The 144179-nt window shown below is 44.3% G+C and overlaps 1 protein-coding gene across 3 annotated transcripts; it reads left to right on the plus strand.

Annotated features, from left to right (window-relative positions):
- Positions 1-372: 372 nt before the first annotated feature.
- Positions 373-108755, plus strand: LOC121277604 (four and a half LIM domains protein 2-like). Of its 3 annotated transcripts, none has more exons than XM_041187144.1 (6): positions 373-560; positions 97196-97370; positions 97722-97896; positions 100758-100927; positions 104165-104351; positions 107218-108755. In XM_041187144.1, exons 2-6 carry the CDS (start codon positions 97215-97217, stop codon positions 107367-107369), a joined length of 840 nt encoding a protein of 279 aa, XP_041043078.1. In that variant the 5' UTR covers positions 373-560; positions 97196-97214; the 3' UTR covers positions 107370-108755. The 3 variants fall into 3 exon arrangements, with proteins under 3 accessions (XP_041043078.1, XP_041043077.1, XP_041043079.1); XM_041187143.1 differs by lacking the exon at positions 373-560 and adding an exon at positions 39054-39170; XM_041187145.1 differs by lacking the exon at positions 373-560 and adding an exon at positions 68222-68347.
- The last annotated feature ends 35424 nt before the right edge of the window (positions 108756-144179 follow it).

Below are 144179 nucleotides of genomic sequence, written 5' to 3' on the forward strand. Positions count from 1 at the left end.
GAATTGATTCCATGCTGAACTGGGCCATTCTGAGCTAAAATACATTTGCCAGAAATTTCCTTTGACTGAAGCCAAATTTCTTTTCATGTCATATTAATTTTCCAAGTTCAAGATACTTAATTCTGTTCACAAGCCTGACTCAGACAACCACCATCACTAAATATTGTATATTTATGTCTCGCTTACATTCCAGACATATCTCTACACTTTGGCATTCTTTAAAGCCAGCTCATTGGTCTTTTGCCAAATACAGGAAGGTTATTCTTCCTGCTCTGCTCTGCCTTTCGCTGTAGATTTTTTTTTTGGTCAACAGGGAATTGTTAATGCCAGAGTACAAAGTTTATTTTTCTGATATTTTCAGTCAGAACGAACCATTGGCTGGTACAAACTGTGAATTGAATTAGAAAGCTTTCCTTTGACCTTCTGTAAATGGATACAGATGTAAATGTCACATTTTGTTGGCTCGCCGTTTCTAGTTCTTTCAGATTTACTAGAGAATCTGGTGGAGAGCTAACAAATTCGTGTTACTCATTTTGATTCCTGATCCAAAGGTAGAGCTCGTGAGTACAACACTAACGATATTTATGATAACTTCACCTTTTCAAGGAACCTTTACCTTGTACTCTTTTTAAAGTTTAACAGTAACTTTTTGAGGGGAATGTTAGAAGCTTCTGAATCTCTCTGAAAAAAGTGGTTGATAGTCAAGATGACTATTTTAAACTGCAGTATTCTCTGTTAGGTATTACAGGTCAGGTCCATAATGGTTTCTAACTTTCTACTTACTTCCCTTTGTCACAATGTCTTAACATATGTGTTGTATTAAATATATAAAGTCCGAGATGAAAATTAGATTTTGGGTGCACCCTAAAGAATATTGTACATCAAATCATAAAGAATGATTAAGAAAATATGTACAAATACTGACCACTGTGGTTAATTGTTCAAATCATTAGCTTAGAAACTACAATGTGATCAGTGGTGATTTTCTAATGCTAAAGCAGAAATATGTGCTACACACATATTTACTACGCACACAAGAATATTTTTGTAGCTGGAAAAGGAATGTAGCCAAGAAATTGTAGTCTTTGAAGTTACAAATAGACTCAAATGCAATCAAGTCAATAGCTTTACAGACAGCAGTGGTGTTCATTGTGGCATCAAAGAGTAAAATACTTTGTGCTGTTACATAGATCATAGGAAATAAGGTCTGTTGGATTCTAATTTTATTCTTGGAAGAATCTATTATGGGATTAACCCAAATTAAATCAGTTGGTATTGTGATTCAAGGAGTATTATTATTATTTTAACTGAATTCTATGGCCAGAATTTTACGTCCCGTGGGTGGGCGCGTGCCCAACCCTTCGGCCGCGAAGTAGCGCGAGATAACTTTAGGCCAGCATCGTCGTGTGCTTGTGGGATATCTCACTCGGGTGCACATGACAGTCAGGAGCGTGCTTGCTGACAATTCAGCGGGCAATTAAGGAAGCAATTGAAAGTGATTTTTTGTGGCCCATCCATTTTTACAGTTGGCAGGCGTGGCAATCGGCCAAGCAGCCTTTACATTTTTATTCAAACCTCGATCCAGGGTGGGATGAAATCTCCGTGGGGAAATAAAATAAAAAGAGATAGCTGGGGACAGGTTTTTATGAAGTATGCTTCCAGGTGCTTGATTGTGCTGCATGCATATTTTGCCGCATTTTTGTTGTTTTGTTTATTCTGTGGAGGTCTGCAGCTCCCTGAGGCTGGGGAGGACTGAGATTTTCAGATGAGAATTTTCTTCCAGCTGAGAAAGGTCTGCGTTAACAGGAAATTGAAAGTGCAGTTCTGTATTTACTTAAATTTTGATATAATTATCATACAATCATTGAAAGATACAACATGGAAGAAACACATTCAGACCACTGTGCCTATGCCAGCTCTTTGGCAGAGCTGTCCAGTTAAGTTCACTCTCCTGTTCTTTCCCTATAACTCTGTAAATGATTTCCCTTCAAATATTTATCAAATTTTCTTTTGGAAGTTCCTTTCGGATAGGCTTCCACCTTCTTATCAAGCACTGCATTCCAGGTTATAATAGCCCTCTGTGTAAAGAATGTTTCTTCATGCCAGCCTTGGTTCATTCACTAATTATCTGAAATCTGTGCTCTCTGGCATTTGTCCCTTCTGCTACTAGAAACTGTTTTACCTTATTTATCAGAACCATTCATGATTTTAGACACTGCTATGAAAACTCCTTTTAGCCTTTGTGGCCTAAGGACAACAACAGCAGCTCCTTCAGTCTCTCCATGGTACCATTCTAGTATACTAGCCAGGAATACAAAAACAGCCTGTAAGAGCTTTTACAAGCATATAAAAGTAGAAAAAAAGCTAAAGTAAGCAGTCGTCCCTTTGAGGCAGAGGCAGGAGAAATTATCATGGGGAATGAGGAAATAGTAGAGACATTTAATGAATACTTTGTGTTTGCCTTCACAGTAGAAGACACAAGTTACATATCATAAATAGAGGGCAACCTAGGAGCTAAAAAGAGTGAGGAAATTAAGGTAATTAATATCAGCAGAGAAAAATTACTGGAGAAACTCAAGGGACTAAAATTCGACATCCACAGGATCTAATTGCCTACATTCTAGTCGTCTAAAAGAGATAGCTACAGAGAGAGAGGATGCACTGGTTATGATTTTCCAAAATTCCCTATATTCTAGAATGTAGATTCAAAGTTAGCAAATGTAACATTGTTACTTAAGAAAAGGGGAGGGAAATAGGGAACTACAGGCCAATTAGCCTGACATCGGTTGTTGGGAAAACACTGGAACTCTTATTAAGCAAATCTTAATAATGCACTTAGAACATCATAGCATTATCAAAATCACCATGGTTTACAGAAGAGATATCATGTTTGACAAATTTAATGGAGTGTTTTGAGAATGCAACTAGCGGAGTAGATAAAGGGGAAATAGTAGATGTAGTATACATGGATTTCTAAAAGGATTCATTAAAGTGCCTCACAAAAGGTTAATATGCAAGATAAGGGATAGGGCTCATGGAGTTGAGGGTAATATGTAAGCATGGATAGACAATTGGTTAGCGGACAGGAAGTGAAGAATAGGGATAAATGGGGCATTTTCAAGTTGGCACACTGTAACTAGTGTAGGTGCTGCAAGGGTCCCTGCTGGGATCTCAGCTATTTACAGTCAATGTTAATGACTTAGACAAAGAAACAGAGAGTATTGTATCTAAGTTTGCTGATGATACAAAGCTAGATGGGAATGCCTGCTGTGAGGAGGACACAAAGAAGCTGCAAAGAGATATAGACGGGTTAAGTGACCGGGCAACAAGGTGGTAGATGGAGTATAATGTGGAGCAATGTGAAGTTATTTGGTAGTAAGAATAGGAAAGCAGAATATTTTTAAAAGGCATGAAACTTGTAAATGTTGATGTTTGGAGGGCCTTGGATGTACCTGTACAAGGGATACAAAAAGTTAGAGATACAGCAAGCAATTAGGAAAGCAAATAGCATGTTGACCTTTATTGCAAAAAGATTGAGAACAGGAATAAAGAAGTATTGCTACAACTGTGCAGGGCTTTGTTGAGACTACACCTAGAGTGCAGCGTGCAGGTTTGGTCTCCATATGTAAAGAAGGATTTACTTGCTTTGGAGGGAGTATGGCAAAGGGTAACTAGATTGGTTCCTGGGATGAGAGATTTGTCCTATGATGAGAGGCTGAGTAAATTGGGTCTATATTCTCTGGAGTTCAGAAGAATGAAAAATGACCTCATTGAAAAATACAAGATTGTGAAGGCGGTATGTTTATCTCTTTCCCCTTTTTTACACAGGCATATAACATGTGTAATCCTCCAGTCTTTTAGCATACCCCCAATAGCCAAGCAGAATTGGATAATTGTGGCTCCATGATTTTCTCCCTTACTTCTCTCGGTAATCTAGTTGCATCCCATTCAAACCAGGTGATATTGCTACTTTGAAAATTACCAAACTTTTAAGTTTCTCACTTTTATTTTTCTTGAATCTAATTTTGCTACTGTCTCCTCCTCGACTGTTAAATAGGCAGCATCCTCTCCTCTAGTGAAGACAGGTGCAAAATACTCATTTAGTACCTCAGCCTCTGCTTCAATAAGAATATCTCCCTGGTCCCTGATCAGCTGCACCATTCCTTTGGCTACATTTTGCGTTTATAAAGACTTTTGGATTCCCCTTTATGTTAACCACTAATCAATTCTCATGTTCCCTCTTTGCTGCACTTATTCTTTTTTTCAGACCTGTATTTTCTACATTTAACTTGGTTTTCTACTTTATTTTGAACCTTACAATTGCCTTAAATCTCCTTTTTCTGTTTCTTTTTAACTTCTATATCTTTAGTCATCAAGAGACTCTAGCTTTGGGTTCCCTTCCTTTCTCCCTCACGGGGAGTTTATACCTCCTCCCTCTTGAAGGCCTCTATTGTTCAATTACTTTTTTGCCTATCACTTTTTGATTCCAATCTACCTGGGCCAGATCCTTTTTCAATTCACTGAAATTAGTCCTTCTCCTCCTAAGTATTTTTGAATTTAACTTTACCTTTTCTATAACACTTCTAAACCTGATGGTATTATGTTCACTGTTCCTCAAGTGCTCTCTCACTGAAACATTCTCCACTTGTCTCACTTTGTTCTGCATTGGGCTGGAAACATAGTCTCTGTACCCCAGAAGTACCTCAGGAGATGCGCTAGGTGACCCCCGGAAGTCCCCACATAAGGACTGCACAGTCATTGCCCAGATGTTCAAACTCCCGATGGGCAATTACCCTGTACTAGGAACCATCCGATTTAAATCGGAGACTTCAGATGGTTGCGATTGTACATACGAATTTAGGAACATACAAATAAGGAGCAGGGTAGGCCATTCAGCTCCTCGAGCCTGTTCCTTCATTTAATATGATCATGGCTGATCGCATAGTAACCTGAAATCTATATCCCACCTACTGTTGATAAACACAAACAAATTGCTTTACCAGAATAGTTACCCAGGGAAAGTTAGAAGAATTAAAACTATTTCTAGTTCCGAGGTAACCATAGCTATACCACTGGATCCCCTGCAACTACCTCCTCACCCTTGACAACCCTCCCAACCACCCGACTACACCCTCCCACACACCCTAACTACCCTCACCCTCCAACTACACGCCCAAACCCCCAACCACCCCCCCAACCCTCTCCCGACTAACCCGAGAAGTGGCAATCTAACTGTTATTGCCACTCTTTGAAAGTTCTGATCCATTGTGATCAAAAAGGTTGTTATGGACAAAGAAGTAGACAAGTTGCAAAAAAATGTTTTGGATTGGGGGAGAGTGGATTTTAGGAAAATAAGGCAGGATCTGGCCAGGGTAGACTGGGAACAGCTACTTGTGGGGAATTCTACGGAGGAACAGTGGGGGGCGTTCAAAAAGGAAATGGGGAGGGTACATGCTCAATATGTTCCCTCTAGAGTGATAGGAAGGAGTAACAAGCCCAGAGAACCATGGATGACCAGAGATATTCAGGATACAATGAGAAGGGAAAGAGAGGCTTTTAGCAGTTACAAGGGAAGCAAATCAGCAGAGGCATTAGTGAAGTACAGAAAGTGCAGGGTGGAGCTTAAGAAAGCAATTAGGAGAGCGAAGGAGGGATATGAGAAAGCTCTGGCTAGTAAAAGTAGGGAAAATCCCAAGATATTCTATGAGTATATCAATGGGAAGAGGATGACCGGGGAAAGAGTAGGGCCCATTAGGGACCAAGGGGGCAATCTATGGTGGAGCCAGAGGACATCGGTAGAGAGTTGAACGAATACTTCACATCCGTCTTCACCTAAGAGAATGAGGATGAAGGTATCGAACTCGGGGAGAGAGACTGTGAGGTTCTTGAGCAAATTGGTATAGGGAGTGACAAGGTATTGAAGGTGTTCACAGGCTTTAAAGTGGACAAATCTCCAGGTCTGGGTTATTTGTGTCCCAGACTGCTGAGGGAGGCAACAGAGGAGATCACAGGGGCTCTGGCTCAATGTTTTAATTCCTCTCTGGCCACGGGGGAGATGCCAGAGGACTGGAGAACAGCTAATGTGGTTCCGTTATTTAAGAAGGGTTGTAGAGATAAGCCAGGGAACTACAGGCCAGTGAGTCTCACGTCAGTGGTAGGGAAATTATTGGAGAAAATTCTGAAGGAGAGAATCGGTCTCCACTTGCAGAGGCAAGGTTTGATCAGGTATAGTCAGCATGGCTTTGTTAGAGGGAGGTCATGCCTCACAAATTTGATTGACTTTTATGAGGAAGTGACCAGGTGCGTAGATGAGGCTAGTGCAGTTGATGTAATTTATGTGGATTTCAGCAAAGCCTTTGACAAGGTCCCACATGGAGACTTATAAAGAAGGCAAATGTACATGGGACACAGGGTAATTTGATAAGGTGGATTCAAAATTGGCTTAGTTGTAGGAGACAGAGGGTGATGACAGAAGGCTGCTTTAGTGACCTGAAGTCAGTGTCCAGTGGCACAGATCCCGCAGGTTAACAGTGAGGTTGAGTGTCTTGAGCTACAGGAAGATATAGACGGGATGGCCAAATGGACAGATAAGTGGCAGATGGAATTTAACCCTGAAAAGTGTGAGGTGATACACTTTGGAAGGAGTAATTTGACAAGGAAGTATTCAATGAAAGGCATGACACTAGGAAGTTCTGAGGAACAAAGGGACCTTGGCTTATGTGTCCATAGGTCTCTGAAGGCGGAGGGGCATATTAGTGGGGTCGTGATCAAGGCATAGATTACAATAGTAGGAAGGTCATATAGAACCTTGGTGAGGCCACAGCTGGAGTACTGTGTGCAGCTCCGGTCGCCACATAGGAAGGATGTGATTGCACTGGAGGGGGTGCAGAGGAGGTTCACCGGGATGTTGCCTGGGATGAAACAATTAAGTAATGAAGAGAGGCGGGATAGACTTAGGTTGCTTTCATTGGAGCAGAGAAGACTGAGGGGGCGACCTGATTGAGGTGTACAAGATTATGAGGGACATGGACAGGGTGGATAGGGAGCAGCTGTTCCCTTTAGTTGCAGGGTCAGTCACGAGGGGACATAAGTTCAAGGTGAGGGGCAGGAGGTTTAGGGGGGATGTGAGGAAAAACCTTTTTACCCAGAGGGTGGTGACAGTCTGGAATGCGCTGCCTGGGAGGGTGATGGAGGTGGGTTGCCTCACATCCTTTAAAAAGTACCCGGATGAGCACTTGGCACGTCATCACATTCAAGGCTATGAGCCAAGTGCTGGTAAATGGAATTAGGTAGATAGGTCAGGTGTTTCTCACGTGTTGGTGCAGACTCGATGGGCCGAAGGGCCTCTTCTGCACTGTGTGATTCTGTGATTCTGAAAAAGATTATTTAGTGCACATTTCAGGAATTCTTCCCATCTTTGCTCTTTACAATGTAACTATTCAAATCCATATTAGAATAATTTAAGGCCTTTATTATCACTTTTCTATAGTTTTTGTATCTTTCTGTAATTTGCCTGTGACTTTGCTCCTGTAACTCCTTCCTACTATTTAGTGGTCTGTAATATACACCCAGCAATGTAGTAGCTCCTCTACTGTAACCAAATAAACACTGATCAAGAAATTAGGATTGTTTCTCCCATTTTCCTTTGCATTGCAAGTGCCTGTAAAACTCCAAAACAGCATTTGCAGTGCTCACACACATCTTTGGGGCAAGTCAGGCTGGACACTATATTGATGAAAATTTCATTAAGGGTGCAGTGAATGACCATCAGGAGTATGCAGAACTGGGAGTTCCTGATGCCAAACAGTGTGTAATTCTGATTTGACACCATCCTAGCCATTTTGGAGTTTAAGCTCCAGTTATCAAAATCTCTCAACCACACATGCTGGATGTCTTCAGCAGCCAGAAGGACCCTTCACCAGTGTTACTTAAAGTGATTAACTACATACAAACTATTTGTTGATTGATTTCTTCTGACTCTTGCTTCAAGAGGAAGCACTGAGAGCGGTGAGGGTGCAGAATGTGCTCTGGCTGGGGAACTTCAATATCCATCACCAAGAGTGTCTTGGTAGCACCACTACTGACTGAGTTGGCTGAATCCTAAAGGACATAGCTGCTAGACTGGGTCTATAGCACGTGGTGAGGGAACCAACAAGAGGGAAAAACATACGTGACCTCATCCTCACCAACCTGTCTGCCACAGATGCATCTGTCCATGACAGTATCAGTTGGAGGAACCACCGCACAATTGTTGTGGAGATGAAGACCTGCCTTCACATTGAGGATACCCTCCATCGTGTTGTGTGGCACGACACCATGCTAAATGGGATAGATTTCAAACAGACCTAGCAACTCAAGACTGGGCATCCATGAGGCATCCATCAGCATCAGCAAAATTGTACTCGAATACAATCTATAACCTCATGGTCTGGCACATTCCCTGCACTACCATTGACATCAAGCTAGGGGATCACCGTCATTCAATGAAGAGTGCAGGAGGGCATGCCAGGAGCATCATCAGGCATAGCTAAAAATGAGGTGTCAACCTGGTGAAGCTATAACACAGGGCTTCTTGCATGCCAAACAGCATAAGCAGCAAGTGACAGACAGAGCTAAGCGATTCCACAACCAACGGATCAGGTTTAAGCTCTGCAGTCCTGCCACATCCAGTTGTGAATGGTGGTGGACAATTAAACAACTCACTGGAGAAGGAGGCTCCACAAATATCCCCAACCACAGAGATGGGGGAGCCCAGCACTTAAGTGCAAAAGGTAAGGCTGAAGCATCCTCAACAATCTTCAGCCAGAAGTATCAAGTGCCAAGATTCATCTCAGCCTCCTGAGGTCTCCAGCATCACGGATGCCAGTCTTTAGCCAATTCAATTCACTCAACATGATATCAAAAAATGGCTGAAGGCACTGGATACTGCAAAGGATATGGGCCCTGACAATATTTCGGCAAAAGAACTGAAGACGTGTGCCAGAATTTGCTGCACCCCCAGCCAAGCTGTTCCACTACAGCTTCAACACTGGCATCTACCCGGCTAAGTGGAAAATTGCCCAGGTATATCCTGTACACAAAGAGCAGGACAAATCCAACCCAGCCAAATACCGCCCCATAAGTCTACTCTCAATCCTCAGTAAATTAATGGAAGGGGCCATTAAGCACATTTGCTTAGCAATAACTTGCTCACTGATACCCTGTTTGGGTTCCACTATCAGCTCCTGACCTCATTACAACCTTGGTTCAAACGTGGATTCACCTCAGAGGTGAGGTGAAAGTGAATGCCCTTGACATCACAGCCACATTTGACCGAGTGTGGCTTCAAGGAGCCCAGCAAAACTGGAGTCAAAGGGAGTCCAGGGGAAAATTCTCCACTGGATGGAGTCATGCCTAGTACAAAGAAAGATGGTTGTGGTTGTTGGAGGTCAATCACCTCAGCTCCAGGACATCAAGGGGGTCCTCAGGGTAGTATCCTAGGCCCATCCATCTTCAGCTGCTTCATCAATGACCCTCCTTCCATCATAAGGCCAGAAGTGAAGATATTGACTAATGATTGCACAATGTTCAGCACAATTCATGACTCCTCAGATACTGAAGCAGTCCATGTCCAAATGCAGCAAGACCTGGACAATATCCAGGCTTGGGCTGACAAGTGGCAAGTAACATTCGCGCCACACAAGTGTCCGGCAATGACCATCTCCAACAAGAGAGAATCTAACCATCGCCCCTTAACATTTAATGGCATCACGATCACTGAATCCCCCACTATCAACATCCTAAGGGTTACCATCGGCCAGAAACTGAACTGGACTAGCCATATAAATGCTGTGGCTACAAGAGCAGGTCAGGAGCTAGGAATCCTGCAATGAGTATCTCATCTCCTGACTCCCTAAAGCCTGTCCACCATCTACAAGGCACAAGTCAGGAGTGTGATGGAATACTCCCTACTTGCCTGGATGAATGCAGCTCCAACAACACTCAGCAAGCTTGACACCATCCATGACAAAGCAGCTCACTTCAACAAACATTCACTCCCTCGATCACCGACGCACGGTAGCAGCAATGTGTACTATCTACAAGATGCACTGTAGGAATTCATCAATTCTCCTTAAACAGCAGTTTCCAAACCCACTACCACTACCATGTAGAAGGGCAAGGGCAGCAGATAGATGGGAACACCACCACCTGCAAGTTCCCCTTCAAGTCACTCACCATCCTGACTTGGAAATATATTGCCGTTCCTTCACTGTCGCTGGGTCCAAATCCTGGAACTCCCTTCCTAACAGCACTGTGGGTGTACAGCAATTCAAGAAGGCAGCTCACCATCACCTTCTCAAGGGCAACTAGCAATGGGCAATAAATTCTGGCCCAGCCAGCGAAGCGCACATCTTGTGAATGAATTTTTAAAAAGTTCTGTAAATGTTTAGTGCTTTCTACAATTGGTTTTAAGTAGCAAAATTCTATAGGGATTGGGGTAGCAGGTGCTAAAGGAGTTTTTACTTCTGCATAAGTTACTCCCAGGCATGGTTGCAGTAGTAGCATTTTCCTTGGAAGGGAACATGACCTGGAGACATAAAGCAGGACAAGCAACTGGAAGAGGGTGCTGGAGGAGGAGAGCTCTTAGCAGGAGGCCATATCCACCCAAGGTGATCAGGGAATAATTGACCTACTAGTGAGGAGCAATGTATGAGTTAAGAACTTCAGTGAGGAGAATCTCACTGAAACCTGGCACCAGCTGCAGCCATAATTGCATTCTCAGAGCAGAGCAAGGATGGCACTGCCAGTGGCTGTGAAGATGGCCATGGTGATGAGCTTTTATGGCACCTGGTTCCTTCTAGGCTCAAGCTGGAGATGTTTACTTGTCATCATGAGTAGACAATCCTTGCCACCAGCTATATAGTGAGCAAAGGTAGGAGACAAACTAGACAGTCCCTTTCTGGTTGGCTGATTGTGAAGAACTCATCCCAGCATGATATCTGTAAATTGGTTACCAGCAACTATAACTCCAATTCCTCAATCACCAAAAGTCCCAGGCCTTACCTTCCCTGTGTTACTAAACCAATGCAGTTTCTGCTTGGTTGCAATAAAAAATAAAAGTCAACACAAAGTAAACTTTTCAAATTAACTTTATGAATGAAATCATGACAGAATGCATACAAAAGTCAATAATCAGCCTTGTACATGTCCTTAAGGCCTGTCTTCGGTGTACCTTTGCCTGACGTCTTCATGCTCATATGTACAGTGTTACACTGGTGGCTGCAGTATGGCTGGTGGAAGGCAATTGACTTTCAGTGGGGTAGCCTGAAGCTTGGCCTCCCACAGCCATGGATCTGGAAGGCTCAGCTGCAGACTGCACCATCTTAGCCTGGGAAGTAGCAGCGTGAGTCTACTGGCTGATGGACAACGTTGAGGGAAGTGATGGAATGGCATGTCTTCCTGAGAAAAGGCTCATATTTCTTAGATCCATTGTCACTCCTCCAGGACAGCCCCTCAGCTATCCTTGCAATCTGTTGGAGGGCATATTGCTGGGCTGCTGTGACACCCTGCAAGTTCCTTTGCACACTGCAATTCACAGCCATGATTGCAACAGTCTGAGCCGGCCTGACAGGGAGCTGAGTTTCCAGGCCAGCACTCAGACTTTGGTGGCTGTTGCCTGTGCTACACTGAAAGCTGCAACATCAGCCATGAGATGCAGCATCATGGTTGGGCCCACAAGCATGCAAACAGGGTTGGCCACCATTGCCATGGTGGAAAGAATGAGCTCCAAATTCTGCCCAAAGCCTTGTGCTAATTTGGTGCTGGACTCTTCTATGCTCGTTGACTGCAGTCTTTCTGGTAAGCTTCCCAACACTTTCGGGGTTTTGTTCGGTCATCAGCATTCTTCTGTAGGCTGCCCCATCAAGTGCTCAACTTAGTGCTCTGTCGCAGAACACGTGCGACCTTGGCCTCTGGTGAACTGGCACCTGCACTATCCTTGCCTCCTCTTCTGGCTGCACTTCATACCCAATGTCTCACCATCTGTGCTAGCTTCTAAATTACACAAGGGGCAGTGTCTGAGCTGGTGGCTGCAAGGGCGAAATTGAGTTCCTGCATTTTCATCACCACTGTCTTTTTGCTATTCCTCTGCTATCTGGCAGGCTGCAATTCTTGAATATCTGAAAGGAGAAAGGCAGAAGTGTAAAGTTGTGGTACAGGAAGTGGGGTGGAGTAGGAAGCAAAAGGCACATCCACCATTGCTTCCATCATCTGTAGCAAGAAGCAAGTATGGAATGAGGGGGGGTGAGATGTGAGAAACTACTAGTTATGAGGATACAATCATTTGCATGCAATATAGTCAACAGACACAGTTTAGTCATTCATCATGATCCCTGCACCTTTCTTTGGGGGCTATCGGATTTAATCCCTCACGACAGCATTCATCTCCAGTGCTTTACTACATTCTTTTATCAATGATGCTACCCCCATCCTTTTTTATTTTCCATGTCTTTCCTGAATACCTTGTAGCCGGGAATATTATATTCCCACTCCTTCCTTTATTTGACCCAGGTGTCAGTTATTACCATGTGCCAGCTTATGCCTGCAGCTTACTACCTTATTTACCATGCCATATATATTTAAGCAAATAAATCAAATGCATCTTAGACTGTGTCACATTTGCGAACTGTCTGATCTCTCTTTTTTCTGAAGTATCCTCAACTCTCCCCTTACGTGTACCTTGTTTCCACTCTCTAATATTCATCCTGGTGCGCATCCCCCTGCCCAATTAATTTAAACCTTTTGCTACGTTATTTTTTAACCTTCCCAGAAAGACAATGATCCCACTCCATTGAGGTAAAACCTATCCACCCATATTTCATTTCATTTTTCAATTCCATTGCCCTTTCTAATTGCGCACTTTGCACTGAATCCAGGTTAGTTATGTAAATTAGAAACAGTGGGCAGGATTTTTACTTTGTCAAGCGGGCGTGGTGTGTGGACCCGAGAGTGGCCCCGCGATTGGGCCCTGACCACAATTTTACACTGCTTGGCCGATTAACAGCCAGCCAGCATGAAAGGCATGCTCAGAGCCTCAGTGCTGCCGGGTGGGGGCAGGAGGAATGCGAGTGCTGAAGTGTGCACATGCGCACTGGTGCGTTCAGTGAAAGCTCCCTGAAGGCACAGAGCTGCCTCAGGGAGCTGAAGATTTTTAACATTAAAAAGAAAGATTTCAAAATTAAGGGAAACACATCCCCTCATGTAACTTTGTCACATGAGCAGGGACATGTTAAAGATGAGTTTTAAAAATTTTTATTGTTTTTTTTATTTACTGTCTAAAACCTCATCCCACCCGTGGATGAGGCTTCGTTAAAAATGCAAAGGCTGTCTGGCCTATTCATCCACCCGCCAATCGAATGGTTGGACAGGCAGTGAAAAATTCAATTTAATTAATTGATAGGCCTCTTAAATGTCGGCAGGTATGCTGTCGCCTCTTGTGCATGCCCACCAAGCGAAATTTCGCAAGAGTGCGTGATGGCGACGGGATGTTCGCCTGACATTATCGCACACTGTTTTATTCTCATTCGGGTCAGGAGCACCCCTGCCCGACAAGGGAAAAAATCTGCCCTGCAATAGTACCAAGACTGAGCCCTAAAGCACCATGCTTAGTATTTTCCTTGCTTCCACATGCCTCCTCAAACAAGTACTCACTGTTTGCTATTCAACCAACAGAAAATAGAGCAAAAAAAAGGAACAAATAATTAAATAGAGAAGTATTATTCGTGTAATTTGTATTAAATTTAAATGATCGAGTAACATATGGAAGGGCACTGAGAAATTTACAATTCAAATAAATTAAATAGGTTTTAAAGTTTGTGGAAGGAATTTATTTTTAAGTTAACATGATTTTTCTCCAATAAAATCAGAAAATGTTGGAAATGCTCAGCAGGTGTTCTGGTAAAAGGACATCAATCTGAAATGTTCTTTTATCCACAGATGCTGCCTGAATTATTGGGCAGAATTTTCTGCCTACTGGGCGGGCGGGCCTGACCCAATCTCCGGTGGGTGGGGAGACGATCCCCGCTGGAGAAGTGGGCCCCGCTGCCATTTTAAATGGGTGGGCCAATTAAGGCCCGCCCAGCGTGACACCCGGCGGGAAGCGCTATGCGCTTCCTGTGCGGGAGTGGGTGATTCCCCAAATGCGAGAGTGTGCTCTTTCACGCATGCACATGAAAGAGCGCACATCTCGCTGAGGCTAAGTGCTGCCTCTGGGAGATCGCTGACAGTTATATAAACAATAAAAATAGAAAGAAAAAAAAATCCTTAATAAGTTTCACTAAAACTTAATTCAACTTTTTAAATCCCTACATGAAACCTCATCCCAATGGTGGATGAGGTTTCATGTTTCTTCTATTCCCCGCCAGGGCTCCTGACCTGCCCACCAACCTTAAGGTTGGACAGGCAGGTCCTTTAATTGTTTTAATGATCCTGCCAATGGCCTCAATTGGCCATTGACAGGTCAGCGGGTCTGCAGCTGATTTTGCTGTGCCCCCGCCTTCTTGAAGATTTAAATGGGGTGAGATGACGTCGGGGGCTCCGACATCATCCCGCATCATTTTGCGCGTCAGCAAGCAGGCCCCACCCCCTGCTCGTCGATGGTAAAATTCAGCCCATTGTTTTTTCCCAGCATTTTCTGTTTTTACTTCAGATTGACAGCAGCTGCAGTATTTTGATTTTTTTATGATTGTTTCTAAATTCCTTACCATTCCTCATAGCCTCTACACTCTTTCAAAGAGTATTGATAACATCCCACAAAGTACTCTTCCAGTACTACGATTGTTAGGCTAACTGTTCTAAAGTTCAGAAATAACTTTTGCACCAAAAATGAAACTTCATTTTCTGGTACAATAGGGTTGTTATGAATAATATGGATTGTAGCTGCAGATGGTTCCTGGACCAAACTTAAAAAAATTGCTTCCAATCAAGCATTTGTTTGATTAAAGATCTACTCATGCTATACCTGGGAATACTTAGGGTCAAAGCCATTGATAAATCATTGATCCAAACTGCTACCAGATGAAAAGATTCTGCATGTGTCTCTGGACAGGTTGGGGGTCATTTTCAACTTTGCCATCGGACTTTGTGGAGCAAAATGTCTGCCTCATGTGCAGCCTGTCTGTTTTTCATTTCAATGAGCTAACTAGAATGAAAAACAATTGAGTCCTATGATAGACAGATAATCAACTCTATCAGGTTACTGTCCAGGCAGCAATATTTGAAATTATCTAGCAAAGCACACAGAATGGTGGTTCTGAAGAGTAATTGTATCAAGGTAGGAAAAAAGGGTCAGTCATTTAAGTCTGAAATCATGAATTCTGAGCATCTTCAGCCTTCAGTGCTCAGAAGAAAGGGCCGTTTGAAAGTTAAATGGTTATTTCGCTAATTGATTGAACAATTCACAAATGAAGTAGGAAAGGTTTCAACATAATTGACCATTTAGGAAAAATTAGATAGCTGATGGATCTTAGAATCAACTGAAGCCAATGAGCTTTTTAACTGTTAATTGAAAATCAATGTCATGTCAGAGGTATAAAATTAAGCATGCCTGGTGACTTCTGCAAAACACAATGGCTAGGAAATTTAGAATTAATTTGATTAATGATCAAGTTGGGATCAGGGTCCTGAAGTTTGACCAAATCAGCAAACTCCTGAAAGTTGGAATCTTTGCATATTTCCCCATGAAATTAATTGGATAGGGAAATTATTCTCTGAAGGTTCTATCTTGAAATAAGCCTAATAATTATAATTCAGCTTCAATTGTTTTAGTTGTTCATGGAATGTGGGCATCACTGGCTAGGCTAGCATTTATTGCCCATCCCTCATTGGCCTCTGTTCAGAGGGCATTTAAGAATCAACCACATTGCTGTGTGGAATCATATGTTACTATCCTCTGAGAGAAGAAATTCCTTCACATCTCAGATCAGGACAGCAGATTTCCTTCCCTTAAGGACATTAGTGAACCAGATGGGTTTTTATGACAATCAGCAATGGTTTCACAGTCATCCAGATTTTTATTGATTCAAATTTCATGCAGTCTGCCATGATGGGATTTGAACCCATGTCCCCAGAGGATTGCCCTAGGTCTCTGAAGTACTAGTCCAATGAAAAAGCGCTACGCCACTGCCTCCCCATAGCATTAAATCTCTCACTGATATGCACAGACTGCCTAAAGGCAGAAAAAATTGAACATAAGAACATAAGAAATAGGAGCAGGAGTAGGCCATTCGGCCCCTCAAGCCTGTCCTGTCATTCAGTAAGATCATGGCTGATCTGCCTTAAGCCTCAACTCCTCTTTCATGCCAGCTCCTCATAGCCCTCAACTCCCTGATATTTCAAAAATCTATCTACCTCCTCTTTAAATACTTTCAGTGATCAACCTCAACAGCTCTCTGGGGTACAGAATTCTAGACATTCACTACCCTCTGGGAGAAGAAATTCCTTCACATCTCAGTTTTAAATGAGTGTCCCCTTATTCTGTAACTATGTCCCCTAGTTTGCTGTTCCCCCACCAATGAAAACATTTCAACATCAACACTGTAAAGCTCCCTCAGAAATCAGAGCTCAGACTCCTCCATTCAAAACTGAAGAAGGATCTTCATGGAGCTGGGCTTGGAGTAATTGAATGCCCAGGAATGAGTAGAAGATAGGTTCCTTGAACTGAACTATCATGAATAGATTCCAATGAATTCCAAGATGCAGTTTGCTGAGCTTTGACTCTAAAGAAGCCTTATTCTTGATGTAGGCACAAATTTTCTTCCCTCTCCTCAACCATGTGCCAATGATGCAGAGCATGCCAGAAGTGTGCCCCTTCCAAAAGCAGCTGAACCCACCTTTCTGGGGAAAGGTGCTTTATAGATTGTGGGTGCGCATTAGGCACATGTACAGAGCCTGTGATTGGCATAAGGTGGTGAAATGCCTGCAGCAGTTTAAAGGACATTGCAGATAGCTGCCATTGGGATCAGATCTTGTTGTTTTTTATTCTTGCTGGTTGAATTTTAAATTTTTTCCCTTTATTTTTGTGCTGCCTGCATTATGTAAGTATTTTTTTTCCTGAGGAGGTATATTTGGCAGCACTGGTGGAAGAAGCATAGAATCATACAGCATAAAAGGAGGCCATTCAGCCCATCATGCCATGCTGGCTTTTTGAAAGAACTATCCAAAGAAGTCCATTTCCCTGCTCCTTCCCCATAGCCTGGCCAATGTCCCTATTTTCAAGTACATACCCAATTCCTTTGGAAAGTTACTATTGAACCTGTTTCTACCATTTCTTCAGACAGTGAATTTCAGGTCATAACAACTTGCCTGACAAATCCTTTTTCTTAATTTCTCCCCATGGAGGAAAGGACCACCTATTTAAGAAGGATGTTATTGAGATCTTTCTGCACAGAAAGGAAATAAAGTTTTAATCCTTAACAAGGTCACAAAGACTCAAAGCATGGATTGGAAATAAGGGCAGCAAAGTTCAGAGAAGACGGATAAAGTGTAGGGGGATAAAATATCAGCAACCACGTGAGGGGCCAAGTAAGTAGGTTTCAAATCATAATTATGCTGTGTGCCAACTGGCATTGACTCTTTGCCCCTAGCCATATATTTCTGCACTTTCCCTCCCATCCGCCTTGCCCAGCACCACCTCATTCTGAACAAGGGTGTCAGGAAAATACTCTGACTTTCACTTACATAACAGATATTTCGGTCTTCACAAGACCAATGGGTTACTTCTTCATCTCTGAAGGTTGCAGCCATCATCACATGTGGAAATTAAGCCTTCTGCTTTTTCAGAGAAGGGAACACACAATAGGATGCAAAACTCCCACCACCAGGGAGGAACCAGCAGTTCTACATGATCAAATTCCATTTGAACAGTAGGCCCTACAAACAGAGGTCAGGGTTTGTGACTTTTTAATATTAATTTATGAGATGTGGGCTTCACTGGCTAGGCCAGTATTTATTGCCCATCCTTAACTGCCCTTGAGAAGGTGGTGATGAGCTGCCTTCTTGAACCGCTGCAGTCCATGTGGTGTAGCTACACCCACAGTGCTGTTAGGAAGGGAGTTCCAGGATTTTGATCCAATGACAGTGAAGGAGCAGCAATATATTTCCAAATCAGGATGGTGTGTGGCTTGGAGGGGAACTTCCAGGAACTGGTGTTCCGCATCTGCTGCCCTTGTTCCTTCTAGGTTGTAGAGGTCACAGGTTTGGAAGCTCCTGTCGAAGGAGCCTTGGTGAGTTGCTACAGTGCACCCTATGTAAAGTTCACACTGCTGCCGTGCATCGGTGGTGGAGGGAGTGAATGTTTAAGGTGATGGATGTGGTGTTATCAAGTGGACTGCTTTGTCCTGGATTGTGACAAGATTCTTGAGCATTGTTGGAGCTGCACTCATCCAAGAAAGTGGAGAGTATTCCATCAAACCCCTGTATTATGCCTTGCAGATGGTTGACAGGTTTTGGGGAGTCAGGAGATGGGTTACAGCCCACAGAATCCCTAGTCCCTGCCCACCTCTTGGGGTCACAGTATTTATATGGCTAGTCCAGTTCTGTTTCTGGTCAATGGTAACCCCTAGCTTGTTAATAATGGGAGATTCAGCAATGGTAAAGCCATTGAATGTCAAGGGGGGATGGTTATATTCTCTCTTGTTGGAGATCATCATTGCCTAGCACTTGTGTGCCACAAATGTTACTTGCCAAAAAATCAGCCGCAGCCTAAATGTTGTCCAGATCTTGTTGCATATGAATGCAGACTACTTCAGTACCTAAAGGGTCACAAATGGTACTCAACATTGTGCAATCATCAACAAACATCTCCACTTCTAACCTTATTATGGAGGGAAGGTCATTGATGAAGCAGCTGAAGATGACTGGGCTAAGGGCACTACTCTGAGGAACTCCTGCAGTGATGTCCTGGAGCTGAGATGACTGATCTCCAACTACCACAACCATTTTCCTTTGTGCTGGATATGACTCCAACCAGTGATGTTTCCCCCTGATTCCCATTGACTCCAATTTTGCTAGGACACCTTGATGCCACACTTGTTCAAATGCTGTCCTAACATCAAAAGCTGTCACTCTCAACTCGCCTCTTGAGTTCAGCTCTTTTGTCCATGTTTAGACCAAGGCTGTAATGGTTTTATGAATTAAGGAACCTTTCCTCAATGATCAAGTTTCTCATATCTCCTCCTTCACTCTCAATGCTTCTCTTTCAACCTTGAACCCTTTCTCGCTGTTTAGCTGATTACACTTGGAAAACTTCATTCTCTTGCCCATGTCCGCTGTAACGTTTACTGGCTCATCCCTATTTATTAACTGGCAATATTTCCCCTCTTAAGATACCCCTTGTCATCTGGAGTACAATCCTAACAATCAGCCCGCATTTTGGGAATGTGTTGTCTGTGAACACCCACTTCTGGCATCGCACAAGTTATGAGGGAGGGCTGTAAAGCACAATTTTAAGTATCAGCAAATTAAAGGCTTAGTGGACAAGTACTTTGCAGAAGCTAATAAATGAACAAAAATTAAATGTGTCCATAAATGCTCCATCTTGACTTTAAAAGTGAGACCTGTCCAAATTTGGTTATTTAGAATCATAGTTTCATGAGTAGCACATTCATTGTTGTGGATGTGGCATGCTCAATGCATTCTTGCTACATCTGTGTGACCTAGATCTTTTGGCACACTGCAGGGTGGCTTTGAGCAGGCTGTTCTTATTGCTCGCTGGAGCTGTATCCACGTTAAAGGTCTTTATTTGGTCTTCTCGAGCTTTGAAAATCCTGTTAACAAATAAGGCTCCACGAAACTATTTCAATTTCAGCTGGAAAACAAACTGAATTGGGACATGTGACTCTAAAACACTAATGTCTTTCAGATGAGACATTAAACCAAGGGCAGTCTGCCCTCTCAGCTGGGTGTAAAAGGTCCAATGTGCTATTTCAAAGAAGTGTGTGGCAGTTATTCCTGGTGTGCTGACCAGTCTTTGTCTCTCAATCAACAGCACAAAAACAAGTTAATGAGACATAATCACATTGCTGTTTGTGAGACCTCAATCTTCGCAAATTGGCTGCTGCATTTCCTACATTACAACAATGACTACACTTCATTTTCTGTTAAGCACTTTAGGATGTTCTGGGGTTGTAAAAGATGGTGCATAAATGCAAATCTTGCTTCCTTCTGAAAAAAAAGGAATTGAACTTCAATCATCTAGAACAATGTCCTTGGCCATCACCACTTATTATGGGCTGGTTTTTAGTTATGCTTTATTTTCAATAGGTGAATTTATTTGGGGGGGTGGTGGTGCTGAGGAGTGGGAAGTGCTTTAGTAAACACGTTCCTCTGTTTTTTTTTGTATGTTGGTACATGTGAATGAGATAAATGTGGCCCACCTAAAACATTGCACATTCATTGATTGTTACATACAATTAGCTGAGGATGCACAAGCCAAAAATGTCCACTCCCAACATGGCTGGAGCAGATTGTGCTGGATGTTTCTGGGATGGAGACCTGGCATTGAGTTTCAAGCCTCTGATTTCCCTCTGTTGCTGTACTGGGTATGCCCAAAAGATTGCACTAGAAGGTGAGCATTCTTCTTGTCCTAGTATACTCTCAGTTCCTACTGTTCAAATAAATAAACTAGTACAGATAATTATAGGTGCTCTGCAAAATTCCCAAAACTTGAATCATTTATCTCTATAATGATGGCAGTGTTTTTCTACTTAGTTTCTTTTTGTTTTAGTGAACTTTTGTAGAACACGATGAATGAGATAAACAATCACATTATGAATGGAACAGTAATAACAATTCTCAAGTACACTGTGTACCACTCACAATAATTGTCCCAAATTAAGGAAAATACTGTTCAGACCAGTATGCTAAATTCCCAGTTTTTACTGGTTTTTCCTTCTTTGTTCAACCTCAGACCTGCTCTTCAACAATGAGAAGGGATAATATGTTAGAAGGATAATCAACTAAAGCCATATGGCTGAACTAAAGAGTGAAAAATGGAAATCTCACTGCTGAGAGACCCTCAAATAGCCAGAAGAAGATAGCAGAGTAAATATGTAAGCAAACTGCTAACAAGTACAGAAACAATAGAGCAGTAATGGTAAGGGATTTCGACTGCCCTAATTTTAATTGGGCTGAATCAATGTAAAAAGATATAAAGAACACAGAATTATTGAACTGCATTTAGAAGTAGATAGCAAGCCCAACAGTACAAGGCTCAGTTCTGGATTTACTTTTAGGAAAGGTTGAAGGGATATCAATGGGGAAAGAATTTTCATGGTAGTTATCATAATTCAGTTGGATTCAGCATAGTTTTGGAAAAGGACAAAGATAGGCTGAGAGTGGGAGATTTAAGTCAGGGGAAGACCAATTTTAGCATAGCTATGGCAAAAGACAAAGATAGACAGAGATTAGAGTTTTAAGTAGGCAAACACATTTTTACTTGAAGGTAATCAGTGTCAGAACTGTGGGAGACATTCAAAGAGGAGATACAGAGAGTTCAGAACTAAGATGTTCCCACAAAAAAAAATGTGGCACTCCCAAATCTAAAGTCCGCTGAATGTCAAAGAGCATACTAAGTAGGAAAGGCCAATTATGTCAGATACCAAAATTTTAATATTGCAGAAAGCCTCAAGGAGTTTAGAAAATGTGGAGTGATAATCAAAAAGGAAATTAGGAAAGCAAAGAAAGAACATGAAAAGAATATTGACAAGTAAAAAGAAAGAAAACCAAACGATATTTTAAAAATGCACAAAGAGCAAGAGAAGAAAGAAGAAGAAAGCATTAAAGAAAGTGCAGACTGATTAGAGACCTAATGATTATTAATGATAATTAAGGAAAGCGCAGGCTGTTTAGAGACCATAAAGGCAACTTGTGTGTGGAAGCAGAAGATGCGAGCGTGGTTCTTAATTAATGCTTCCCCAAAGAGGTGAAGTCAATGATGCTGACACTGTAGTTAAGGAGGAAAAGTATGAAATATTGGATGGCATAAACATAGTGAGAGGGGAAATATTGAGATTTTTAGCACCTGGAATGCACTGCCTGAGGGCAGAATTTTCCCCCTGTCTCGGGGGATGTTTAGGAGCGGGCGCGTGGAAGCATGCTTCCAATTGGCGCTCCCGATCAGGGGTGCGCTGCCATTTTACTAATTAAAGCCCGCCCAGCATGACATCCGCCAGGAAGCACTATGTGCTCCCTGTGCAAGCGGGGGGGATTCCCTGAGCCGAGAGTGCGCTCTATCGCGTGTGCGCAAGAAAGAGCACACTCATATCCCTGAGGCTGTGCTGCCTCAGGGAGATCGGCTCCACAATAAAAATCTGAAAAATAGAAAAGAAAATCCCGGACATGTCCCCTCATGTGACACTATCACGTAAGTTGGGACATGTCCATCACTTCCAAGTATGTTTTTATTATATTTTTAAAACCTACATGAAACCTCATCCTGCCCATGGATGAGGTTTCATGCTTTTTATAAAGCCCCCCAGGGCTCCTGGCCTGTCCACCAACCTTGAGGTTGAACGGGCAGGTCCACTAAAGACTTTAATGAGTTTGTAAATGGCCTCAATTGGCCACTGACAGGTCGGCGGGTGCACAGCTGATTCTGCTGAGTCCCCGCTACCTGAAAATTGAAATGGGGCACGGTGACATCGAGAGTTCCGCCTGACATCACCCCGCATCCTTTTACGCATCGGTGAGCAAGCCCCTCCCCGCCCCCAGCTCACCGACTGGGAAATCCTGGCCTGAGAATGTGGTGGAGGCAGGTTCAATTGAAGCATTCACAAGGGAAGTAGATTGTTACCTGAAAAGAAAGAACGCGCAGGGTCATGGGAAGAAGGCAGGAGAGCGGAACTAGGTGCTTTGCTCATTCGGAGAGCCAGCACAGAAACGATGGGCCAAATGATCTCCTTCTGGGCCATAACAATTCTGTGATTCTTTGACCTTTGAAAGTGGATAAACGACGAGGGCAGAATGAGATGTATCCCAAGATGCAAGAGAAGCAGGGAGGAAATAAAGGAAGCTGTGACCATTTTTCAATTCTCTTTGGCTGCAGGCATGGTGCTGGAGGATTGGAAGACTGCTAACATTGTACCATTGTTTTAAAAGAAAGGACAAGATAGCCCAAGTTATACAGGCCAGTCAACTTAACATTGGCAGTGTGCAAATTACTGGAAAAAATTTTGAGGGACAGTATAAATCATCATTTTGGGAGGATCATCATTAAGGATAGTTAGCATAGATTTATTAAGGGAAGGACATGTCTGACTAACTTGATTGTATTTTGTAAAAAGGTATTGAGGAATGTCGATGAGGGTAGTGTTTTTGATGTAGTCTACACGGATTTTAACAAGGCTTTTGACAAGGTCCTGTGTGGCAGACTGGTCAGGAAAGTAAAAGCCCCTGGGATTCAAGGGCACATTTCAAGTTGGATCCAAAATTAGCACCTGGAATGCACTGCCTGAGGGCAGAATTGTCCCCCCCTCTGGGGGGAAGTTTAGGAGCGGGCGCGTGGAGGCATGCTTCCAATTGGCGCTCCCGATCAGGGGTGCGCTGCCATTTTACTAATTAAGGCCCGCCCAGCATGACATCCGCCAGGAAGCACTATGTACAATTGGCTCAGCGGTAGGAAGCAAATGGTAACAGCTGACAAGTGCTTTTTTGACTGGAAAACTGTTTCCAGTGGGGTTCTGCAGGGCTCAGGACTAGCTCTCTTGCTTTTCATGATATTTATCAATGATTTAGAGTCAAATATAAAGGCATGGTTAAGAAATTTGCAGATGATTCAAAAATTGACCATATGGTTGATAGTGAGAAAGAAAACTGTAGTCTGTAGGAACATATCAATGGACTGAACAAGTGACCAGAAAAGAGGGAAATGGAATTCATTCTGAAGAAGTGTGAGTTAATGTATTTGGGATGGACAAACAAGGGAAGGGATTACACAATAAATGGTGGGATACTGGCTTGTGTAGAGGAACAGAGGGCCCTTTGAATCCATGTCCACAGATCCCTGAAGGTAGCAGGACAGATTACACATCAAGAAGGCAGACAGGAAACTTTGCTTTATTAGCTGAGGCACAGAATATATGAGCATGGAAGGCTATGCTAGAATTGTATAAGACACTAGTTAGACTGTATTATCTCATGAAGAGGGCTAGAGGCTTGTATGGTGGAACAATAACTATTTATTAATAACACATAATACCCAAATTTGCACCTGGTCTGGCTCTTCCATCTGCCTTAATTGGTCTGGCAAAATACAATCAAGTTAGTCAGACATGTCCTTCCCTTAATAAATCTATGCTAACTATCCTTAATGATGATCCTCCCAAAATGATGATTTATACTGTCCCTCAAAATTTTTTCCAGTAATTTGCACACCGCCAATGTTAAGTTGACTGCCCTGTATAACTTGGGCTATCTTGTCCTTCCTTTTAAAAGGATGGTACAATGTTAGCAGTCTTCCAATCCTCCAGCCAAAGGGAACTGGTTTGATTTTTTTTAAATTATTCATTCCTGGGATGTGGGCTTCACCAGCTAGGCTAGCATTTATTGCCCATCCCTAATTGCCCTTGTTCATTTAAGAGTCAACCACATTGCTGTGGGTCTGGAATTATATGTAGGCCAGCAGATTTCCTTCCCTAAAGGACACTAGTGAACCAGATGGGTTTTTAACAACAATTGTTTCCCTGTAAAGGGTAGGATTTGAACCCAGGTCCCCAGGACATTACCTTGTGTCCCAAGAACATTAGTACACTAATAATACCATTATGCCATTGCCTCCCCTGATCACCCATGGCTGTTTTCAGCACAGGGAGTACAGCTTTAATTTTTTTTTCTTCCCGCACTTGTTGGGATTTGGCGGGTTCTCGTTATGTTTATGAAGCCATTTTGAACTTCAGCAATTCCACAGAAAATCTTTTGAACAAATCATTTTGGCCAGCTTATTGCTTTCCTGAACTTGGAGAATTGAATTGAAGCTGATGTTTTGCTGAATTCTCTGTAAAGAATATTTTTCTCTCACTTGTGGTCACCATGAGTTATGGCATCGGCTCTTGATCTGGGCTGCAGCATTCCTCAAGCCATGCTTATTAAACAATCAGTCTGTCAGTGCTGCCTGATTATTGCACTGAATTTAATAGCTTATTTCGGCCTTTTTTGGAGTTTTCTCATCCATTTGCTATCTAGCTAGGTCCTTTGATGCTGCTTTTGATTAGGTCTCGCAACAGACCTCCATGTGCTCTGGTGGAGTCCTCTTATGCTGCATAGTGGATCTATCTTCTGTCCTTTAGCCTCCAAACCTGTAATGGAGCTTATTGGGTGTATTCTTGAGCTTCTTGAGCTGTGTATTCGAGATCTTCAAGTTAGGTGCATTTCTCTCAGGTCAGACTGCACTTCCTTTATTTCTTCATTCTTAGGGATTTTGGGTCCTTCACCTGCTGCCACCATGCTGTATCATTGTATGTTGTCTCATGTAACAGTCAAGAGGGTTGTATGGTTCAACAATAACCTTATTAATGACACATTTATACAGGACACAGTCCTGACTTGGTGCTATCTTCATGCCAACTTCTACCAGGCTCACTACCACACTCTACAACTCCCATGTGACTCTCTACATCATAATGTGGGTGGTACTGTTTCCCCAGTTGCATATTAACCTTTACAGCTAGATTGCAGCTAGATTACTGTGTACTGTTTTCACCACCACATCGGGCTAGAAAGTGTACAGAGGAGATCCATGAGAATGTTGCTAAAAATTGAGAATTTTAGCTATGAGGCAAAATTAGATAAGCATTTTTTTCAGAACAGGAGGCTGAGGGGAGATTTAATTGAGATATATAAAATTATGAGGGATTAATAAGGATAGGAAGAACAATTAGCAGAGAAGTCAATAGGCAGGGGCCATAGATTTAAAATAATTAACTGAAGTATTAAAGGCAAGTTGAGGAGAAATCTTTTCATTCAGAGGGTGATGGGGATCTGGAATGCACCGCATTAAAGGCTGGTAGGGGTAGAAACCCTCATCGCAGTTAAACAATGCTTCATATGGACTGTCAGGGTGGCAGTGACCCTGACGACAGGCCAGAATAACAGACACAATCCAGTTGTTTAGGGGTGCCCTGACTGGGTTTCATGCCAATCTAGCAGTGAGCGAGCTGCTGCCAGAGCTCCTGTCCCTTTAAGGTGTGGGAGGCTGCCTGCAAGAGTTTCAGCTCTAGCAGCACCACCGGCCTCTGGGACTGCACCCATTGATGGTCACCAGTCTCGCAGCAAGGCGAGTGAGGCCAGGGGTCACCAAGGGTGAGTTAGACAGGCTCCAGTGAGGGAGTGGTGATTGGTGAGGCCGTGGACGGATGACTTGGGGGAGGCCATTGCCACAGCGGGGTTGGGGGGGTGGTTGGGTAGGGCTTCTCCATGAGCCGCAGGGTGCATGTTTAGGAAGGTCCCTTCCTCCAACCAAAAAGGAAGTTGCCAGTTTTCCACCTTGCCTGCTGCTGGCAAAATACCATGGTGGCAGAAGGCAACAGGCACCCTCCATCCTGTCTCCTGACATTTCAGTCCCCCCACACCACAACCCCATCCACCCAAACTACTTTCCTGCTCCTGCAGGCCCAATAAAATTAAACCCAAAGTGTGGGAACCTACAAAGCTGGAAAGTGGGATTAGGTTGAACAGCTTTTTTTCAGCTGGCATGGGCACGAGAGACGGTGTGGCCTCCTTATATGCCATAAATTTTCTATGTTTCTATATAACGGAGAAACCCAAGAACAGACCAGACATTAATGACTAATGGATGGTAACGTTCTTCAAACCTTTCATAGTTTGTGAAATGTGTGCTACTTTATTTTTTTACAGCTTTTCTTTAAAATAAAATAAGCATGGCCAGTCAAGAGTTAAAAAAAAGTTAAAAAAAAGTTAAAAAATGCTTTGGATTGACGTGCAAACATCAGCTTCTCTTTAAAGGAGGTCAACCATCTGATCATAATTAATTTCTAACTGAAAGTGGTGAATTGTCCTAGTCAGAATGCAATCTTTTATACTGTAACATCTGACAAACCTGTGCATCTGGAATTTTGTTCATGAGGCTTTGGAATGATTTTGATGTCAGGCAGGAATATATTAGATTACAGTAGTGTTTGAGATTTCCGGTTTCTAAATCTGTTTAAAACTGCATTAATCCAGATATGAAAGTGCTGTGACAAACAGCTTTGATTGCTTTACAATCCTGCAAGTCGTTTTTTTACTCTAAATTGGATTGTGCATTTTAATTTGTGAGCAGGTCAACAGATGTGACAATTCTGTGGCAGTGGATTCTGAAGTGTTAACCCTCCCAAAATTTCATACAGTTTTGAGATGATTTTTGTGTTTATTAGTAAGTGTCAATCATGTACATAATGCATCAGAAAAAGGGACAAACACCCTTAGCACACTGCTTCTGCAAATCATACGCATTTCTAGTAGGAAAGGAGGTGCAGGGAATTCTTGCCTTTTTTTTGGTGTTGGTTGAGGGATAACTATTGGCTGGGAGAATTTCCCTTCTTTGAATACTGCTGTAGGATCTTTTATGTCTGCCTCAGAGGGCAGAAAGGGCCTCAGTTCACCATCTCAATTGAAAGTGTAGCATACCCTTTGTAATGTATTGGAGTGCCATTCTACATTTTGTGCTCAAGTCCCACTGCAAGGACCTGAACCCACAACCTTCAGATTCAGAGTTGAAAATGCTACCACAGCTTCCACCTCCATTGTATAGGGTCATACACTTGTAAAATTCCTGTTACAGACTGCAGCACTTTTTTTACCTGTGAGTACACCTGGACTTGACCTTATTCTGTCATATGCAAGTACTCTGATGGTGACGGGGGAGGGTGTTGCTTGAATAGTGCAAAATTGTTGTCATTGGAAGAGAGTATTATGATCCATTGCTCTTTCAAGTCTTCCCTTGCTCCTACACCTGTGCTTACTGATGGGAATTATAGAGACCTTAGGCTGTAATATTCAGCAATCTATCTTAGATTCGCCACCATTCACGGACTAGCTCATTCTTATGTGGCACAGAAGAGAGTGGGCTATTCATCATGAGGGTTGGAGAATACTTATGGACAGTGCAGCACTAGTATCAAATATTCAGTTCTGTGAACAAGTGCTTTGGATGGCCTTTCATGACTGCTCAGTTCCACTTCCCAACAGTGCCAAACAAGGAGGGACTGAAAGGTGGCTACATGTCTCGAAGAAGGGAAAGAATAAAATCAAAAAGAGGAGAGTGAATTCCTTGTTAATTCCTGACACCAATCCAGCAGCTGACTAATTAGCAGAGCCTGGGATCCATGCATTGATGTACCTGTCCGCTCATTCCAGACAGGGAAAAGTTAACTAAATAATCAGAAACAACATTTTCTGATAAAGTAGTACCTTATCACTGTCAGTATTGAGCCTTACACATAGATTGCTTAGCATTATGGGGACAATTTTGCAGCCATGCTCCCCTCGGGAACACTGTATCATGGAATTTAACCCTGCTTTCCTCCATATCATTTTGCTTCTGATGAAAGTGTGTATTAGCTTCACTGAAGTGAAATCACAGCCACAATAGTTGCATACATTATACCAAAACTGAAATACATTTGGGCACTTCTTCTAGCAAGAATAGATCAATGGACTCCTGACACTTTGACAAATTATTTCATTTATTTTGCAAGTATTTGTGGGTTAGAGTGTTTTTTTTGGCCCAGTAGCATTACTCCAGTTGTTAAAAGTAGAATACATGTACGCATTGGGCAAATTCTGAACCAGAGCAGAGTGTTGCAGCTGTTGCTGCTTTATGTCAAAGAGGCTTTTAAATGTCCCAGAAGGTTTATAGGTTTTCTTTGCCAGGGCATATCACTTATCATTAAATCCCTCAAATCCAGAGTACGTGCAGGATGATGGGTTAAGAAATAGCAGCAACATAAAGGCTGATGAAATTCAGGAATCTTAGCACACAGGCAGGGGTACAGTTTAGTTCCAATTTTATTTGACATGACACCGTATAGGATAATAGCATTTAGCAGGTTTTTTTGCAGCTATTTCTACAAGGCAGCTAAATTATTACTGATGCACTGCTCAACATATGACATTTTTGATAAACACGTAATCTTCATAAATGATCAACTCCAATGTATTCTACTTATTGTTATCTATTGCATGGCATTCACATTTATTGTATGAAATTTTCCGAAGTTCTGTTCTTATAAGTCTTTTCCATTTCATTCTCGATTTCTACCTAATACATTTGGTAGTAAATTACAAATGCATGCAACCATTGCAAAAACAGTGACAGCCAAAGTGGGAATGTACAATAAACATGACATCTAAAATAACAGTCAATAACACAAATAATCATCAAATTTACCCCTGGCTACTGCCTTCTTCCCCTCTTCAATTCCCCAATCACCAATAGTATCCCTATAGAATATTTTGCTTCATCATTTGTTCTCAGCATGTGGATGATGAGGATGCATTGCTTGTCATCCTTATTTGCCCTGTGACTGGTGATATAGACCTACTCCTTGAACTGCTGTTCTTCTCGTGCTGATGGTACTGCTACCACAAGAAGCCCATGGCACCAGCAGCTGGTCAACAGCACATTTCCCAAATCCACTTCCTCTGGTGGGTGTCCCAAATACAACCATTGTAGCACTGGTGAGAGAAAGGTAATTTTACCCCTCTTCCCTGACACCAACCTTGGATATGGTGATGGTGGCAGAAGCAGAGTTGATTGAAACTCATTTATTGACAGCAAATTGACAGCCAACTGGTGTTTGTCAACCAACACCAATGACCTGTGAAAGGCAATAACATAAATAATCATCAAATTTTCTTTTATTCATTAAATCTGGGAGAATTGGCTATTTTATTAAATGATTTATGATCCACTGATGGAATTGCAGAAAGGTGTGGTGTCGAAAAGTACAGTTCTTAGGAATATTTGTTTATTATCAGCAATGAAAAATAGGTGTCATCTATTATGCTGTAGGAATAACGATCCTTTGATTCTTCACAAGAAACTAATGAGCTTCATAATTAGTATGAATGTCAAAAGTTTATTAATCAATCAGTGACGTGAACATTTTAAGAGGAAAATGGTCCCACAACATTTAAGAGGAATATGATTACCAGGAAATAAATTAATTTCTAAATGTCAAATCACCCTGCTATAATATAATTATGGTAATAATGTTCAGTAGTTATTTTATCTATATTTTCAAAAATGATTTTACTTACAAGGTTAAAAAATGAATTTCCTTGTGCCAAACTAATCTATCTCGATCCACTGTATTTTTATGTTTTAAAGCAAAACTCAGATGCAGTAAAAAGGCAGAGTGAAACAGATAGTTAACCATCTCAGGAACTGAGCATCTTTGTAGTAGCAATCTTTGCACCTCACAGCTAGGATTTTATTACTGGTCCCATAACTTTCCTTGAAGAACAAAAAGAAATGGGCAAAACAAAAATAAACATACCTGGAAAAACTCAGCAGGTCTGGTAGCATCTGCGGAGAGGAACACAGTTAACGTTTCGAGTTCATATGACTCTTCAGCAGAACTAAGGAAAAATAGAAAAGAGGTGAAATATAAGCTGGTTTGGGGGGTGGGGGTGTTTTATTAGTTTATCTCTACCTTTTATTTTGATCCCTTCCCTTCACCCCACCCCACCACCATTAGGGCTATCTGTACCTTGCTTGTCCTGCTTTCTACCCTTAATTAGCACATTCCTTAGATAATATCATCACCTTCAACACCTCTTTGTCCTTTTGTCTATGACATCTTTTGGCCATCTCCGCCTATCACTGGCCCTCTATCCAGCTCTACCTGTCCCACCCCGCGCCCCCCCCTCCAACCCCTAAACCAGCTTATATTTCACCTCTTTTCTATTTTTACTTAGTTCTGTTGAAGAGTCATACGGACTCAAAATGTTAACTGTGTTCCTCACCGCAGATGCTGCCAGACCTGCTGAGTTTTTCCAGGTATTTTTATTTTTGTTTTGGATTTCCAGCATCCGCAGTTTTTTCCTTTTAAAAAGAAATAGGCTTTCTGCATCCCTTACAATTTGCTCGCTAACTGAACAGCTGTCCACCACTGCTAATTCATCAACTAGGGAAGCACTCAGAAATGAGACACTGGCACCAAGCACATACAGGTATATGGCTCAAAATGAAGCAAAACAGCAGAATACATTGGGCACAAACACCCCATTTAAACAGCATAAGGCTAATAAAGTGGGCTGTGCCATGACCACAGATCAGTGCAAGGAAAGCCATCCTATTTAATGGTTTCCGCTTTTTGCTACAAATCCACTGCTCTTCTTGGTGCTGGAACTCATTTAGGGACCAGAGGAACTCTTTCCATTGCATAGCTTGGAACTTTTTGTACGCATGATTTATACTGCACATATAATGCACTTGCTAGTCATAGAGGAAGGGCTAACTCCGTTCTCAGTGTGATCCCGACTGACCGATTTTGACCCAGCAACAGTGAAGAAACAACAATATATTTTCAAGTCAGGATGGTGAGTGGTTTGGAGGGGAAATTCTGGGTGATGGTGTTCCCATCTCTCTGCTGCCCTTGTCCTTCTAGTTGGTGGTGGTCATGGGTTTGGAAGGTGCTGCCTAAGGAGCCTTGGTGAGTTTCTGTAGTGCATCTTGTAGATGGCACACACTGCTGCCATTGTTTGTCAGTGGTAGAGGGAGTGAATGTTTATGGAATGGATGCCAATCAAGCAGGCTGCTTTGTTCTGGATGGTGTCAAGCTTCTTGAGTGTTGTGGGAGCTGCCCTCATCCAGGCAAGTGGAGTGTATGCCATCACACTCCTGACTTGTGCCTTGTAGGTGGTGGACAGGTTTTGGGGAGTTAGGAGGTGAGTTACTCATTGCAGGATTCCTAGCCTCTGACCTGCTCTTGTAGCCACAGTATTTAAATGGCTAGTCCAGTTCAGTTTCTGGTCAATGGTAACCCCCAGGATGTTGATAGTGGGGGATTCAGCAAAGATAGTGCTATTGAACATCAAGGGCCAACAGTTAGATTCTCTCTTGTTGGAGATGGTCATTGCCTGGCACTTGTGTAACGTAAATGTTACTTGCTCCTTGTCAGCCCAAGCCTGGGTATTGTACTAGCCCAGTACATCATCACTACTCCATCGTTTCCCCACAGCATGGTGGTCCCATATATCTGATGCCCTTGTCCTTTTAGGTGGTAGAGGGTGTGGGTTTAGAAGGTGCTGTCGAAGGAGTCTTGGTGAGTTGCTGCAGTGTATCTTGTAGATGGTACATGCTGCTGTCTGTGCATCCGTGGTGGAGGGATTGAATGTTGAATACCACAATACATCAGGGGGTAGCCAAAATAGGCACTCTGAGGCATCCATTATGATGCCACCAACATATCATGAATAGAAAACAAAAGCAAAAGTACCTGGAAAACCTCAGCAGGTCTGGCAGCATCTGCGGAGAGGAGCACAGTTAATGTTTCGAGTCCGAATGAGCCTTCAACAGAACCAAGTAAAAATAGAAAAGAGGTGAAATATAAGCTGGTTTAAGGGGAGGGTGGGACAAGTAGAGCTGGATAGAGGGCCAGTGATAGGTAGAGATAGCCAAAAGATGTCACAGACAAAAGGACAAAGAGGTGTTGAAGATGGTGATATTATCTAAAGAATGTGCTAATTAAGGGTAGAAAGCAGGACAAGCAAGGTACAGATAGCTTTAGTGGGAGTAGGGTGGGGTGAAGGAATCGAAAAAGGCTAAAAGGTAGAGATAAAACAATGGATGGAAATATATTTGAAGATAATGGAAATAGGTGGGAAAAGAAAAATCTGTATAAATTATTGGAAAAAAAAGGGGGCGATCGGAAAGGGGGTGGGGATGAAGGAGAAAATTCATGATCTAAAATTGTTGAACTCAATATTCAGTCCGGAAGGCTGTGAAGTGCCTAGTCGGAAGATGAAGTGCTGTTCCTCCAGTTTGCGTTGAGCTTCACTGGAACAATGCAACAGGCCAAGGACGGACATGTGGGCATGAGAGCAGGGTGGAGTGTTAAAATGGCAAGCAACAGGGAGGTCTGGGTAATGCTTGCGGATAGACTGAAGGTGTTCTGCAAAGCGGTCACCCAGTCTGCGTTTGATCTCTCCAATGTAGAGGAAACCGCATTGGGAGCAACGAATGCAACTAAATTGAAGGAAGTGCAAGTGAAATGCTGCTTCACTTGAAAGGAGTGTTTGGGCCCTTGGATGGTGAGGAGAAGGGAAATAAAGGGGCAGGTGTTGCACCTTCTCTGCTCCTCTCCGCAGATGCTGCCAGACCAGTTTTTCCAGGTATTTTTGTTTTTGTTTTGGATTTCCAGCATCCGCAGTTTTTTGCTTTTATATCATGAAAAAGAACATTGAACCAAATAGGCAATAGTGCACAACCATGTCCTTACTTCTTTATTGAGTAAGATAGGTCTTGTGAATTTGACATCTCCCCTTACAGGGGTCTTGCAGCTAGAGCATATCCCAGATAAAACATGGTTCCAGCTTCTTCAGGACAGCTGTACTACTCAGTGAGCCATGTCAGGAACCTGAGACCCAGATAGATTCCGGGTTCTGACCCCGTATCACTCTCTGAACTGTATCACTCTCACAACGTTATTTTGAAATGTAAATGGGCTAATTGGGCAGGGGGCAAGCTCAGTGCTAAATTAGAAATGCTGTGCACTTCCACAATGTAGGAGTGCCCTGTCTGAAGCCTGCAACAAAGGCAGGTGCCAGTCATTTTGGGGGCTGCTGCTGCCTTTGCTGAGATGAGCTGGCAGCTCATGAAAGGACCAGGAGATAAAGATGGCACAGAGTGGCCATGGACACCAAGTCAAAGTATAGCACTAGACCTGGCTACAGTTGATCACTCAAATTCCACAAAAAGAACATAGTTGGAAACAAACTTTCATTTACCCAACAATGACCCCAATAGCTGCACTAATGTGCACTGGATTATTTGGCTGGATCCGAAAAGAAAGATTGAAATTTCCACTCTGTTCCTGACAGACCCTTTAACAAGCTTAAAGGGCTGTTAATTGGTGGTGAGCAAATTTCCTGTTCCCTTCCCCCTGCTAGGCCTTTGAAAAGGGCAAATGGTCTCAGAGTCAGAGGGATCCTGTACCGCCCCCCCCAGGAATGCCATTTTCAAATCATGCCCTTACACATTCCTGCCCCCATTGGCAATTAAAAATCCAGGTCAATAGCCTTCTAAAAATAACTTGAAACAATGCACTTGGAAATCTCCTGTCCCTTATAGCACTCCACAATGTCACATTCTGATTTATTCTCAGGACACACATAGCACTGGCAAAGTTTTATTAATTGTTTGTTTATTATAACTCTCGGGTTGTGTTTTCAATTGAATAGTTTGCTAGGAAATTTCAAAAAGTCGTAAAGCGTCATTCACTGGGTAAATCAAACCTGAAAGCAAACCTAGACCAGTTTGGATTGGGGTTTTTACAACAGCCTTGCAGCTTTTCACTGGTGGGATTTGTTGGGAGGATGTTGTTTACAGAACGATGTCTCTCTTAAGGAAATCTTCATGCTCTTCAGTAGTTTAACTGTAAGTCTTTATTAACAAGTAAAACTATTTACACATGTACAGTGAAGGGTACAGGCTATGAGCTAATCTTCTTGTTTAAGCCTTTAACCGTCTCATGCTGACCACTGGGTCTGGGTCATGTGCCTTCTTACATCACTGTGTGGGCAGTACTGTACTCAGTTCCACATTAACACTGTATGTGCCAGACCCTGAGATAACAGGGTTTGAACTCTTAACCTCTAATCCAGCACCATAACCACTAACTTACTGTACCCCATATAATTCCATATTCCTTATAAAAATTAAAGTAGCTTATTCCTCCCTGAATACTCTGTAGACCCCCAAAATATATGATGTGATAATCCAAGAAACCACCTTAATCACTGATGTCAATAAGGATTAATGGGCAGAATTTTATGTCTCCCCCTCACCCCACCCAGAGGCAAGTTCAGAGCTGGTGAGGGTGTTGATTGACTGGGCGAGAGCCCAAGTTCTCCACTATCCACCTCCAGCCAGGAATGCCAATTGAGGCCTTTAAGAAGCTACTTAAAGGCCTCAACTCACCGCCACCGGAATTCTACCAGCAGCCAGCAGGGAACTCACCATGCCAGACAACCACACAGTAAACCCTATAGAGTATGCCTGTGGGGTATTGGGGGGAGGGGTGTCCCTTGTAAGGCATTCTGAGCTCCGTTGAGGGACCCGGCATTAGGAAAAGGGGCGCACAATGGAAAGAACCTGCCCTTGTTATTGACGCCCCCAACCTCCTTGGTACCCCAACCGCCCACTTACCTTTCTTCAGGGATCCATAGTTGATCCCTGCTAAAGGCCCCAGTGTAGTATCGACAGTAGCTAGCTGTCTGGTAATGTTACCACTACTGGAGAACTGCCAACTTCTGACTGGCCAGCAACTCTTGGGCTGGGAGTTCCACCCTGCTCAGGACTTAATTCAATGCCTAGGTAAGTGCCTATAATTCTAACAAAATTGCATTGGACCTCCCAAAAATGTTCGATGCAGGGTTCTCACTAGCTTCCGGCCAGTGGATGTGAACCCCACCTCGAGCATCAAATCCCCACCATCAGGTGTTTTGTGAGTCACTAAGATCTCTCTTTTTTGGTGCAAGCACATAACTGAACTCTGGAACATTCAGAATAGATGTGTCTCAAATGGGATCCTATTGACTGCCCTTAGAGAGGCAGTTCCAAGATGAATAGGTAGTTCCTGGCAGTACACTCCAAAACCATTGCAGATCTTCGCTAGCCTAAAGCAGCCGTACGGAACTTGGATAAGTGCCTTGGATGCCTGCCCTTTTACCGAAAGCCATTGTGGGATCTTCCTCTTCCAATCAAACTGGCTGATTCATGCTTTCTGTCAATGCAACACACTTGACTGGATTTTCCAACTCAATTGAAATTACTGTAGTCTGTTTGGTCAGATGCCAACTCAGTAAATTGCCATCTCCAGAATCCGAGAACGAACTTCTAGGTTATCCAATGGAATAAAAGCTTTTAATGAGGCCAGTAAATAAAATTAAGCATAGTGAAGGTATGGCTCTGTACAGGATTCAACCATTCGGCCTGTCGAATCCTTGCCAGCTCTCAGCAAGATTAATTCAGCTAATCCCATTCCCCTGCCATTTTCCCATAACCCTGAAAACATTTTTCCTTCAAGTGCTTATCCAATTCTTTTTTGAAACCCACAAATGAATCACCCTCAGGTGGTGCACTCCAGCTCCTAACCATTTGCTGGAAAGAAAATGTTTTCTCATGCAACCCACTGTGACTTATGAGTCACACTTGCACACTTGTTGTGGGGTGACTAAGTTGATGCTTTAGATAGAGTAGTTCTGCAGACCCTTATGAGGTGGAACACATTCTGTTTATTTACATGGTACTCAGCAGCTACACATGTGTGTTTCTACACCAAACTCTATCTACATACTTCTGGTGCTCACTTGCAGACCACTGACTTCCAACTAAATAATAACTACAGAATTAGCCCACACTACTCCACTATTAGTTACACAAGGTCATGTGATCTTCCTTTAAAACATTCTTCTTAAAGGCATACAACACATTAGGTAAAACCATAGTTACCACATCCCTCCCCCTTTATTCGGAAACATGTTTTTACATTTACAATTACAATCTTTTCAAAATAGTAAACTATTTACACTGATAAATAATTTGCAAATTCAGTCTTTCTGGAGGTTTCCTTAGGCATATAGAATGTCTCAGCTCTACAAATTCAGGTGCTTTGTTAGGAATCTCATTTTCTGGAGTTGTCTGAACATCAGGTTCTTCGGCAGGTACCTGCAAATCTGTTTCTTCAACACTTATAGGTGCAACAGACACATCAGACTGTACTAGCTTGAGTCCTCTCAACAGGAAAAGCTGACTCAGTCATGAACACTGGTGGAATCATTTCTTGATGATATGTCTTCCTTTTCCTCACATGATCCACATGTCTCCATATGACTCAGCCTTCCACCTTCACGTGGTAAGATAGACGTCCAGTCACTGTATGTATTTCACCTGGGAACCACTTTGGTCCTTCTCCAAAGTTCTTCACATATACCGTCTCTCCCACGGTAAATTTCCTGTCACGACTATGACACATATGTCCAGTTTTCTGACTTCCTTGACTCTTTTCTACTTTGCCCCCTAAATTTGGCACTATTAAGCTCAATCTTGTCCTGAGACGGTGTTTCATTAATAATTCCATAGGTGTGACACCTGCTGTTGTGGAAGGGGTATTCTTATAATGGAAGAGAAAGAGTGCTAGCTAAGTTGCTAAGGAATCTCCAGTTAACTTTTTCATGCCAGACGTGAACATTTGAACTGCTCTTTCATTTGAAGAAGGATGGTATGGTGAAGTTTTAACATGAGTTATACTGTTGAGGCTGATAACCCATTGAAACTCAGCACTCGTAAATGCTGTGCCGTTATCAGATACGACCACTTCTGGTAGTCCATTGATGGCAAAACTTTGATGCAGCTTCTCAATTGTAGCAGAAGATGTGGGTGACTTCACCTCATATATGCCCATCCATTGTTAGTGCACATCTACATTGTTCCCATGAAATGTCCCACATAGTCAACATGTAACCGCACCCATGGTCTTCCTGACAACTCGTAAGGGTGTAACAGAGCTGTTGAGGTAACGTTTGCAATTGCTGACATTGTGCACAATTCTTCATTAACCTCTCTTTTTCTCCATCCATCCCACACCACCATAGATATCTGTGTGCTATGGGCCAGGATGTTCTGGCCCCATCGTGGGTGGGACCTGCCGCGGGCGAGGTGGTGCCCCAGCCAGAAGCCCATTGACTTGCGGTGGGACCGGAAGATCGCGGTAATGGGTAGGTGCGGAAAATCCCGCCCATGGTCTTTATTTGGGACATTCCTGGATGTGCACTATGTAGTTCAATTAACAGCTTCTCTTCCCTTTGGAGGATATATCACTTGTGCTCCCCACAATAAGAAACCACCCTGGCTGGTTATTTCATGTCTTTTGTTAAAGTACAGTTTCATTTCATCAGATAAAGGCTCTTGTGACCAATCATGAAGCACTTTTTCTCGTACTTGAGATAGGACTGGGTCCCTACTTGTCCAGTCTCTGATCTGTCTAGCACATACCAGTGATGAACCTAAGAAATTTAACAATAATACAAGTTTTTGTGGAACTCGGTCATCTTCACCATTTTCTTGTGAAGATAAATAACTAAGTGCATCAGCATTTTGCAATTTGATTTCCAGGCCTATGTACAAAAGTATACTTGTACACTGCCAGGATCATGGCCCAATGTTGTATTCTCACCGAGGCTATGGGTGGTATAGCCTTGGCCTCGCCTAACAACCCTAGCAATGGCTTGTGGTCAGAAACGATAGCAAAATGACAGCTGTGTACTGGTGAAATTTCTTGACTCCAAAGATGATTGACAGGCCTTCTTTTTCTGTCTGTGAGTATCCCTTTTCTGCTGTGGTGAGCTTTTGAATCCCTTACTGCACTTTCCAAACCAGTGCTATCTCTAGCACCTTCTTAAAATCCAAATTTGTTTCAGACGGTAATTTCTTTTGAATCGTGGCCTCATTCACACCGCACACTAAACAATCTTTGAGCATATCGTTTAGAGACTTATCAAACTCACAATGTTCTGTTAACTGTTTCAAACTTGCCACATAACAAGCATTTGTCTCCCCCGGGGCTCTATTCCATGAATTAAACTTGAAACGTTGCATCATTACCGAGGGGTTTGGCTGGTAATGACCCTTCACGAGGTCCATCAATTCATCAAAATTTTTGGAATCTGGGGCACTGGATGCCATCAAACTTTGAATTAACCTGTAGGATTTATTCCCACATGCAGATAAGAGGATCATCCATTTCTTCTCTTCCCCCATCATGTCGTTCACTTGGAAATAGAATGCAAGGTATCAATATAATGAGACCAAGCATTCGTGGCTGGATCAAAAGGATCAATTCTTCCGAAGTGCGGAATTCTGTGAGGAGATTACTTTTGCAATTTGGAAATTCTACTTACAATTACCATGCAAGGTACAGCCCAATTTCGATTCTTTTGATCTCCACTGTGATTTTATTCTCGATGCTAGTTTATTGTATCTTTCTTCTATGTTGCTTTTTCCTTCTTTCTCCTTGTCACTGGTTTGATGTGTCCTTATCACAAGTTGGTTAGGTCTCCGCCTTATCCTCGCTTTATCTTCATCGCCAGTTTGTTATGACTTGTGAATCAAACTTGCACACTTGTTGCAGGGTGATCGAGTTGGTACTTTAGATAAAGTGGTTCTGCAGACACTTCTTAGGTGGAACATTCTGTTTACTTACAAGGTACTCAGCAGCTACACATATGTGTTTCTACACCAAACTCTATCTACTTACCTCTGCTGCTCACTTGCAGACTACTGACTTCCAACTAACCACAGAGTTAGCCTGTTCCATAGAGTTTCATATAAAGCAAAGAGTTCAATCGGCTCCTTCATGACTCCCACAGCTGGTACTCCTTGTATTAGCAGGTGTCTTGATTCTAGATTTAAGTGTACACTTTAACAGCCCTCAGCCTTATACCCTCTCAGTACTCGGGCTGTAAAAACAGACATTTTCCTGTTGATGGTGTTTCAACAACTCCGGAGCTTGGGCAGCCATCTTCATCTTCACTATTGGTTACAGAAGATCATGTGATCTTCCTTTATAACATTCTTTTTAAAGTATACTACACATTAGATAAAACCATAGTTATCACACCAACTTTGGTTCTTTTATCAACCACCTTGAATCTATGTCTTCTGGTTCTCAATCCATCTGACAATGGAAACAGTTTCTCCCTATCTATTCTGTCCCTCATGATTTTGAACACCTCTAGCAAATCTCCTCTCAACCTTCGCTTGTTCGAGAAGACCAACTTCAACTCTACCAATCTGTCCATGTAACTGAAGTTCCTCATCCATTAAATCATTCTCATCCAACTTTTCTGCACCCTGTATAAAGCCATCACATCCTTCCAAAATTATGGTGCGGTGCACAGAATTGGACATAATATTCCAGTTGAGGCCAAACCAGTGTTTTAAAAAGATTTATCAAACTTCCTTGCCTTTGTACTGGATCCCCTAACTTATAAAGCCCAGGATCCCATATGCCTTATTCGCCAATTTCTCAACCTGCCCTACCATCTTCAATGATTTGTGTACATTTACCCCAGTTCCTTCTGTTCCTGTATTACCTTTGGAGTTGTATCCTTTATTTTATATTCCTCATTCTTCCTACCAAAATGTAATTTTTCACTTTTCTCTGCATTACGTTCAGCTGTCATTCCACCAGTCCATCTATGCTCTGTTGAAGTTTATAAGTTTATCATTATCCTCCTCACAAATTACAATACTTTCAAATTTTTTGTCATCACAAGTTTTGAATTGTGCCCTACACACCCAAGTCTAGGCCTTTAAAATATATCAAGAAAAGCAATGGCCCTTGTACTGAGCCCTGGGGAACACCACTGTATACTTTCCTCCAGCGTAAAGAACAACTGTTTACCACTCCTCTTATGTTTCCTGTCGCTCAGCCAACTTTGTATCCCTGCCTCCACTGTACCTTTTATTCCATGAGCCTCAACGTTGCTGACAAACCTATTACTCGGCACTTTTATCAAGCATCTTTTAAAATCCCATAACAACTGCAATATCCTTAACAAGTTGTTACCTCATCAAAAAACTCAAATCATGTTTGTTAAACATAATTTGCCTTTAATAAATCCTTAATTAATCCATCCTTGTCCAAGTGATTGCTAATTTTGTCTTGGATTATCATTTCCAAAAGCTTTCCCAGCACCAAGTTAGACTGACTGGCCTTTTATTGCTGGGTTTATCCTTACACCACCTTACATCAAGAAGTTGGACACCATCCAGGACAAAGCAGCCTGCTTTATTGGCACCACATCCACAGACATTCACTCCCTCCGTCACCAACACAGAGTAACAGCAGTGTGCACGATCTACAAGATGCATTGCAGGAACTCACCAAGGTTCCTTAGATAGCACCTTCCAAACCCATGGCCACTACTAGGAGGGCAAGGGTAGCAGATAGAGAGGAGCACCAGCACCTGGAAGTTCCCCTCCAAGTCATTCACCATCCTGACTTGGAAATATATCGCCATTCCTTCACTGTCGCTGAGTCAAAATCCTGGAACTCCCTTCCTAACAGCACTGTGGGTGTACCTACACCACATAGACTGCAGTGGTCCAAGAAGGAGGCTCACCAACACTTTCTTAAAGGCAATTAGGATGGGCAATAAATGCTGGCCCAGCCAGTGATGCCCACATCCCGTAGATGATTTTTAAAAAAATCCAGTAATTCTTAATAACATACTGGACTAGTAATCCAGAGGCCTAGACTAATGCTCAGGGTTGTGGGTTCAAACCCCACCACAGCAGCTGGTGGAATTTAAATTCAATTATTAAAACTAGTCTCCCTGCAGCATGGGATTCCCATGATTCTTATTGGGGGGTTTCTTCCTGGGTGTACCTATACCACATGGACTGCAGCAGTTCAAGAAGGCAGCTCATCACCACCTTCTCAAGGGCAATTAAGGACAGGCAATAAATGCTTGCCTAGCCGGTGATACCCACACCCCATGAATGAATAAAAAGAATCCTTTTTTGAGCAAGGGTTTAACATATGCAAATCTCCAGTCCTCTCATGCCACCACCACACCCCGCCCCCACCCCATCCCCCCGCACCCCACCTCCCCCCTGTATCTAAGGAAAATTGGAAGATTGTGGCCAGTGCCTCTGCAATTTCTGCCCTTACTTCCTTCAACATCCTCGGATGCACCCATCCAGTCTGGTGGCATATCAACTTTAAGTATAGCCAGCCAATCAAAGTAAGTAGTATGAAGACCAGCTCAACAGAATACAGAGAGACAGGATATTTAATGCTGAATTTGGTGAGTGAGGGAATTCTAATGTTTTAAGGGTTGACCTCTTTTTAAAAATCTAGTCAAGTGTTGCATTTAGCATTTAATTTGATGTTAACATTAACTTGTAGTTTTTTCCAGTCTTACACTGTAGTTAACAAGATGACTGCTGGTGGCAGTGGCACAGTTAGTCAATTAGGTGGCTAATCAGAACTGGTTCTCTAGCCACAAGAACCTGAGAGGAGAATCTCCCATGCCCAATGGCGATGGGCTTGTTTGGTGGTGTGAGCAGACAATATGGTGAGAAGGTCAAAAAGCGGTTTTACAACATCATGAAACTAGTTTGCGTTTGTTCACTCAGTCTGACAATTGTGCTATTGGATATCGGGAACCTCATTGCAATACGTTGCATATCATTATAAGGCCAACCTGCTGGAATCATCCCCTCACGCTGGATCATTCGAGCATGTCAGTGTGATTGCATGTCGACATGTTTCACAAAAGCATATATAAGGCGTGCACTTGGCAGACTGCACTTCGAGAGGAACTCGGTGGTGAGTGCACAGTATTGTTGCACAGCGCTCGCCTGGATCGCCTGTTGGACTTCAAAGTTGAGGGGTCTTCAGGTGGGGTGCAAGGGCTGCCCTGTTGTTGAGGCAACTTGTGTGGGAGAGGGGCGCAAGGGCTGCCCAGTGGTTGAAGGTAGTGCACAAGCGCATGCGGGGTCAGGGGGTGGGAAGCAGCCACGCATTGGGAAAACCTTGTCTAAAGTGACCATTCCTCTGCAGCTGAGACAGTTCAGATGCAGCCACATGGACATGCATGGAGTCGGGCCTCTAGCTTATCTGCCCACTCAAGCAACACAGAGGCATGAAAGTGCCACCAAGTGCTCCAGAGCTTTTCACCCCTTGGGCACAGACTGCAAACTAATGAGAGTTTAAGTGGGCAGCAGAATAGTTGGACAGTTAGGCACATTGTACAACGTCCTTGCTAAAGCTGGCCATGGAGCAGTCACTGCTGTAGATGCTCACATCCCCTTTCAATGTAATCATTCCGGTTTGGGCTAGCGTCCCCCATGTTTCAAGCTAACAGTGCAGCCTTGCTGTGTGGGTTAGGAGAATGCTGAGCCTGAGCTGGGAGCACAGCATGCAGTCCAATGGGCAAAGCTACTGCAAATCAGTCGGGTGAAGTGGGGCAGAGGAGAGTGAGGTTTCAGGCAGCCATGCAGCACACTAATCTCAGGCCATCCAATTGGGATGCATTCAGAGGCCTTCTGACTTAAACAAAAGAGGCTCTTAGAACACCCAAGCTAACCCACACGTCTGTCTCTTTCATCCTGCAGAAGGAATACATCAGGATCATGGAGCCTGGTGAACTAGCTGTAAGCCTCATGGCATACAGAGAGTGAAGACGACAGGGAAGAGAATGACTGAGAAGCCTGGCTGTGCAGAGGAAGGAGCAGCACTCTCAGGAAGAAGGGGCAGCTGGGGCTCCCACACACACCACTGAAAGGCTCAGCGAGCCATTGCTGATCAGTGCCTAGCTGGACCCAGGATCTATAGACGCAGCCTTTCACTCCTGCAGATGACCGAGAGCCAGTGTTGCTGAGGACTGAGCATGTCTAAGGAACTGTTTGGTCACATCTGCCACCTGCTGCAGGATTCGACGCCATGGGGACTTGGAGGGCATCCACTGCCAGTGGCTGTGAAAGTGATAGCAGAACTCAATTTTTATGCCAGTGTCTCCTTTCAATGCTCCACACGTGGCCTCTGCCCACAAATGCATCCATGAGTTCATGGATGCCATCTTCACAAGGGCACTCAACTTTCTGCATTTGGTCTGGGACCAGGAGAGCCAGGATACAAGAGTGATTGGATTTGCCCAGATCTTGGGTTTCCAAAAGGTGCAGGATGCCATCGACTGCACTCATGTGATGCTCAGATCTCTGTCGCAACAAGGGGTCACCTATGTCAACCGCAAGGGCTTCCATTCACTGAATGTGCAGCTGATGTTAGACCACCTGCATCCTGCAGATCCATGCATGGTTTCCAGGGAGTGTCCACGACTCCTACATTCTCAGTCAGTCACTGATCCATGATGTCTTCCAGGGTCCACAGAGGCTGCAGGGATTGCTCCTTGGGAACAAAGCCATGGCTGATGACACCCATGCGGCAGCCTCAGACTGCAGCAGAGTGACAGTATAATGAGGCTCATACTCACACTTGCTGGAGCAGACGATTGGGATGCTGTAAATGAGGTTCCAGTCCCTGGACCGGTCTGGTGGAGCCCTGCAATACAGCCCGCAGAGGTTGTCACACATCATCTGCACCTGCTGCACCCTTTACAACCTGGCGCTGCACTGGGGAGAGGAACTGGCTGAGGAGGAGATGGAGGAGCTGCACGTCTCCTCTGATGAGAAGGACATCGATGGGAATACGGGCAAGGAGGTCTTTGAAGATGACGATGACAGCCATGAGGCCTTTGTACTGGACAGACAAGGCAGGCATGCTCAGAGCCCCTCATAGATGCGAGAGTTTTGGAGAATGATGGCAACATGCAGTGAGGAGACATCGTAGATCTTCATATAGCCTCTGTAAATGCCTGGTTCCTGTCTGGCCGAAGGCAATTCACTTGCGCTTTGTGATCAGGGTCATATTATAGAGACACAACCGTGAAAAAGCACCTGATCCTTTGTCAGTCTTCAGCACCTGAGCCCTTTAGGACCACAGGGTCACTGGTCATTGATGGTGAAGAAATGGGGGCCAGCCCCACCTGAAAGGTGCTGAGAGCACACAGAGCGAATGATGGAACTCGGTGATGCTTGCTCACAACATTCTGGCAGCAATGACAAGCACCATCGAGGTGCAGGCATCAATAATGTGTCCAGGGAGTGTGAGGCTTGACCATCACTTTGGTCTGAAGGTTGCACAAAGCACAGGGAAGAGGCCCTGGACTGAGACACCTGCCTTTATCTTGGGCAGAAAGACTTCACATCTGAGTGACACAAACACTGCTCATTAGAACAAGGAGCCGTAGGCAAGGAGGCATTCTTGGGAATTCATTTACAATAGCGAATATTATGTACAAGTAACACCCATGCCCGGGCTGTGCAACTGCATCTTCTTGACCTTCCCAACCCTGCCGCTAGGTCTTGGTGTCTCCGGCCATCCACAGGGGAGGTGAAGGCAGCCTGCTGATTGTTATGCCCTGTTTGTGATGACCTTGGCAGGCATTCTCTGGAGGGCTGAGTCTTGGAGGGCCCCTGCCTACTTTCAGGGTCCTGCTGTGTGGCAGTGGCACCTTCCTTGGCCTGTGGAGCTAGAGCTGCTGAGGTCACAGGAAGAGGGGATTCGGAGGTGACTGACTTTCCCAGAGTCACCTGGGCCATGGGGTGTGCACCTGCTGATCCTCCTCCCTATGGGTGCCCAAGAGCCCCTGGCTGACTCCTTGAGGAGAATGGAAAGCGGGAGTGAGATTGAGCTGCCCTACACCCCTCTTGTGTACACACTGTTGGAGGCCAACTATAGTGTCAACAATGGAGTTCAGACCTCGCAGCAGTTCAGGAGCTGACAAAGGTCTCTATGGCGGCCGCCATCCTACAAATGTTGACCTCGGTGCGTTGGCATGCTGCTGCTATCACAGCCTAAGGGTGGGCAGGCTCCTCCATCTGCCTTGCTATCTGAGGAGTGCAGCGGACATCCCTCCCTGATGTGCCCAGGCTTGCCTTTGTAGCTCCAGCAACTGAGATAAGGCCAAGTCCAGAGGCTTGTCATCTGACTCAGACTCAGCAAAGTTCTGGCCTTCAACAGTCCGCTGAGTGGTGAAGACCTGGGAAGTCCCTGCCTCTGCTTGCTGTGGATCAGAGAGTGTGATGTGCTCACCAGATTGTGATCCAGAGGCTACTCTAAAGCTAGGTCCCACCAAGGTGTGTGTCTCTGTGCTGGTGGAGGGTGTGGGTGAGCGCTGTTACCGGTCTTCAGGGAGGGCACCTTCAGATTCCTCTTCAGAGGTTTCTTTGGGGCTTGTTTGGAGGCCCTGGGTCATGCACTCTGCTGGCTGTTTGGCAGATGTGCCTGCAAAAGCAAGGAGAGATCATTAGTGTATGGCAGTGACTCACAGCATGGTTGTCTGATGGATGTTGCATTGCTGGGTCCTCACTTTGTACAGCACAGCCAAACTCACCATCAGCACAGGAATGCTACAGATCGTGGCCGGCCAGCTGGAAGCCTCTGTTTTCAAAATCCGTGAGGACCCGCATTTCAGGCATTCCTCCACTAGCCTACGGCCTCTCCCTCTTGTTGTTTGCCAGCTTGTCCTGCATAAGTAGAGATGGAGAGGGTGTAAGCATTATGCCTGCAAGGCCAGATGATAAGTATGCCTGGCATGTATGGGTGGTGAGTGATCCCATGAATGGGATAAGGATACTGAAGGTGTGTGTGAGATAGTGAATGGTGATGTCCCCTGAACTGGCAATGAGTGAGTGTCCTATGGATTTGTGATGGGTTTGTGAATGTGTGTGTGGAGAGTGATGAGGAGAGTGACTTATCCTGGCGGAACTGAGGAGATCATTCAGCATTTTTCGGCACTGGGTGTCTCTCCTTTTTTGCAGGGCATTGGCACTGATCACCACTGCCACTGCCTCTCAAGCTGGATTGCTGATGTTGCTGCCCATCCTGCAGCCAGAGTATGGATAGAGGACATCACAGTGGGCCTCCATGGCATTCAAAAGATGTTCGAGGGATGCATCATTAAATCTGAGGACCGCAGTCTTCTTGTCTTTTGGGGTCATGTCTGCTTTGCAGCAGTGGTCGGCTGGAAGCTGTGAGAGGTGTGCACGTGGCTGCACTTCAAATATGGCGTCTGGCGTAATGAAGTGGTGAGGTCATGGTGTGGGTGGTGAATGAAAGCCCAGCCACCATTGAAACGGCGAGTTTGACAGAATGCATAATTAATGCGGCGGGTTTGAGATGAGAAACGCCATTGCGGCCGATGGGTAAAACATTGTTTTCCTGCCCACTACCACACTTAGTACAAATCTGGAACGAAACCGCCCTGACTTAGATTTTTGGAATTCCAGCCAGTATGAATACAGGAAGTATTAGCTCACACATGAGTAATTAGTGTGGAGGTTAGCTCAATGCAGTACTGTTCGACAGAGTACTGAATTTGGGAATTTGGTGAATGAGGAACTTGACGAAGTGAGAGAAGAGTACTCTTTTAGTCTTTTACAGAACAAAAAGAGAGATAGTGAGACCTGAGCACTGAGGTTCAGGGGCATTAATTAGATAAGCAGTTAAGTGATGAATTTTAAGGTTTCTTTTTTCTCCAAACTGTGGCCGTAGTTTAAAGTAGGACCGGAGATATATTAGTACTATGTTAAATTTATCCCTTAACACAGTAACAACTTAATAAAACTACAAATTAACATTGAGTGGTATTTCTAAAATTCAAAACACTAATAAGTTAAAGAAAATACAATAAACATGGCAAGTCAGGTGATATGTTGCAGCTGTGGCATGTGGGTCTGGTGGACACCGGTATAGTCCACAGCAATCACATCTGCACTAAGTGTCTGCAACTCGAGGAACTTCGGCTCAGAGTTGTTGAGCTGGAGTCTGATCTTCAAATGCTGTGATGCATCAGGAGGGAGGTTACCAGGACAATTTGTTCCAGGAGGCAGTCACAGCACTTAGGTTAGGTAAATTGGAATAAGTCTGTGGTCAGGGACAGGAGGGTGAGACTGTAAGAGAGACAGTTATAAGAGCATGAGAACATAAGAAATAGGAGCAGGCGTAAGTCATTTGGCCCCTCAGGCCTGCCCCACCTTTCAATAAGATCATGCCTGATCTGCCCCAGGCCTCAACTCTTTTTTCGTGCCAGCTCCTCATAGCCCTCAACTCCCTGAGTTTTCAAAAATCTATCTACCTCCTCTTTAAATACTTTCAGTGATCTAGCCTCCACAACTCTCTGGGGTAGAGAATTCCAGACATTCACTACCCTTTGAGAGAAGAAATTCCTTCACGTCTCAGTTTTAAATGAGTGTCCCCTTATTCTGTAACTATGTCTCTTAGTTTGAAATTCCACCACCAGTGGAAACAATTTCTCAACATCTACCCTGACCTGTTCAGCCGTTCTTGATGAGTCAACCCCTTCATCCCAGGAATCAGCCTAGTGAATCTCTTTTGAACTGTCATCAATGCTAATATATCCTTTCTTAAATACAGGGACCAAAACTGTACACAGTACAGGTGCGGCCTGACCAACACTCTGTTATAATAACACTTGCCTATTTTTAAACTCCAACCCCCTAGCAATGCAGGCCAAAATTCTACTTGCCTTCTTAATTACTTGCTGCACCTGCATGCTAACTTTTTGTGTTTCATGTACAAGAACTCCCAGATCCCTCTGTGCAGCACTTTTTTTGGAACCTCCCTCAATTTAAATAATAGCCTGCCTTTTGATTTTTCTTACCAAGGTGCATGACCTCACACTTTCCTACATTAAACTCCATCTGCCAAGTTTTTGCCCACTCACTCAACCTATCGATATCCCCTTGTAGATTCCTTACGTCCTCATCACAACATGCATTCCCACTTATTTTTGTATTGTCAGCAAATTTGGATACATTACAGTCTGCCCCTCCTCCCAGTCATTAATATAGATAGTAAATAATTGAGGCTCCAGGACTGATCCTTGTGGCAGTCCACTAGTTACATCTTTCCAACCTGAAAAAGACCCATTAATCCCAACTCCCTGTATTCTGCGTGTTAACCAATCCTCAATCCATGCTAATATATTACCCCCAATACCATGAGCTCCTATATCGTGCAATAATATTTTATGTGGCACTTTATCAAATGCCTTCTGGAAATCCAAATACACTACATTTACTGACTCCCCTTTATCAACTCTGCTTGTTATATCATCAAAGAACTCTAGCAAATTTGTCAAACATGAATTTCCTTTCACAAAACCATGTTGACTCTGTTGATTGCATTAAGCTTTTCTAAATATCCTGCTATTTCTTCCTTAATAATGCGCTCTAGCATTTTCCCAATGACAGATGTTAGGCTGACTGGCCTATAGTTTCCTGCTTTTTGCCTCCCTCCCTTCTTGAACAGGGGCAGTACATTTGTGGTTTCTCAATCTGCTGGGACCCTCCCGGAATCCAGTGAGTTTTGGAATATTTCGACCAATGCTTCCACTACCTCTGCAGTCACTTCTTTTAAAACCCTTGGGTGCAGCCCATCAGGTCCTGGTGACTTGTCTGCCTTTAGTCCTATTAGCTTGTCAAATACTTTATCCCTCATGATAGAGACTGTTACCAAACCTTTCCTCCCATTAGCTCCTTGCTTATTGATATCTTTGGGAGGTCTATAGTGTCCTCCACTGTGAAGGCCGATGCAAAATATTGGTTTAAGTTATCTGCCATTTCCATGTTCCCAATTATCAATTATCCAGTCGCATCCTCCAAGGGTCCCATGCTCACTTTAGCTACTCTTTTTCTTTTTATATTCCCATAGAAGTTCTTGCTGTTTGCTTTTATATTTTTTGCCAATTTAATTGCACAATCATTTTTCTCCCTCTTTATTAGCTTTTTAGTCATCTGCTGTTGGTTCCTAAAAAAATTCCAATCCTCTGGCCTACCACTAGTTTTCGCAGCTTTGTGTGCCTTAGTTTTTGATTGGGTTTTTAAATGATCACCGTTGCTAACTATGGGTGGTTCATCCTTCTCACCGAGTCCTTTTTGATTGGGATAAATTTTGGTGAATATTATGAAATATCTGCTTAAATGTCTGCCATTGCTCATCCACTGACCTTCCCCTTGGTCTATTTTCCCAGCCCGCTTTAGACAACTCTTTCTTCATACCTCTGTAATTGCCCTTATTTAAGTTGAGGACACTGGTTTGAGACCCGAGTTGTGATTGACATCCCCTAGAAGATCCTTAACTATGATATCTCTTATTAATCCCACCTCATTACACATTACTAGATCTAAAATAGCCTGTTCCCGGATAGGTTCTGCAACATATTACTCTAAGAAACAATCCCTGATGCACTCTACAAATTTGTCTTCCATGTTATCCCCGCCAATCTGATTTGTTCAGTCAATATGTAGATTAAAATCACCCATGACAATTGTAGCATCCTCTTACATGCTTCCATTATTCCCCAATTTATACTTTGTCCTACAGTGAGGCAACTCTCTGGGGCTTATAGATGACTCCCACCTGTGATTTCTTCCCCTTGCTATTCCTTATTTCCACCCAAACCGATTCCTCATCACGATCCATTGCACCCATACCACTACTCACCACCACATTGATACCTTCCTTTGTTAACAAAACTACCCCACCTCCTTTTCCTTATTGCTTATTTTTCCGGAACGTCGAATATTCGTGAATATTGAGTTCCCAGTCTTGGTCACCCTGCAACCACATCTCTAGCTATCATGTCATATTCATTTATTTCTATTTGTGCCATCAACTCATCTATTTTGTTACAAATGCCGCATGCATTCAGATAAAGAGCCTTAAGCTTTGACTTTTTACCATTATTTCTTATTCTGGTTCTGATTTCTACTGCACTCTTCTGCTTATATTTTCTGCCCCTTCATGTCATCATTCGCCTTTTCACTGCCCTGCACCTCTGCACTCTCATTTTTTTATTTTATTTTTTTAAACTTCCCTTCAATTGAACCCTCCCCCCACCTCCACTAATTAGTTTAAAGCCCTATCTATAACCCTAGTCATACGATTCACCAGAACACCGGTCCCAGCATGATTCAAATGAACCCCATCCCAATGGAATAGCTTTCTCCTTCCCCAGTACTGGTGCCAGTGCGCCATGAATTGGAACCCATTTCTCCCACACCAATCTTTGAGCCATGCATTTATCTCTCTAATCTTATTTACCCTGCACCAATTTGCACATGGTTCAGGTAGTAATCCTTTTAATTTAGCCTAGAGCTGCTTGTAGTCCCTCAGCAGAACCTCTTTACTAGTCCTACCTATGCCGTTGCTACCTATGTGGACCATGACAACTGAATCCTTCCCTTCCCACTCCAAGTTCCTCTCTAGCCCAGAAGAGATGTCCTTAACTTTGGCACCAGGTAGGCAACACAGCCTTCGGGACTCTGTCTTTGCTGCAGGGAACAGTATCTATTTCCCTAACTATGCTATCCCCTATTACTATTACATTTCTATTTTCTCCCCCCACTTGAATGGCACTCTGTACCACAGTGCTGTGGTCAGTTTGGTCAATCTCCCTGCAGCCTGCGCTCTCATCAACACCGGGAGCAAGAACCTCATACCTATTGGACAAGTGCACTGGCTGAGGCTTCTCCAAAGCTAAATTCTGGATCCCCATATCTTCCTCACTTGCAGTCACACCCTCCTGTCCCTGACCATGGACCAAATTTGCTGTAATTAATCTAAGGGGTGTGACTGCCTCCTGAAACACAGTGTCCAGGTAACTCTCCCCGTCCCTGATGTGTCGCGGTGTCCACAGCTCAGACTCCAGCTCATCAGCTCTGAGCCGAAGTTCCTCAAGCAGCCAATACTTGCTGCAGATGTGGTCACCGTGGATTGCATGGCATCCACCAGTTCTCACATGCTACAGCTGCAACACATTGCCTGCCCAACCATCTCTATTTAATTAAGTAATTTTGATGGTAAATATTTTTAAAGTGAATTTCTTAATTGTAGTCTTCAGCTGTAATAATGTCTCCTGATTTAAACCACTTGGCCAATCGAAAGAGACATGGAAGACATACCCACCAATGACCTACCTGTTTTCCTTTGATGTCACACTCCGGCTTTGACATGTAGAAACAGGTCCTCCTGGCGCACTCTCTTCTAGGTATTGCTGACTGGCTGGCATGGGGTCCTTCTCTCGTACTCTTCTCTAGGTGCTGCTGACTGCCTGTCCCAGGGTCCTCCGCTCGCACTCACCAGAAGGTAACACTGAAGGAACCTCAGCCTGTGTACACGTCCAACAGGCTCAAGGTACTTGCAGCCTGGATGAACAAGAGCAGGGACTGCAGGGAGGATGAGCATAGTGACCACAACACCATGGTACAGAGGGCGATTCAAGTGGGCATGTAAAAAGAAATGTAGCTGTAGTTAGGGACAGCATCATTGAGGGATAAATACTGTTCTCTGCAACCAAAAGTGTGAGTTCAAAAGGCTGTGTTGCCTGCTCGGTTCCAGGGTAAAGAGCATCTTCTCAGGACTGGAGAGGAACTTGGATTGGGAAGGGATGGATCGGGTTGTCATGGTCTAGGTAGGTACCAACAACATAGGTAGAGGTAAGAAAGAGGATCAGTGAAGAGATTATGAGCAACTATGGCTAAAATTAAATGGGTTTTGATTCATGGGGCACTGGCGCCAGTATTAGGGAAAGAGTGAGCTGTACCATTGGGATGCCTTTCCTTGAACCGTACTGGGACCAGGGTCTTAGAGAATCATATAACTCAGGTTACTCGGGAAGAGAGGGCTTTAAACTAAATAGAGGTGGGAGGGTTCACATGAGGGGGATCTTAGAAAGTTAACAAGAAAGGATAAGACAATAGAGCAGGGTAGTGATATGGGTAATGATAACCAGAGAATGACATGAAGGGACAGAATGAACTAAGGTAAGAGTGAACCAAAAAATAGGGTCAGAGCAGGGAAAAATTGTAAAAAGACAGAATTAAAGGCTCTTTACCTGAATACACACAGCATCCATAACAAGATGATGAATTGATAGCACAAATTGAAATAAATTAGCCATTACAGAGACATTGTTGCAAAGTGACCAAGGCTGGGAACTGGATATTCAGCAGTATTTGATATTTTGGAAGCATAGGAAGAAAGGACAAGGAGGTGGGATAGTTCTTTTAACAAAGCATGAGATCAGTACAGTAGTGAGAAATGGTCTTGGCTCAGGAGATCAAGGTGTAGAAACAGTTTGGGTGGAAATAAGAAACAGCAAGGGAAAGGAGCCATCGTTGGGCATAGTTCATGGGCCCGCCAAGAGTAACTACACTGTTGGACAGAGTATTCATCAATAAATAATGGCGGATTATAAGAAATGAATTGCAATAATCATGGGCAATTTTAACCTTCATATAAATTAGGTGAATCAAATTGCAAAGGTAACTTTGAGAAAGACACTTTCTTAGAACAATACATTCTGGAATCAATAAGGGAACAAGTTATTATAGGCCTGATAATTTGTTATGAGACAAGATTAATTAATTATCTCATAGTGAAGGATCCTTTAGGCAAGAGGGATCATATCATGATAGAATTTCACATTCAGTTTGAGGGTGTGAAACCTGGGTCTGAAACCAGTGTCTTAAACTTAAATAAAGGTAATTACAAAGGTATGAAGACAAAATTGGCTACAGTGACCTGGGAAAATATGTTAAAAGGTAAGACAGTAGCTAAGGAGTGGTAGATCTTTAAGGAAATATTTCAAAACTCCCAACAAAGATGTATTCCATTGAGAAAGAAAGACTCTCTGAGAAGAATACACTCTCCATGGCTAACTAAGGAAGTTGAAGAAGGTATTAAATTGAAAATGAAAGCATGTAATGCTATGAAGAACAGTGGTAAGCCAGAAGATAGGGAACATTTTAAAAACCAGTGAAGGGTGACTAAAAAATAAAGGGAGAGATATTAGAATATGAGAGTAAGCTAGCAAGAAATATAAAAAAACAGACAGTAAGAGCTTCTACAAGTATATATAAAGAAAGACAGTAACTAAAGTAAACATTGGTCCCTTAGAGGATAAGAATGGGAATTAATAATTGGAAACAAGGAAATGCTAGAGATTTTGAACAAGTATTTTGTATCTGCCTTCATGGTAGAAGACACAAAAAAGATTGCAAGAATAGTAGAAAATCAAGTGGAAAAAGGTCAGCAAATAGTAACTTAGGGGGTGTCACAGGGATCAGTGCTGAGGCCTCAAGTATTTACAACCTATATTAATGACTAGAATGAAGGGACTGAGTGTATTGTGGCCAAAAGATAGGTAGGAAAGCAAGTAGTGAGGAGGATACAAAGAGTCTGCAAAGAGATATACATAGCTTTAATGAGTGGGCAGATATAGTATAATGGGCGGGTATTTGATGACAATACAGCAAGAAAGCCAAGAAACGGTTTCATGCCATCATGAAACCAATTTGCATTTGTCTGCTCCACCCGTCAATGGTGGTGTCTGCATTTCCTGAGGCAGGGGTGGCTTTTCATTGGCTGCAGGACTAGGTCTGGCTTGGGGAAGAGGAAGAAGTGGCCTCAGGCAAGGGAAGAGGCTGCAGGTGAGGTCGGTACTGGGTAAAGATGTAGCCCAGGATATGTGCGGGGTCACATGTTGATCTATGCAGTGGTCTCAAGAGGGTGAGGGCTGAGGAGACAGTCTCCAGAGGAGATAAGGCCAGAAGGAGATGCGAGGGTGTGAGAGAGAGAGTGGTCTTGTCCCTTGAGCTGGCAGTGAGTGAGATGCCAGTGAATGTGTGATGAGCTTATGAGTGTGTGAGTTTAGAGTGATGAGATGGTTGCTTTATTCTGGCAACACAGATTAGATCATTCATCCATTTTCTGTGCTGGATGGCTTCTGTGCAGCATTGGCACTGAACACCACCACCACCACCTCCCAAGCTGGAATGGTGACACTACTGTGCCTCCTGCAGCCAGAGCGGGGTGTAGAGGACATCGTGGCAGTGACCAACGGTTTCCAGAAGGTGTCCCAGGGATACATCACTGATTCAGGGAGGTTGCACTCTTCTTGCCTTTCAGGGCCATGTCTTCTGTGCAACAGTCCTGGGTTGGAAGCACTGGGAGGTATGTGAGTGGCTGCACTTTACATATGGCGTCCAGCGTGAGGAAGAGGCAAGGTGGCAAAGTGGTGGGTGTACCGGAGAACTCCCGCCAGTGAAATAGCATATTTCCTGGGTGTGCATGATTAATGAGGCAGGATTGGCATGGTACAGTGTGAAAAGCTGCCATTGTGGCCGACGGGTAAAACATTCGTTTTCTCGCATGCTACCACACTTAGTGCAAATCTAGGCCGATTCAGCCCAACGTTGGAGGATGTGAGATTGTCCACTTTGGCAGGAAGAATAAAAAAGCAGAATATTATTTAAATAGAGAAAGATTGCAGACTGCTGCGGTACAGAGGGATTTGGATGTCCTTAACCAGGCTTTTCCTGTTGGCGATTTGGGGGTGGGGCCCACTCACCAATGGGAAAATGATGTGGGAGGAACCCCCAATGTCATCCAGGTCCCTTTAAATTTTCAGGAAGGCGGGTGGACAGCGAAATCAGCTGTCCACCCGCCGACCTGTCAATGGCCAATCAAGGCCATTGACAGGATAATTAAGATTGCTAAAGACCCTGCCCATCCAACCTTAAGGCTGGCGGGCAGACCTGGAGACCCAGCGGGCTCCTGATTATACATGAAACTTCATCCAAGTTTCATAACATTTATGTGTTTCTTATTAACATGTCCCATCTCGTGTGACATTGTCACATGAGGGGGACATGTTAATATTTTAATATTTTTCTATTTTTGGAGTATTTTTACCTGTCAGTAATCTCCCTGAGACAGCACTTAGTCTCAAGGAGCCGTGCGCTCTTTCGCATGCATGCATGAAAGAGCGCACTTTGATAGATGGGGAATCCCTCCACCCCTCGCACAATTGGCCCGCCCACTCAAAATGGGGGTGGGCCCCGTTTTGGCGGTGGAGTTCAGCTGCCTGCCTGCTGCCGAGCTGGTGGGGCCCACCCGCCCACCAAGGGCAAAATTCTGCCCCTTGTACATGAATCACAAAAAGTTAGCATATAGGTACAGCAAGTAATGAGGAAGGCAAATGAAATGTTACCCTTTATTGCAAAGGGGATGGTGGATATATGTAAGGAAGTCTTGCAACAACTGTACAGGGCATTGTTGAGACTACACCTCGAGTACTATGTACAGTTTTGGTCTTCTTACTTAAGGAGGTATATATTTGAATTGGAGGCAGCTCAGAGAAGGTTCACAAGGTTGATTTCTGGGATGAAGGGGTTGTCTTAAGAAGAATAGTTGAGCAGATTGGACCTTTACCCATTTGAAGATGGAAGAATGTGAGGTAATCTTATTGAAACAGAAACGATTCTGAGGAGGTTTGATAGGGTAGATGCTGAGAGGATGTTTTCTCTTATTGGGAATCTCGAACAGGAGGCACAATTTCAGAATAAGCAGTCTCCCATTTGAGATGTAGTTGAGGAGGAATTTCTTCTTTCAGAGGGCTGTTAATCTATGGAGTTCAATATCTAGACAGCAGTGGAAGATATGTCATTGAATATATTCAAATCTGAGTTGGACAGATTTTTGATTTACAAGGGAATCAAAGATTATGGGGTGGCAAGTTGGGGAGTGAGAGCAGGCAGGAAATTGAAGTTAAAGTTATAATCAGATGAGCCATGATCTTATTGAATGATGGAGTAGGGTCAAGGGGCCAAAAGGCCTCCTCCTGCTCCTATTTCTTATGTTCCTTATCAATTTTTAACCCATCCAGTATCTCAATTACCTCTACCTTCACTATGACTTATGCAACATTCCCCTTGGTAAAGACAGCCACATTTAGTATCATAGCCATGCCCTCTGCCTCCAATTGTAGATCCCCTTTTTGGTCCCTATTCAGTCCTACACTCCTCTAACTGCCGTAATACTATTTATATGCCTTTGTTAGTTGTCAGTCTTGTCTCACACTCTCTCTGCCTCACATTTGCTTTCCCACCACCCCTCTGAACTTTCTATATTTAGCCTGGTTCTCACTTGTATTATCAACCTGACATCTGTCATATGCCCATTTTTCTACTTCATCTTACTCTCTATCTCTCTTGTCATCCAGGGAGCTTTGTCTTTGAGTTGCCCTATCTTTCCCCCTTGAGGGAATATACCTCATTTTTAAAAATTTATTCATTGGACGCGGACATTGCTGGCATGGTCAGCATTTATTGCCTATTGCTAATTGCCCCTTAGCAGGTGGTGGTGTACAGCCTTCTTGAATCATTGCTGGCCATCTGGTATAGGTAAAGTGCTGTTAGGGAGGGTGTTCCAGGAATTTGACACAGCAACAGTGAAGGAACGGCGATATAGTTCCACTTCAAGATGTTGAGTGGCTTGCAGGTGGTGGTGGTGTTCCCCTGCATCTGCTGCCCTTATCCTACTATGTGGTAAAGGTCACAGGTCACAGGTTTGGAATGTGCTGCCGAAGGAACCTAAATGGGTTGCTGCAATTCATCTTGTAGATGGTACACATAGCTACCATTGAGCGCCAGTGGTGAAGAATGATGTTGCAGGTTGTGGATGGATTGCCAATCAAGCAGCCTGTTTTGTCTTGGATGGTGAAGCTTCTTGAGTGTTACTGGAGTAGCACACATCCAGGCAAATGCAATGTGTTGCATCACACTCCTGACTTGTGCTTTGTAGATGTTGTACACACCTTGGAGAGTCAGGAGGTGAGTTACTTGGCAGAATTCCCATCCTCTGACCTCTTGTAGCCATGGTATTCATATGACTGGTCCAGTTAAGTTTCTGGTCAATAGTAATCCCCAGGATGTTGTTCTTGCCAGAATCTGTAGCCAAACAATTTCTTCTTAAAGGCAGCTGGTTGTTTGTTAAAATATTGCTGGCCAATATTTCATTCTAATTTGCTATTTTCGACCCATTGAAATTAGCCCTCTTCCAATTACAAATTTTTATTCTAGATTGCTCCATGCTAAACTAAAGCTTATGGTAGTATGATCACTGTGATTAAAGAAAAATGCAACTTGGTGTAGGTTAGCATGAATATGGTCTGATAAGTCATAAAAATTGGTAATACATGCAAAGGGGAAATGAACATCTGTGTCTACTTGATGATCAGGAAATGAGCTGGATTGCTGCCACATAGGTGCTTCATATTTATTTAAAGTTGCTTTCAGGAAAATAAATTATCTATTGGTCATCAAGTTCCTATTTTCCATTTATTTTGAGTAAATAAATATGATTCAATTACAAATAATTGCGAATAGTTTCATTAGATCAAATTCTTTTTTGTTATATTTATGTTTTAATGTGTTAAGATCATGCTCATACCAATGTCTGATGAATGCATGGCATCCAATCTAATTCATCAGCGAAGCAGTGTATGATTCAATAATCCTATTAAATCAGAAATTAACATTAATTTAAGCTGAGAGACTACAGGGCTTTGATATTTGCTGAAAACATGTGTTTGTAAGCACTCAGTGCCATCTTCCAGATCCCGTTTCAGAGCACTCCAACAGACAACTGTATTTATATTCTCATTGTCATCAACTGCAGCATGCTCCTGTCTCCTTAGATACAGGAATAATTCTGTGGAAAAGATTTCCTCTTGGTCTCTGTGTCCAGCAAAATTGAATGTTGTAAAACATGGCCGGAATTTTCCTGCCCTGCTGTGGCAGGACCCGCCGCGGGCAATGCAGCGGCCCAGCCAAGAGTCCACTGACTTTCGGCAGGACCAGTCATTCCTGGCAGCGGGTGGGACCGGAAAATCCTGACCCGCATTTCTATCTTGCTGGGTCCTGACTGAAGCAAACGTTCCCACATTTGTGTACAGTCTGATTATTGTGACCAAAAGAAAATATTGCCGCTTTGCTATAAGATAATAAAACTGTAAACGAAAGTAAATGGATTTTGGTGGCATGCAACTCTGGAACATTTTAAAATATGAAGCAGAATCATTTTAATGATTTATTTATTAATTATTTAATTAATTTTATAAATTAGTACTTGCAGCACAGAGTTTGACACAGTAAGAGCATGCAGTTAGGGGAGTTAGGGCACGAAGGCCAATGTGGCTCACATGAGATGTTCTTAGCATCTACAGATAGAAAGTCATGGCGGACACTTAGATTTCCATGCCAGGATTCTTTATACAGCATGTTCTCCAGTCATGTAAAGATTTACACCAAGCGTGATTCTGTGCTGATTTCCACGCCCAAATCGCCAAATTGTGCACCCATTGCATCAGCCTTCGTGCTGAAGTGCTAATTTGGAAAACATATGCCAATCCACTAAATTTTTTTCCGCTTTTAATTCAGATTCCAGCATTAGCTGTATCCCACTTTCTTTCCTTATAAAATGAGGTTTAGTGGCACCATGAGAACAACATTTTCCCCTCTGGGATGATTAATAAGATTGGGCTGAATTTTACATTCCCTGCCCTCCCCCCCACAACTCCCACCAGTGTAGGAGGGGGTAGCATGTAAGATAGAACCTTCCCAATCACTCCTGAGCTGCCCCCATTAGATGGTAGGCAGGTGAGGTGAGGTATCAGCCAGCCAGGAAGCCCTTAGGACAATGGAGGCCCTTAACTAGCCAAATAATGGCCAGTTAAGAGCCTGTTTCCACTTCTGCCACAATAATGCATGCAGGATAAAAGACAAGAAGGAAAGAGGGTACCTCCTTTGGAGGGTGCCCTGTGCCCAACAGGGGCACCAACCCAAGATGGTGCCTCCCCACCATGGTGTCCATAACCTGACACCTCACACCCTCCCCCCCTCACTATTTCGGGTCCTCAAACCGACCCCGGCCAAAAACCTCAGATTCAGCTTTCAATCCGCCATCCATATTCCTTCTCCTCAGGACTTCTTGTAGTCCCTGTAGCAGCCATGAGTTCTGGTGTTGGTGGGACTACTCAGCTGCCAGTAGCTCTCAAGGGCAGGACTTACTTTCTGGGTGGAGTCAAATTGATCCAATTAATCCAGTTTCAAGATAATGCAGGAGGACTTATACAATTCTGCATCTGTAAGAATGTGATGCCATCAGTGAATCGCAATGAAGACGAATGACTTGGAAAAAAGATAACCTATTGTTTTCATTGATGGATCAGTTGACAGTGCATTTGCGATTGGAGCCTTGCTCACTGTGAGTGCAAAGACAGAAAATGATAATGTAGAGTTTAAAACAAATGGATCTGTCCTTGGCAACAGTTTTTCGTGGAGTACAGCTAAACTAACAAGCTCAAATTATGCATTTCAAGTGAAAAACTGATCGAGCAATATGGGAAAAAAACTAATATTTCAAGCTACTTTATGAAAACCTGTCAAACAACTGACTTAACTGTACACTCTAGAAATATTTTAAATTCGATGTGTACTGAGAAAGGACTTGCATTTATATAGTGCCTGATCACAACCTCACAACATGACAAGGACTTTATAGCTGGTGAATTACAACTGAATTGCAGATATTATTATGATATAGGAAACAAATTAGCTAATTTTCAGAAATTAAGGCCTCACGCTCAGATTAATTTCTCTGAAGTGAAGAGAGTAACCCAGGCATTGAGAAAAAATCTTGCTCTTATTCCAGTACCACAACAACCTATATTTATATGGTACCTTTAATGAGATAAAACATCCTAAGTTGCTTCACAGGAACATTAAAAAACAGAGAGTAACATGGAGCCACATAGGAGGTATTAGGACAGGTGACCAAAAGCTTGTTCAAAGGGGTAAGTTTTAAGGGTCTTAAAGGAGCAGAGCCTGGAAGAGAGGCGGAGTCATTCATAGCCATCTCTTTAGGCAAACAAAGCATCTGTTTGATTTTCACCCAAAAAATAGCACCTCAAACAGTGCGCCATGTCTTCAGTGAAGCCGCTGGATTGTAGGCTACAAAATTAGCTAAGGCCCAAAAACAGGAATCACAATGGCCAGAATTTTCCCATTGGCGTGCGGGGACGGGCCCCGCATGCCTGCGCGTAAAATGACGCGTAGTGATATCAAACAAGTGTCCCAACATCACCGTGCGCCATTGCAATATTTAATTGGGCGGGCGTGCGTTGATCTCTGATGCTCGCCCGCCATTAATTGACGGGCCACTTAAGATCCTTGAGGCGTCAATCGACAGCGATTTTTCAGCCCCATGCAATCTTCAGGGAGGCAGGTGGGACACATTTGTATAAACCTCACCACAGGCAGGATAAGAGGGCTCAGTGGGGTCATGAGTGTGCTCTGCCAAATATTGATTTTTCAAAGTTACTAATACTTGCCTGTGTGAGCTGCAATACTTCAAAGCACATTCCAGCTGCTTGGACTGGACTCACAACCTTCAGGTCAGCAATCTGCAATGAGGAATCTTTTTTGGGCCTGCACGTTTCAGGAAACCTGCCCTTAGCCTGGGAGTGGGAGCTGAATTCTCCACTGAAGGTGCCTCCTCTGAGGAGGAAGGGAGGGCTAGAAGGGGAAGGAGGCCAGGAGTGCACATTCAGCCTCCAAGGGAGCCATCTTTGGGAGGAGAGGTGCAGACACAAGGGGTGCAGGGCCAACAGGAGGACCAAGACAAAGGGGCTGCAGAAGACACCACTCTCCTACTGCAAGGGTATACAGGCGGCGAAGCAGCTACCTCAATATGACTGAGATGCAGTGCCGAAGGAGGCTCCATTTCTCAAGGGAGACAGTCAACTATATTTGTCAGATAATTGGGCCTAAGATCTCCACTTACTGTGTGGGTGGACACCCCATGCCAGTGGCTCTAAAGGTCACAGCTGCCCTCAACTTCTATGCCTCTGGCTCCTTCCAGGGGTCAGTGGGTGATCTTTGCGGTGTCTCCCAATCAGCTGTCCACACTTGTGTCAAGCAGGTTACAGATGCTCTGTTCAGACGGGCATTGATCTTCATCCACTATCGTTGCGACCAGGCAAACCTGACACAGCGATCCAGAGGTTTTGCGGCCATTGCTGGCTTCCCCCATGTCCAGGTGCAATAGACTGTACACATGTGGCCATCAAGGCGCCAGCAAGTGAGCCCAGTGCCTTTGTCAACAGGAAGGGCTTCCACTCCATAAACATGCAGATAGTGTGTGACCATAGGATGCTGATTCTACAAGTCTGTGCAAGGTACCCAGGCAGCTCCCATGATGCCTACATCCTCAGACACTCCAAGGTCCCGGGGCTCTTCAGTGCTCCATCTGGCTTGATGGATGGCTGCTGGGTGACAAGGGCTATTCCCTCAGAAGGTGGCTCATGACGCCTCTCCGCCATCCAAGAACGGAAGCTGAGCAGCGGTACTATAGGAGCCACAGCACCACAAGGGCTATGGGGGAGAGAACCATCAGTCGTCTCAAGATGCACTTTCGATGCCTTGGCCGCTCAGCGGGATCACTCCAGTACCCCACAGATCACGTGTCACTGATAGTGGTTGCATGTTGCACTCTCCACAATCATGCGCTGGAAAGGGGGGACGCAGTGGACGATGAAGATGTAGACACAATGGCTGCGGCTGCACACGATGAGTCCAGCAGTGAGTCTGAGGAGGAGCACACACAGGGAAATTCTGAGGGGTAGACACTGACCTGGGTATACTCCAGGGAGGCAGGGACACCCGGGAGGCTTTAATCCAATGAACCTTCAGCTAGCACAGCACAGATGGATCACCAGGATAGGCCTGGGCTGCAGGCTCCATACTTAGGATATCTAAGTGCAAAATCTGCCCGGATAGGATCATTAACTAAGGGCCTTGTTAATAAAGTTGAATGTCCCACAAATTACTCATAACATTATTGGAAACCATCCACCTGCAGAAGAAAAGAGACACCCTCAGCCATGGTGATATGTCTGAATTTAATATTACAACCAAAAGAACTTTAGAAAACAAAATGACAAAGGTGTTAAACATCATACAAACTCTTAAACACCTTATTTTTGGCCAACACAAAAGCATCAGTGATAAACATGTGGTGTGCCTAAGGTGCCTTATGTTTACATTTTTGGGTGCTATGTCTTGGTGCTGCCCCCTTGCTGGGACTGGCATCTGAGACAGGCTGCTAACTCTGCTGTCCTGTTGGCCTTGATGACCTCGGCAGTCATCCTCTGGCCCGTGGAGCCTGTACTGGCCCTGCCTGGGAAGGATCTGCCAGTTCCACAGCTGGCATCTCCCCAGTCATCACAGCCTCACCGGATGCAATGGTCACTGGCAGAGGGGCAGAGGATCTGCTGCTCTCATCCGGAGCGCCCTGAGAGGAGCCCACAGAGATGACAGGCAGCTGTTGCGCCGACGTGATGTTGCTTCGGACTTCCCTGCTCACCGTGGATAGATGGGCCCGCCCTTGCATGCCGAAGGCCCACGCTCCCCTATCCCTTCCACCTCCTGATTTGCAGCTATTACTGGAATGTCTTTTGTATCCTCCATAGTGAAAACAGAAGCAAATTATTTGTTCATTTCACCCACCATTTCCTTATTATCTACTATTAATTCCCCATTGTCCCTCTTTAGAGGACCAACACTCACTTTAATTACTCTTTTCCTTTTTAAATACCTGTAATAACTCTTGTTATCCATTTTTTACATTTCTAGCTAGCTTCCTCTCATACTTTAATCTCTTTCTCCTGTTTAAACTTTTAATCATTCTCTGCCGTTCTTTATATTCTGACCAATCATCTGACCTGCCACTCATCATTACGCAATTTCATGCTTTTTACTTAGGTTTGATGCTTTCCTTAACTTCTTTAGTTAACCACAGATGCTGGGATCCCACCCACCCCCCCCACCCCCTTCCCCCACTTAGAATGTTTCTCTATAGCAGCAGAGGCAATGGTGTAGTGGTATTGTTGCTGGACTAGTAATCCAGAGACCCAGGGTAATGTTCTGGGACCTGGGTTTGAATCCTGCCATGGCAGATGATAGAATTTGAATTAAATTAAAAAAACCTGGAATTTAAAGTCTAATGATGACCATGAAGTCATTGTTAATTGTTGTAAAAACCCATTTGGTTCCCTAATGTCCTTTAGGGAAGGAAATCTGCCATCCCTACCTGGTATGGCCTACATGAGACTCCAGACCCATAGCAATGTGGTTGACCCTAAAGTGCCCACTAAACAATGGCAATTAGGAATGGGCAATAAATGCTGGCCTAGCCAGAGATGCCCACATCCCATAAATGAATGAAAAAATCACTATTTTGGTCTCCTGCCTTGAATCTACCCCTTGATTTGCCGCATCCACCCAAGTTTGATCCTTGACCCCACCTGTTTAGTTTAAAGCCCTCTCTATCTCTGTAGTTATGCAATTCACAAGAACACACTTCCCAGCACATTTCAAGTGTAAATCATCCCAATGATACAGCCCTCACTTTCCCCAGTATGCGTGCCAGTGCCCCACAAACCAGAACCTACTTCTCCCACACCAGTCTTTGAGCCACACATTAATCTCTCTAATCTTATTTGCCCTATGCCGATTTGCACTTGGCTCCAAAGATTATTCCCTTTGAGGTTCTGCTTCTTAATTTGGTACCTAGCTTCTCATACTGACTGTGCAAAACCTCCTTCCTTGTCCTGCTTTTGTCATTGGTGCCTACAAGGATAACGATAACTCCCACTGCAATTTCCTCTCCAGCCCTGAGCAGATGTCCTAAACCCTGGCACTGGACAGGCAACACGGCCTTCAGGACTCTCGATGTTTGCTGCAGAGAAGTGTCAATCCCTCTCACTGTACTGTCCCCTACACTCTATTCCTGTTTACTCCCCCCATTTGAACAGCTTCCTGTAGCATGGTGCCATGGTCAGCTTGCTCATCCACTTTGAAGACCATGCTTTCGTCCACACAGGTTGTGAGCACATCAAACCTGTTTGACAATTGCAAAGTCTGAGGGTCCTCCACTACTGTCTGCTCGGTCCTATTGCCTGCCTCACTCATGGTCATATCCTCTGTCCCTCACTGCTGACCAAAACCTTATTCTAAGAGGCGTTGACTGTCTTCTGGAGCAAAGTGCCCAAGTATTTCTCCCCTCTCTTATGTTGCGCAGCGTCTGCAGTTCAGCTTCCAAATCAATAATTCTGATCTAGAATTCCTCTAGCTACTTACACTTTCTGCAGACGTGTTTGTCATGGATTGCCTTGGTGCCCAAAAGTCCCCACATGCCACAGCTGCAACATAACACTTGTCCTGCCATTGTTACTTATCTTATTTAGTTAACTTAATTTACTTACTCACTTAATTAACTTAGAACGATTACTATGCATACCACACCTGTTTCCCCATGTATCAAATTCCCACATGAACCTAATTTGCTTCTCACTCAATCTCCATCTCACTCCAGATTAGTCGCCTTTCTCCTCACGTGCCCCAAGCTGATTGTGAGGATTGAAAAGCCTGTCTCTTTTATAGACCCTCTGATGAGCCATTAACTAGTTTAGCTTCCTGCTACAGTATTAACACCACTTGAACTTACCGCGTGAACCTAATTCACTAATCGCTCAGCCTCTATCTCACTCTGGTGTAGTCGCCTGTCTCCTTGCACACCCCCTAATCATCCACTGTATTTTGCTTTTATCTTATTTTTGGTGCTTTGGCAGGTCATAATAACTTGTTGCAATAAAATCATTCTCTTCATCTTTACTTCTGGCTCTTTTACCTTTATTCTGTGTCCTCTAGTTGCCATTGCTTCTGCCATGGAATCAGTTTCTCTTTATTTGCCCTTTGAAGACCTTTCATAATTTTGAATCACTGTATTAAATCACCCCTTAAATCTGCTCTAATGGAAACAATCCCAGCTTCTCCAGTCTCTTCACATAATTGAAGTCCCTCATGGGCTGAATTAACTCCTTCTGTTGTGAGTTATTCTATGATTCGATGATCACTGGTAATGTCCTGGTAAGTCTACTGTGCATTCTTTTCTAGACTTGATAACGTTCCTAAAATGTGGTGTCCAGAATTGAACAGCTGAGGCCTAAGCAGTGATTTAAAGTACAAAGGTTTAATAGTACTTCCTTGCTTTTGTCCTCTATGTCTCTATTTATAAAGACAAAGATCCCATGTGTTATTTTTTAAAATAGTTTTGTCTAATTATTCTGCCACCTTCTGCACGTAATCCCCTAGGTCTGTCTGACCCTGCAAAGCACCCACCAGCACCCCCGCTTTAAAATTATACCATCTGGTTTATATTGCCTTTCCTCATTCACACCTAACTGAATTAAATTTCATCACACGCATCTGCCCATTTCACTGATCTATGTCCTCCTGAATTCTGCTGCTATTAGTCTGTTCTGTAGTCTGCCAAGTCACGCTTTCAAAATTCCAATCCTGATAATATATTCAGTATACTTACATGCAGCTGTTGCGGTACTTTACTTTGGATACTGATATAAAACCAGAGAATGCCGGAAATACCCAACAGGTCAGGCAGCATCAGTGGCAAAAGAGACGTTAACATTTCAGGTCTATGGCCTCGCATCAGAATTGAATTTAACAGGTTTTAAGCAAATACAGAAGCTAGGGGAGTGGAGGGGAAAGTAAAAAGAAGAGATTAAGTTTTTTTTTTATTTCAGTCACAGGCTAGGCCAGCATTTATTGCCCTTCTCTAATTGTTCTTGAGAAGGTGGCAATGAGCTGCCTTCTTGAACCACTGCAGTCCATGTGGTGTAGGTACACCCACAGTGCTGTTAGGGAGGGAGTTCCAGGATTTTGACCCAGCAACAGCAAAGGAACTGTGATATACTTTCAAGTCAGGGTAATGAGTGACTCGGAGGGGAAATTCCAGGTGGTGGTGTTCCTGTCTATCTGCTGCTCTTGTCCTTCTAGAAGGCAGAGGTCATAGGTTTGGAAGGTGCTTTCTAAGGAGCCTTGCTGAGTTCCTACAGGGTATTGTGTAGATTTTCAGACAGGAAACCCAGAAGTCTGTGTTTAGCTGCATACTGTGGAGTGGTTACTTGATAATCACCTGAAAACAGAATATTAAGGGGCAGGGAAAAGTGCAGCTAAGGGGATAAGTTGGAAGGTGCATTTGCTCTTTTCAAATTGTTCAACTTTCTGCTGCAACTTTGAGGATCAGAAAAATGAATCTGAATATTTGCTGTGTAAAGGTCAATATTCTATATTGTTTAACTTCTTTGTACACCATGTGAGGGCTTCCAACAGCTCTGCACGATGTTCCCTGCCTTCTGCTGACTCTCCATGCCGACTCTGCTGAATCCAGAGGCTCATCATCTGATTCAGACCTCACAGATGCCTGTTCCCCAGCAGTCTTCCAAGTGCCAGGGAGCTCAGCTGAACCTGCCACCTCCAGCTGTGGACACGTGTCCGTGCCGTGACCATCAGATTGTGAACCCGAGCCAGCTCTGGATCTAGGTCCTACCAATGTGTATGTCTGCACTGGTGGATGGTGTGGGTAAGTGGTGTGATGGGTCTTTCAGGCTGCTTATTTCCAGCTCTTCAATTGAGGAGGTTTCCTCTTGGGTGGAGGTGAGGACCTCGATGGAGCTGAGGGACTGGCTTGCCGAGGGTATCAGTCACTTGGGAGAGCTCCCCGTGAACCAAAGTAGAGATGATTAGTGCATGGCAGCAGAGTCAAAAGCAGAAGAATAGAGCACTCACAGTTGCGTTGAGGGAGGGATGATGTGGTGAAGGATCCTTACAAGGGTGTTCACCATCAATCTCATGCTATTTATGCTTTATGCAAATCATAACTGGATCTTAATATTCCTCTACATTCATTCTATTCCAAATGTGAATTCATACATCAGCAAAGTTTAGCAAACTGATCCAAACTTCAGCTCTCTTTAAAAAAAGGCTGACTGACATCCATGGTCAATATATAATTAGTGATGATCTAGGGTGGTTCTGTCAATATGTGAGCATCTTTTTTCCCCTTAGGCTTTGGCTTAGGATTTGCCCATTCAAGCTTTAAGGATGCTCCAGAACCTATTCAGCAATCATCATAATATGGGTGCATGCCTTTGTTTGAATACTTCATAATTTCATTCAATGAGTTATGTAGGCCCATTTAAATGTTTAAATGTTAAAATTCACAACAATTTCACCAATAAATATGTTTTTCACAAGATAAAAGAATTGCTTCTGGAACATTTCATTTTAGTAATCCATTAAAAGCTAATTAAATAAATGGCTAAAACTGCAAGCGCATGGTTTAACTAACAAGTTATCGCATAATTAAGACTATTTATAGTAAAAGAAGACATAAACAACTATAGTTAGCTGATGTATACCATGGTTCAATTATACTCCCTTTCCATGGAATTTTCTGTGGCTGCAGTTTCCTAACCAGGTTAACTTTGCTTTGATATTTATATCTTTATATCTTTCGGTTATACAATGTTAAAAACACAATTGTTCCCTGTACGTCAGCAGTGATCATATATTGCTTGGCTACAAGCATCAAGCTTATATTCATGCTCCCAGATGAGGTGGCTGCAGGAAAATAACTGAAAGTGCTCCATCTAAGGCACAGTCCTCTGAGTCCAATAACTAGGATTGCAAGGTTATAGATGCATACCCTGAAACCATCCATCAACTGAGGTGGTAAGTACACTGCAGATGGCCGTAAAGTTGAAAATTATTATCCTATTTGTTATTTTTTTTTGTTTATTTAACATAAAGAGATATCCTTACTATATTGCTTATTCTTATGCACTGAGGCTGTGAAGACGTTGATTCTGCAATGACAAGGAGAAAAAATATTTCTGGAAACATGAAACTTATAAAGCAAAATGTTTACCAACTGTTCTCCTTTGGCTAGTACCTGAGTAGGGAATTGCCTAGATCTAGATCTTGATTTAGACACATGAAGCTGAACTTTGTAAACTAAATGAGCTGAAAAATACTTACTTTGATCCTTTAGAACATTATCAATAAAAAATACTGTTACAGTAAAAACTGAGTATGGTAAATGAGACACAGAAATACTTGAGGAATGATCCCTACATACTAATGAGTCATCTCATTAGTTGCTTTTCTGTCATGAAGTATCAGCATTAAATATTTAAAGCAAAGGAAGAAGCCTTGTTGTAAACAATGTACTTACCAACATTGGTGTCAGAAAAAATTGTGCCAGGGTCATCGAGGGGAAAATCTAGGTGGACAATTCAATGTTTCACTCAATAGTTTTCCCTTTATACAGGTAACTTCCGAATGGAATTAAATTCTGGTTGTTACGAGGCAAAGGTGTTTGACTCTGTTAACAAAAACTAAAGTCAACTGTGGAAGTCCTATACATAGGCCTTTTCTTATTCACATCACACTTTATTTTTCCTATGATTTTGCCCTGGGGCAGGATATGTAGGTCGGCGTGCGGGTGCCATCGGTGGGCCCGGGAGCAGCCGGGGAACGGACCGCTGCCTGCGATTAGACCTCGACTACGACTTCACGCTGGCTGGCCAATTAATGGCCAGCCAGTGTGAAATGTGCACTGGAAAGCTCAGCGGTGCCGGGGTGGGAGCAAGAGGAGAGCAGGCGCTGATGTAAGCCCAGGCGTGGGAGAACGCGCAATGAAAGCTCCCTGAAGGCAGGGAGATGCCTCAGGGAGCTGAAGAACTTAAAAGCAATAAATAAAGACTTTAAAATCCAGAAAAAAGTTTCCACACATCATAATCAATCACCTGAACAAACAGGTGATGACAATTCTGTCCATACATTTTAATTTTTAAAAATTTAATTAAGGAAACCTCATCCCACCCTTGGACTGTCTGGGACAATTGGAACATTAAAGGGCTTAATCGGCCTCTTAATTGTCAGCAGGCGCGCTTCTGGCTTTTGCACGTGTCTGCCGACCGAAATATTGCGTGAGCGCGGTATGACATCAGGGCGCTTGCCCAACTTCATCATGCACTATTTTACACTTGAGCCGGTCGGGCGCGCACCCGCACGCTGAGCTTAAAAGTTCTGCTTCTGGGATTAAAAGAAAACCATTTCCTTCTTCATTGCAAAATGCAGGAGTGGGCCTGCTCTGAAAATGATTTATAACTTTAGGAAAGCTTAAGTAAAACTAGTTCATTAGTGAAAGAATTACCAACCTGAACTATTGGGAAAATTTGTGCAGCAGTAAAAATACTGCATGCGGCAACTTTAATGCACCAATATCCATTTATCATATGGCATATAAAGTACCAGATGAGGAATCACTGCTATTATTCTTACTGTTCTGACCTATTTAAACTTAATAACAAAATCTCAAATCAGTTAAGTAGCTGAAATATCACAATTACTTTTTAGTGTTAACTGTGCCTTAGTGTCTTTTCTGTATTTAGTGTCAGCCGTGGCTCAGTTGAGAGCAATCTTCCCTCTAAATCACAAGTTTCTGTGTTCAAGTCTCATTCCAGGGGCAGCAGTTTCCCCCACCCCCATCAGGGGGGTTGTGCGGGAGCGGGCGGGCCCCCCACCATTTTACATGGGTGGGCCAATTAAGGCCTGCCCAATGTGACGTCTGCCCTGTGCAGACGGGGCAGGGATTCCCTGAGCAGGTCTGTTGCCTCTTTCATGCATGGGTGCAGAAGTGCGCACAGATCTCCCTGAGGCAAAGTGCTGAAGTTTTAAAGATTTATTAAAGGTAAAAAAAAATTTCCTGACATGTCCCCTCATGCTGCCCCAAGAATTGTCCCAGATTTTCACTAAGTGCGGTAGCAGGTGGGTAAAACGTTCTACCTGCTGGCCACAATGGCAGCTTTTCATACCATATCATCCTAAACCTGCCACATTCATTATACATGTCTGGGACACACTGTTTCCATGGCGGGTGGGCTCTCATTCACACCCCACGCTATCACCTCACCGCTTGATCACGCTGGGCACCATACTTAAAGTCCAGCCCACGCACACATCTCAGCACATCCAGCCCAGGACTACTGCAGGGAAGGCCACAAAAGCCACTAAGACTGCAGCCCCCAGGTTTAGTAACACATCACTGGAACGCCTTTTGGATGTTGTGGAGCCCCGCTGCAATGTCCTCTGCCCCCACTTTGGATGCAGGATGGGCAGCGGCGTGACCAACTAGGCTTGGGAAGTGGTGGTAGCGGTGGTCACTGCTAACGCCTTTCAAAAGAGGATAGCCACCCAGTGTGGCAAGAGGATGAATGATCTCCTCCATTCTGCCAGTGCAAGTCACTCTTCTCATCACTCTCAGCTCACACACTCACAAACACATCACACATCTGTAGGGCCCTAACTCACTGTAAGTTCAAGGGCCATCACCATGCACTCTCTCACACACACCTCCATTATCCTCATCCCATCCATGGGACCACTCACCCCGCCACACAGGCCAGGCATACTTATCATTTGGCTTGGCAGGCATCCTGCTTACACTCTCTCCATCTCTACTCATGCAGGGCAAGCTGGCACACAACAAGAAGGAGAGGTCACAAGACTGGTGGAGGAATGTCTGAAATCAAGGTCCTCACAGACTTTGAAAACAGAGCCATCCAGCTGGCTGGCGATGACCGTAACCAGTTCTGGTTTACCAAGTGAGGGTCCAGCAGTGCAACATCAGATAACCATGCTGTGAGTGACGTCCTCCTTCACAGGCCACTGCCATGCACTAATTATCTCTCCTTGCCTTCTGTAAGCACGTCTGGGAAACAGCCGATGGAGTTCACAATCCAGGGCCTCCAATCAAGCCCTGAAGAAACCCCTGAAGAGGAAACTGGAGGCACCCTTATTGAAGTCCCATCACAACAATCATCCACGCCCTCCACCAGCGCAGAGACGCACACCTCAGTGGGACCTAGCTTTAAAGTAGCCTGGGCGTCACAATCTGGTGAGCACATCACACTTTTGGATCCACAACAGGTGGCGGCAGGGACTTCCCAGGTTCCTGGCACTCAGGGGCATGCTGGAAGCCAGAACATTGCTGAGTCCAAAGCAGATGATGAGTCTCTGGACTTGCCCATGTCTCAGTTGCTGGAGCTGCAAAGGCAAGCTTGGGAACATCAGGAAGGGATGTCCACTGAACTCCCAGATTGAAAGCCACGATGGGGGGAGTCCACTGCCTTCACTCTGAGGTGACAGCGCTGGCATGCCAACGCACCGAGGTCAACACTGGTAGGATGGCGGCCACCATGGAGGCCTTGGTCCAAGATATCATTCCTGCACTGCTGAACGGGCCAAACTCCATCGCTGATGCGATAGTTTGCCTCCAACAGTGTGTAGGCGAGAGGGGTGCAGGGCAACTCAATCTCATTCCAGCTACCTCTTCTCCTCAAGGAGTCAGCCAGGGTCCCTTGAGTACCCATAGGGATGAAGATTAGCAGGTATAAGCCCCAGGTCCATCCATCCAGGTGACTCCGGGAATCTTCAGCTCATCTGAATCCCCTCTTACTGTGACCTCAGCAGCTCCAGCTCTTCAGGCTGAGGAGGGAACCACTGCCACACAGCAGGACTCCAAAATCAGACCAGGGCCCTCCAGGTCTTGGTCCTCCAGAGAACGCCCACCAAGGTCATCACATACAGGATGTAGCAGTCAGCAGGCTATCTCCACCTCCGCTGTGGATGACAGGGTAACACTAAGGCACTTCGGCAGGATTAGGAAGGATAAGAAGATGTAGTTGAACAGCCTGGACACGGGTGTTAATCACTTGTCCATCATGTTCATTATTGTAAATAAACTTCCAAGAATGTCTCCCTGTCTACGGCTCCTTGTTCTGATGAGCAATGTTCTTGTCACTCAGGTGTGAAGCACAAGATAAAGGCAGGTGTCTAAGCCCAGGGCCTCTTCCCTGTGATTTGCATGGCCTTTAGACCAAAGTGATGCCCCAGCCTCACAGTCCCTGGACACATTACTGATGCTGCACCTCAATGGTGCTTGTATTTGCTGCTAGAATGTTGTGGGCAGGTGTCAAAGAGTTCTGTCATTCTCCCTGTGTGCTCTTAAGGAGGGGCTGGCCCCCATCTCTTCAGCATCTGTGACCACTGATGTTGTGCTCCTGAAGGGATCAGGTGCTGAAGGCAGACAGAGTATAAGATGATTTTAAAGTTTCATGGCGGCATCTCCGTGATATGACCTTGATCACAGAGCACAAGCGAGCTGCCCTCGGCCAGACAGGAGTCAGACATTCTCAGAGGCTATATGAAGATCTGTGGAGTGTCCTCACTGAATGTCATCATCATCCTTTTGCAATTGAGCGACTATTAGGGTCTCCACTGTGTCTCCATGACAGGAGCATTATGACAGAGGATACATGAGTTGCCATAAGCCAGACTGGAGTCAAATGTTCATAGATACAATGTGAGGATCTATGGTGTCTCCTTGCTGCATGTTGTCATCATCCTCCATGAATCTAGCAGTTATGAGGGTCTCCTGAGAGCGTTTACCTCATCTGGCCAGTGTGAGGGCCTCATCCCTGTCATCATCGTCTCCGAGGACTTCCTCACCCTCAGTCCCGTTGGCGTCCTCCTCATCGGAGGAGATGTCCAGCTTCCCCATCTCCTCCTCAGCCAGCTCTTCAGCCCAATGCAGTGCCAAGCTGTAAAGGGCACAGCAGGCGATGACAATGCATGACATTCTCTGTGGACTGTATTGTAGGGCTCCACCAGACTGGTCCAGGCACCAGAGCCTCTTTTTCAGCATCCCAATGGTCTGCTCCACCAAGTTGTGAGCTGCAGCATGAGCCTAATTATAGCGTCACTTTGCTGCAGTCTGAGGCCGCCACATAGATGTCATCAGCCACCGCCTCTGCAGGTAGCCCTTGTCCCCAAGGGGCCAAACCTGCAGCCTCTGTGGAACCAGGAAGACTTTAAGGATCTATGACTGTCTGAGAAAGTAGGCATTGTGCACACTCCCTGGAAACCATGCGCAGACCTGCAGGAGGCGTTTCTGGTGGCTGCATACCAGCTGCACATTCGGCGACTGGAATCCCTTGCGGTTCACATAGTTGACCGCGTGTTGCGACGGAAATCTGAGTGCTACGTGAGTGCAGTCAGTTGCACCCTGCACCTGTGGGAAACGCGAGACCTGGGCAAATCCACTCGGTCTCCTGGTCCTGGGTGAAATGCACAAAGTTATGTGCCCTCGCACAGATGGCATCCGAGACATCATGGATGCATTTGTGGGTGGCGGATTGTGAAATCCCACAGGGGTCACCTGTGGAGCCCTGAACGGAGCCACTGGCACAGAGAAATTGAGCGCCACTGTCACTTTCACAGCCACTGGCAGCGGATGACCTCCATGTCCACGTGCCGCCAAATCTTGCAGCAGGTGGCAATGTGACTGGCCAGTTCCCTAGACATGTGCAGTCTTCAGTGACACTGGTTCTCGGTCATCTGCAGGAGTGAAAGGCGGCGTCTATACACCCTGGATCTATCTATGCGCTAACCAGTGACAATTCGCTGTGGCTCCTCGACGGTGTCTGCAGGAGTCCCAGCCGCCCCTTCTTCCAGACGGTGCTGCTCCTCCCTCTGCGCAGCCATGTGCCTCAGTCACTCTCTTCTCCGTCGTCTTCGCTCTCTGCAAGCCACGAGGCTATGACTAGTTCACTAGGCTCCATGATACTGATGTACTCCTTCTGCAGGATGAAGGAGATGCATGGGTTAGCATGGGTGTACTCAGCACCACTCTTGGTTAAGCCTGAAGGCCCCTTAACGCATCCGGGTGAGTGCTGGCTACCTCGTGGATGACCAGAGTTTAGTGAGCTGCATGGCTGCCTGAAACCCCCCAACTCTGCCCCATTTCACCCAACCGATTGGTGGCAGCTTTGCCCATTGGCTGTGCTCTCAGCTCAGGTGCAGGCATTCTCCTAACCCAGTCTGCAAATCTGCCCTGTTAGCTTGAACCATGGGGGAGACTGGTCCAAACCAGGTTGCTGACATTGCAAGGGGCTATGAGCACCTCCAGCAGTGACTGCTCTATGGCCAGCTTTAGCAAGGAGATTGTACAACGTGCCCAGTCATCCAACTATTCTGCAGTCCACTAAAGCTCTCATTAGTTTGCAGTCTGTGCCCAAGGGGTGAAAAGCTCTGGAGCACTTGGTTGCTCTTTCATGCCTCTGCATTGCTTGAGTGGGCAGAGAAGCTAGAGTCCCGACTCAAATCATATCAATGTGGCTGAGCCTGAACTGTCTCAGCTGCAGAGGAATGGTTATTTTATTCAAGGTATCCCGAATGCATGGGCGCTTTCTTTGCCCACACGCTCTCCACCCAACAAGTGCTTGTGCATTACCTTCAACCGTAGGGCAGCTCTCTCCCTACCACCACCTCCCCCCAAGTCGCCTTAGCCAAAGGGCAGCCCTTGCCTCCCCTCCACCCCCTAAGTCACCTGAACCGCAGGGAAGCCCTTGCCCCGCTCCCCAAAGTCACCTCAATCGCAGGGCAGCCCTTGACCCCCCACTACCCAACATGCCTCAACCTTGAAGTCCAACCAGTGACCCAGGTGAATGCTCCACAACGTTACTGTGTGCTCACCTGCAAGTTCCCCTCAAAGTGCTGCCCATCCATGTGCACGCCTTTTAAATGCTGTTGTGGAACATGTCGGTGTGACGGACAATCCAGCGGAGGGGTGGACAATTCTGGCAGGCCGGCCTTGTGATGATATGCTGATGTGCTGCAATGAGGTTCTCAACATCCGATTGGGGGAAACGCGGCCTGAAATCGGCACGTGGAGTGGATGATCACAAACTGGTTTCGCGATGTTGTGAAACCAATTCTTGGCTTTCTCACCATATTGTCTGCTCACGCCGCCAAGCACGCCCAATGCCAGCGCCAGAATTGAACACAAAAATCTAGGCTGATGCTTCAGTGCTGCACTGTTGGAGGAGCTGTCTTTTTGATGAGATGTTAAACTGAGTCCCCATCTGCCTGCCAATTACATGTATGGCAAAGATCCCATGGCACTATATTAAAGAGTGGAGGGAGGTACCCCTGGTGTCCTGCCAATATTTATCCCTCAATCAACATCACAAAAACAGGTTATCTGGTCATTATGACATTGCTCTTTGTGGGACCTTGCTGTGTGCAAATTGTCTACTGCGTTTCTTCATTACAACACTGACTACACTTCAAAACTGCTTCATTGGTTGTAAAGTGCTTTGAGATGTCCAGTGGTCATCAAATATGCTACATAGATGCAAGTCTTTTTTCTCTTTTCTAAGGAAAATTGCAGTTTTCTCTCACTAGTTGGAAAGTAAAATTGTGCAGTAAAATTGGACTACATTTTGCTGATGGTTGGGTGGGGTGGGGTGGTGAACTGAAAAAGAATAGCTTGGAGCCATCTCCATAATCAACCTAGATTCAATCTATGCTTTTGAATCTCAGCCACTGTCTCATATTACAAAGTAATGTCATGAAGTTTGTAACACGGAAGTGAGAAGTGACACACCATTCGGAATCATATCTTAGTGCTTTAACTGCAATGAAGCTGGAAGAATCATAACCATCTTCTCAATGGCACATCAAAATAAATAGGCTAATGTGGAAAATTGCTTCATTGGTAGTGAGGACCTTTTATTTTTAGTCTAAAGCTATTTGTTACTAAGCTCTGTATACCATTGCAGCTCAGAAGGTTAAACGCAACAAAAGGAAATAGACAAATACAATTTGCATGCCATAATTTGCCCTGGAGCAAACTGAAAAAAAAAAACAATTGCAAAGAACAAATTTACATCCTTAAATATCCTTTCTGGATTTCTATGCAATTTGAATAATATTTTGCTTTTTGTTAGGAAATAGAGATAGGGCAACATCTTACCCCTGTCAGGGAGGAAGTGCGGGAGCGGGCACCGGTGGGGGGTGGGGGGGGGGGGTCCCACCATTTTACATGGGTGGGCCAATTAAGGCCCACCCAGTGTGACATCCGCCAGGAAGTACTATGCACTCCCTGTGCAGGTGGCGGGGATGGGGGGGAGCGGAGTGCACTGTTTCACGCTTGCACGCAAAAGAGCGCACAGATCTCCCTGAGGCTAAGTGCTGCCACAGAGAGATCAGCTCCAAATTTAAATAAACAGCTTTAAAATTTTTCCCTGCTATGTCCCCTCATGTAACACTGTCACATGAGTTGGGACATGTTCATAAGTTTTATTGAAACCTTTCTTAAAAATTTAAATACACTCATGAAACCTCATCCCACCCATGGATGTGGTTTCATTCGTTTTCCGAGGCCCGCCTGGGTTCCTGGCCTGCCCGCCAAACTTAAGGTTGGACGGGCAGGTCCATTAAGTCAGGTTAATTAGTTTTTTAATGGTCTTAATAGGCTGTTGACAGTTCAGCGGGCCTGCAGCCAAATCGGCTTTGTGCCCGCCGAACTGAAAATCTAAATGTGTCGTCGGGACGCATGCCCGACATACCTGCGCAACATCTTACGAGTCAGTGAGTGGGTCCCGCCCCTGCTCGCCAAACAGAAAAACCTGACCATAGTTTAAGTAAGTTCTATGTGCATTTTGGTGTGTTAAGAATAACATATACCTTTAAATTTAAGTTAATTTATATATTTTTTCTATTTGTGGGTTAAAAGGTGAAACCTGGGATCTAGTTTCATTTTTGAATGGAGACAGCAGGTCTAAAGCTCAGTTTGTATACCTGCATATCTAATGAGTTTTATGCCCCTTGAAGTGGAGAGCTGTGTTTTCAAGCGAGGGATAGTATTTTAGGAAACAAACAAGGTTAGTGCTGTCACCTAGCAACAGGAGGCCCCACAGAGAGAGAAGAGCAGTTTGACTTGGAAGCAGTTGCCAGCAGAAGCAGACTAGCAGAGGGACAAATAGCAAGTCCCAAACTAAAGTGGACTAAAGTGGAAGCCAGCTGCAAGGAGAAGGTGGACACAGGAGAGGAAACTGCAGAAGCTGGTTCCAGAAATTTAAGTAGAAAGTCCCCAAATTCAGGGGAGTGGAACAGGAAATGTTCCAAGAGGACAGTCTAGTTAAAGGAAGAACAGGGAGTCCAGAAAAGATCCAGTTCTGTGGAAGTAAATGTAAGGAGCAGAGAGGAAGGCTCCAAGCTTCAGGTTTAAAGAGAAGTACGCTGCAGGAAAGTGATTTAAAGCGAGAAGCCAGAAGATCCAAAGAGACAGCTGAGGACCTTTAACTCTTTACTATGGGCATGTGAAGCAGTGGTGTCCTGTTCACACAGCTGTGTTGGTGATAGAGAGTGCATGGAAGAAAGCTTGAATTCATGTGGTAACTCAGGGGAGAGGAACATCGGAAGAAGCATTCAAAACCCTGGAAGAGCCTTGTGGAAGGTGAGTGAGAGACGGCTGAGAGAAGATTCTGAAGCAAGTTTTTGGAGAATGGAGATTGGAAACCCTCGTGTGAAAGATAGAATTCAGTGAGACTGGTTGGCTCACAGTGTGACAAGTATCTGGGGAGAGTTGAGTTGACTTGAGGAGAGATCCATAGCATCTGTTTGGGGTGACATCTGTCACTTGGTTTCAAAGTGTGGTGTGTCTAACCACAGATCACCTATTGGTTTACATGAACTTACATATACTTACTGTGAACATTAGAGTATAAATCAGTATATAAACAGGGTCAAAATCCTGGAGCTCCCTTCCTAATAGCACTGTGGGTGTACCTAAACCACATGGACTGCAGCGGTTCAAGAAGGCAGCTCACCACCACCTTCTCAAGGGCAACTAGGGATGGGCATTAAATTCTGGCCCAGCCAGCGAAGCCCACATCCTGTGAATGAAAAAAAGATAGCTTTTGTGTAACTTGTGTTATCCTTACAAATATGTATATATCTGTAAAGATATAGTTGTGGGTGAAGGAGTAATATAATATGGTTCAACTTTTCTTGTTTAATAAATGTGTTATTCTTTTGTTAAAATTTCACCAGCTGACTCCTGTGACTCTATTCAGTAGCCAGTCTCCACATATCTAAAGAAACAATAAAAGTTAGGGTCTATCAAGCCAGGTTCTACCCTGGGATTTGGCTTGTCCAGTAGTAACATCAGCTGGGATCATAACACTTTATTGGAAATTAGGTTACATCAGATTTTTCAACTATAACCGATATTATCTGAAAATGTGTGCAGTCTTGTAGCAACAGACTCTGCAAGATAAACAGGGAGGCTTTGAAGTGCAATGGCAAACATGATTTATCTTCTGCTTTTAATGTCTGAGTAATACATATGAGAAGTGCTTGTGCTAGAAAATAAGCGTTAGGAATGGCACTACCCATGAATGATTAAGGTTTAAGTTTAGTATAAACATAGGTGATAGATCCATTAACTAGAGCATAGAAAGAAAGCTATTAATTAGTCTACTCTTCAAAAGATTCCAGAAAACATAGGTCAGAAAGAAACGTTTTAGAAAAGTGTCTTTGAAGTAAAGAGCGACTGTTTATGCAAGTAAACAGTTTTCGAAGATTTCAGGAAAAGATACATCATGAGATCATATCTGTGACATGTACCTTTGTGTTGCATATTTATGAGGCCTGCTTATGCCAAGCATCTGAGCTTCCCTGACCCCAAGTATTAAAATAGTAGCAGGAAGGGACATAGAATGAACATGGAGTTAAGTGCTTTGCACCTTTCTTAACTCAACACCTTCACATGCCATACCTTTCTTAGGCAACTGCCTGAGTTAAGTGAGTTGTTTAAAATTGAAGTGCTGTGTTGCTATTTGGTACAAGTTGTACTTTGCACAAGCTGACTCCCTTTCACATTCCATATGGGATTTTTATTTCAAACCACTTCTTCTATTACAGCTCCTTCACCATTTTTGTCAATCTAAAGCATAACCATTCAGCTTCTGGCAAAATTCCTGGCCCTGATATTTACTGAGTGGTGAGGCAGGAGTGGGATTGATGATTAGTGACCAAGAAAGCAGGAATTACGAGAAAGGCAGAGATTCTGCTCAGTTTAATAGTGGGATCTCATTAACATTTTATAATTGCCAAAGGGCCTCTATGGGAGATGGTGGTATACAGGTAATGTCACTGGACTACTCCAGAGGGTCTAGGGACGTGGGTTCAAATCCCACCATTGCAGGTGGTGGAATTTAGATAAATTAAATTTGACTCTTAACTGCCTTTGGAAATGACCCATTTATTTCAAGTGCAATTAGGGATGTTAGCCTTACCCACATGCCCACATCCCAAGAAAGAACAAAACAAATGGATTACTCCCCTGACCCCCATGTTACCTGTTAAACTACAAGTCTGTCCTGCCCATCTTGGAGGGTTGAAATCCACTTTCTATACCCATTCCCCCCCATCCCACCAGCCCTTTTATTTCCTTCTCTAAATGATAATGGCTGTTAACATGTAACAGAATTTGCATCTTCTCCGATAGTTTTCTAAGTTTACGTGCTGAGTAGATAGGTTGTCGAGGCCAGATAGGGCTCAGAAGTAAGACACAGATTTAATCACCAGTTTTTGCAGTTAGTTGACCTTAGTTGGGACAATGTTGCTGGCATTATAGCTTGTCAATGCTGTTGCATTAGTGAAAGGATCAAATCAGCCATGGCTTTCTGTTCCTGATCACTGTCCATCTGCTACAAGTGTGTGTGCATTGAGAATGACAAGCTTAGACTCCTGCAATTGATAACATTAAAATAAAAACAAAATACTGCAGATGCTGGAAATCTGAAACAAAAACAGAAAATACTGGAAAAGCTCAGCAGACCTGGCAGCATCCGTGGAGAGAGAAAAACAGGAGTTAACATTTTGAAATGTTAACTCTGTTTCTCCATCCACAGATGCTGCCAGACCGACTGAACTTTTCTAGCATTTTCTGTTTTTGAAACTGATAACATTCACTATCATACATGCGTTATGTATACTTAGCTGAAGTATGAAAAGAGTGAGAGGATCTTGGGGAATTAAATTCCATAAAAGAATCAATGGCTTTACAGGGGGAGGGAAAGGGAGAAAACTGACAGATGAAATTGATTAGAAACGAGAAAAAAAGTAAAGCATCTGCAGCAAAGGTTGAGCCATTGTGAATAGCGAAGGAATGCCTTACTCAGAGTTCTAACTTTAGATATAGTTAATATTATTGATTTCCAGCTGTCCAATGATTATTTGCTCCTGTCTGCCCCTCCTTCTGAGTTAGGAAATATTCTTTAGTCATGCTGATGTTTATTTGTTACTTCCCTTTGTGACTAAGGTTTGTAAATTAACTGTACATAATTAAGACCAAGGAAAAGAAATGTTTTTAATTGCATTTGCCTTCTACACATTAAAATGGAGTGGAAATGAGTCAGAATTGATGCAAAGACACCCACTGAGTATTGCACTGATCCTGTTAATTTCTAAATCTTTTACTCTACTGCAATGTTAAAACTGAGCACTATGAAAAAATAAACACAAACTAATTTGCAACTCAGGCACAAACTTGTAGCATATGATGGAAAGGAGAAAACTTAATTTTGTATGGTCCCTTCTGTACTGTTTAAACACTTCAAAAATGATTTTGAGCTTATTATTGCCAGTTAATTAAACTCAGTGTATGCCATTGAACTGAATGTCGATGTGGAGAGATACGTGCTCATCTGTGGCTAATGCAGACCATGCAGGGAAAACGCTACCTTAAAAGGTATGAATCATTGCAGGAGACATGTTTCTTATCCCTTGAGATGCAGGGGAATAGTATATATAGTATTTATAGTCTGTCTTTTGGATATCTATTGAAGGTAGTGGACACATTTCCAACTTGTCCTTGTATGAAGACAGCAGTTTTCACATTGTAACATCTCATGTCGAACACTGCATAAACTTTACTCATATCAGGTAATCTCTTTTGCATGACATTTTCTTTATATCACTTAAGTGAATATGGAAAAGTAATGATATTAATTATTCAATACAATAAATTGGGGCTGAGTTAGCTAGATGGCTAGAGTGTGATGTAAAATGACACTAAGAGTGTGAGTTCAATCCTTGCATTGCGTGTTGAAAGTTGATGGATGCCTACCTTGCTCCATGCCTGCAGAGCAGTATCCCTCAAGCTATCTATAGCCAATTGTCTGTTTCCAATGGTGAGAGATTCCTATGGTCCTCTGTGGACTATGGCTAGTCACCTATTACTGCACAATAATTTAATTGGGAAAAGCTTGCACAACCTGAGGAATAGGCTCTGAAGCAATAGACTTTAAAACATATCTTTAACTTAAAAAATAATTACACAATTAACAAGATTTTGGTTTAAGTCTTACTTTAATTACTTTAATCATTACTGTAGAGACAGTTTAGCTAACTGCAAAAGCGTGTTATTGAATTTCTTTTTTCATTTTTCTGTCTTGTTTAACTTGATCAGAATTCCAAAACCTGTTCTGTAAGCATTGTATCCTAAGTAACAGTCAGCTTACTGATCAAGGTGAGTGCATTGAACAAATTTCACATTGTTTTTAAATCAATGACAATACTGCATTAGACAGTGCATAACAGCTTTTCAAATAGCGCAACAGTTCTACATGGTGAGCTTTGAAGTACATCAAGGTTTGAAAGTTTGCATTTGATTTAATTGATCACAGAAAAGTTGATTTCAGTGTTCCCAGAGTATAGAGAGGGAAAAAATCAGCCTAGCTTCTTAATCATGATTGCTTTTGAGTGACACCTGCTGGAAAATGTGTCTGCATGTGATTTGCTTAATGCCAGGATCTATTTCACACCACTGTTTACTATTCCTTTCTTTTGGCTTCAAAAGGAAAGTAAAGTGTATTTAATGAGCAGCCCTCCTATACCGTCAGTTTTACACGCCAATCAAAGTTGAAACTTCCATCCTTTTTTTTTGGCAGGGTAGGGGTTTGGGGAAGACGCATGGGGTGGAACTTCCCATGTCCACTGCCGTCGGGCATCATGGCGGCATGAACAGACAATATGGCAGGAAGGCCAAAAATCAGTTTCACGCCATCATGAAACCAGTTTACAATCGTCCACTCCACCGCTCAAAGACAGGCCATGTTTCCCACCGCCGCATGTCAGGGACTTTATTATAATACTTCTGCATATTATTACAAGCCCAGCTTGCTGGAATCATCCTATCACACTGGGCCGTCCGTGCACGTTGATGTGATTGCATTCTGACATGTTTCACAACTGAACATAAGCGATATGCACCTGCAATTCACTCAGGGCTTTGAGGTTTGTTTGCCTACCTTGCTTCGGGCAGCACCCACAGTCATCAGCGCCAGGCTTTGCAGGCAGCACCACATCACTTTTATGGGGGATTACGGGCAGGTCTGTACCTACCAGACCAAGGCGAGGGAGGCTTTTCAATGGCTGCAGGGCTATGGCTTTCTTGTGGAAGGGGGAGAAGTGGCCTCAGCAAGGGAAGAGGCTGTAGTGCTAGGACATTACAGGGGATGGAGGGTATCCCAGGGTGTGCGTGGGAACACACGTTGATCTTTGCCAGTGGCCTCAAGAGTGTGAGGGCTGAGGAGGCAGTCTCCAGAGGAGATGAGGCAAATGGGGATGCATGGGTGTATGCGAGAGAGTGAGTGATGACATTCCATGAGCTGGCAGTGAGTGAGATGCTAGTGAATGTGCTTGTGAGTGTGTGTGTGAGCTTAGAGTGATTAGATGGTTGCCTTATCCTGGTGGCATGGATGAGATCATTCATCCTCTTTCTGCATTGGATGGTCAACCTCTTCTGTGCAGCGTTGGCACTGACCACCATTGCCATCACCTCCCAAGCCGGAGTGGTGACACTGACGGGCCTCTTGCGGCCAGAGTGAGGGTAGAGGACATCACGGCAGGCTCCAATGGTGTCCAGAAGGCATCCCAGGAATGCGTCACTGAATCAGGGGGCTGCAGTCCTTTTGCCTTTTGGGGCCTTGTCTTCTGTGCAGCAGTCCTGGGCTGGAAGCACTGAGAGGTGTGCATATGGCTGCACTTTAAATATGACGCCTGTCATGAGGGAGCGGCGAGGTGATGATGTGGCGGACAACTGAGAGCCTGCCCACCATCAAAATGGCTGTTTCCAAAGAATGCATGATTAATGAGGCAGGATTGGGACGATACAGCGTGAAAAACGACCATTGCAGCCAGCGGATAAAGCATTCTTTTTCCCACCCACTACTGCACCTAGTGTAAATCTGGGACAATTCTGCCCATGAAGTACCTTCATTTTCCCTGCAGTTTTATGTCCTTATTAGACTAAAGCAGGAGTGTCAAAATCAGGGAAAATATCTCAAGAGGGCAAAGAGGATTTGAAGTTTAATTAGGGCGTCTTGCATAAAAAGACTCTTTTGATGTCTGTTGTAATATGTATATATTTGTAAAATCCAGAAGTGTTTATTGCTACCACGTGTAATCACTTATAGTGACCAAGTTGATACTAATAATTTGTTTCGTCATTACATCCTGCAAAAAATCCCATGATTCTCCATCCTACCATGGAAATGATGTCTTTTTTCCAGAAAATACAGTACTTCAGAGCAAAATCAGAACAGCGAGTGTGTTTCTGGTACATGAGTTGGGGCATGCAAAATAAGAGCAAGAATTTAAACAGGCACACAGGGCAACTTATAGTTGGCAGCAGCCAATCAGTACATTTTTGTTTAAAAGATGCTTGCAGACTCTTTTGTGTGAGATGGCTGCTTCACCTTGACTTACATGAGAACTGTCTCATAACACTGACAATCTCATCAGCAGAAAATAAATTGGGGGCAGTCAACCAGAGGTTATGGTCTGTGATCATCAGTTCTCCTTGTGCAACTTCTTGGGTGAGTAGGTTCATTCCCAGCAGCTTTGTGACTTAAAGATTGCACACAGTCTTCAGTAGTAGCTGATCACTTCCAAAAAAAGTCTGTAACACCCTATCACCTGAAAATAGATCCACATAACTCTGTTTGATGGAAGCACTGGCAAGAAGCCGGATTGGCAGTGCTGAACATTTGATACAATCTCTGGAATTTACTCTCTTGGTATATAAGATCACAGCTAGCTTGTTGAAAACATTGCAGTATCAAGAATCCTCCATGGCTGAGCCAGCTACCTACTAGAATTACATTTTATCTTTAGCATAACATACATGGTAGTGTTTTCACTATTAGCTAACAGATGCTCCTATGATCTGCATGGATCTATCCAAAGGTGTTGACAAGATACCTCAACATCATGAAAATAATGCATTAGTGAGTTGTAGAATAAACTTTGCATCAACCGCTATCAGGATAATATCACTTACTCAATATTGTTTGCAGTTTTTGATGTCTTACACCTTTAAAATGGCAGAAACAGAACAGAGAAGACCAGCAAATAAAATTGATGGACTGAGTGCATTAAACTATGATGTCAAATTGAGAAAATGTGGCTTACCTTTAGAGAAAAGAAAATTGAGGATATGGTCTTGACCTTTGTAGTGATAGTGTTGAAATTAGAGATACAAAGGGGTAGAAATTTGACGAGATGACAGTCAAAATGTATAGTTTCATAGTGGGTGCCCATTGTAAGGTCAGCCTGATAACAGGCCTGTTGACTGCAATAGAACCAGGGAGCCAATTCAATACCTTCCATTTGGGATTGTCATCCAAAATAAATTTCTAACCCATGGGGCAGAATTTTCCCATTGCCGTGCGGGGACAGGACCTGCACACCGATGCATAAAATGATGCGTGGTGACACTGAGCGAGCATCTTGACGTCACCGCGCCCCATTGCGATATTTCATTGGGCAGGCATGCAATGATAACCGATGTGTGCCTGCCGCTAATTAACGGGCACTTAAGGCCCTTGAGGCGCCAATCGATGATGACTTTTTGGCGCTTGTGCGATCTTCGGGTTGGCACACGGGCGCATCAGGCAGGCGGGTAGAACACATTTGTATCAACCTCATCCATGGGCTGGGTAAGAAGGCTCAGTGGGTTGTGAGTGTGCTCGGTCAAAAATTAATTTTTCGAAGTTATTGATATTTGCCTGTGTGATCTGCAATACTTCAAAACACATATCAGCTGCTTGGACTGGACTCACAATCTTCAGGTCAGCACTCTGCAGTGAGGAATCTTTTTTGGGCCTGCAGATTTCAGGAAGCCTTCCCTTTGCCTGGGAATGGGAGCTGAACTCTCCACTGGAGGCACCTCCTCTGAGGAGCATGGGAGGGCTAGAAGGGGCAGGAGGCCAGGAGACCACATTCAGCCTCCAGGGGAGCCACCATTGGGAGGAGAGGCACAGACACAAGGGGTGCAGAGCCAAGAGGTAGTCAAAGGCAGAAGGAGCCGCAGACAACACCACTATCCTGCTGCCAGGGTATACAGATGGTGAAGCAGCGACCTCAATATGTCTGAGCAGTGCTGAAGGAGGCTCGGTCTCTCAAGGGAGACAGTCAACTCTATCTGTCAGATGATTGGGACTGAGATTTCCACAAACTGTGTGGGTGGACACCCCATGCCAGCGGCTCTAAAGGTCACAACTGCCCTCAACTTCTATGCCTCTGGCTCCTTCCAGGGCTTTGTGGGTAATCTTTGCGGTGTCTCCCAATCAGCTGTCCACACTTGTGTCAAGCAGGTTACAGACACTCTGTTCAGATGGGCATTGAGCTTCATCCACTATCGTTGCGACCAGGCAAACCAGACACAGTGAGCCAGAGGCTATGCGGCCATTGCTGGCTTCCCCCGTGTCCAGGTGCGACAGACTGTACACATGTGGCCATCGAGGCGCCAGCGGGTGAGCCCAGTGCCTTTGTCAACAGGAAGGGCTCCATGAACGTGTAGATAGTGTGTGATCACAGGATGCTGATTCTACAAGTCTGTGCAAGGTACCCAGGCAGCTCCCATGACACCTACATCCTCAGACACTCCCAGGTGCTGGGGCTCTTCATCCATCTGGCTTGATGGATGGCTGCTGGGTGATAAGGGCTATCCCCTCAGAGGGTGGCTCATGATGCCTCTCCGCCATCCAAGAACAGAAGCTGAGCAGCAGTACAATAGGAGCCATGTTTCCACAAGGGCTGTGGTGGAGAGAACCATCAGTCTTCTCAAGGTGCGCTTCCAATGCCTGGTGCGCTTCCGATGCTGGACCGCTCAGGGAGCACACTCCAGTACTTCCCAGGTCATGTGTCGCTAATAGTGGTTGCATGCTGCACTCTCCACAATCTTGCGCTGGAAAGGGGGGAACACTGTGGACAACGAAGATGTAGACGCAGTTGCTGCGGCTGCACACGATGAGTCCAGCAGTGAGTCCGAGGAGGACCATGCACAGGGAAATGCTGAGGGGGTAGACGCTGACTCGGACATACTCCAGGGAGGCAGGGACACCCAGGAGGCTTTAATCCAATGAACCTTCAGCTAGCACACCAGATATGGACATCCAGGACAAGCCAGGGCTGCAGGCTCCATATTCGGTACCTAAATGCAAAATCTGCCTGGATAGGAACATTAACTAAGGGCTTTGTTAATAAAATTGAATGTCCCACAAATCACTCATAACATTATTGGAAACCATCCAACTGCAGAAGTAAAAAGGCACCCTCAGCCATGGTGACATGTCTGAATTTAATATTACAACCAAAGAAACTTAAGAAAACAAAATGACAAAGGTGTTAAACATCACACCAACTCATAAAGACCTCATTGCTGGCCAACACAAAAGCACCAGTAATAAACCCATGGTGTGCCTAAGGTGCCTTATGTTTACGTTTTCAGGTGCTACGTCTTGGTGCTGCCCCATCGCTGGGAGTGGCATCTGAGCCAGCCTGCTGACTTTGCTGTCTGTTGGCTTCGATAACCTTGGTGAACGTCCTCTGGCCCGTGGAGCCTGTGCTGGCCCCGCCTGGGAGGGAGCGGCCAGTTCCACAGCTGGCATCTCCCCAGTCATCGCAGCCTCACCGGATGCAACGATCACTGGCAGAGGGGTGGAGGAGCTGCTGCTCTCATCCGGAGCGCCCTGAGAGGAGCCCACAGAGACGACAGGCAGCTGCTGCGCCGACGTGAGGTAGCTTTGGACCTCCCTGCTCACCATGGATGGATGGGCACGAGCTGGGAAATTTGGTGCCCAGACCACCTCCCACACTGCCATTGACCAGCTGAGGTCAATACCAATGTGAGGGCTTGCTGGTCCGAGCGCATCCCCAGGAAGCTCTGATTGGTTTCCTGGAGGAGGCTCTCCATGAGAGTCACCACTCTCTCCATGGAGGAAGCATGGAGCTCGGCCATGAGGCATGTTGCATCGGCAATGTCCACATGGATTCCTCCACCACGGAGGCCAAGCCAAGCAAAGCCTCATGTATCACACCCAGATTGTCCCGCACACCCTGCCACGTTTGCTGCATTTGCTGCATCGCAGACAACTCCAGAGGTGCATCATCAGCCACCGACTGAGCTTATGTCTGGTCCCCTGCAGTCCTCTGTCTGTTGGCGCCATGGGCACTCTCCATCTCTGCCAGCTCCTCCAGTGACTGTGAAGTGCCCTCACCACTGTGTCCCGGGATATTAGCCAATGTTCTAATTCTCATTGAGGTGCTAGTATCTGTGCTGGTGCCTGCCTGGCAGAGATGCTGTGACACTGGTGAGTCCATGACAACAGGGCCCTCAGGTGTGAGAGGGGGCCTCCTCCTGGCCCTGCTCTACTGTTGCTGAAAGGAAGAACAAAGACACTGGATCAGTTAACGTGAGGACAATGTGAATGTGCATCCCTGCCCCCTGAATCATTATGCGCTCACCCTTCCATAAGCAATGGTCAAGCCATGTTGCAAACTTCAATCACTGAACATTCAGCATTGCTATGGCTGTTAGGAGAACAATGGTGACCTCACTGCTGGGCAAACATACCTGCCCTTGGCACTCCAGACTCACCGACACTGGTGTACCTGGGTCCATGGTGCCTCCCCATATCTAGAGCTTCCTGCTCGAAGAGCCTGAGAATCGCCACCTGGGCTGGCCCTCCACCAGTCCTCATCCACTTGGCGGCATTATATGCATTCTTCTCCTGAAAAGGAGAGAAGAGCATTGATTAGTGCCACTTGTACCTGGACTCTCTTAGCGGACTGACCACCCCAACCAGAGTGGGACATACCAGGGCTCCAGAGCCTTCTCACCCGCTGATGTCGAACACTCACACAAAGATGCTAGGGTCTGCCCCACCCCCACTACCCCCTTGGCCACATGCTGCCTACATCACATTAGGCACCACATGGTCTAACCTTCCACAGTAGGGAGGTGCAAACATGTGGAGCGCAGAGGACAGCAGGTGAATCGGTGCCACGCCACCTTGTAGATCCCCTCCCAGCATGTCATCATGCTGACTTTGACATGTCCTGAAGTTTCAACTCTGCACCCAGGCGCAGCTCCTCCAGGTTGCCCCCAAAACAGTAATGTGGGTCCCAGTGTACCACATGCTGCGGGTGCAGAACACATCTCTTCACCACCCTCTCAGGGTGACCTCGGCATGGACAATATCTGCTGGCCCACCCAGTGAAGGACACATGCCATCAATGATTCAATGCAGTCACTACACTCAGATTTGGTGGTGGGGGGTTGGCACCAGGGGGGAAAGCCTACCTGCTGGGTTAAGTGACCAATGCCAACATAGTACTCACCCTTGCTGAGTGCAATAGGTCGTTGAAGCGCTTGTGACATTGGACCCAGGTACGTCGCACCACATCGCAGGAGCTCACCACCTCCCCCACCTCCCCCCAGGCACGTTTGGTCATGTGGGGGGGGCTCCTCCTCCTGTCCTGGGGTACGAGGACCTCCCGCCGTGCTGCCACCTCCTCGAGGTGGGCAGCAAGGCAATCGTCAGAAAAACGAGGGGCCCGTATCCCTTTGCCCTACCCTCCTGCCTGGCCTGCTCACCAGCAGTGCTCGGAGGAGCCCTTCCACTGACCATGATTCACAACCTTTGAAAGGCTGCAGCAAACAGGCCACTGGGTTGCCATTGGACCTGGCAGTCATTGTAGTCCAGACGCTGCCCACCCACCCCCGCTGTCTCCGGGAGCCACGATTCACGCTGGGCGGGCTTTAATTGGCTCGCCCACGTAAAATGGTGGCGCAAACCCGATCATGGGCAGCGATCGGGTCCATGCCTGCCTATGCCCGCTCCTACACTGCCTGCCCGGCAGGCAGAAAATTCTGCCCATGGTCTTTAATCAATGGTAACAGAATTATAAAATAAATAAACAAAACATGATCTACCACATATTCAGTAATATAGAAATTGGAAATAAAATAATTTGACACTAAGGCAAATGGAATAAATTGCAAACAGAAGGTATTATTGCTATGAATCTTTTTAAACAGGAGCTGAATGGGTATGCAATTATGATAAGATTTGAATGAAATGGAACAGTTAAATAGGACTGACTAACAGCCAGTGAAACTGACTTAGAGGCAGTAATCCTAAGCAACGCCTTGGCAATGTAGAGCAAGGGACAACCCAGGAGTTAGTGAGGGGGAAGTAAATTACAAGGATAACAGAACAGTCACATAGACAGACTTTTTGTAATCACAAGGCACTGACAGGTGAGAAAAGCTATTTGATCATCTTAGATTAATCCATTCAGAACAACCTTATACTCCTGTTATTTTTTTCTTACGTTAATTATTGGTTTCTGCCTTCTTGCTCTCTTACTGACAATTTTAAGTTAATGGGACCTCATCAATAACTCCCCAAACAGAGAAAACAGCCTTTCCATATTTACATCAAAATTCTTCCAAATTACAAAACCTATGAAATCTTCTCTCATCCTTTTCTCCTTGAGTGTAAGTTGCCCCAATATCTAAAGTCAATCCTCATAAATTAGTTTCTCATTCCTTTCATTTGTTTAGCATTTACTTCATACTCTGTACATTTCCACCCCCTGTTTTATAATATATAAATGTTATAAAGTCAATGTCAATACTCATTTACATGTTGCTTTATTATTCATTTTCAAGTATTATGTGAGGGAGGAAGAGGAGTGCTTATTCATAACAATCTCATTTGGAGATGGTTTGACTAATTTAGACTCAGGAATATTGATCTCAGAAGTTTCTCCGGAAGGATTTTGGCAAGTGATCAATACTTTCCATGAAAGCACCACTGACCCTAGCCCAATCACATTTTGGCTGAGAATCCTAGCCATTTTTGGCACACATGGAACATCCACCTTGATGGAGGAAGGTGGGAGAACTGGTGCAGTGTAAGTGAAGTCCCAGCCCTAGCTGAAGATCAAAAACAATTTTATATATCTTTGGTTACAAAATCTTGGATTTGCCTTCATATTAATACTATATTGAATCTTGAACCAGGGATCTCTCTTGGATAAAATAGGCATTAAACCGGAAACATAGATGTAACGAAGGTAACAAAAGGACAAAACTGAAGGCTCCCTATCTGAATGCACGTAGCATTTATAACAAAGTAAATAAATTGATGGCCCACATTGAAGTAAATAAATATGATCTGATAGCAATTATAGGGCAACAATGATTGGGTCTTTAGTATTGAAGGGTACATGACATTCAAGAAGAATAGGAAGCTAGGTAAAGATGGAGGGGTAATACTGTTAATCAAAGAGGCATTGGTGCAGTAGTTAGAGATGACCTTGGTTGGGGGCTCAGGGTGTAGAATCGCTTTGGGTAGAGGTGAGGAATAGTAGGGGAAAAAATTAATTAGTGGGAGTGGTCTACAGCCCCCTAACAGTAGCCACAGTAGGACAAAGTATTCAAGAGAAAATATTGTGTGCTTGTGATAAAAGGACAGAAATAATCATGGGTGATTTTAATCTACACATAAACTGGAAAAATCAGATTGGCAGTAGTAGCCTGGATGAGGAGTTCTGAGAATGCTTTCGAGATAGTTTCTTAGAGCAGTATGTTCTGGAACCAACCAGAGAGCAGGTTATATTAGATTTCCTATTGTGTAACATGACAGGATTAATTAATGACCTCAGAGTAAAGGCACCCCTAGGTAGCGGTGACCACAATATGATTGAATTTTACATCCAGTTTGAAAGAGAGAAGCAAAATACTGTGGATGCTGGAAATCTGAAACAAAAACAGAAAATGCTGGAAAAACTCAGCAGGCTTTGTGGAGAGAGAAACAGAGTTAACTTTTCAAGTCCATATGACCCTTCAGCTCTGAAAAAGGGTCATACCGACTTGAAACGTTAACTCTGTTTCTCTCTCCACAGATGCTGCTAGACCTACTGTGTTCTTCCAACATTTTCTGATTTTGTTGTTGAAAGGGAGAAGAGTGGGTCTAAGACTAATATCTTAAACTTAAATAAGGGCAACAATGTGGGGATGAAAGTTGAGCTAGCTAAAGTGAACCGGGAAACTAGGTTAGAGGATAGATCAATAGAGAAGCAGTGGCAGACATTTAAGGGAATATTTCAGAATATTGAGAATAAATACATTCCTACTATAAAGAAAAATTTCAAGGGGAGGACCCATCATCCATGGTTAACTAGAAATGTTAAGGAAAGCATCAAACTTAAGGAAAAAGTGTACAACTCCACAAAGGTGAGTGGCAGGACAAATGATTGGACAGAATATAAAGAACTGCAGAGAATGACTAAAAGGTTAATCAGGAGAAAGAAATTAGAGTGTGAGAGGAAGCTAGCTAGAAATGTAAAAACGGATAGCAAGAGTTTCTACAGGTACTTAAAAAAGAAAAGTGTAAGTAAAGAGAGTGTTGGTCCTCTAGGGAGTGACAATGGGGAGTTAATAATAGATAATAAGGAAATGGAGGAAGAAATGAACAAATATTTTGCTTCTGTGTTCACTATAGAGAATATAAATATAGAATTCCAGTAATAGCTGCAAACCAGGAGGTGAACGGGAGAAAGGAGCTTGGTGAAATTGAAATCACGAGGCAAACAGTACTGAGCAAATTGCTGGAGCTGCAGGCGGGCAAGTCTTCAGCTCCCGATGGATTACATCCCAGGGTCTTAAAATGAGGTAGTCGATGCATTGCTGTTAATTTTCCAAAATTTGCTAGATTCTGGAAAGGTTCTACCAGATTGGAAAGTAGCACATTTCACTCCTTTTTTCAAGAAGAGAGGGAAGCAGAAAACAGGAAACTATAGGCCAGCTAGCTTGACATCTGTCATTGGGAAATTATTGAAATTGATCATTAAGGAGGTTATAGCTGGCTCTTAGAATAGCTCGAGGCAATTGGGAAGAGTCAGCATGGTTTTGTGAAAGGAAAATCATTCTTAACCAATTTATTGGAGTTTCTTGAAGGAGTAACATGTGCAGTGGATAAAGGGGAGCCTGTAAACTTACTATACTTGCACTTCCAGAAGGATTTGATAAAAGATTATTACGGAAAATAAAAGTGAAGGTGTAGTGGGTAACTTATTAGCATGGATAGAAGATTGGCTGGCTGGCAGAAAGCAGAGAGTATGCATGAAAGGGTCTTTTTCTGATTGGCAGGATGTGATGAGTGGCATCCTACAGGGGTCTGTACTGGGGCCTCAAATTTTTATGATTTACATCAATGACTTAGCTGAGGGGAGTGAAGACATGGTGGCTAAATATACAGATGACACAAAGATAGGCAGGAAAGCATGTTGTGAAGAGGACATGAGGAGGTGGCAGATGGATATGGGTGGGTTGAGTGAGTAGGCAAAGATCTGGCAAATTGAGTTTAATGTGGGAAAATGTGAAGTTGTTCATTTTGGCAGGAAGAACAAAAAAGCAGAGTACTACTTAAATGGAGAACAGCTGCATAATTCTGAGGTGCAGAGGGATCTAAGTGTTCTAGTACATGAGTTATAAGAAGTTAGTATGCAGATACAGCAAGTAATTAAGAATGCTAATGGAATGCTATCCTTTATTACGAGAGTGCTTGAACATAAAAGTAAGGATGTTATGCTTCAGTTCTGTAGGGCATTGGTGAGACTGCACCTTGAATACTGTGTGCAGTTTTGGTCTCTTTATTTAAGGAAGGATGTAAATGCATTGGAGGCGGTTCAAAGGAGGTTTATTAGATTGATACCTAGAATGAGTGGGTTGTCTTACGAGGATAGGTTAGACAGACTGGGTTTGTTTCCACTAGAGTTTAGAAGAGTGAGGGGTGACTTGATTGAAGTATATAACATCCTGAACGGCCTTGACAAGGTAGATGTTGAAAGGATGTTTCCTCTTGTGTGTGTGTCCAGAACTAGGGGGCACTGTTTTAAAATTAGGGGTCGCCCTTTTAGGACAGAGATGAGGAGAAATTTTTTCTCTCAAAGAACTGTGCAACTTTAGGATTCCCTGCCTCAGAAGGTCGTGGAGGCGGGGTCATTGAATATTTTTAAGGCAGAGGTAGATCAATTCTTGTTAGGCAAGGGAATCAAAGGTTATCAGGGTTAGATGGGAATATGGAAATTGAAACACAAGAAAATCAGCCATGATCTTATTGAATGGCAGAACAGGCTCAAGGGGCCGAATGGTCTACTCCTGTTCCTATTTCTTATGTTCTTGTAACCCCTCTGGATTTGAATTTGCTTCTTTCCCAATTGCTCTGCAATCAATTATGGCAGGGAGGCTAGCCTTTGTAAAATTCATTGAACACATTTCCATAGAATCAGGTTCTGATGAGAAATCTGCTCCATGCAGGTGTACAATGAGGTAGGACAAATGATTGCAAATTTGCAGGAAGTCCAACCAATGACATGCACCATGGCTCTTTCTGTGCCATCAACATGGAAATGGGTGGGTACAAGAAGTCATCACCTCCACTTCTAGTGCAATTTAAAATCCCAGAAAGCTGAAGTATTTGGCCTCTTTGTCAAATTAAACACAAATAATGTTCCCAGGAGCTCCTGGGTCCACGAATTTTGATATTTGCATTTGTGACTAAGTCTTTGGGAATGCTTCAGCTGTTAATCATGCTCGTCTTAAGCTAAGTATCTGTTATAGATCCAAATACTTGTGAAAACCTGGCAAGAATGGTGCTTGCGGTGTTTGGTTCTGTTGGAGATTTGATCGTATGCTTGGTCCTAATATAATCCATTTTATGAATAACTGCACTATAGAACTCAAGCTGCTTTGCAAAGGGCTTGACAATAATTAGTTTTATTGATCAAAAACAGATCATGAAAGCTTCCTGTTTGGTTTGGGTAAGATGTTAATTGTAAAATGAATATGCATTATGGTTTTCAGATGTAATTGGACCTAACAAGTTTCATTTGTGGCAAGGGTCATTGTTTTTTTTGTGACAATTTAATTAGATAATGGTATTATGACACAGCTGGTGATAAATGCTGAGCTGTTCAAATCACAGAGGGAAACTTGAAATAACTGTCATAACCAATTTTGCAATTTGTATGTTTTGAGATGCAGGCTTTGAATTCAGCAGTAATAAGACCACCGAGTCTCAAGATGTTTTTATAAAACTAAATCAAACATTTATTAATACAAGAAAGACTGTGAACACATATATAAGTCTACAAAATTACTGCTGTAACAACTGCAAAATCCCCTAATTAATCTGATACCTAGTTACGTCCCCATTGAGGCAACAATAAAACATATAGGATAAAATCTTTAGCTCAGCAGGTGGACGCGCGCCGACCTGACAAGCATAAAATGACATGCGATGGCATTGGGCGAGCACTCGCATGATTTTTCGGTTGGCGGCTCATGCCAGAGTCGGCAGCATGCCCACCAACAATTAAAAGGCCTAATAAGGCCTTTAAAAAGTTAGTTAAAAGAAATCTTTCACTGCCCGTCCAACTCTACAGTTGGCAGGCAGTCGAAAAGGCCAAGCAGCCATTGCAGTTTTATTGGAAACCTCATCCACTGGCGGGATGAAGTTTCCAATGGCAAATAAAAATAAAATCAAAACTTAAATTTTTCATTAATAACATGTCCCTGCTCTTGTGACAGAGTCTTATGAGGAGACGTGTCTTATTAGATTTATAAAATTTTAATTTTTTTTTGGAAATCTGTTCATTTCCCTAAAGCAGCTTTGTGCCTCAGGGAGATTTGCAAATGGCAGTTACGCGCATGAGCGAAGATTGCGCTTGCCCCACTCGCTTTGCCCTGCCACTTGCACAGACAGCGCTAAGCGCTGAAGCTCACGGTTCATGCTGGGCAGAACCCGCCAGCACGACAATCGCCTTCCAGCCCCGATCGTGGGCTGCGGTCAGCTTGCCACCCGCCCCCGCAGAGCCCGCCCGACATGGGTGAAATTCTGCCCACAGATTTAAACAGACACCTGGCAAAGCACACCCTGGACAGTCGCATTCAAAATGAGTTTCTTTCAACTCTGGGTCCTTGCAGACAGTAGCTTGAGGCTTACAGGCTGGAGGCTTTAGATCTTAGAATCCCTCTAGTTTTTACCAACATTCACTTCCTTTATACATGTTTTCCTCTTTGATTGCAAGTGTTCATCGTATCACTATGTCTTTTGAACTTTACCTCTTCTAATAATAAGACCCTTTCATAGTGCACTGGGTGGAATTTTCCCAGATTTACGCCTAAGTGCGGTAGTGGGCTGGTAAAACACCCGCTAGCCGTAATGGTGGGTTTTCAAGCCGTCTCATCCCAAACCCACCCCATTCTTTAGGCAGTCTCGGGAAATACACAGTTTCCATGGCAGGTGGGCTCTCGTTTGTTCGCTAGTCATCACATTGCCGCTGCATCACGCTGGGCACCATGTTTAAACTCCAGCCGCCAGCACAGTGCTCACTGCTTCTGCCAGAGCAGCAATTGCCCCCCAGACAACCACCCACACCCCAATCCCTCAACAACAGCCACCTCGATGGCTGAGCTGCACTTCACCTGGCCCCCTGGCACCCCTGAGGCCTGCAAAACAACAGGAGGCCCAGGCGAGCTCTGCAGAATGATGTTGTTTACTCACCTCCAGTTCCCCCAAAGTGAAGGCCACCAAGTGTGTGCCTGTGTGCTGTTGTGAAACACGTCGGTGTGCTTTCCCGCCGACGCAGATGGACAATCCGGCAGGGGTCCAAGATCCTGGCGGGATGGCCTTTTAAGAATATGCTGATGCATTACAATGAGCTCCCTGACGACCATTGGCGGGAAACGGTGTATGATTGCAACCTGCCTTCCCGCTGTTGTGAAACCAATGAGCCATATTGTTGGTGCATGTCATCTATCACGTCTGCTGCCTGCGGGCATGGACAATTCCACCCACTGTTTCTGATCTTCACCTGGTTTGGTGTAATATTTCATTCCCTCTCTTTGAATCCAAGCTACACTAGTTTGTTTAAAGAAAAAATGCAAATTTCCCCCATGTTTACCTAATTAACATTGCAAACCCACTTCTCTTCTATACATTAAAGCCTCTAGATTAGCTGGTTTTAATCCAATTAAGGCACACACACATAAACACACATAAACAAAGACATCTCTAAACTCTATTTTAAAATAATTTCCAATAACATTATAGACATTATTATATCTTCTTGACAAAGGTTCTTCAAATTTATAGAAAAAACGCATACCAATCTATTTAGTTCCAAGAATGCATAATTTTACCTCATTGGAAAAAACTTCACTATCTGTTTGGCTGAATGCTGGTCAGATTCTTACCTTTCATTATGTGTCACCTTCTGAATTGCTGCTTTTTTTTCACCTAGGAAGTGAACATCAAAAATAATGGGGGAACGCTTCGATTGTCATTATTGCAAGGAGTCCCTCCTTGGCAAGAAATATATCTTGCGAGACAACAACCAGTATTGTGTCAAATGCTATGAGAATCTGTATTCTAATATGTGTGAAGATTGCAAGGCACTCATTGCCAGTGACTCCAAGGTAAAAGTGCTCTTGGGTTAATTAAACATATGCATTTTAAATACGTCCTAAATAATTAAAGGTAATAAATTAATGTCATAACAATTAATATTGGCTAAATTTCAGACAGGCAGGAAGCCACTAAAAGATGTAAATATAAACATAATTCAAGAATATATTATAATTACATTTGAAGATAACACTATACAGGTTAATCCCTTATTTCTAATTAAAAGTAGATCTATGTAACTTTAGCTGTGTGCAGTTGTTGTAATCCGCCATGCTGAATATCAGGAACATAATTGTAGTGTATTGTAATTGTTGTATTTTTTTCTGCATATCATGCATTTCTTTCACTTCATTTTCTCCAAGGATTTATCCTATAAGGATCTGCACTGGCACGAAAAATGTTTCAATTGTGCTAAATGTAGCCGTTCTCTGGTTGAAAAACCTTTTGCTGTCAAGGATGAAAATCTGTTGTGTACTGAGTGCTATTCTAATGAGTACTCCTCAAAATGCTTCACCTGCAAAAAAACCATCATGCCTGGTAAGAGTTTGATTTTCAACTAGTTTATGATTTGCATTGTAGTCAGCCTACCATTATAATAATTGCTCATTTTCATTTCCTTTGAAATTATCCTCTGAAGTGTTCCCAAATAAGTTTGATGTTGCCTCCGTCTAATTATCATAACAACATCCAGACTAAATCAGAAGACCATTCTCCATCATTCACCTTCATGAGGCTAAACTTGCTCTCACAGTGAACAATGTTTCCTTTAACTTCACTAACTTCTACCAAATAAAAGATGTTGCAATGGAAACCTGATGTGCCTGTCCTTTAGCAGGATATGTTGAATACTTTTCAGGTATCTTTCCTGATGCCTTCTTCCATTATTGTAATGTCTGTGTCAGTGCTATTTCATGCCTTCGTCAACCTTTCCTCTGACTTCTATTTGCTGTGCATGGCAGGCTTGTTGCATGAAGTAGTCCCTTTATGATTGACACTTGGCCACACCTACACTGACCTCAAAGTGAACATTGCTTGTGTGCAGCATGTTTATTCCCACATGCAACATATTTCTGATTGTTGCGCAACTGCACATCCATGCAGCTTAGAGGTATTGGCCCTCAGCTCATTTAGAGATCTTCATTCATTATATTTCAAATTCCCAACACTCCCTCCCCTTAATGTAACCCATTTCTACCTCTCCTCCTCTTCTCTCTGCAGATAAGCATAACATTGACATTATTTATTAACCTACTGTCTCCCACAATGTTTGAATTATGCTCCTCCCCACCCATTAACAACTAAACATGCACTTGTTAGACAACAGTCATCTGTCTTCCATTTGAGCAAGTCAGATAAGGCTACATTTATTGTCTATACCTAATTTCCTTGAGATGGTGGTGATAGGTCTTCTCCTTGATGTTCCAAACCTGACTCTGCCAAATGCCACAGAATGAAAATAGAGGAAAAAAATCTAATTACACAGTGTAAGGATAACTAACAATAGTAATGGACACTTGACAGTAATTTCTAGATGATAATCAAATTGTTACAATAAGCCCCCATGCTTCATTGTCATTGTTGTTGAATTTATCTCAACCCTTTACTAAAATGACCGCACTACCAAACATGTCATTACAATGTATATTCTCATTTTCCTACATTTTGGTTGCCTGACAGCATGGGCCATATTTTCATGATGGGAAGACACGAGTCAGATCCTTTTTCAACTTCCAAAATACGAGCCTGCCTCTGAACCTAATTTCCACCATATTTTTGTATCTGAAAGAGATGGGCATTGAGAGCAGAGGTTAGGCAAGTTAAATGAGGTGTGAGAGGACTGTGGGTGCAGTGATTGGCTGGTTAGAAGGCCCGCCTTGGTTCTCAGGCACAGCAGCCCAGCTACCATCATCATTCATATGCCTTCTAAATAAAACCCCTCACCTCCCTTACCTCTTCACACCCCATGCCAATGTTCCCTCATGTTGCTCAGTTCCCTTCATCTTCCCCATGCATTGTCCATGCCCCTCAAACCCCCATGCTCCCTAATACTCTCTGTGCCCCCTTCACATGCCCCACGTATCCTCCATAGCCACTCAGCTAGCATCCATAAGGTACAGACCTCAGAATGTCTTTGAAACAGACATCCCCTCAAGTGGTTAATCTGTTGTAAAAACAGACACTTATCCACTTATAGTGTCAAAGACAGATAACTCTTTAATAACTTCTTAAACCTGTTAATCAAAATATAAACACAATTCCTGTGATTTATCAGCCTTGAAACTCAGCCGAACATTCATAATGAGCTCAGTAATGAGCCTAGCTGTCAAAGCAAACTTTGGAATATCTAAGAAATGGAGTCTATTGAAACTGAAAAACCAGGTGGCCTTTTTGTGCTAAACTACACTAGATGGCCTGTCAATCAAATAGCCCAGGAGCAGGCTTTATTTCCTAAGTGAAATCGGCTAAAGTTTCTATTCAATGTAAAAGGGCTTTGTGCTTTAAGTCACTTCAATTTATAACACCAGAAATCTCAAACAGTGTTTTCTTTAGTTTTGAATGCATAAGAGCACTTGCCCAATGGATAATGTACTCTAATACATCTCAACACTTACACAATTCTGGTCAATGTAATGGTCAACTTACCTTTTCAAGATAGAGTCCTGTAATAAGTCACTGCAGTGGAAACACAGCTAAATTACAATACTGCATATAAAAGTAACATTTATAGTTGTCAAAATATTTAACACTTACCTGTCAGAATGTCCTCGACTCCTCAGCGGGCTTCCCCCAGTGATCACAAACTCTTCAACAAGATGGGGTTTTTTTTAGAGCTTCCAAAACCCCACCAGCACACAAAGATAGTGGAGGTGGAGGGGTGCAGCAGAAAATTCAAATTTTCTCTGGGGGATCACAATTGCAGGATCGCAACCCAAGGCCTTCCTGACCTGCAGAAAAACCAAATGAAAATAGTACGGGTCAGGAAGAGAGAGGAAGTTCATTTTTGTAGTGAAAGACTTCAAGATTTCAGGTTTCCCAAGCCCATTCCTGCCTCCATTAAAAATCTGTCTGCAAAAGTATGTTAAGCTGTTGCTTCTATAGTACTACTCATCAGTTGATCTTCAAAATTGATAACTATCCAATTGCATTGTCACTTTACTTCATCAACATGGTTACATGAGAATTCGTAACTTGTGTAATAAGATGCACAGCTAATGTTAAGTGGTGAATTGCAGAGTTCCCCCTTATTATTTTGGAGTTAATATGAATATGTCCCTGCACCATGCATTCATGCACTGGACCATGTACAATCCTGTACTCTGTATGGAATAACATTTGTCTGAATTAAATAATCAAAGCACAATTTGTTCTGTGATAAAAATAGTTTTTTTTAATGACAGGATCTCGTAAGATGGAATATAGGGGAAACAGTTGGCATGAAACTTGTTTCACTTGCAAACGCTGCCGGCAGCCAATGGGAACCAAGGCTTTTATCCCCAAGGAAAATGATAGTTACTGTGTCCCATGCTACGAGAAGCAGTTTGCTCAGCACTGCTCATCCTGCAAGAAGGTATGGTGTGGTTTTAATATGGCCATGTAATACTTTTAGCTCCCAGAGCATCCACTTTTTAGTATACAAATAACACTGAGCTGAGCATTGAAGTAATGTTGACTACTGGGAAAATCAAGCAACAAATTTCAGAAACTTTATAAGGAAAATTTGATTGCATGGGTAGAATTTAATGCCTTGTGAGTTTAGTGGTGGGAGGAGCATTTAATCAAGCAGGAGGGTGGCAAGTGGGGATCCCGCTGCCTTCCCCCTTTGGCCCAACTAAGTCCATGGTGGAAAGCCTCGTGGATGGCCTTCACACCCCGCCACCAATTAATGCCTATGTAAGGGCCTCATCCTGCCACCGCTGGTATTTACCCAGCTGCAGGTCGGGCACTTGCCACTTGGGAAGCCTGAAAATCAAATCCTGTCGGGGTTGCTCCAGGGGAGAGGGGAGTTGGGGTGTCCCTCATCCAAAGACACTAAGTGCCTGATCAAGGGACCCAGCATCAGGAAAGGAGGGCCTGCTGAGAGCCACTCCCATCCCTTTGCAGCAGATACCCTCCTCCGCCCTGCGACACCAACTGATATCATTCACTTGTGGCCTGGGTCCCTTGGCGATCCTAGGCCTTGGGTGGATGCATTACCAGCAGCCTCCTTGTTGGCATGGCCGAGCAATGAAGAGTTGCTGGCCTCTGATTCCTGCGGGTGGGATTTCTGCTCCTGGGATCCTTGATCCTGGGGAAGACACATTGCTGTGCAGTTAAGTGCCTGACTGGCAATTAATACAATGGGTTTTACCAAAATGAGATGACACAAGGCTCTCTCCATCTCTCCAGCTGGCAGACAAGACCCCCATCACTTCCATTAAGCACTGCCCACTGTTCATCTTCCATGCGCTATTATATCTTTGGAACATTTTTTGAAATGGGGACTAACGGAAACTGTAACTACAGACCACTGGAAGTGAATTAGAAATGTTTCCTACCCGACACAAGTTAAAACCATTTTTCCTCATTTAAGGTGCTTGCCATGTCAATCTTCCTGACTGGAAAAGGTTCACAGGATGATGTACTCCACCTGAACCTGACTACTACTGAACAGGCAGTGGCCACCTTCTTAGTCCTTGATACTAATTTCAGATCTTCAACTCAACTCGAAATTCAAAAAAATAAAACTAAAAGCATTTGGATGAAAAGTCTTCTTATAAATCTCATTAATGCTTGAGGCTAATGTACGTCTCCAATGAGTGTGACCTGGATTTGAATTAGATATGTTGTCTGGGTGGATGGTTTCAGTTGTGCCATAGTACAAATGCAAATCCGATATTAGCCCCCACTGAAAATGTCATCTATTTATGTCAATGCAAGTAGCATTCAGCCAGGTGGAGAATGGAGTTCACAGATACTGAACAGCAAGAAATTGTGAAAAACAAAGTTGCATGTGTATAGCACTATATCACATTTGAGAGAGTGTTACATTCAATTAATTACAACGGGATCCATTGAAATTTTCCAGGGGGGGTTTGTGCAATAATGTGAAATTGGAGCTAGGAGCAAAGTGCGGCCACGATACATGCAGCACAGAGTGGACTGGCTGTCTCACCAGGGAAAGAAGTGCATGAGGGTAGACAGGCTCTGAAAGAGTCTGAGAAGCAGTCACACTCACCTCACTAATATCTGTATGTAAATCATTATTTTCTTAAAGCCATTATTAGAACATTCCTTTCATGCAGCACTTAAGTATTATGAGTATTATATAATATTATAATTAAGTGGGTAGCCTGCAATAGTAAAATCTGAGACCAAAAGAACTCTGCTGACCAAGTTGGAATTTCTTGGGCACAAAATAAGAAATTACGATTTAGAAAGTCTGATGCCTGATGCCTGATGGGAAAGGTCAATGGTAAAAGAGGTCAAGGCAGGCAAAGAACAATGGGAAGAATTTTTCCTATGGCAGGCAGGCTGGGCGGGAGTGGGCAGGGGCGGGCGTGGGGCTGATCGCCGCCCGCAATCAGCTGCGTGCCACCATTTTACACGGGTGGGCCAATTAAGTCTCACCCAACGTAACACATGGCCAGTAGCGCTCAGCATTACCTGTGTAGGCAGGGAGAGGAGGGATAGTCGGGGCCTGCACTCTTTTGCGCATGTGCACAAAAGAGTGAAGCAATCTCCCTGAGGCACGGAGCTGCCTCAGGGAGATTGAATAGATTATAAAACATTTAAATAAATGAAGTAAAAATTTATTTAAACATGCCCCCTCATGTGACAGTGTCACATGAGCTGGGGCATGTTTGTAAAGGTGGGAAAATTTATTTATTTATTTTATGAAAGATTCAGGCCGCCCTTGGATGAGGTTTCTTGAAAAACGCAAAGGCCACTTGGGCTTTTCACCTGCCCGCCAACCTTAAGGTTGGACGGGCAGCGTTCTTAACTAGTTCAATTAGTTTCTGATCAGCCGTAATAGGCCATTTACATTTCAGTGGGTGCACAGCCGACTCCGGCGTGCACCCGCTGAACGAAATATCAGGATGACACACGATGAAGTTGGGGCGCACGCTCGATGTCATCGCGCGTCATTTTACGCGTCAGCATGTCAAACCCACCCTGCACGGTGACCGGAAGATTCAGTCCAATCTTTCTAAAGACCCTCACAAATTGGATGAATGTACAACCAATGAAAATGATCCATACCTCTAAAACAACAGAGATCTAGTCGCCAACACCCTCTTGGGTCATGGTACCCGAAGAAAGAGAGAGAGTCTGTGATTACTAATTTATTTGAAAAGAGATCCATTAACCAAAGAAGTCTGAGGACCGCTGGTCTAAGCAAATGCAGTAATCATTTTATACACAGCAAGTTCCAAAAGACACGAATGATTAGTTCATCTGTTTTTTGATGGTGTTGGTTGAGGGAATAATCTACCATTAGATCTTTAACATCTATGTGATCAGTTGGACGAGGTCATGGCTTAAAAATAGATTCAAAAGACAGCTTCTCTAACAATGCAACTCTCCCTCAGAATCAGATTGGCATGTCATCACATATTATGAGCTCAAGTCCTGGACAGGACTTGAATAGAAAACTTTCAGGCAAGATGCTCTCAATGAGCTAAGGTGACACTTACACTGCAACACAGTTTAGAGTTAACATATCTTCATGGGGATGGATCACCTTTCAAAAGTTTGCATCAAAAACACCTAGAACTAGAATTTTTAAAACTACTTTCCTATATTTGCATTCTACACTGTTTTTCAGGCAATCACTACCGGAGGGGTGACTTACCATGATCAACCATGGCACAAGGAATGCTTTCTGTGTACTGGATGCAAAGTGCAACTGGCTGGTCAGCGTTTCACCTCCAGGGATGATTTCCCATATTGCCTGGATTGTTTCAGCAATCTCTATGCTAAAAAGTGTACAGCCTGTGGCAAAGCAATCGCTGGTGAGTCAAAGTGTAACTACAGGTGCAGTTTTTGCATGAAAATAGATTCTGATTAAACCATGTGGATAATACAAGTGAATAATAAGATTTTCACATCAAGAATATAACCAAAGATCAGCACTTCTGACAATCTAGGGCCCCCTCAGAATAACACTGAAGTGATACCTGCCATTATGGGCTGAATTTTATGAGGGAGGCTGAAGTTATGCCACTGGGGCCAAAAGCAGGAGACCACTCTGCTTCAGCCAGCGGCAGAGACTGGGCCACATTTTGTCAACAGTAGACAATTCAGTGGCTGTCATTGGGTCTGCTCTCCTATTAAGGACAGTGACTCACCCCCAAGAACTGCCAATCAGAGGCAGTTCAGCAGCCCCAGCAGTACCGCTGCTAGTGGTGGACATTGCTGAAGCTGCACCTGGAGCATGTGGGTGCTTAGATGGCCTGGCACCTCGAAGACAAGTAAGTAGACAAGTAAGGGTCTGGGCTCACCATGGTCGGGCAGGCAAATCCCAGCTATCGGAGTTGGGGGTGGATCAGGGGAAGTTGCTGAGAAGGTAGAGTCATTACTCGGGGAGCACCAGGTGGCTGGTAGTTTGGCTGGTTTCACTAGATAGACTCCCAACATGGCAGCTTGTCCTCCCAATGTTGGAAAATGCCAGGGGAGGTGTACAGTTTCGGGGTTCAGGACCACAGATACCTGAATAGCCAGTCGACTAGTCATAAGTAATTTTAAGATAAAAACAGATTTCCAGCATCCGCAGCATTTTGCTTTTGTCTTAATAATTTTAAGATGGTTTATTAAGATGATTGAGAAAAAACATGATACATTAACTAATTAGACAGAAAAAAATGTATACGACCCATAACAGCTTGTGATAACAGAATTCCTCTCTCTCGTTAAAGCATTAGGAAGCTCTTCCCTCGATCTCTCGATCTTCCTCCTCCTCTGGACCATCTTCCATCTGAAGGAAGCAGCTGCCCAATGAGCACTGCAACCTTCAGCAGCACCTCACCAGTACATCAGCCTCCCTCAGCAGCACCTCAGTCCCTTACCATCAATCTGACACCAATCTATATACCCTTTCTTGGGGGGCTGGTAGCTTACCCAGTGTCAATTCCCCCATCTCAACCCTTCAGGCCAATAGGTACGGGGCAGGTACCCGGACTGACAGGTTGGTTGCCGCCCTTCCCATGTTTGTCATCCTGTTCAAGATCAGCTTTAGTTTACATCATGCTGATGGTCATGTCTTGATCTTTTCTAAACACTGGGGAAATAAAATGGTGCGCAGGGTGACATCTAACAATGCAGGAATGGCAACATCACAGCCTAAAATAAGACCGTTTAGAGGGCAAAGTGTTTAGGAATCCTTTTTCCAGAAAGAAAATCAATGTTGCTGAGCTAATCCCATAAAATGCAGGAAATACCATCTTTTTAAAGACCCCAATTTCTTACAGCAGTGGGAAGGGGCTCTTAATTCATCATTTAAATGGCTCAGTTGGGCTCCCGGCTGGCCCGTCTGCCAGCTTTCCCTCTGCTGGCGAAATGGTATGGAGGCAGGAAGACATGGGGCATACTCCATGATGCCTTCCCTCCATTTTGCCAGCCTTCTTATTTCCTAGCCTGTAGCCAATGAACCTGGTAAAATTCCAGCCTATGTGTTCAAGTCCATCTGTGTCCAAATGAGCATGCATGTATGTGCATGTGTGTGTGTGTGTGTTTTCTAACACATACTTATGCTAAATGTAAACTAAGTTACCACCAATGGTGCAATACAACTTAGAGTTGGCAAGTTTGTTTCAATGTAGTTTGAACACATTCTCTTGGTTCCCATATGAAAATATTACCCAAGAACTAAGTCACCAAGATCAATTATTCACTTCTGCCAAATGTGTTTTTCAAAAAGTTTGAACTTTTCTGTGAGTTTTCAGTAAAAGTATTTTGAACCACCAAGGCACTAAATGCATTTCCAATTTAAAGATAATTTTAAAAAGTTCTTATTTGAGACAGACTGTTGATTTAAATATTGAGGAAAGAACTTGCATTCATGTAGCATCTCTTACATCCTCAGTACTTCATAGCCAATAAATAACAAAAGAAATGCAGTCATTGTAGTAATGTAGATGGATACAGCAGTTAATTTGTTCACAGTAAAGTCTGATAATCATCAATGAGCCAGGCGACCTATCAGTTTTAGTGGTGTTGGTTGAGGAATAAATGTTGGTCAGGGCACTGAGAGAGCTCTCCACAAATGATGCCATGGGATTATTTTACAGCCACCCAGGAAGGCAGATGGGGCCTTGGTTTGATCTGAGAGAAGGCAGCTCCAACAATGCTCCCTCCATACTGTGTGCAAGTCACTGAAGTAGGGCTTGATCCCATGGCATTCCCACTCAAGGGCATGAGCACACTACTGAACCAAGACTATCACCAAAAAGTAGATTTACAGCGGTTGGATTAAAAGAGGTTCATTTTGTTTGACAGAGAGCCTAGTTTTAAACCCAAATTTAATAACCTATCCATACAGCACTGTACTCCCCAATGAATGGTTTCAATTTTCGTGCCAGGACTTGACAGTTATTCAAGTTCTCAGCACATGACAAGTGCAGCATTTTACCTCAAAATGCAAGAAGGGCAGAAAAAGGAGCTTGACTCTTACAGCAACTTTTTGATTCCCTTCAATGCAACCCAGCAGTTCCAAACAAATCCAGAGCTAAAACGATAGTATCTTCCCAGGTGTGCCACGCCTATAAGAGCTAAGAACACATGGAAGATCAACAAATTGATGAATAAAGGTAAAAGCAACTTTGCAACCCCATAAAAATAACAGTATAAAAATTCTTCTCATATATTTTTTATCTTATTCAGGTCTTGGAGGCTCAAAGTATATCTCCTTTGAAGATCGCCAGTGGCACAATGACTGCTTCAACTGCAAAAAATGTGCCATCTCATTGGTTGGTCGGGGATTCCTCACAAAACGAGATGATGTCCTCTGCCCTGAATGCGGTCGAGATATTTAAACTGGGAAATCAAATCAAACCTGGATTTGGGAATAAATGGTCCCACATTTATGTAAACTGTAAACATATATGTAACATTCAGCAAAGAATAAGTATAGTCAACTGTATCAGGTATTCATACACAACGGCCCAGATTTTGCAGTCAGCAGCAAAGCAATGACGGTCACCACTGACCTCGAAGAAAGCTATCCACAAAGATCTAGTGACCTCTGTGGCACAGGTTCCCCCTTTCCCTTTACTTAATAGCATGACAGCAAGTCAAGGCCGTATCTTGGCATACAGCAGCAATGATGCCAACAAACAGGTAAGCAACCAATCACATCGAAGTATTCACACACTTCAAACTAGGGAATTAGAAGTACTTAATATCCTTCACTATCAATTTAACCTTTCAGATGACAAAAATAAATGATTATAATTAGATGGAGATAAAAGCTAAAATAAAGATAAACTTTAAAAAGTAGTATTTTGTGAAACTATGTGGATTATTTTATAATTATTGAGAAATTTGACATTCCACAAATATATAATTAGCTTCACAGGGCCATTGAGGGTGTTTGTCAGTGATCATAAAGTTAGGATGTCATTAAAAACTCAGTTACACCCCATTCAACAACACGTAACTCAGTTACACCCCATTCAACAACACGTAATGCTGCTCCTAGCATTACATTGCGATGGGACAGCCATTGAGATCACCACTGACTTTGGCACATTGTAAAATCCAGCCCACAGAATCATTGACTTCTGGCTTTCCACGTTTTGCTGCGCATGTGTGGGCTCCAGAAATTGTTGTCAGTTTCGGTGGAGTAATGATGATGAAAGCTGAAAGTTTCAGCATCATTACCACTGCAAAATCTGGCCCCTGCTGTTCATGATTTCTGATAAATTCTTTTTGTTTGTAGCTCTCAGATGAACCATAACAAATCATCCCTAAAGAATATGCTTTATTTCCTATTGCTTTCAATTGCAGCTTTCTCATAATAGTATTTTTACTTTGTTAAAGCAATTTGATAAAATGTAGCAAGTGTAACAGAGTGGGCAAGACAATATATCTTCTATTGACTAAACAAAGTGGGAAAACTGGTATCATCAGAAGAACAAATTAAGTATTTTGGAAACCTATTAAACATGAATAAAATGCATATTAACCAGTAATGTGTACAACAAGACTGATTGTAACATTTTTGGCAATGAAAGACAGCAGTTACACAATTACAGTTTCTACTGCAAATGGGTAGATTTGAGGAATGATAATGTCACAAGACATTGCCAGCAATTTATTTAAATCAAGATTATATGTGTGGAGATCCATTTCAGTGTACTTCGTATTTAAATTACAATGTCATGTGATTCTGACACATATAAAATGGGATTTTCATGTGAGATGTACTCAGTTGTATCTCAATTGGATATGGATGTTAGATTCTCTATTTCTGAAGCTGTCTGCCCATTCTCACAGATAAACTTCACCAAATAGCTCATCATGCTTTCAGGTGCCAGATCATTTTCAATGATGATATTGTTGCAAATGCACTATGCAGTGATGCTAAAATATGCATTAAACACAGGGTGCAGCGGCACATCTTATCTGCATGAATTATTAACTTTTACTTCTGTACGGTTTTATCTCTACTGTTCTTAACACTTTCTTGTCTGTTGACCTGCCAATAAGGCTTTAGTAGTTCTCAGAACACAAAACAAGCAATTCCACACCAAGAAAACAAAACTCTCATAATATCTGATTGTGGAAACTAAATCAAAAGCTGCATTTTACATTGAAATTGATCCAAAAATCAGTTTTGAAAATCATATGTCTGGATATTTACGAATGCTGCCTTACAGACTGTGTCTCCCCTTTATTCATTTGGGACTCGCAGCATCTGCCTCCAGATATTCTTTTAGCATCAATGAGGATTTAAAACCAGTAGTACAAAGCCTATGTCAGTGACTTGTGGAGGAGAATTTTTAGCTTGTTGGGCGGGCAGGTGAAAAGGCCAAGTGGCCTTTGCATTTTTTAGGAAACCTCATTAAACAGCAAATAAAAATAAAATAAACATTTAAAATTTAATTAATAACATATTATGTTATTAATAACATATAAGTGACTGTCACATGAGGGGACATGTTTTATAGCATTTTAGAAATCTTTATTTTAAATGTTTTAAACTGTTCATTGCCCTGAGGCAGCTCTGTGCCTCAGGGAGGTTTTCAAGCGCACATCCGCGCGCATGCTCAAAGTTTGCACTCGCCCTCCTCCCCCCTCACAAAGGCAGCGCTGAGCATTGCCGCTCGCATATCATGCTAGGTGGGCCTTAATTGGCCTGCCAGCATGAAATCACGGTCCAGCCTTGATTGCAGGTGGCAGTCAGATTCCCAATCGCCCCCGCCTGCCCCCACCGAGCCCGGCCGACAAGAGAAAAATCCTCCTCCTGATAACAAATTGGGCTGGAATATGAAAAATTAATTTGTGGAACGATTCGGCACTAGTTTAGAAGTTTAATGGAATATAAGAAGTAAGTTAGAATTTTTGAAATGCAGATTTCTTTATTTAGTCTAGATACACATGCAGGTAATACTACTTACGTGAATAAATCACTTTTATTTGTAGATGAAGCAATTCAAGTATTTTTTTTCTATTTGCTCATAACTGGAAATAACTTAGCTCTATCTACTCAAAAATTGCAGTGGGTTGAGGAGCTTTGAAATGTCATCACAGACTACCCAACCTCTGACATGCTCATGTAACCATGGTGTCAATATTCTTGTCAAGTTAAGCTCCTGGTGGCCTCAGCGATCATGATGGGGAGCCTGTCAGGTATTGGTGGTAGTACTGAAGGTCAGAAGAGGTGCTTGAGCACTTTCTGCCATTATGTGCACAGTTGTTACCTGTCACCTGCTCAAATTCCTCATGGAGCTTAACAGTGGCTATTTCATTACCTAAGGAATTGTGATTGGCACTGAACTCTGTGAAATTGTCAGCTAACATCGTCGCTCCATTTACTGATGAAGCAACTAAAGACGATTGTGATGAGAACACTGCTGTGTGGAACTCTGGCAAAGGAGTAGTGTCTCTGACAATCATAGCTATTTCCTGTAATTAGTTTGACTCCAACCCCTTCCCCCACCCCCGTTAACCACCAGTCTGTTGATGACCTTGATGTCGTACTCAGTCAATGCTACCTTAACTTCAAGAAAAGCTACCCTCCACTCCACTCTGCCATGTCTGCATCAAAGCTGTATTAAGCTCTGAAACCAAAGGGTTCTGGCCGAAACCAAAATGAATATCAGTAGGTAAATTATTACTATGTAGGAGCCACTTGATGGAACTATTGATGACTCCTTCCATCACTTTGCAAATTATGAGATGGAGGTGGGGAGCAAGGTTGAGAGGGTTGGTATCTTATTCTAAGGTGTGCCTAATGCTGTTCCTTACACTCGCTTTTATATTGAATTATACATTATAATCCTATTACATTAGGGATCTCCCAGTTGGAGGGCAATTGAGGGTGCACCATGAGGTCACAAATTGTGATAAATTCTGCTGCTCATGATAACCCACAGTGCCTCCTAGGTGCCCTGCCTTTGAATTGGTAGATCCATCCTTGATTTGTGCTACATAGTTCTGCTGTCTGTGATGGTGACCTTTCCCAAATCCAACAACTGTGCCATTAAAATAAAGGCAGGCATGAGTGCATTGGGAATGCCACAGGAATGTTGTAATTGCCAGTCTAACCACCCAACTCCCTCATTCCTGTCAGAGTCAAGCTTAGCTAACAGTTTTGCTGTGCCCACATTTTTAATGACATTCTTTTATCTACATATGAACACATGAATTAGGAGTATGTATGGAAAAGGACCAAATATGCAAAGAAATTATTTTTCAAATAGTACCATTGACTATAAAATAAAGCAGCGACTTACAACATATGTTGTAACTGACTGCCTGAGAAACATCTGACACACATTTTGAGATTTAATATGCCCTATTGTGCTAGAAATTGATATAAATGTATGGGCAGGATTTTCAGGTCGACGTGCGGGCGTGATCGGCGGGCTCAGGAGTGCTCGGGGAATGGACTGCCACCCATGATCGGCCCCCGACTGCAATTTCACACTGGCTGGCCAATTAACGGGCAAGTGCTCACAGGAAGCTGCCTGAAGGCAGAGAGCTGCTTCAGGGAGCTGAAGGCTTCAAAAGTTTTAAAATCAGAACAAAAATGTCTAAGCATCACAAACAGTTACCTGAACATAGACATTGTAAAAATTCTGTCCATAGATTTTTTTTCTTCTCATCCCGACCTTGGATGAGGTTTCCTGAAAAATGTGAAAGGCCTCCCGGCCGATTTGCTCATCCGCCAACCATAACGTTGGATGGGCAACAAAAAATCTCCGTTAATTGCACTTGGCATCGTCATAACATTCAAGGCTATGGACCAAGTGCAGGTAAATGGGATTAGGTAGGTAAGTCAGATGTTTCTCACGTGTCGGTGCAGACTCGATGGGCCAAAGGGCCTCTTCTGCACTGTGTGATTCTGTGATACTGTGAATTGCGCCATTAATGGGCTTAATTGCCTTCTTAATTATCAGCAGGCGCACTTCTGAGTTTAGCATGTGCTCGCCAACCAAAATATCGCGTGAGTGCGCAATGACGTCGGGACGCGCGCCCAACATCATCACGCACTATTTAACGCTCGAGCAGGTTGGGCGTGCGTTCGCATGCCGAGCTCAAAAAATTCTGCCCTTGATTTGATTTTCCCTTATTCATTTTGGCAAGAGTTAGCAGCTTAGATCCTAAGCACCAAGCCTTGAATGATTTTTGATTCAAGCAATGGACACACATTTAAAAGTACGGACTATTCCCCCTGTGAAAGCTCTTTGTAATGCAGCACTTGCTGCTTTTGAAGCTTTCAGACATGTGAAAAAACAGTGAGACATAATTTGTGTGATACCATACACACATTTAGCTGTTACTTCTTGATGCTGTTGGGAATATGTGGAAGTGCTTGTTACTTTATTTTAGTTTTGTCTAATTAAGTTCTGTGGAATGGAATATATCTCCTTTAAAATAAGACCTGCTTTATTTAACATCTGACTACCTCAAAGCTTTCTTAAGGTTGACAGATCCACTTAATAAGTTAATATTTGCATGTTAGTGATGGATATTATGCATTAAAGAAATGTATTAAACTGTAGAATGTTTCGCAGTCTTAATTCACAGTATCCTTGGAAACAACTAAACTAATGCAGTCTGAATAACTGTAATGGGCATAAAGTAGTCAAGAATCATGCTTCACTGTCACAAACTGTAGTGCTGATACGCTCAAATGTACTCTTTGAAGTGCAGCATAAACGTCATCAGTTGCATGTAAATTAGGAACATTTTGTAAGGTGCAAAATTGAATTAAGAGTGGAAGTTGTCTCACAGATTAAATATTGTGCATTTGAGATTGTTGGCAAATTAGAGACAAGTTATAAGCTAATAAAAGGAAAAATAAATGTTAAATACTGAAAGATGTGATGTATTACATTTCTAGGGGCAGAATTTTACGCCTCATGGGCGGACTCGCGGCCGACTTGATTAGGCATAATATAGCACGAGAAGATGTCGGGCAAGTGTCCCGATGTCACTCTGTACGCGCGCAAGCTTCAGTTTAGAGGGGGCATGCAGGTGTCAATATGTCCGAGATACAATGCCGAAGGAGGCTCCATCTCTTGAGGGAGACCATGACCTCCATTTATCAGATGATTGGGCCTTAGATCACCTCCAACTGTGTGTGTAGGCCCATAGCTCTTCTGAAGATGCGCTTCCAGTGCCTGGACCATTCAAGGGGCACACTACAATACCCCCCAAGAGTGGGTGTCACTGATAGTGGTTGCATGCTGCGCTTTCCACAATCTGACACTGGCAAGGAGAACCCACTGGAGTAAGAGGATCTTGACGCAGCTCCACAGGCTACAGAGGGCAAATCCTGTAGTGAATCAGAAGAGGAGTATGGTGAGGAGAATGCTGAGGGCATGAAGGCAGATCTCTATATCCTTCAGGGAGGCAGGGATACAAGGAGTGCTTGATCCAAAGCTCCTACAGCTCGGCTGTCAAAGGTCTGCTTCCATCTCATGCTAGGGCTGCTGCCTCCATCCCGGATGTCTGAATGACCCTTTCATTTGAACCCAAGGTCCACTCAGTGCCTGTGCAATAGAGTTTACAGCCACTCACATCCAGCATTACATACCGGCATACTCTGCACCAAAAAAAAGGTGAAGAATAATCAGACCATTACAACAAAAACAAAATTTATGTAATTTTCACATTCAAAACAAATTAACATAACCTTCTCTGGACTTCGTTCCCAGACCTGTAAGCATAAACAAAACATTACAGAAGATCACCTGTGAACAGTCCCTTTTGTGCTCATGGTGCCTTAAACTTACATTTGCGAGTGCTAGGTCTTGGTGCCCAACCCCTGCACTCCCAGGCCCTCGCTGGCAGTGGCATTGGAGACAGCCTGCTGACTCTGCTCTCTTGTTGGCCTTGATGACCTTGGCAGTTGTCCTCTAGCCATTGGAGCCTGTGCTGGCCCCGCCTGGGAGGGAGTGGCCAGTACCATGGCTGGCATCTCCCTAGTCATCGCAGCCTCATCAGATGCCACAGTCACTGGTAGAGGGACGAAGGAGCTGCTGTCGTCATCCAGAGTGCCCTGAGAGGAGCCCACAGAGACAACAGGCAGCTCATGCACCAACGTGAGGTCGCTCTGGACCTCCCTGCTCACCACTGACGGATGGGATACTGGCTGCCTCATCCATCTCCCACACTGGCAATGACCACCTGAGGTCATTGCCTGTATGAGGACTTGCAGGTCTGAGCACAACCCCAGGAACCCCTGATTCTGTCCCTGGAGCTGCCTCTCCATGAGAGTCGCCACACTCTCAATGAAGGAGGCAGTGTACTCAGCCATGAGGGTTAACGCAGTGCTTATGCTCCGCATGGACACCTACACAACAGATACCATGGCACGCATACCCTCAAGGATCTCTGCCAGATCCGCCCGCACATCCCGCTGGATATCCCGCACCTATCACCTAATGGACAACTCTAGAGCTTCATCATCTGCCTTTGAATCAGTATCAACTGGTCTCCAGCAGTCTTCTGACTGCTGATGCCCTGGGCATTCTCTGCCTCTGCCTGCTCCTCAAGGGAGTGTGAAGTGCCCTCACTGCTGTGCTCCGACATTCTAGCCAAAGATCTAATGCCCACCGATGTGCTGGTATCTGCCCTGGTACCTGGTTCAGAGAGCGGGTGTGATGCAGGTGCAGCTGAAGACCAGCGTTCCTCTGGCATTAGGGGTGGCTCTTTGGGGTCCTGAGAATGAGTGTGTGCTGTCAAATCTAAGGGAGAACAATGACATATCATTAGTTTAAGTCATCACACTGTCACTGTGCATGCTAGGCACCCTGGTGAGACAATGGAGATCTGCATCATAGTGTTATCGTCTTTCAATAATCAATGGAGACTCCAGTTTTTAGGCTTCCATCATTGATGAGAATACACAAGAATGTTTGCACCATCCAAAGCTCTCACCTCTGTGCACTGCACTCTTAGCTTCGTCTGACACCCCAGCCTCTCCATGGCCAGTTGACCGAGGTGTGTGGCGCCTCTCCAGCTTCGAGGCATCCTACTCAAATTTGGATAGGATTAGGAGGTTTGTGGGCCCTCTGCCTTTCCTTGGCCTCTCGATGGTGTTATGGCTCATATTCTCCTGAAAGGACGGAGTAGCATTGATTAGTCCACTCTCTACCTGGAGAGCCATTGCAGTCTAGCCAGCCCCAGCTGAGGAGCACCTTGCTCCTCATCCAAGGCGTGGTCCTCGAGCCAGAAGATACTTAGTCCAAGCTGCCAGGGCTCACTCCCTTGGCCACTCTGGCGTCATTAACACTCAGGCTCTAACACCCCTGAGCTCCACAGGAGGATGGCCAGACCCTAATACTTCACCACACTGATCCATGGCAACATGGTACTCGCTCATGCCGAGCACAGCAGGTCGTTAAACCTTTTGCAGCACTGCACCCATGTGCACCACACATCATGGCTGCTGACCTGGGCTGCCACCCCCTCTCAAGGTCTTCTTGTTAGGCGCGGTCTTCCATCTTTGGGGATGAGGGTGTCCTTCCTAGCAGCCACTCCCTCCATGAGGGCCGCGAGGCGTCCATCCGAAAACCAGGTGGCTGAGTGCCCACCCGACCTGCCCTCCTGCCCCAGCCACATTTGAGGCCATGACTTCAGTCTTCAGCATGAAGATATGTTCTTCCCTGGCAGCCTTGAAGGAGCTGCCTGTGCCATTTTTAAACCTGGATCGCCATCGGGTCCAGCAGTTGACAATCCCCCACCTCAACGAGCCCTTCCCGACCTTTGGGAAGACGTTCTTCCCACTGTGCGGACCTTTACTGGCCAGCCAGCGTGAAATTGCAGTTGGGGGTCAATCACGGGCGGTGGCCCATTTCCCAAATGATTGCAGACCTACCGTCCACACTCTCCCGCCCAGGGTAAAATTCAGACGTAAATTCTTTATAAGTGATAATTGTTCCTTTACGATTGAATATATATTGTTGCATCCAGTTGAGGAGATTTGAATGGCTCTCCTCTTTCGTTTGACCACAACAGATTTGTATTTGTTTGAAAAGGATATACTTGTCAATTCAACGAGAACTGTTTGTTTGTTGTGATCATGAAATAACCAATAGGACAGGTTTTCTTGAATTTAACAAATAAAGAGGTTAGCTTTATTATATTTAAACTGATCTAAGTAAAATAATAAAATACAATTCAATTTTTGCACCTGCACACACTCAAAATCCACATACACACACACACACACGCACAAAATAGATCACTGGGTGGGGAAGGATAAGTTGGACAAATTTGAGCCAGTAAAAGTTAAAAAGAATTCAGTCTGTAGATTGGTGACTAGGCTGGCTTCAGGCTGGATCCAGTGATCTGGCTGCTTTCAGTCAGTGGTCTGCTTTCTGCGTCGGGGCAGTTTAAAACTGCAGATGGATGATCTATCTGTTCTTCTGGAGATACGGCTGTGGAGTTTGGTTCTTTCTTTAAAATCTCGACCTGCTGCACATGCAGTGTCCAACTATAGCAGGCAAGGCCCAAGAGCTTGCAAGTTGGGTGGAGAGAGAGGGAACAAGGATTTCTTTCAGCTTCTTACCGCCTCAGTGTATGGTGCAATTGTCCTCAGTTCTGCTGAGAAAACATGTGCTTAAAACATACAAAGAATTGGCTTGTCATGTGACCGCCCCATCCAATTGACCAGTAGTCCAAACATGATGGTGTATTCCAATTGTAACTTAATTAGGTTGAGGTCTGGGAATTACCTCTCTTAGCCAGGAAGCCAGGATCCCATTGTTAAAGTGATTAGGTTTGATGGTTTGTCTCCACCCAGTTGTGTATCTGGATGTTATGCTAATGGCAGGAAATATTCACATTCCTCTGAGGTTATTGTCTTTGATAGGTTTTTTGCAGACATGCTGTTGCCATCTCGATGAGGTTGGAATGTACAATAAGGCAAATTAGGTAGCCATTTAACCTAATATTATACATTTATTAGGCATTCATCACTTCTACAATAATAATTATTGTTTGCCCTGCCTCATAATTTTGTATCACTTTTTTTTCATCTGAACTATTTCCCAGTATTTTTGCTGCATTAATTGTGCAAACTAGAATTTGCTTGATCAAACAGTATTCTCTATTATAATGGTACATTTTGTACACACATGCACACATAACAGAGGCTGAATATCCATGGCCATTGATCCTGGTACTAATGTCAGGATTGGGCCCACTGAAAATATTTGCTGCTCACCATAGTATTCAGGGTGTGAGGCAATTCCCTGAATTAAGGAAATGCTATTGGACACTCAAGTCACTAGGGGCATGTATCAGGTGCTCAGTTGGCGTGGATACGCATATGAAGAAAATGTGCCATGTGTGATGTGGCCCATCCACCCTCTTTATAAGGGCACCAATAAAATATGTCCAGCTTCAAATTTTTTCTGGGGTCCAGGGCAAGTCCCATGTCTCAACCCCAATTGTTCTCACTTGTTCCCTTGCAGAGGCTCATGTGCTTCTTTTCACTGGGTTTACGCCCTGTTAGCCTGGGAATTCTGTCCCTGTGGCACAGGTGAAATTGCTTGCAATGGAGTTCTGTCCCATACAAGGCCCTATAGGAATTGAAAACGTTTACAAACATATCTGAGAATTTTAGTGTCAAGCAAAGAACAACAGCAATATTTTGGGAAGAAGTATAGAATTTCTCCTCACCTACAAATATGAATAGCATTTGCCTTCTCAAAAATCTAAATAATGTGATGTTAGATTCTGCCCCAGCTTGAAACATTGCTTTATAGAATTGTATATTGGAGAACTGGGCATGAAAGTGCCTGTTTATGGGATAATAGGAATTGGAGTAAGCCATTTAGACCCTTAAGATTGTTCCAAGCCAGGGCAAAAAAATAAGGAGCAATGAATCCAGATTCAGAATTTTTTGAAACTAATTGAGCAATACCAAGCAAATATTTTTGCACGTTGATAAATGTAAAATACTGTGACAGCAAAGAGACAATACTTAATGACAATGTAGCTCAACATGCTGATCCTGATCTAAGAATAATTGAATAAATCTATGAAGCTGCCAGTGCACTGCAGTTAGAGAAAGGGGAAATGAGGGACACGATTAGCAGAAGCTTGAAGTACAAATCTATGGTATTGCTGTTGTAAAAGATTGGACAGACCACATTCTTTGAGGTCATGTTCAATCTGTGACATGTTTCCATTTATCTGCCTTTGTACAATGTTGCTTAATACCTTTGTTTAACAAAAAAAAACATCAATCCCAAAGTTAAAATTAACAACTGACCTATTATCAATTGTTGTTTGTGAAAGAGCTCCAAACTTCGACCATGCTTTGTTGATATCCTACCAAACATTACAAGGGACTTGAAAGGTTAACTATATTTCTCCCCGCAGATGCTGTCAGACCTGCTGAGTTTTTCCAGCTAGTTTTGATTTTATTGCAATGTGGTATATCACTGGAACCTTTAAGTTGACCCCAATACCCAGCTGCCTGTGCTGTCACACATTCCTAGCCCACCCTGTTGCCATGATACTGCAACATTCCGGGAAGTCCAATGAGCCAATGAAAACAAACATCTCTCCTTCCACCGAGACTCAACAATGCCCTATTTCAAGCCACACATGTCCCTTTGGACCAACAAGCTTAACCTTCGACAACACAACTTCAGCCTTGATGAAGCTTGCAAAATCAAGTGGAGTTGATAAGAAAGCATAAACAAACACCTCGTGAAACAGCCAATGCTGTAGTTCTCTAGTTTTGATCTTCCATGAAGTTCATGGGCAATGCTATACTGCGTCTGCACAAAGCATGGCTGATATACATACTTAATGTACAAATAGAAGAATTAAAAATTCTCCAGCATGCCTCTGTGGTCACCCAGAACAGACCATGGAACATATAACAACATACTGACCAATACACAAATACAAAGGAAACATCGCAGCAGTTATTTGGCTTAACCACCTGATTGTAAAATTATAGCTGTTGCTCTACATCAGCTAAAAGAGAGAACAGCAGCCTTTGTGTGTACAAGTATTTCCTAGTATCACTGCTGAAAGGCGTTGTTCTAATTTGTTGCCTATGTCCCTAGTCTTAGAATAGCCAACCTTCGGGAATAGTCTATTTCTATCTCTCCTAGCAGTTCCTTTGATAACTTGAAATCTCTGATCAAAACACCCTAGAATCTTCTAAATTCCAGGAAATACAACTCTAGTTTGTGTAATCTTGCTTCATAATTTAACCCTTGAAGTCCAGGTATAATTCTGGTCAATCAGCGCTGCACTTCCTATTAAGCTAATATATCATTTCTAGGGCGTGGAGCCAGAATTGCTCTCAGTACTCTAGGTGTCCTCTAAGCAGGGCATTGGTTTAGCTGTACCATAACTTCCACTTGCTTGTATTCTATTCCTCTGGATATAAAGGCTGGTATCCCATTAGCATTATTGATTATTTTCTCTTCCTGTCTATGACCTTTAAATGATTTATGTACATGCCGTACATGCACCTGAAAGTCTCTTTGAAACTCCACTGTTTCTAGGTTTTAAGTACTTTGCTCTTTCTGTTTTAGGTCCAAAATGGATGATCTCATGATTGTCTACATTGAAATCCATTTGCCCTAGCTTTGCGCTTTCGGTTAATCTAATAAGAACTCTTTATAGGGCTGAATTTCCTGGCTGGTGGAAAAGCAAAGCAGGAGCAGGCGTGGGCAGGCGCGGATCCGATTACTGCCCATGATCAGGTCCGGGCCGCCATTTTCCACAGGCGGGCCAATTAAGGCCCGTCCAGCGTACTTCACGACTCCCAATCATAGCGGGAGTGGGTTGGCAGCAGCGGGCACGCTCAGCCCGCCGGGTCCAATGGCAACCAATTGCTGTATAAAGGGAGGCCTGGCTGCCTTGTAAAGGCTCGTCGCAATGGCTGGGTGAAGGGCTCTGCAGAGGGGCAATGGAGGTGACGCAAGTCCAGAGGGTAGGTCATCAGGGCAGGCCAGGCCGGAAGGTAGGGCAAGGAGCCAGTGCGCCCCTCGTTTTTCTGATCACTGCCTTGCTGCCCTCCCCAAGGATGTGGCAGCACGGCGGGAAGTGCTGGGTTCCCAGGACGGGAGGAGGAGGCCCCCCCACATGACGAAACGTGTCTGGTAGGAGGTGGAGGAGGTGGTGAGCTCCCAAGACGTGGTGCAGCGCACTTGGATCCAGTGTCGCAAGCGCTTCAATGACTTGTTGTGCTCAGGAAGGGTGAGGACAATGTTGGCATTGGTCATTTAACGCAGGAGGTCAGCTTTCCCCCCTGGTGCCCCCACCCCCCAAGTCTGAGTGTAGTGACCGCATTGAATCATTGATAGCATGTGTGCTTTGCTGGGTGGGCCAGCAGATATTGCCCATGCCAAGGTCAGCCTGAGAGGGTGGTGAAGAGGTGGGTTCTACGCCCGCAGCATGTGGTACACTGAGACCCACATTATTGTTTTGGGGGCAACCTGGAGAAGCTGCACCTAGGCGCTGTGCTTGAACTGCAGGACATGTCCAAGTTAGGGCGATGACATTCTAGGAGAGCAACTTCAAGGTGGCGTGGCCATGAACCATCTGCTGCGCTCTGCGCTCCATGCGCTGGCAGCTCCTTGCAATGGAAGGATATACCATGTGATGTAGGCAGCATGTGGCCAAGGCGGGGGTGGGGGAATGGGGAACAGGCTCTGTGTGAGTGTTCAGCAGCAATGGGGTGAGGAGGCTCTGGAGCCCTGATATGTCCCACTCTGGTTGGGGTGGGCCGTGCTCAAAGAGAATCCATGTACAATTTTAACAAATCAATGCTCTTCTCTCATTTTCAGGAGAAGAATGTTCATAATGCGGCAAAGCATGCGAGGACTGGTGGTGGTCAGGTGCAGTTAGCCATTCTCAGCCGGTTTGAGCAGGAGGCCCTGGATTTGGAGAAGCGCCATGCGCCCAGGTCCACCGGTGTCAATGAGGCTGAGGTCAGCATTGTTCTCCCAACGGCCATAGCAGTGCTGAATGTTAAGTGATTTAATTTTGTAACATGGCTTGACCATTGCTTATGGAAGGTTAAGCGTATAATGATCCGACAGACAGGGATGCACATTGACATTGTCTCCACGTTAACTGATCCAATGTGCTTGCTGTTCCTTTCAGCATCAGCGGAGCAGGGCCGGGAGGAGGAGCAGCAGAGGCCCCCTCTCACACCTGAGGGGCCTGATATCTCACCAGCATCACGCCATCTCTGTCAGGCAGGCACCAGAACAGATACTAGCACCTCGGTGGGAGTTAGAACATCGGCTAGTGTCCCGGGGTACAGTGGTGATGGCACTTCACAGCCGCTGGAGGAGCTGGCAAAGACAGAGAGTGCCCATGGCGCCAGCAGTCAGAGGGCTGCAGAGGACCAGGCACATGCTCTGTTGGTACCTGATGATGCGCCTCTGGCATCGTCCATAACACAGCAGGGGCAGGAAATGCGGCTAGGTGTGCGGGAGCATCTGGCAGAGATGCATGAGGCTTTGCTTGGCTTGGTGTTGTGGTGGAGGAGTCTATGCAGACACTCACCGAAGCAATGAACTACATGTCCGAGCGCCAAGTGTGCTCCATGGAGACAGTGGCGACTCTCGTGGAGAGACTCCTCTAGGAGACCCATCAGGGCTTCCTGGGGATGCGCTCAGACCAGCAAGCCCTCACATCGGCATTAACCTCAGCTGGTCAGAACCCGTGTGGGAGATGGTTTGGGCACCAAGTTTCCCAGCTCAGTGCCCATCCATCCATGGTGAGCAGGGAGGTCTAAAGCAACCTCACTTTGGCGCAGCAGCAGCCTGTTGTCTCTGTGCTCCTCTCAGGGCGCTCCGGATGAGGGTGGCGGCTCCTCCAACCCTCCCAGTGACCATAGCATCCAGTGAGGCTGCGATGACGGGGGAGATGCCAGCTGCGGAACTGGCAGATCCCTCCCAGGCGGGGCCAGCACAGGCTCCATGGGCCAGAGGACGACTACCAAGGTCATCGAGGCCAACAGGACAGCAGAGTGAGCAGGCTGTCTCAGATGCCACTCCCAGCGATGGAGCAGCACCAAGATGTAGCACCCGGAAACGTAAACATAAGGCACCTTAGGCACGTCACGGGTTTATCACTGGTGCTTTTGTGTTGGCCTGAGATGAGGTCTTTATGATTTGCTTTGAATTGGAACACCATTGTCATTTTTTTGGCTTTAGTTTCTTTGCTTGTGATATTAAATTCAGACATGTGACCATTGCTGAGGATGCCTCTTTTCTTCTGCATGTGCATGGTTTCCAAAAATGTTATGAGTGCTTTATGGGAAATTCAGTTTTGTTAACAAGGCCCTTAGTTACTGTTCCTAATCTGGCAGATTTGGCACTTACGGATCGAGTATGGAGCCTGCAGCCCAGGCTTGTCCTAGAGGTCCATATGTGATGTGCTAGATGAAGGTTCACTGGATTAAAGCCTCTCGGGTGTCCCTGCCTCCCTGGAATATGCCCGGGTCAGCGTCTACCCCCTCAGCATTTCCCTGTGTGTGCTCATCCTCAGACTCACTGCTGGACTCATTGTGTGCAGCTGCAGCCATTGCGTCGACGTCTTCATCGTCCACTGCATCTCCCCTTTCCAGCGCAAGATTGTGGAGAGCACAGCATGCAACCTCTATCAGTGACACATGATCTGGGGGGTACTGGAGTGCACCATCTAAGCACCTGACTCCAGGCATTAGAAGTGCATCTTGAGAAGACCAATGGTTCTCTCCACCACAGCCCTCATGGAGGCATGGCTCCTATTGCACCGCTGCTCAGCCTCTGTTCTTGGATGGTGGAGAGGCGTCATGAGCCACCTTCTGAGGGGATAGCCCTTGTCACCCAGCAGCCATCCATCAAGCCGGGCTGGAGCACTGAAGAGCCCCGGGACCTGGGAGTGTCTGAGGGTGTAAGCATCATGGGAGCTGCCTGGGTACCTTGCACAAACTTGTAGAATCAGCATCCTGTGATCACACACTATCTGCATGTTCATGGAGTGGAAGCCCTTCCTGTTGACAAAGGCACCAGGCTCACCTGCTGGCGCCTTGATAGCCACATGTGTACAGTCTATTGCATCCTGGACGCAGGGGATGCCAGCAATGGCCATGAAGCCTCTGACTCGCTGTATCAGGTTTGCCAGGTCCTAATGGAAGTGGATGAAGGTCAATGCACATCTGAGCAGAATATCTGTAACCTGCTTGACTCAAGTGTGGACAGCTGATTGGGAGACACTGCAAAGATTACCCACCAATCTTTGGCATAGAAGTTAAGGGCAGCTGTGACCTTTTGAGCCGCTGGCATGGGGTGTCCTCCCACACAGAGTAGATCTCAGGCCCAATCATCTGACAGATATAGTTGACTGTCTCCCTTGAGAGACAGAGCCTCCTTTGGCATTGAACCTCAGACATATTGAGGTAGCTGCTTCGCTGCCTGTATACCCTGGCAGCAGGATAGTGACATCTTCTGCAGCTCTTTCTGCCTTGGATAACTTCTTGGCCCTGTGGCCTTTGTGCCTGTGCCTCTCCTCCTAAAGTGGCTCCTCTGGAGGCTGAATGTGCACTCCTGGCTTCCTCCCCCTTCTAGCCCTCCCTTCCTCCTCAGAGGAGCTTCCTCCAGTGGACAGTTCAGCTCCCATTCCCAGGCTAAGGGAAGGCTTCCTGAAACCTGCAGGCCCAAAAAAGATTCCTCACTGCAGAGTGCTGACCTGAAGGTTATGAGTCCAGACCAAGCAGCTGTTATGTGTTTTGAAGTATTGCAGATCACACAGACAAGTTTCAATAACATTGAAAAATCAATACTTGAGAGAGTGCATTCGGGACCCCACTGAGCCCTCTTATCCCGTCCATGGATGAGGTTTATACAAATATGTCCTACCTGCTTGCCCTTTGCGCCTGTACGCCGACCCGAAGATAGCGTGGGCACTGAAAAGTTGGCATCAATTGGTGCGTCAAAGGGCATAAGTGGCCCGTTAATTAATGGCGGGCGTGCAGCAGATATCATCGTGCACCCGCCCAACGAAAAGCCAAGATGGCGCGCGGTGACATTGGGCGAGCGTCCCGACGTCACCGAACGTCATTTTATGCTCAGACATGTGGGGTCCACCCCCGCACGCCAATGGGAAAATTCTGCCCATAATTTCATTCTTGCCTCTATACTACTGTGTTACCAGAAAACTTGGATACGGTACTTTTATACCAGCATCTAAGTTGTTAACAGCTATGATTGAATGATTGGAGCCCCAACACAAATTCTTGCAGGACACCATTAATAATGTCGTGCCAAATTAGAGTGAAAGCCCATTATCCCTACTCTATGGGTAGGAGTTTTCGGATGAAAGGGTCTCCCACTTCTCCACCCAAAGAGTCAATGGGGAATGCATCCCTGACGATCACGGCAGCCCCGCAGACATTTAACACTCTGAGGAGCATTAATTGACTGGAGGCAGGATTTCTGTCCCTCATTCGAGAGCAGGTGCCACCTCCTACAGTTGCAGCGGTGCCATCTTGAGTGGTGTTCCAAGCTGGGACTGGTTTCAGGTTTCCTGAAAAATGCCAAGTCCACTTGGCTGATTTGCTCATCTGTCAACCATGAGGTTGGATGGACCATGAGAAATTGGAGGCAATTGCAACTTTAATTATGCAAATGGGCCTCTTAATTGTCGGCGGGCACGCTTCCGATTTTTGCACGTGCCCGCTGACCAAAATAATGCACGAATGCGGGATGACGACTGGACTCTCGCCCCACGTCATCTCACGCAATTTCGAATCCAATCGGGTCAGGCACGTGGCCACACATGGACCTAAAAATCCTGCCCAAGGGCTTTAAAGACAGGTGGGTTGCCCAACACCTCACCTGTTCCCCCCACCCACAACCCCACCCACCCCCCCACACCCCTACCCCGACTCCCAACACCCTAACCCTAACCCTAACCCTAACTCCACTGGTTAGGAAATCAATTGTAGGTCTGACACGTCTGGTATTGGTCATGCACTAAATTATCCCACCTTTGATAAAAGTCAGGCCCCACAACCGCCATTCCTCAGGCCGCTAAACCTTGTTTATCAAGGCGTGCCTCATACCCCATAAGAACTAAACTGCATAAGGTCAAAAATTCCATGAGATGCCTGATCTCCTTCCACAACTTTAAGATCAATGGAACAATCAAAGAAATACATAAATGGATATTTACACCATTTCTCCAGAGTTTCCACCAATCTTTCACCAAAGTTACAGTTTAAGATTGGAACAGCTCCTGCAGAATTTATTGGTCCATATTTGCAGAGCTCATGCTTTCCCTTAATATATTCTAATATACTCGCTGCATAAATTAGAATTAATTCCTGTTGACTGATACTCACAGTGCAACTCACTGGTTTCAAGTTTGGGTTTTGTTCACAGAAAAAAAAATGGAAAATTGTAAAACGTAATCAGAAAAGTTAGGATAATAGTCTTGGAATCCATGTAATTAAAAACTAACTTCAGGCATAATTCGACTTTGTCAGCACTTTCAAAGCTTTTAGTTAGCTTTTGAATTACCAGGTTGGCAAGTACGGAAGCTTTTATATTAAACAGAGCAGTTCTTCCTACTTTTTTCCTACAGCCAAGTCTCCAGAAGCAGGATAGCTTAAAAGAATGAGCAGTTGCAGGATATCTCTCTCCCTTGACTCTTGAGAATCCTTAGTATATTATCCCGCATTATCAGCCCCATTGAAAGATGAAAGAGTTCTTTGATTTTTCTATAATACTGTCATTAAGAAATAATGATACATTCTGGAGTTTGTTGCTTTGTCTGAAAGCATAACACCAGTAGAGGGCCCCAATGTTCTCAACATAAAATACATCTTGTTGTTTGCTTTGATAAGCCTACCGCTTGAAGGCATTTTATATATCAAAAAGGTAGGTGTGCGAATTTAAAAATGCAATAAAGTAGGGCACTAAATAGACCTGCCATCTATTTAAAGGTATATTGTTGCACTTCAAAATAATATTTTATTCACTCCTCACAACCACTTCCATGTTAGCCACTGTTGTCATACAGGCCACGTAAATTGGGTAAAATAGAGAAAAATAGAAGTTTATCCTTAAATTTAAAAAGAAAACAAATCAAGGAATTTGTTTGGATTGATTTATAAATAAGGGACAATGGGTTTAAGGAAAGAAGGATGAAAGCAAGATAGATGAAGGCTTTTTGGACAATTGTAACCGGACCCACTAATAATTTTAGCGTCCTTTCTTGCTTAAAAAGCATTTAAAATTTTAGCCTCCACTATCTGGCCAGGCAGATTGTCGCAATAATTTATCACAATCTTTGTGATGAAATTCTTCTTAAGACAGCTTCTCTTCCTTACCTGGCTAAATTTAATGTAATATATTGGATTTGTCCTATGTATAATCACTTTAATACTTTGGGCAATATTTCCTGAGACCTTGTGCTACTGGCAGGGCCTTTGCACAAAGCAGGTTGCTTATTAGAAAATTGGGGCTGTATTGAACACAATTTTTCACCTATCAAAGCAAATGGGTAGAAAATCATGCAGTGCATGTCTGAGATTTCTCAACCAGTGTTCCCTGTCCTTCAGACAAGTGAAGGAGCTGGCAGAAAGCTAAAGCTTTTCCCAGAGCAACAATATTTGATTCTTGTTGTGTATTGCTGAACTGTGGGCTGCCGTTATTTATCTAATTTTAATTAAGCCTTCCCAATAGAGAGGGCAGAGAGAGGACAGTATAACAAAATGCCGAGGTCTTGCAATTGACTACACTCCCTCCTCAGTTAAAAAAAGGCATAAATTAAAATGTAAAATGGTACATGTATATAAGTTCCCAGAATACAATAAGACTAGACCAACATCAATAATACCTGAAAATTTATCAGGTTGAATTGCATACTTGTTTTTTACTGTGATCACAACAAATACATATATGACCGATACAGCCAGAGTAATTTACTGGAAAAAAAATTTCTCCTTAACACAATTATGTGTTTCACAAAAATATTATCATTTGACGGGAAATGAAAATAACAACTTTACTCTTCTTCCTCCCTACATACTTTCAATTAACCTATCTGGCTTCCTTCCCTCTCTGTCTGGGTGTCTCCTTCCATTTCCATTAGCTGGTTCCTGCTGTCTCAACATCTCTGACTGTATCAAATCTGAAATTTGTCTACCAACTCCACTTAATGGTTGGGATAATGACATTGATTGATTTGTCTCAATCAAAGACTCTGGGCAGAATCTTTGGGTCGGTAAACTAGGGCGGGCCCACTTGCTGACACGTAAAATGACACATGGTGATGTTGGGCGTGCGTCCCGACGTCACCGCGCATCATTCAGACCTTGAGTTCGGCAGGCGTGCACCGGAGTCGGCTGTGCACCCACCGAACTGTCAAAGGCCTATTAAGGCCATTTAAGTATCAATTAAACTAATAAACTAAGCTGCGCTTCCAACCTTAAGGTTGGTGGGCAGGCGAGGAGCCCAGGCAGCTTTCGCATTTATCATGAAACCTCATCCATGGGCAGGATGAGATTTCATGAAGGCTTTTAAAGTTTAATAAAAAATTTGAATAAAATTCTGTGACATGTCCCAGCTTAATTTTTTTTTTTCTTTATTAAACTTTTTAAAAAATCAAATTAATCTCCCTGAGGCAGCTCTGTGCCTCAGGGAGTTTTCTGTGCTCTTTCACCCACATCCTGCAAGCCCTGACTCTCCCTCCTCCTCCCGCCTGCACAGGGAGTGCTCAGCACTTCCAGGTGTGCGTCACACTGGGCAGGTCTAAGTGGCCTGCCTATGTAAAATGGTGGCGCGCAACTGATCACGGGGGGAAATTGGCTACCCAACCCCCCGCTCCCGTCCAACGCCCTCCCAATGGGGAGAAAATTCTCCCCCCGACTCACTTTGCTCTACCAGTGGATTCTGTGATACTGGCAAATGTTCAAGGTTTCTTTGTGACTTTCACTTTGGATTCTAGGAGGAATTTGGATTATTGGAGGTTTCTCCTGCCTTCCCTTTGTCAGATTTCTTCTTGCAAGCAAATGATGACATTGATGGAGTCTCTCTTCAATTTGCACTAGATATGTGAGTGCACTGAGTCTCTTTACTGCAGCTCCAATCAGATACTTCTCCTTATCACCTTGGTGATTTTTCATATGATCTTCTGACCAGCACTGAATTCTATGGGCGGAATTTAATGCCCTTCTCCATGGTATGTTCGTTAGTGGAGTAATTTAATCGGGGTGAGGGGGAGAGAGTGACGGATGGGGACCCCACTACTTTTCAGTCTCCACCCCAGTTAAACCCATGACAAGAAGGTTCATGGATGGCCTTCCTGCTCTGATGACAATTGAGGCATCTAAGTGGGCAATTAATACAGCTGGCAGGGACTCACCATATGGGAAGCACAGCAAGAAAACATGTGTGGGGTTGCCAGCGGGTTCCCAGCAGGGTCCCTCGTTCAAAGGCACTGAATGCCCAACTGACGGACCTGGCATTGGAGAGGGGTCCAATGAGAGCCCTCTCGCTGACATTGCTGCAGGCCCCCTCCCCATCCCTCCCTTGCGTTCCTCCCCCCCTCCAATGAGTCCTCCCTCCTACCATCACTCACTTGTGGCTTGGGATAGGCTTCAGGTGGGTGTCATAGCAGCAGCAGTCACCACCTACCCTGGGCTGCTGCCATCCAATAGAGAGCTTCCAGTCTCTGATTTACTGGCAGGTCTCAGCAGGTGGGACCTCTGCCCCCAGATTCTTGATCCTATGGAAGGCATTTGTGCCTGAGCAGCACTTAATTCAGCAGGCCTTCCCGAAAAGAGGTGGTGTGGGGGTCCTGCTGACTTTCCAGCCAGTGGGCAAGACCCTGAGACTGCCATTAGGTCCAGCCCTCTAAGTTTCATGTCTGATTTCATGACTCTTCACTTTGCCTTGCTTTTCTCTTACTTGCTTTTGACATCAGGCGTAAACAAACTAAATGTTGTCCTGGAAGTGTGTTTAAATGCTAACCTGTAAGGTGAGCAACCTGTTGCAGATTGTGGGGTTACTTCGTAAGAGAACAGAAAATTGTCTAAGATAAAAGCAAAATACTGCAGATGCTGGAAATCTGAAACAAAAACAGAAAATGCTGGAAAAACTCAGCAGGCCTAACAGCTTCTGTGCAGAGAAAAAAAAAGATTTAATGTTTCGAGTCCATATGACTCTTCTTTAGAGCTAAAGAGCAGTAAAATGTGATGAAATTTATACTGTTTAAGGGGGGTGGAACAGGTGAAGCTGGATAGAAGGCCAGATGGAGACAAAGGAGAGATTGCCAGAGATGTAATGGACAAAAAGACAAAGGGGTGTTAATGATAGTGGTACTGTCTAGCCTGTGTCAAAGAGAAACATGGAAATTGCTGCCTAGTTTGTCACCTGGCAAATACTTCTATAAAATCCTCTTCACAATCTGTACACTTCCTCCTGCTGCGCCATATGATGCTGGGTGACATAATGGTATTAGAGTGTGTTTGACTCCATTCTTACTCAGAAATATTTCAATATCTTCTGACATAAACTGTGGACCATTATCTGACACCAACTTCCCAAAATCTTAATAGTTTTGGCACTTGTGGCATTGGGCATGCACTCAACATTTATTCATTTGCAATCTTGCTTTCAAATATTTGATTCCTCAGTGATCAAGGATGGTCATTTTCCACCTTTTATTTGCTGGTGGTTAACCACCATTCTCAAGTGAATGTGATATGGGCTAGAGAAATTTGCTTTGCTCCATTAGTTATCTGACGACTTAGCTCTATGTATAGCTTGCTCCTTTTAGCATGCAGGAAGTCTTGTGTAGTAATTTTACAAGGTCAATACCCCATACAAGGGGTACCTGAAGTTGAAGACTGTGGTGAACTCTGGAAAATTCTGCTGATGCTAATGTCCCTGCCCACATGGGTTCTTAATTCTGAGTTTCAATATCTGTCCTTTACCAGTCTCTCTTAACACAATATGACAGAAGATGTCCTCAATGCAGTAATGAGAATTTGCTTCATAAGGCCTGTGCAGTGGTTACTCCTACAAACTTTATTCTGGACAGTTGCATCCAGGTCAAGTAAAGTATTGCCCCATGTTGGTTACCTTATCATTGGATGCAAGCCCTAAGTGGCAAGTATGCCCTTCTGTACCCATCCAGCTCAATCAGTGTTGGTACTACCAAACCAAACCTGAAGCCAACCCCCACCCCAGCCCCATATCCAGAGAACTTTCTATCTCTTATTTCTCTCAAAGCTCCCTCCAAGTGATGTACAACATCATTTGTACAGTGTGTATGTTGATGTGTCAGTTAAGTGGGGGGTGGGGGGGTGTGTTTTGATTTGCTACTCCTTAACTTTAAACTATTCAACAAGTTGTGAAAGGCAAAGTGCAATTAAAAAGTGCATGAGTGCAACATAACTTGTTACTGTGAAAGAAAATGTTGACAATCACAGAAAACAAATGTTATACAACAAAGGTGTGCAAGTCCACCATGCAAAGCAACTTTTTGCAGCTGTAATAAAACAATAATATTCTGGGGTTTTATTCCCCTTTATGGAGGCTTTGCTTATTAGCTAAAACTCTCCTTGTACATTTGCATGAATTAATTATGAAATGCATTTTTAAAAGGTTGGTGTGCCTTTTCTTACCCTGGCAAGTTTGAAGATAAGGGAACAGCAAAGGGGAGAAAAGGGAACAGCAAATATTTTGAATTGCTCTCATATGATGGCAGCATCTTACCACCTGATTGAATATTAACTCTCAAGGTTTCTGTCCCAGACTTTCTGATACTCCTGTCAAAAGAAAGATGAATTGTACAAAGTGGCACCATAAAGGAATGACTGGTCCATACAGTAGAAAAAAAATTGAAGAGAAAGATCTAAATTTAGACGCATTAAAAGAAAATCAGTGGTAAACTGGAATGCAAGTAACTAGTTAAACCCTGTAAGCAAATGATCCATACTGCCTCATTCATTTTGGCTCATGTGTTAGCATATGCAGCCCTGTGTCAGAAAATTGAGACTTTATGTCTGACACCAGTACGTAATCTATATTATCACTGGTGTGCAGTAGTCGGAGGTACTGTCCATCGGATGATATATTAAACTGAGGTTCTGTCTGCCTGCTGAGGTGGCTGTTGGGGATCCCATGGTGTTATTTCAAGAAAGAGGGGTTCAAAAATCTTAGTCAATATTCCTTCATGAACCAACTGCCACCAATAACAGCTTAACTCGGATAAGTATTTCTTGTTTAATGTTACTTCTGTGCTTTCTCACCTAACTATGGTTTTAATACTTCAAAAGTACTTCCAGATCTGTTCACAAAATAATAATAAATGACATGGAGGAAAACACTTTCTTCATCTTTCACGGATTAAGTACTGAAATACAAAAAGGTAGAATTATCTCATGCTATTAACTAAGGCTCCTTATTGTTGCTATTCTTTCACTTTTCATCCTGCTACTCAATGTTGCTAACAGAAACCATGAACCCACATTAATATTCTTCTTCATAATCTCTCTCACCTATCCGCCCACTGGAGTCCTGCTGTCATCAGTCGCTTCGGCATCTGCTGGCACTAATTTGACAACTAATTAGTACTTACTTTCTCTGTATTTGGTTAATCTGCTGTTCACATAACCAGACTTTAACATGTACTGTTTTATTGAAGGTCACTCTTTTTGACACACTAGAATGCATACACTTTACAACAGATGGTTTTATTGTTGCAAGCTTTCCTGATGGGGCATTGTGTGGCAGTGCCTAAGGCTACACAGATCTACATCAAACGGAGATATGCAAACTTTGCTCTCTCTATATGTTAAATATTGCGTGGGGAACTCCAGAAAACTGTAAAAGGACAAGGACAGCTATGAAGAGAGAGAAAGATAGAACTACAAGTCATTACAATCTTTTCATGTTTCAATCATAAAGCAAACCACGGAGAAACGATTGAAATAGTGTGCAGAGCTATTGGTGCAGAACAACTCATAAATAATCTGAATTGTTGCTGCAACGTAAATGCAGGGCCAAGTAAAAATAAATTATTGCAAATCTATTGCTTCAAATTATCAAATTATAGCTTGAAATAGGCATTCTCTGCATTTGCTTGTCATTGTATTATAACTGCTACTGCAACCCCTTTGCTGCTTATGCCACTTAACATATGGATGAATAAAACAAAAATCACATCATCATTAACCTCTCCTTTACATCTTTTGATACACTAAAATTCACTGCCAAGACAATGACAACAAATTTCATTTATATATCATCTTTACCATAGTAAAACACCCCAAAGCGCTTCGCAGGAAGCAATTCAAGAAGACGACTCACCACCATCATTTCAAGGGCAATTAGGGATGGGCAACAAACGTTGATCTAATCAATGGTGCCTACATCCCATGTAAGAATAAAAAAACAAATATTATGAACAAAATTTGACAACAAGACAAATAAACAGATATTAGGGCAAACGAACAAAAGCTTAGTCAAAGAGATAGCTTTTAATGAATGCCTTAAAGGAGAAAAGATAAGGAGGCAGAAGGGTTAAGGGAGGAAAACGCAGAGCTCAGCACAGATATCTCAGAGTGTTGTGGGACTGGAGGAAGCCACAGAGATGGAGAGAGAGTCAAGGACATGGAGGGATTTGAAATTAAAGATGAGAGTTTTAAAGTTGGCCATTGCTTAACCAGGAGCCAATGTCGGTTAGCGAGCACAGGGTTGATGGAAGAATCGGACTTGTTGTGAGTTAGGATATGAGCAGCAGAATTTTGGATGAGTTGAAGTTTACGGAGGTTGGAGGTTGGAGGCCGGCTGGGGCTGCATTGAAATAATCAAGTCTGGAGGCAACAAAGGCTTGAATGAAGATTTCAGTAGTAGATGAGCTGAGGCATGGATGGAAATAGAGGTGGAAATAGTGTTACTGTTACTGATGGCACGAATATGTGCCAACAATATTAATAGTCTAATCACTTTGTGTGAGACGTGTGTTGTTTTGTGAAATATGACGTTGTTTAAATTGAACTTCTAAATGAATGATTGACTGAACTATGGCGCAAACATTTGTAATGCAACTATTTTTAAAATCCTGAGATATTACCATTCATCTTGTTTGAATAAAGGCAGACTTTGTATTGTTGGCACAACATTAGGACCCTAAGAGGTGTGCCAGAGCATTTTGTTTCATGGGGATGGTACCAACCAGGATTTTTCAAGGTAGCCTCATTTACAACATGACAGCACACTCCTAGCATTAATTAGACCAGATGCTTGTATCATGGAGGATGAGTTCCATGGAATTTGTGATAAGTGTCTTTAAAGGCAACAGCACTTCTTGTAAGGAAGAATTAAATGAGATTGTGGAATAAAGTGCAATGGGTCAGGAAGATGGAAGCTCACCCCCACTTTCTTAAAGGCAATTTAGGGATGGCCAATCAATGTGGCTTTGCTAGCAATGCGCTTACCTCCAGAATTGATATTTAATGAAAAACTCCAAGCACATAGGGAGGCACTTTCTGCAAAAGGTGTGTATTAGGGCTGTATTATATGTAGGGCAATGTGGTGCTTTAGGTTAGCAGTTCTTCTTCGTGGATAGAGAATAAGCTCAATACTTTGGGCAGAATTTTGCCCTTGGCACCCGGGATCGGTGGTCGATAGTGCACTGCAATTTACCGCTGGTGGGCCAATTAAGGACCCCCCCCCCCGCAGCGTGATACGCCACCTGCAGCACTGATTGCTGCCTGCAGGGGCAGGGGGAGGAGGACGAGCAGGTCTAGCGCAAACTTTGCGCATGCGTGTGAAAGAGCGCTGATTAATCTCCCTGAGGCACAGAGCTGCCTCAGGAAGATGAAGAATATACTAAAAAGATTGTTAAACAACAGAAAAATTTAATAAAACATGTACCCTCATGTGATTCTGTCACATGAGCAGGGACAGGTTTTGAATTAAAAATTAAAGCTTTTATTTCATTTCTATTTGCTTTTGGAAACCTCATCCTGCCCATGGATGAGATTTCCAATAAAGTGCAAAGGCCGCTTGGCCTTTTCGCCTGCCTGTCAAACGTTAGATTGAACAGGCAGTGAAAAATTTAGGACAATTGATAGGACTTTTAGTTGTCAGTGGGGATGCTGCAGGCATCAGCGTGCGCCTGCCGACCGAGCTATCACGCAACTGCATGTTGACAGTGGCACACTCAGCGGATGTTAATGCGCATCATTTCACGCTCAGTCGAGTCGGGCATGCACCCACCCGCCAAGCTAAAAATTCTGCACTTTGAAGAAGATTGCCCAAATAAGCATCTGCTGCTATTCTCACTTCATAGTGTTCTAGCATGGTATGGCACAAACACAAAGATTTGCCTCAAATAGCTGCACATTCACAGAAGATACTTTCTTATCTTTAGGGACCCCTTTAATCTCACTACCTCTGTTATGTATCGATCCATATTCTTACTATAAGAACACTGGAATCAAAAATATGACAAAAACAACAGATGAAAGCTCATCCTTAGCTCCTCACCAAGGAACTGACTGGGTTTACCACCCAGTCTTACACATAGAATTTAGCATAGCCTAAATTTGGCTTACTGAACTATCTTTCACCAACCAGATCATTTTAGCTTTGCCACTGCCAACAAACACCACCCTCTCTACATACAGATGGCAGAACAGGGAAAGTAGACCATGGGCCAGGTAGCAGTGGGTGTCGGGGACCAGAATTCACTAACGCAGGGCCGCAGGCATGTCTTGACCTAGCCAGCCTATAGTTGACACCAGTTCCACAAAATACAGACACCTCTTAATGCTCTCAGGGCAGTGAAGGAAGGACAATAAATATTGGGTAGAATTTTTCACTGAGCAGGTGGGCGCGCGCCTGAACCGCTCGAGCGTAAAATAGCGCATGATGATGTTGGGCAAGCATCCCGACTTCATCGCGCAATTGTGCATTATTTCAGTCGACGGGCATGCGGGGATGCCAGAGTCGTGCCCACCATTAATTAAGAAGCCAGTTAAGATCATTAAAAAAGCAATTGACGCTGATTTTTCCTTACCTGTGCGATTTCACACTCATCGCACAGGTAAAACGGGCAGCTGGCCAGCCGACAGTTTCAAAACCTCATCCATGGGCGGGATAAAAAGGGTCAACAGCATTGCCAGAGAGAATAGTGAAGAGTTTCTTAGATAGTTTGCTGCTGGTGATTTATTGGTATATGGCGGCTTTATCTCTATTTGACGATTCATTGTTAACATTTCCAGGCTTCATTTCAGAACCATTGGTGTCTCCAAGGACCCTGGAGAATTCAGACCATGTGGACCCTTCCAGGTATCAGACAGCCTTCCCTTACTCTGGTAATGGGGTTTGTGGTCTCCGTTGGTGGCACCTCCTCTGAGGAGGAAGAGAGGGACAGAAGGGAGAGGAGGCCACATATCCCTATGCAGTTTCCAGAGGAGAGACCTGTGGGAGGAGAGGAGCAGACACAAGGCGCGCAGGGCCAGCAGGTGGTTCAAGGCAGAAGGGGCCGCCAAAGACGTCACTATCCTGCTGCCATGGTTTACAGGCAGCGATGCAGCTACCTCAATATGTCTGAAGAGCAATGCCGAAGGAGGCTCCGCCTCTCAAGGGAGACAGTGACCTCCATCTGTCAGAGGATCGGACCTGAGATCAGCTCCTACTGTGTGGGTGCGAACCCCATGCCAGTGGCTCTGAAGGTCACAGTGGCCCTCAGCTTCTATGCATCAGCTCTTTCCAGGGGTCAGTGGAGGATCCGTGTAGAGTCTCCCAATCAGCTGTCCACAGTTGTGTCAAGCTGGTGACAAAAGCTCTATTCAGGCAGATAATGACTTTCATTCATTTCTGCGTGGATGAGGCCAGCCAGGCTGTGCGAAGCAGAGGCTTTGCAACGATTGCTGGGTTTCCCCGCATTCAGGGTGCAATCAACTGCACACATGTATCCATCATGGTACCAGCGGATCAGTCGGGTGCCTTCATCAACAGGAAGAGATTCCACTCCATGAATATGCAGATAGTGTGTGACCACAGGATGCAGATTCTGCAAGGTTGTGCATGGTACCCTGGCAGCTCCCATGATGCATGAATCTTGAGACACTTCCAGGTGCTGAGTCTCTTCCATGCTCCAGCCCGGCTGGATGGATGGCTGCTGGGTGACAAGGGCTATCACTTGAAAAAGTGGCTTATGATGCTTCCCTGCCACCCAAGAACAGAGGAGAGCAGTGTTATAACAGGAGCCAGATCTCCACAAGTGCAGTGATAGAGAAAACTATAGGTCTTCTCAAGATGTGCTTCCGATGCATGGATCGTTCAGGAGGAGCATTACAATACCACCCAGAGCGGGTGTCACTGATAGTGGTTGCATGCTGCGCTTTCTACAATCTGGCACTGGCAACGCAGCACCCACTGGAGGAAGAGGATCTTGACGCAGCTCCACAGGCCACAGATAATGAATCTAGCAGTGAGTCAGAGGAGGAGCATGGAGGCAGACCTCTGTAATCACCAGTGAAGCAGGGACACCAGGGACACCAGGGGTGACGCCTCCATTCTGTATGTCTGCAATGACCTTTCCCTTTGACCCAAAAGTCCACTCAGTGCCAGTACAATAAAGTTCCGAGCTATCCATGTCCAGCATTACTCGCTGGCATACCCTATGTTACATACGTTAAATAAAAAAGGTGAAGCATACTCAGGCCAAAATGACAAAAGAAAATTTATCTCATGTTGACAGTCAACTCAAATTAACAGAACTTTCTCTGGTCTTCAACCCCAGACCAGTAAACATAAACATAACATTGCACAACCAGAAGATTATCCATGACCAGTCCCTCTTGTGATCATGGTGCCTTAAACTTATGTTTGCAAGTGCTGTGTCTAAGTGCTACCCCCTCGCTGGTAGCGGCACTGGAGACAGCCTGCTGACTGTCCTGTCCTGTTGGCCTTGATGACCTTGGCAGTCACCCTCTGGCCAGTAGATCCTGCATTGGCCCCACCTGGGAGGGAGTGGCCAGTTTCATGGCTGGCACCTCCCCTGTCAGTGAAGTGTCATCAGATGCCATGGTCACTGGCAGAGGGGCAGAGGAGCAGCTGGCATAATCCAGAGCGCCCTGAGAGGAACCCACAGAGATGACAGGCAGCTCGTGCGCCAACGTGAGGCAGCCCTGGACCTCCTTGCTCACCATTAATGGATGGGCACCTAGCTGGGATACTGGGTGCCTCATCCGTTGCCTGCATGGGCACTGACCGCCTGAGGTCAGTACCTGTTTGATGGCTTGCAGGTCTGAGCGCAATCTCAGGAACTCCTGATTCTGTCCCTGGAACTGTCACTCCATGAGAGTCACCACTTTCTCAATGGAGGAGGCAGTGCACTCAGCCATGAGGGTCAATGCAGTACTGATGCTTAGCATGGACTCCTCCATGATGGAGACCATTGTACGCATACTCTCATGGATTTCCACCCAATCCTCCCCCACATCTCGCTGGACATCCAGCATTTGCCATCTAATGGACGACTGGAGAGACTCATCATCTGCCTTCAATTCAGCATCACCCTGGTCTCCAGCAATCCTCTGACTGCTGGCACCCTGGGCATTCTCTACCTCCACCTGCACCTCAAGTGAGTGTGAAGTGCCCTCACTGCTGTGCACTGATACTCTAGCCGAAGATCTAATGCCCACAGAGGTGCTGGTATCTGCACTGGTACCTAGTTCAGAGACCGGGTGTGGTCACAGGTGCATCTGGAGCCTGGCAGTCCTCTGGCATCAGGGATAGGTCTTCAGTATCTTGCACTTGGATGTGTGGTGGCAAACCTATGGGAGAACAATGACATGTCATCAGTTTAAGCCATCACACTGTCACTGTGCATGTCAGGCACCCTGGTGAGACCACGGAGCTCTGCTTCATGGTGCCCTCATCTTTCTATGATCAATGGGGAATCCAGTTTTGAGGTTCCCATCAATGATGAGACTACACAAGGATGTTTGCACCATCCGAAACTCTCACCTCTGTGCACTGCACTCTTAGCTTCGTCTGACACCCCCACCTCTCCGCTGCCGGATGATTGAGGTGCGTGACGCCTCTCCAGTTCCAAGGCATCCTCCTCATATCTGGTTAGGATTAGGAGGTTTGTGGGGCCTCCATCAATCCGTGACCTTTCAACGTTGTTATGTGCCGACTTCTTCTGAAATGATACAGGAGCATTGATTAGTTCAATCTTTACCTCATTCTTTACTAGGCCAACTCCATCAGGGCACATCCGAGTCATAGCCCTTGAGCTGCAAGGCACTCAGTCCAAGCAGCCAGGGCTCACCCCTTTGGCCAGCTCCAGAGTCACTGGCAGTTGGCACTCAGACTCTAACACCCCTGTGCTCCACAGAGGTACGGCCAGTCCTTAATACTTCAACACCCTGGTCCATGCCAACGCTGTACTCACCCTTCCTGAGTGCAGCAGGAGTTAAACCTTTTGCAGCACTGGACCCAGATAGACCACACAACACCATGGCTGCTGACCAGCACTGCTACCTCCTCCTTTTTGTTAGGTGCGGTGGCCTCCTCCTTCCATCCCTGGACACCAGGGTTCCCTCCAGGCAGCCACCTTCTCCAGGAGGACCATGAGGCACTCTTCGGAAAAGCAGGGGGCCGAGTGCCCAGCCGACCTGCTCTCCTGCCTGGCATCTGCATCTGCATTTGAATCTATAGGGCAGAATTTTGCCGTCAGCTAGCAGGGGGCGGGGCCCGCTCACCGACGCGTAAAATGACACGGGGTGACGTTGGGAGTCATCCCGCCCCATTTAAATTTTCAGGAAGGCGGGGGCACAGCAAAATCAGATGGGGGCCGGCCAACCAATTGAGGCTACTGACAGATATAAAAACAAAAAAACTGCGGATGCTGGAAATCCAAAACAAAAACAGAATTACCTGGAAAAACTCAGCAGGTCTGGCAGCATTCTTCTCCGCCGATGCTGCCAGACCTGCTGAGTTTTTCCAGGTAATTCTGTTTTTGTTGAGGCTACTGACAGGATCAATTAAATAATTAAAGGATCTGCCCATCTAACCTTAAGGTTGGTAGGCAGGCCAGGAGCCCTGGCGGGCAACAGAAAAAAACATGAAACCTCATCCACCAGTGGGATGAGGTTTCATGTAGGGATTTAAACAGTTTAATAAAATTTTACTGTAATTTATGAACATGTCCCATCTCATGTGACATTATCACATGAGGGGGACATGTTAAGGGTTTTTTTTTTCTATTTTTAATATTTTTCAAAATGTAAGCGATCTCCCTGAGGCTGCACTTTGCCTCAGGGAGATGTGCGTTCTTTCATGCGCATGCGTGTAAGAGCGCACTCTCGCTTTTGGGCAATTCCCCCACCCCCGCCAGCACAGGGAGCACATGGCGCTTCCCGCCGGAAGTCACGCTGGGCGGACCTTAATTGGCCCGCCCACATAAAATGGCTGTGGGGCCCACTTCTCCGGCGGGGATCATTTCCCCACCCGCTGGAGATTGGGTCAGGCCCGCCCGCCCAACAGGCAGAAAATTCTACCCATAATTTACAATCTCCTGTTGACAACACCAAAGATGTCTTCATCGCTGGCAGCTTTCCAGGGCCTGGCTGTACCGGCTCTAAACCAGCTGCTGGGTCGTCATTTGACCTGTCCGCCAAAAGGCCCCCGCCTGCCCTTTCCTGACCATTGGGGGGGGGGGCCACCATTCATGCTCAGCGGCCTGCCAGTGTGAAATCACTGTTGGGGGCCAATCGCAGGCGGTGACACCTTTCCCAGCTGCTTCTGGGCCCGCCGATTGCGCCCGCCCACCGAACTCAAAATTCTGTTCACTGGATTCCCCATATCGAAACACATCCTAAAACACATAAAAGATGGCTGAAATCCTAAATATATCTCAGCTAAAACAATTGTTTTGTTTAAAAATAATATATTTGCATATCTATTCATATTGCAATACCGGTACTTGCTATTTTCCAAAGTTGCAGCAAGTTTATCTTCCATTGAGCTTGCTGAAGCTTTCCTTTGGCATTCATGATTATTTAAAAATTGCAATCATCATTCTTAAATGTGGTGGTATGATTCAGATGTTCATGCTGTGGCATTATAAGGAGGTGGTGGCGTAGTGGTATTATCACTGGACTAGTAATCCAGGGTAATGCTCTGGGGCCTGGGTTTAAATCATACCAGGACAGATGACGAAGTTTGAATTAAAAAAAAATCTGGAATTAAATGTCTGATGATGACCACAAAGCGTTTGCTAACTGTTGTAAAAACCCATCTGGTTCACTAATGTCCTTTAGGGAAGGAAATCTGCTGTCCTTACCTAGCCTGGCCTGCATGTGAATCTAGACCCACAACAATGTGGTTGACTCATAAAGTCCCTCTTAATAAGGGCAATTATTGATGAGCAATAAATGCTGGCCTAGCCAGTGATGCCACATCTCATGAATAAATAAAATTCCTCTATTTTCAGGTTTAACTCATACCGTAGAAATAACAGTGTTCACATATCTCTGTTACTCAAGGGTATTAGTCACAGCGGGATTCAGTGTGGGTGCAAAGAATTATATATTCATGTTGCCATAGCCACCATGTAGCCTAAGACACTGAGTCAATTTCCGAGTAAAATCCTGAGCAGAATACTCCATTTAATCAGCCAAACATGCTTTGAATATTTTCACTATAATAACAATTACCTTTACTTCCCCTTCATTCAGGAATAAAGGTCACAGTTCACACATTTTTAAAGTACTGCAAAGGCCTTCAAAAGCCAGAATCCTAATTGTAAAGAGCACTAAGCAAGGAATGAAAGAACTTGAAATCTGAGTTTGAATTTTGACGTGGTAGATGGCAATAATCCCAGCCAAAATTAAAAAGAAAATATACACATGGGGATATGAGGGGCACATGTTAAGGAATTTTTTTCTCTATTTTTAATGTTTTCAAAACTGAAAGAGCGCACTCTCGCATTTGGGGAATCTACCCCCCCCACCCCCGCCCGCACAGGAAGCACATAACGCTTCCCAGCAGACGTCACGCGGGGTGGGCCTTAATTGGCCTGCTTCTCCAGTGCGGATTGGCTCCGCGCCCACCGGAGATTGGGTCGGGCCCCCCCACTGACAGGCAGAAAATTCTGCCCATGTTCTTCAGATTTTGGTTAGGGGGTGGAAGAGTGGAGGCCTCATTGTCGATGAGTGAACATTATACTCTCAATTTGTAAATTATTACATTTCTTGGGCCATTGAATTTTTTGAAGAATACCAAGGGCAGGTACCCTGTAAGTAGTATTGTCAACTTTTGTTAAAATCAAAAGCAGAAGGAGAGGGCAGGGCAGGAGAAGCGTTGAGGCCACAACTTAAGGAATACATTTTCTTTCAAAATATTGTTGAGAACTTTAGTTCAATTGTAATGTGGCCTCAACATTTATATTTATTTATTTATACTTATATTTATATTTAGTTATACTTTATATTTATTTCAATGCAATTTGTCTCTGTCTCACTTTTCTGATGCAGTATTCTCTGGCTTCTGTCTCTTTCAGCAGCTTATTGAGATGCTGCAGTTAAAGATGGATTGGCACTAGTTCTGTAATTCAGTTTAGAAATTCTTCCATCCAATGTTGTCTTAATTTTACCCTGCTTTTATATTTGTTTCTATATATATTTGAATGCACACTACCAATTCTTAATTAGCATGTAGGATGTTCTATTGCTACCTTTCTCTGTTTGGAGCTGATGAAAGACCACCAATCTGAAATGTTGGGTTGAATTTTAACTTGGCAATGTGCTGGGAGTGGGGGAACTCTGGTAGAGCATGGGGAAGTCAGACATTTCTGCAGCAGGTTTGACAGTAGCTTTTTAACTCATCAGCAAAGCATTGGGCTTGCAGGCTTCCTGACCAATTACCATGAACAGGCCTGATAATCTTTTAAATGAAAACCAAATCAACAAAATTGGGATAAATCAGGCACAGCCCCTAATTCAGGTCAGCTGTAAAACCAAGAACAAAGTTTAAAGGAAACTTACAAACTTTAAATCAAAATGTGATTAAAGGGGTCAACAAAACACCCCAGTCCCCGCGGTGCCCACCGAGCACGGAAGGCCTCGAGAGTGCCAGCAGACACCGCGTGCTCCTTCTCCAGGGACATCCGGCAGCGAACGTAGCCACGGAAGAGGGACAAACAATCGGGTGGGACTCCCCCGTCGATCGCCCGCTGCCTCGACCTGTTAATGGCCAACTTGGCCAGGCCCAGGAGCAGGTTCACGAGGAGGTCCTCCTCCTTCCCGACCCCCTTCCGCACCGGGTGCCCATAGATCAGGAGCGTGGGGTTGAAGTGCAAACAAAACATCAATAAAAGGTTTTTGAAATAACTAAAAAGGGAGTGCAGCCTACAACACCCTACGTATACATGGTCCACGGACTCCACAAGACCGCAAAAAGGGCATGTGTCCTGAGAGTCCGTGAACCTATGCATCCTCTTATTATAAGGGACTGCTGCATGCAACACCCTCCAACCCAGGTCCCCGATAGAAAGGGGGAGGACACCTCCGTAGAGGGCCTCCCATCGGGGGACTCCGCTGCCGGACGGCAACAAGGCACACCAGGGCGTGTCCGGTCGACGGACAAGGGCGAGAAAATGGAAGGTGTGCAGCAGCAGTCGGTACAAAAAGCCCCTCTTTGCCGTGCCAAAAGGCACAGAGGGCATGTCCCCGAGGCGGCTCATATTGTGGGGCACCAGCACCTGAGGGAGGGTTCGGGGCTTGGGGCCAATGTGGAATTCCGTCCGAACAGGGGAACGCTCAGAAGGAAGACCACCGCGCACCTGGGCCACCTCAAGACCCAAAATAACGTCAGGTCCGAGCACGACCGTTCTCAGGTCTTGGATGGCATCGGCTGCGACCTGGACACTCACAGATGCGCGTCGCGCCAACTCCTGCGGGAGCATCCAGCCCAGTCCTCCGCCACCCAGCATGTCCCCGATCCTGGTCACCCCTGCGGCCACAGCCCTCCTCTCCGCCAACCACTGAAAAGGACGGAGGGGCGGATTCCTGAGCAGCAGCTCTCTGACAATAGCCGCTACTCCTGACGGGGGAGAGCTGCGTCGCGAGGCGACCACTTTCCAGACTTTGATCAGGTCCTGGTAAAAGACGGGTAACGCCTGCAAGGAGCCACCGAGGCCCAGCTGTTCTATAAACAGGAGCTGCACGTCATGAACAGGCCTGATGATGCCTGCATAAGTACTTTAGCTGAACTATTTAAAGGGACACTGCGAAGATGACTGCTGAAGGATTGTCCAGGTGGGGCAACAGAGGGAGAAACTGAAGCAATGGTTCACCAGCATGACAAGGCTGCACCCTTCTTCACAGGTGCCTCCCTAGAGCTGATGCTATGGGGTCTGTAAGGGTCCACATGGAGATTCTCGTCCCTGGAAGAAAGCCTGTCTCCCTCAGAGAACAAGAACGTATGGCTGGAGATTGGTGCTACACTCCTAGATGCAGTGCTGGAAGAGGTTAAAAAGTTAATGAGGCCAGAAAACGTGAGTGCAATGGCATAATCAAATGCATATCAAACCCTAACTCTTCTCTTACTCTGCTTTCCCAAGCCTACTCATTTACATCACTCTTCTCACCAATTTACCTTAGAGGTGCACCAATCCATCTCTGGACATATTCCCACCTCCCCATCTGACCATCCATCACTGACATCTGCATTAATTTTAATACAATGTCACACCAATCTCTCGCAGTTCATCTATACACCCACATTTCATTATTCTGACTCATAAGTCTCTTCTTTCCCTCTATGCAGGAGAAGAGAGCATTGAACTCCAGTGGGCAGAAGAGAAGTGAAGGTGGCCCTCCAGTCAGCTCGATACTGATAGTGGCAGAGGAAGAGGTGCTGGAGAGTAGACAAGCCTAAGCATGCCTGGTCATTGGAGATAGAGAGGTGGGTGTTTCCTAGAGTTAAATATCAGATAGCCACACAGTAATCACTCTCATTAACTTGATGTGACTAGTCAGTGTATATGATGATGTTTACAATGTTGACTTAACACCTTCTTACTTGACGGTGCTAATTTATGTTTTTCATCTCCCCATCATCATCAAGCATTCTGCTGACTGAGATAGTCAGTCCATGGGA

This window comes from Carcharodon carcharias, chromosome 5 (assembly GCF_017639515.1).
Source record: "Carcharodon carcharias isolate sCarCar2 chromosome 5, sCarCar2.pri, whole genome shotgun sequence".
NCBI lineage: Eukaryota > Metazoa > Chordata > Chondrichthyes > Lamniformes > Lamnidae > Carcharodon > Carcharodon carcharias.

Excerpts from the sequence above, each read along its gene's own strand:
- LOC121277604 (XM_041187144.1), top strand. The coding sequence starts at position 97,215 with ATGGGGGAACGCTTCGATTGTCATTATTGCAAGGAGTCCCTCCTTGGC. Across the intron at positions 97,897-100,757 it reads CAAAAAAACCATCATGCCTG|GATCTCGTAAGATGGAATAT; the intron begins GTAAGAGTTTGA and ends TTTTAATGACAG. Across the intron at positions 100,928-104,164 it reads ACTGCTCATCCTGCAAGAAG|GCAATCACTACCGGAGGGGT; the intron begins GTATGGTGTGGT and ends ACTGTTTTTCAG.